This window comes from Danio rerio, chromosome 22, assembly GCF_052040795.2.
Source record: "Danio rerio strain M-AB ecotype USA chromosome 22, GRCz13ab, whole genome shotgun sequence".
Lineage (NCBI taxonomy): Eukaryota > Metazoa > Chordata > Actinopteri > Cypriniformes > Danionidae > Danio > Danio rerio.
Window position 1 is genome coordinate 16,375,785 of NC_141042.1, and position 144,179 is coordinate 16,519,963.

At 35.9% G+C, this 144,179-nt stretch overlaps 5 protein-coding genes across 31 annotated transcripts in view; 3 read left to right on the plus strand and 2 right to left on the minus strand.

Moving 5' to 3' along the window:
- Positions 1–29,729: 29,729 nt before the first annotated feature.
- LOC147831541 (uncharacterized) lies at positions 29,730–42,503 on the minus strand. Of its 2 annotated transcripts, XM_087304134.1 has the most exons (5): positions 42,475–42,503; positions 42,114–42,257; positions 41,898–41,972; positions 30,084–30,157; positions 29,730–29,998 (listed from the first exon to the last, which is right to left on the minus strand). In XM_087304134.1, exons 2-5 carry the CDS (start codon positions 42,179–42,181, stop codon positions 29,886–29,888), a joined length of 330 nt encoding a protein of 109 aa, XP_087160260.1. In that variant the 5' UTR covers positions 42,182–42,257; positions 42,475–42,503; the 3' UTR covers positions 29,730–29,885. The 2 variants fall into 2 exon arrangements, with proteins under 2 accessions (XP_087160260.1, XP_087160259.1); XM_087304133.1 differs by having other exon boundaries at positions 41,865–41,972; positions 42,114–42,482.
- On the plus strand, positions 35,707–38,382 carry klf2a (Kruppel like factor 2a). Its single transcript, NM_131856.4, is given in 3 exon segments — positions 35,707–36,097; positions 36,513–37,407; positions 37,513–38,382. Coding segments are annotated over 3 exon segments (1,143 nt in total). The 5' UTR covers positions 35,707–36,025; the 3' UTR covers positions 37,689–38,382.
- Positions 42,504–45,063: 2,560 nt separating the features above from the next.
- On the minus strand, positions 45,064–103,500 carry eps15l1a (epidermal growth factor receptor pathway substrate 15-like 1a). 23 transcript variants are annotated; one of them, XM_087304101.1, is made up of 29 exons: positions 103,451–103,500; positions 96,701–96,742; positions 96,505–96,594; positions 96,380–96,427; positions 94,491–94,586; positions 94,340–94,405; positions 94,124–94,249; positions 93,853–93,912; positions 86,448–86,690; positions 84,431–84,588; positions 84,194–84,350; positions 83,387–83,449; positions 83,191–83,211; positions 81,358–81,443; positions 78,724–78,756; positions 78,516–78,588; positions 76,629–76,790; positions 76,354–76,551; positions 73,749–73,913; positions 69,899–70,004; positions 69,648–69,683; positions 69,431–69,481; positions 66,622–66,758; positions 65,441–65,501; positions 63,434–63,516; positions 63,157–63,247; positions 55,233–55,391; positions 52,377–52,393; positions 45,064–49,905 (listed from the first exon to the last, which is right to left on the minus strand). In XM_087304101.1, the coding sequence occupies exons 1-29, from the start codon at positions 103,475–103,477 to the stop codon at positions 49,759–49,761; spliced, it is 2,802 nt and encodes a 933-aa protein (XP_087160227.1). In that variant the 5' UTR covers positions 103,478–103,500; the 3' UTR covers positions 45,064–49,758. The 23 variants fall into 23 exon arrangements, with proteins under 23 accessions (XP_087160227.1, XP_087160232.1, XP_087160233.1 ...); XM_087304106.1 differs by having other exon boundaries at positions 55,186–55,391; XM_087304107.1 differs by lacking the exon at positions 78,724–78,756.
- Positions 103,501–106,305: 2,805 nt separating this feature from the next.
- Positions 106,306–118,871, plus strand: stil (STIL centriolar assembly protein). Of its 2 annotated transcripts, NM_173244.2 has the most exon segments (16): positions 106,306–106,680; positions 106,946–107,032; positions 107,111–107,218; positions 110,213–110,328; positions 110,448–110,629; positions 111,343–111,581; positions 111,656–111,739; positions 111,891–111,977; positions 112,228–112,375; positions 112,641–112,750; positions 112,870–114,004; positions 114,081–114,213; positions 114,303–114,504; positions 114,831–114,975; positions 115,064–115,353; positions 117,413–118,866. In NM_173244.2, coding segments are annotated over 15 exon segments (3,789 nt in total). In that variant the 5' UTR covers positions 106,306–106,680; position 106,946; the 3' UTR covers positions 118,137–118,866.
- A 553-nt stretch (positions 118,872–119,424) lies between these two features.
- The window catches only part of rc3h1a (ring finger and CCCH-type domains 1a), a 46,488-nt gene continuing 21,733 nt past the window's right edge, over positions 119,425–144,179 (plus strand). Inside the window, exons 1-8 of one of the 3 annotated variants that reach the window (XM_087303146.1) lie at positions 119,425–120,101; positions 125,721–126,154; positions 131,627–131,747; positions 134,111–134,350; positions 138,721–138,896; positions 140,288–140,488; positions 142,787–142,919; positions 143,019–143,137. In XM_087303146.1, coding sequence (XP_087159272.1) covers positions 125,924–126,154; positions 131,627–131,747; positions 134,111–134,350; positions 138,721–138,896; positions 140,288–140,488; positions 142,787–142,919; positions 143,019–143,137 — 1,221 coding nt within the window. In that variant the 5' untranslated portion in view covers positions 119,425–120,101; positions 125,721–125,923. 3 annotated transcript variants of the gene reach the window in all.

A 144,179-nucleotide genomic window follows, 5' to 3' on the forward strand; every position in this document is an offset into this window, starting at 1 on the left:
CCACTACAGCTATCATTCTATCCACCTACCATTCTTCCTATCCCCCCTTCCATCCATCCATCCATCCATCCAATGTTTAATCTATCCATCAGTACATTAATCAATCCATCCATGGTTTCACCCATCCAAAATTCTTTCCATCCTGCCATCCATCCATCCATCGACTCAAATCTCTTCCCAAAAATGCTGACTCCATTGAAATCTAACAACGAAGCTGCAGAAGCAGTCATAAAAACACACTTCTGGACAAGTCCCTCCTTTAAGGAATCTTCAGTCTTTAGCAATCGACTCTTGAAGATGGGGCTATCTTTACTAGAGTGACCATTCTGGCCATTTAAAACCCCATTTACTAATTCAAACCCCATTTAAACCTACATGACTGACATGCCGTGTGTATTATATAGTCTTTGTTCCACTGCAATTGCTATAGGGTGTTTTAAATTGTTTCAAATGATTTTCTTAGTGTAGTTACTATGTTGCTATGCAGATGCAAGGTGATCTCTGTAGTTGTTTAACTTCGAAAGAGCTCAATTAAAAGTCTAAGAAGGGACTTACAGCGTAAGTCCCTTTTGAGTGCAAGTGTGTTGAAGTTCTGTTAGTAAAATAAATGCAGTCCTCAATAATACATCTTATTTATAACACATGGTGGAAAATAAAAGGCATTAAAATTTCTTTTCAATCACTACCAATGCTCTGGAGATGACAAAATGGTTGCATCACGTCAAAATGGCTACTTAACACTCTGTTAAGTTAGACAAAATGATTTATCCGATCACATTATTGTTCGCAGGCCTTCGGAAGCATGCAAAGTATCCAGAAAGGAACCACAGATCGTGGCTCTGCGTCAGCTTTTCCATAGCACCGACAGATCAAAAGGGGTGTTTGGAAAAAGATAATATCGATGTGGGATATGCAGGCATGAGGCTCGTGGGAACTGGACTCACTAGTTCACAGACTGTCATCAAAGTATTTTCTGTGATTTGATCAGCTTGCAGTCAGGGAGCACGCCAGTTTGCAGATTTGTTGAGGCAATCTCTCTCTTAAAATCTGTTTACAGCAAGTGCCCAATTCTTTCCTCTTGTGTCATGACTGTCCACCTGCTTAAGACTGTGCGGTATGTTCCACCTGTTTTGTTGTTTTTTTTACAAGGTGGGATGAGGTTAAAGAGGTTAGCCTGGGGGTTTTATGAGGGTTTTCACACCTGTCTTTTTAGAGGTGTGTTGCATCTGTGGTTGCATCACCATATTCCCGAAGACAGCGTATAAATCCTTTCCATTTCGTCATCCTGCTTTGTTTTTTTAACTCAGACAAAGTTGTAAAATAATCAAATGAATTACACATTAATATTTAACTATCTATTAATCCATTGTGCATACCATCCAACATTTACACCAATCTTCCATCTCTCATTTTATCCATCTGTCATGTTGTCATTCATCCAACATTTTATTTATCCATGCAACATTCCATCCATTAATACAGCCGTCATTCCAACCCATCCACCATTATTTCTATTCAACAATTCATCCATCCAATGTTCCATCTATCAATCAATGCATCGACTAATCCATCCATGATTCCACTCATCCAAAATTACATCCGTTCATCCTCCCAAACATCCAACATTTTATCAATTTCAGCCATCAAGCATTCTGTTTATGCAGTTGGTTACATCATTTTAACCTTCTACCCATCATTTTATCAATCCATCCATCATGCCATCCATTCATCCTTTTATCCATATTTATTGTGTTTTTTATATATATATATATATATATATATATATATATATATATATATATATATATATATATATATATATATATATATATATATATATATATCCCTCTATTTAAAGATCATAATTCATCCATCCATCTAACATTCCATCCATTAATACAGCCATCATTCCAACTATCGATTATACCCATCCACTATTCTTTTTATTTGACAATCCATCCATCCATCCATCCATCCATTCATCCACCCAATGTTTTATCTATTAATCAATACATCAACCAATCCATCAATAATTCCACCCAACCAAAATAACATCCATTCATCCATCCATACATCTAACATTTCACCCTTTCGCCATTCTATTTATCTATCTGTCATGTTATCATTCATACTAACATTTTATCAACATTTCATCCATCACTACAGCTATTATTTAATCCATCCACCATTCTGCCTATCCCCGCATCCATCCACCCATCCAACCATCCATCCATCCAATGTTCCATCCATCAATACATTACTCAATCCATCCATGGTTCCACCCATCCAAAACTCTTTCCAATCTGCCGTCCATCCATTCTCTCTATTCATCCATCTATCCATCCATCCATCATTTCACCCATCCAGAATTCTACCAGCATACCATCTATTCTAAGATCCATCCAATCTTCTATCCTTCATCCATCCATCCATCCATCCATAAAAATATTACTACTTAAAAAGTAGTTTTACTACTTAGCAAATGGAAACTTTTTGTAATTTTTGAATAAAATAAAAAAAAAAAAAACAATTCATTAAAATAACAGTAAAATGAAAACTAAAATTTATTGACAATTCTTTACCAATAAAAATAACTTATGAGGCTGACCTCACAACAACGCAATGAAAAGCTGAAGGCCACGTTTAGTAACTTATTTAATTGTCAAGAATGCAATGAAAATGATTTCCTGCTGGGTTATTGGGGTAGTTGGGTTGGGGGGAATTCATATTTGGACAGCGTCAATACACAAGCCTTGAAATACCATCTAAAACCATCATCATAGTTCACATTCTGCAACTTTCCATCAAGCAGAAACACTCAGAGCTCCTCAGAAGGGGAAGTTGTATTTGTCATCAAAGTTGAATGAAAGGACAAAGGACTATTTCCCACTTGAGTAATCCTAAATCAACATCTACAAAAAAAATGTAATATTAAACTGCCGGACTTCAGATGGTAAAGTGCTACAGGTTAACCTCAGATTCTCAAATGGGTTCCACACCCTAATGGCAATGTTTGGCTTCTGCCAGGCTGTATTGTGCACAGATGCATGCTTTTCTTTTGTTTTACAAGGGGTTTCCGCAAACACTTAGGCTTGAGTTAGCACTTCTGCTAAAAACCGCAACGACACAAGCAGCCAGCACAGACCTGATTCTTTGTAAGTAGTGGCAGGTGTGGGATACCAAAGTGGTACGCACAGCTGCATGAACCTTCTGTTAGAGGCACAAACACCTTTCACACACTTTCTACTCAGTGTGCTTTTCTACTCGGCTAGTACGCAATGTGCGTCAGACCACAAGAATCAAGGTGTTTTTGAATGCAAAATAGATAAGGCTGTTCTTATTTCAAAACTGTATTTTCATTTAAAAATGCTCTCTGTCCACACTAGTGTTTTCCAAAAGTGGCATGCCCACGCCGAAACATAAGTATACATAAATCATTAGATTTATTTAAAGGAGGCTAACAAATAAGAGCTATGCAAGTAAACCTCACTCCTATGGCCTCAAGAAATATGCTAATTAGACAGTTGCATTTTCACAGTCACTTCAGGGGCTTGATTGGGCCTTGTCGAGGCTTTATTAGGTCCAATGGCTAGCATTTTTCAGCTCACTAAATACCTTGGGTGGAAGTGGGCTAGCTGCGGCTTTGGAGAGGATGAAAGGAAAGGTGTTTGCCTTAGTAAGGTAAAAAAGGTCTGTGTGAAGATGCCAATTTCGCTAGTTTTGCAATGTGAAGTTTATTTCTAAACTAATTTTGAGAGGATCACAGGCTTATGATTGTCCTGAGCTTATCCTGCATTAGCTAACACATGATTGACCCATCAGACGACTCCTAACTTAATATAAATAACCAGAGTTCCTTATCTCAGTCTCTTCGTCTTAAAGAATACCCCCACACACCCCTACTCCCACTCCTTTTTAGACTGGGCAACACGGTGGCTCAGTGATTAGCACTATTGCCTTACAGAAGGAATGTCACTGGTCTAGGTCCCCACTGAACTAGTCAACATTTCTGTGTGGAGTTTGCTTGTTCTCCCTGTGCTCGCATGGGTTTCCCCTTGGTTCTCAGGTTTCTTCTCACAGTCTAAAAAAACTTGCAACCTAAGTAAATTGAACACATCAAACTGGCATTATAACCGTTACCTCTCATTAGCCAACCCCACATCTGTCATTATCCAGAAATAAGTCACGGGAGATCATAGAGATCTACCTGAGCTCAAACGCCCCTCTTATCCTGCTAACGGGAGTGAGTCTCAGACCTCGAGGATCTTATAAGCTCAGGACTCTCTCGTTGCACAGCATGACAAACAAGCTTATTACCAATCATCAGCTAAGTGTGAACTCTTGAATGTACATAAATGTAGAGTACATGAGCAGAAAAAGATACAGAAGATAGTACTGGTCAGTTGAGGATACCAGGACTCTCTTGAGCATTTGGGCTGAGGAGCATGAACTGGAGAGGATTCAGCCTCACTGCTTAAGCTCTAGGGCTATTGGTCTGGGCCGACCCAATGAAAGCCTCGACTTGCACTTTCCCGATAGTAGTACTGTGCTTTAGAGTTGGGAAGTGGGTGAGGTGGGATGGGGAGGGGGTGTTTGGGGTAATATCTGTGCAGGAAAATCTTGCTTCTGTGGTCTCAAAGATATTAAACTAACTGCTAGAGCCTTTAATGCATATAGGTCCCTTGCCAGAAAGGGTCTCCTGAATCCCACTTAGAGCATGGCAAGGTACACATGTAAGGGTAAAATATTAGAGAAACTGTTCTCTGTGCCAATAGCCTTGTGGTTAGTGTGCCAACATATAGCACTAAAGTGCTTGGGGTGACCTGAGTTCCCTATGATTCCTGATTCCCTGCTTGAGGGCCTTTGCCGATCCTGTTCCTCTCTAATGTCTTGTCAAGAGGTAAAGATATTAAACCCATGAAAATATATTTTTAAAATAACCAAATTATATATATTTATTAGCAAAATATCCTTTTCTACAATTCTGTGTAAAGCAGAAGAAGCTTTTTTTTTATTTATCTGAACTGTTGTGGACATAGCACGAATGCCTTCCCAATTTCCATATCCTAGTCGGTAAGGTTATTCATAGTAGCATATCACAAATGGAACTATCAAAACAGAGTGGGTCTGCCCCAGGACGCAATGGGAGATGGACACCAACCAGAGGAAGATAAAGCGCTGGAATCTGCATGATGTAACACCAAGGCATGAAGAGAGGGGGCCCAGATGCTTTTGCAAGGCGCCTGATTTTCGTGTTTGCAAGGAAACCATGGCAACAAAGGGGGAAACCCACCCAGCTGTAGGGCCGAGTTGGGCTCTGAGCCCTGGAGTCGACAGAGCGCTGGTGCTCCAATCACAGGCTTTCCCCCTGCGAGCCAAGGCTGGGTTTCATCACCGAAGAGTCCAGGCCTTAATGTACAGCAGATGTGTGGCCAACAGGAGTTGGCAGCTCTTTGACAGCGCTGGATGGAGCAATCCCCCTCCTTCCCTCCCCTCACTTCTTCATCTTCCCCTTAGGAGAATGCTGTGTGCGGGCTAACATTCAGATCCTCTCAGCATTCTTGGGAACTTGTGATGCGCTTGGTTGTAAGAAAACATTCGAGAAAGATTCAACTTCGCACGACGTGCCTCTTTATCAAACTCCAGGCAGGGCTTTCGAACACTCCTGCTCGGACGCATTCTTCTGCTATCAGTCGCGTAGTTCCAAATGCATGAATATTTAAAATTATGTGACAGATATACAGAGCATGACCAACCCAATCAGACTGTACTTATCACTATCGTCGCGGTTTGGCTGAAGTCGAAAAGCATGCTATCTTCGCATATGGACTGACTCAAGACAAACGATTCTACCAGGACTGCCAAATCAGTCAGAGTTAGTACCAGCTTGTGGTAGACTCCAATTGCAAAACCTCCAGCTGTTCCCCATAACAATCCATGCTTGTGCTTGTGCAAAGGTAATACGGTTGCTAAACATGCACGTGCGCTTCTGGGAAACAAAAAATGGCTAACCGAATGGATCTGTTGCCTTAGAAGTGAATTTGTAAGTTTGAACTTCAAGAAAAGTTTCTAAACATCTCTCAAAATTTATCACCTGTTGGAACACATGGTTTAAAAGTCAAAGTTACATGATGTATGACTACAATCATACCTTTTGTTGTTTTTTCTGATCGCCGCCCTGATGAATCTATATAGTACTCAACAGTTTTCGAAATTGTCCTAAGAATAATGGGTGTCATTCATTCATTTTCCTGTGGCTTAGTCTCTTTATTCATCAGTCGCCACAGCAAAATGAACCGGCAACTTATCCAGCATATGTCAACACAGCGGATACCCTTCCAGCTGCAACCCAGTACTGGGAAACACCCATACAAAGGCATTCACACACATGCACTATGGACAATTTTGTTTACCCAATTCACCTATACCTCATGTCTTTTAACTGTGGGGTAAACCGGAGCATTCAGAGGAAACCCACGCAAACACAGAGTGAACCTGCAAACTCCACACAGAAATGCCAACTGACTCAGCCGGGACTTGATCCAGTGAACTTCTTGCTGTGAGGTGACAGTAACCACTGAGCCACCGTGTTGCCCAAGAATGGGTGTCTTTCAATAGTTTCAGAGCAACTTTGTTAAAAGTTTTGATCCACTTCAAATGTTGACTACTATATATCAGCTAACTGGCCCATGCTGGCGACAGCCAGTAGGTGTCACAACATTTACTATACCATTTTGCAACCATTTTTCTTCTGGGGCATGTTAAAACATATCCATTTATTATTATGAAGTATTTTCCTGCATTGGCTGAGTGTCTGCCATTGAGATGAATGGTAATGCTAACAGACATGTATTCTACACCTCTCTCAAACAAACAGAGAAACGTGCCACAGCAGTTACACTCATGCGGAAAATGTACATACACATGGTTTTCTTACAGTACATTATTGTATTAACTACTTAAAAATAAAGGTTCCAAATGAGGGTTTTTACTATGATGCCATAGAAGAACTATTTTTGGTTCCCCAAAGACACTTTACATGAACAGTTTTTAAAACCAATTTTTCTTAAAGTGCATCCCAAATCACAGATACTATTCTACTATTTTTATTTTGTAGTATAAATAGTGCAAGTAAAACCATAAAAATGTAGAATGTTGAACAATTCATGCGTTCACATAACAGTCGCAGCTTTGGATTATTCGTTTATTCTGGATTATTTTAAAAACTATCTAATCGCGACAATTACTCAGCCTCCCGATTGTGAATGTGGTTGTACTCATGACAGGTACTCTTTAGTTTGGTGATTTCCTTTTAGTGACTTATTTCAATAATAACTGTTAAAGTTTGATTTGAAAACAGTTTGAATTTTCGTTTAGTAACAACAAATTGTTGGGATGACATTTGGGATGTGCGCAGTTTGTGGGCGCATATTGTATTAAGCCTCGTGAACACCAGGACGATTTTCGTTAACACTTATCGTCAGCATTTTGCGAGATGTTTATTGGAATCGAAACCCAAGTGGTTTTCACCGGCGATGAACAGAGCGAACGTGCCCAATTACTCCCTGATGTTAGATGGCGCTTAATGAATTTACAATCATGAAAGAATAGTCATTTAATCTTATTTGATCTGCAATTACTCTCCATAATATCTCCCTCCTGCCATCATTTTTGTAACCATTGTTGTGTTTTAAGAGTTTACACTTAGATATGCTTGGCATTAATGGCAGGTTTGGCATGCTGTCCCAGGAGAAAACCCTGAGCTTGGAGATAACTGAGCCCAAGGCTCCAGCCTGGTCATTAAGCATATAAAGTAGGAAAGGGAAGGGGTAAAATCTATTTTAATTGCAAGCTTGGATTGATCTGATCAGATTGTTACTCATTACAGATGAGAATCCAGCCATGCTCAATCATATCACGTCCTCTCAAAATTAGTTTATAAAACTTTTCTTATTAATCAGCTCTTTGTGTTCAAACACCAGTGCAATCTCCACATCTTTCATTGTTACTTTTTCTTCTTTATTTAGAAATATGTGCCTTAGACCGTTTTGTGCTTAAGTGCCACCATGTTGTGTTTTCTGCAATTTCATTAGGTTCAGACGTGACCAAAATTGCCAATTTCATTGGTTGACAAGTTTTGAACACAGCACCTGAAACAAAATAAACAAAACAATCCTGAGGTGTTTTTTTTTTTTAAAGTAGGCTTTTACACATGACGTTTTACAATAATTAATGAAAATCATGAGTGAAAATTGTGTGAATATTGTGAAATAACTTTTTGTGGAATAAAAATATTCCATGAAAGTTCTTCATTGAATTATCAATGGCAATAAAGAACATTTTTAATAGTGTATAGTGTTAAATTTACAATGCAAATCCAAAAAAAAAGTCATAAGCGAACAAAGTTTGTGGACTACAAAAAAAATATATCCGTTTTAATGCAATCACAAACACTTCAGGTTATGTTATTGCAGAGAAAGCTAAAATGCCGTCCAAACGCTGCTTTTCCACAGAGCTTCTTCTGTTTCTTTATTTGGGCTTCTAAAGGACACGACACAAAGAAAGAGAAGTGCTTACAATTTAATTTTAATTATGTTCCAGAGAATTATAAAAAAAGAAATAGGTCGCATTTGACAGCTTCCAGAATCTCTCCCAGTTCAGTGCTGGATTCAGCAAAAATCTCCTCAAAGAAGGAGCAGTAGAATAGAAGACGCCGTGGATTGTGAGCCACAACCTGTTAGTATTTTTATTTGTTAAAATTGATCTATTACAAGCTTAGTTTCTAGCATTAATGGTATGTTGTAGCGAGGCAAAAAACAAGGATGTAAACAACGGGAAATGCTGTTTAGCACCGCTAATAATTTAGCTACAAATTCATATTTATCGATCAAACACAATCTTCAGCAGCTTCTGCTGCGTTCTACTCCTCAAATTACAAACTCACAAAAGATAAGTGAATGTTTCATATTACTTACACATGCTTATTCCAGATATATGTTATGCTGTGTCCTCTTTATTTTCTGTCGAATTCAGCCTCACATTGACACGACTATACAGACAGACAGTATTTACACAGCAGAGCCACAGTGCGTGCTAGTAGAGGCGTGACTGGATGTGGCGCTTTTTGTAGGATGACCAATCAGAGCCTCTTGACGACAGGCTTTCAGAGGAATTAGGAAATATGACCGTCGTTTTTATGTTAGCTGAGTAGCTGTATATAATCAAAGTAAGATATATGAATAAACAACGTTTTTGTCTAGCACACATTGCTTTGCATCTTATAAACACAACCAAGCCTTGAAAAAACACTCTGTACCGCCTCTTTAATATGTTTAGTCAGTTTAATTAATGTAAGCTGAGATGACTAGAAAAGTCTATTTGATTCAACAAAAAAATTCAAGGCAGTACTTTTAATACTGTATTGTGTACTTTTAAGTAAGTTTTAAGTCATACACTGATAAAATTGAAGTAATAAAACATACATTACTACTTAAACACTCACTTTATTGTCATATTCGCAAATGATTCTGTGGTTGGAGAATGCAACAACATAATTGAGGGTCTATACTGCATGAACTTCTACTTGACAGGAGCGTCACAGAAAACAGCAGGTGCTGCTGACTGAATGAAACCACTAATCAGCACTTTTCAATAAAGTCTTGTTTCATTTCTGCAGCACTCACTGAATAGCTCCGTCTCGGTGTAGCTTCTCAACACTCAGAGTCTCTGAATGTGCGCGTACGAAGCGGTCTTGGCAGTTTTACGATGTTTATCAATCCTTTGGAAAATGACTGCTGAGGATCGCTATGCTGATGCAATGGATTGGGACGTGCTAAAAATGTGTGACATGTGGTGAGGCGAATGTGAAAAAAAATGGAGGTCGAGCTGTTAGCGTATTGGGTTTTAAGGCAGAACCGCCTTGAGAAATGCTTGTTTTTCTGCATGACTGTGGACTGAGATTCTCACCGCAGAAGAGATTTGGAGTGTCACCATGTATCCTGAGAGACAGCAGCATCTGTCAGGCCCACTTCCTTCCAAAATAATGTCCGTCCACACAAACACGAGACACCAAAACAAGCGCACAAGAGAAAACAAAAGAGATTTTGTTTCATTTCATCCGATTGTGTGAGCAGATCAACGCTGATAAACCTTTAGCGTCTCATGTTGCTGCTTAGATATCAAAGCTAATAGAACAAAAGGTATAAAATCACAGGTAGCTTTTATGTTTGGGCTACACAAAAACGCCTTTGTCTTTTAGTCACGTTTCGCTCGCACAATACTTCTAATAGAAAATGTTTTTTTTTTCTATTTGGATGTTTCACTCTTTAAAACAACCAAAGTTGGAGCTCTTTCAGTGACACTACTTGATGAAAGTCTTATCGGCGATCTCAGTTGTAAATAATATGTAAATAATAATATGTAAATAATAACTTGATTTCTAGTTGATCATTTGGAAAAGTGGCAGAAGGTAGATTTTTCAGATGAATCATCTGTTGAATCACAAATACTGCAGAAGACATATTGGAACTTGCATGGACCCAAGATTCTCATAGAAATCAGTCAAGTTTGGTGAAGAAAAAAATCATGGTTTGGGGTTACATTCAGTATTAGGGGCGTGCAAGAGATCTGTGGAGGGGATGGCAACATCAACAGCCTGAGATACCAAGACATTTGTGCTGCCCATTACATTACAAACCACAGAAGAGGGCAAGTTCTTCAGCAGGATAGCACTTCTGCTCATACTTCAGCCTCCATATCAATGGTTCTGAAAACAAAGAAGGTCAAGGTGCTCCAGGATTGGCCAGCCCAGTCACCAGAAATGAACATTATTGAGCATGTCTGGGGTAAGATGGAGGAGGAGGCATTGATGATCAATCCAAAGAATCTAGATGAACTCTGGGAGTCCTGCAAGAACTCTTTCTTTTATTCTTTGAATAAATACCATTTGGAAAAATATTTATATTACTATAACCACTACTATTAATAATACGCTTCTGTTATGTTTGAAATATGTTTGAACTTATGCTAAATATGTTATAAAAACATTTATTAGCACTGTGGTTTGCTCATGCATGCAAACTTAGCAAACCACAGTGCTAACTTTTAAAAATCTGAACCTCATGTACCATGTTTGCATAAACCATTGAAATTATGCATGTAAGCATTTCATCAGCCTTTAGCCATTTCAGATTAATTTAGATCAATTATGGGCCTGATTTAAAAGGACAAATTACAGTACATAAGAATGAGTGTTATTAGTGTACAAATGTGCACCGACTCTGCCAGAGGCCCTACACTGACAGGAATGGGTGTTTCCGTAGGTACGTTAGCATCACTCTTGGTTTACAATCTGGCTGGTTACAGGGCGTAGAAGACGTTCAGAAGAAGAACGGACTATTGAAATCTGCAGACATAAAAGTGAAAGGGAAGTGGTTACGATTCAAAAGGAAAACACAAACACACCTGCTTTCACTTACATTTTGAAGGAAAACAAAGTCTTATCATTGGTTGAAATCAGAAGCAGGAAAGTAAAGTCATGAAGATTTGTGATATCAAGCCAGAAAAACAAAATAAAATAGAATAAAATAAATAGATAAATTTATATATATATATATATATATATATACAGAAGTCAATAATTGTAGTGGTTGAAACTTTTATCAATTTTTTTAATTGTTCTAAGACAACAATGAATAGTTTTTGAACAACTTTGGTGAAACATTTTGATCCAAATTTAAATGTTGACTACTATATAAAACGACTGAATAAAAGCAGGAAGCACTCAAAGTTTAGTATTAACTGAAATGTTGACTTAACTGTTCAGTTCCAGATCAGTAAAGAAATACAGGTTGGGCCATTCATATGGATACACCTTAATAAAATGGGAATGGTTGGTAAAATTAACGTCCTGTTTGTGGCACATTAGTATATGTGAGGGGACTTGTAAATAACCCATGAAAGAATAAAAATATGTTAAAACTAAGCACACCATTGTTTTTTCTTATGAAATTCCCAGTAAGTTTATTGAGGTGTATCCAAAATAAATGGCCCACCCTGTACAATGTATTTACACACACATATATATTAAATCCAACTGACTATATTTTAATCTACACTCACTGGCCACTTTATTAGGTACCAGGTTGGCCTTCAGAACTGCCTTAATGTCATAGATTCAACAAGGCTCTGGAAATATTCCTGAGAGATTTTAGTCCGTATTGACATGATAGCATCACTGCAGATTTTTTCAGATGCACATTCATGATGCGAATCTCCCGTTTATCACATCCCAAAGGTGCTCTATTGGATTGAGATATGTGGAGGCCATTTGAGTACAGAAAATTCATTGTCATGTTCAAGTAACTAGTCTGAGATGATTTGCGCTTTATGACATGGTGCCTTATTCGGCTGGATGTAGCCATCAGAAGATGATTATACTGTGGTCATATTGGGATGGGCATGGTCAGCAACAATACTCAGGTAGGATGTGGCATTGACATGATGCTAAATTGGTACTAATTGGTACAAAAGTGTGCCAAGAAAATATCCCCCACACCATTACACCACCAGTCTAAAACGTTGATACAAGACAGGATGGATCCATGTTTTCATAATGTTGATGCCAAATTCTTACCCAACCATCCGAATGACGCGACAGTAATTGAGACTCAATAGACCAGGCAACATTTTTCCAATTTTCTATTTTTCAATATTGGTGAGCCTGTGCAAATTATAGCCTCAGTTTTATGTTCTTAGCTGACAGAAGTGGCACTCAGTGTGGTCTTCTGCTGCTGTAGCCCATCTGCCTCAAGGTTGGATGTGTTGTCTTCTACATACCTTGGTTGTAAAGAGTGGTAATTTGAGTTACTGTTGCCTTTCTATCAGCTTGAACCAGTCTGGCCATTCTCCTCTGACCTCTGGCATTAACAAGACATTTGCGTCCACAGAACTGCCATTCACTGGATATTTTCTCTTTTTCTGACTATTCTCTGTAAATCCTACAGATGGTTGTGCGTGAAAATCGCAGTACATCAGCAGTTTCTGAAATACTCAGACCAGCCCGTCTGGCACCAACAATCACGCCACATTCATTCAAAGTCACTTAAATCAGCTTTCTTCACCATTCTGATGCTCGGTTTGAACTGCATCAGATCGTCTTGACCATGTCTAGTACAACAAATGCTGACTACTCAATACATAACGACTTAATACAAGCAGGAAGCACTCAAAGTTTAGTATTATCTGAAATGTTGACTTAACTGTTCAGTTCCAGATCAGTAAAGAAATAAAATGTATACACTGTAGATTAATATACTCAAAAAATTTATTTTAAATCCAACTATCTATATATTAATATCTGATTATTTTCTTTTTTACTTTTTGTTCTTTATTTATCTCTTTGTTCTCAAGCCAGTCTTGACTGTTTAATATCTTCACAGCAAAGACGAACAGATCAGATAATGAACATTAAAAAAATCAACGTTGTCCACCTCATTGAACTTGATCACGATGGTCCATTTTTACGAGCGCAGAGTTTCTGCAGATGTTTTCTCTGAGATAACTCGACCACGATGACCATGGAGGAATTCATCTTGGCTTAAGTTCAACTTACGCATGAAACCAACTCCAACGATCTCACAACACTGACATGAGGTTAAAAAACATGCGTTTTCTTGACGCAACAGAACCTGCATTTGCCTTTTAACATCTGCTGTTGCTCAGCGACAAGTTAGTAAAGCTAAAAACACTCCATGCTCACAGGGGCAACTTATGATTAGCTTGTGCAGACTTTTGGATGCTGACATAATTACAAAGCGAATGAAAGACATAAGCTCCAGCCCTGATGTCAGAGAATAGCATATGATTCTACATAAACAGTTCCAAACATTTTGAATGTGTTACATCAACGTCAGCGTAAGCAGAACCGCCTGCTGGGAGCTAAATGTCTATATGATTTTAAGTGCAAGGTTTGAAAAGGTCTTCAAAATGAAGGGGGCTCTGGTGCTGATAGATTAGAAGAATCACTTTAGTAGCTAACAGAACCTTTTAGTAAATATGGAAAGTTTCCATGAACACTTTGAAAATAAAGGTTCTTTGTTTGCATTGCTAGTTTTATAATGAAATTTAAAAATTCCATATACACTTAAAAAAACACTGGTTCAACTTAAGTATATATACTTATAGTATATAGTATTATATATACTATTCATTGAGTACACTTACATGACCACCAGTAAGCCAATTTTAAAGCGATCGGGACATCACTATGATTAGGAGTCTACGATGTTAACTGTGTTTGTTTTGATGACCCTAATCTGACTAAAGTCATAATTGAACTAAAAATAAATGGAACTAAGACGTAGAGTATGCCGATTTTAGGCACATTATGGAAGTGCAGTATGGACATGTAAACGCTTAATCAAACTGCAGTTAAAGTCGACAAATTAAAAATAAAAAACCTGAAATTACAAGAAACTCTGGAGGAAATGTGGATAGCGTGCTGACGCAATGATGATAATCGAATTATGTTCTATAACATGTAAAACAGGATCATGAAAGTAACATTTGAAAAGCAACTCACGTAAACACCTTAATCATATTACTGTCTTATTCAGATTAAGGCAAATAATGCGGTTACTGATGTCCATGTAAACGTTGTCATTGTTAAGTACTATAATTACACCTGTCAAATGGGACCAACAGAGATGTATTTAGAGTTGTATTATGTGCGGTTAACGTATATGAAACACAGATAGGAAAGAATATCAACCTCTGTTTGATAAAAGGTGTTGCTGTTCAATCACGCAAAAAAGAAATGTGTAAGAAGTGATATGATGTATAAATATGTATAAAACACATACTCAGCAGTCTACATGTGTTTGTTGCCTCATTACAAACAAATTCCACAGTATAATAATGCTAATAATAATTTCTAACATTTATATAGTGCTTTTTGGACACTCAAAGCACTTTACACATTGGGGGGAATCTCCTCATCCTTCACCAGTGTGCAGCATCCACCTGGATGACATGATGGCAGCCATATTGCACCAGACCGCACACCACACACCAGCTGATTGGTGGGGAGGGGAAAGAGTGATGAAGCTAATTATTATATACACGTTAAAGTAATAAAAGACAAATCTGAACAGAGCCTTTGCTTCTTGAAAGTGGCACTGAATACATTTATAATCTGTATATCCTGCATTTTGCCTTCAGACGAATTGTAGAAAAATGAGGCGCATAGCTGCTGTTTTTTCATTTAAGTTTCATTCACACTGGCAGCGACTTTGTAACCCACCCACTCACATAGATTGAAGTCGCCGGAAGTCGCTCACTCTCGATATGAAGTCGCTAACTCTCGATATGAAGTCGCTCACTCTCGATATGAAGTCGCTCACTCTCGATATGAAGTCGCTAACTCTCGATATGAAGTCGCTCACTCTCGATATGAAGTCGCTCACTCTCGATATGAAGTCACTCACTCTCGATATGAAGTTGCTCACTCTCGATATAAAGTCGCTAACTCTCGATATGAAGTCGCTCACTCTCGATATGAAGTCGCTAACTCTCGATATGAAGTCGCTAACTCTCGATATGAAGTCGCTAACTCTCGATATGAAGTCGCTAACTCTCGATATGAAGTTGCTCACTCTCGATATGAAGTTGCTCACTCTCGATATGAAGTTGCTCACTCTCGATATGAAGTCGCTAACTCTCGATTTGAAGTCGCTCACTCTCGATATGAAGTCACTCACTCTCGATATGAAGTTGCTCACTCTCGATATGAAGTCGCTAACTCTCGATTTGAAGTCGCTCACTCTCGATATGAAGTCACTCACTCTCGATATGAAGTCGCTCACTCTCGATATGAAGTCACTCACTCTCGATATGAAGTTGCTCACTCTCGATATGAAGTCGCTAACTCTCGATATGAAGTCGCTAACTCTCGATATGAAGTTGCTCACTCTCAATATGAAGTTGCTCACTCTCGATATGAAGTTGCTCACTCTCGATATGAAGTCGCTAACTCTCGATATGAAGTCGCTCACTCTCGATATGAAGTCGCTCACTCTCGATATGAAGTTGCTCACTCTCGATATGAAGTCGCTCACTCTCGATATGAAGTTGCTCACTCTCGATATGAAGTCGCTCACTCTCGATATAAAGTCGCTAACTCTCGATATGAAGTCGCTCACTCTCGATATGAAGTCGCTCACTCTCAATATGAAGTCGCTCACTCTCGATATGAAGTCGCTCACTCTCAATATGAAGTCGCTCACTCTCGATATGAAGTCGCTCACTCTCGATATGAAGTCGCTCACTCTCGATATGAAGTCGCTAACTCTGGATATGAAGTCGCTAACTCACGATATGAAGTCGCTCACTCTCGATATGAAGTCGCTAACTCTTGATATGAAGTCGCTAACTCTCGATATGAAGTCGCTCACTCTCGATATGAAGTCGCTAACTCTCGATATGAAGTTGCTCACTCTCGATATGAAGTCGCTAACTCTCGATATGAGGTCGCTAACTCTCGATATGAAGTCGCTAACTCTCGATATGAGGTCGCTAACTCTCGATTTGAAGTCGCTCACTCTCGATATGAAGTCACTCACTCTCGATATGAAGTTGCTCACTCTCGATATGAAGTTGCTCACTCTCGATATGAAGTCGCTCACTCTCGATATGAAGTCACTCACTCTCGATATGAAGTTGCTCACTCTCGATATGAAGTCGCTAACTCTCGATATGAAGTCGCTCACTCTCGATATGAAGTCGCTCACTCTCGATATGAAGTCACTCACTCTCGATATGAAGTCGCTCACTCTCGATATAAAGTCGCTAACTCACGATATGAAGTCGCTAACTCTCGATATGAAGTCGCTCACTCTCAATATGAAGTTGCTCACTCTCGATATAAAGTTGCTCACTCTCGATATGAAGTCGCTAACTCTCGATATGAAGTCGCTAACTCTCGATATGAAGTCGCTAACTCTCGATATGAAGTTGCTCACTCTCAATATGAAGTTGCTCACTCTCGATATGAAGTTGCTCACTCTCGATATGAAGTCGCTAACTCTCGATATGAAGTCGCTCACTCTCGATATGAAGTCGCTCATTCTCGATATGAAGTTGCTCACTCTCAATATGAAGTCGCTCACTCTCGATATGAAGTTGCTCACTCTCGATATGAAGTCGCTCACTCTCGATATAAAGTCGCTAACTCTCGATATGAAGTCGCTCACTCTCGATATGAAGTCGCTCACTCTCAATATGAAGTCGCTCACTCTCGATATGAAGTCGCTCACTCTCGATATGAAGTCGCTCACTCTCGATATGAAGTCGCTAACTCTCGATATGAAGTCGCTAACTCACGATATGAAGTCGCTCACTCTCGATATGAAGTCGCTAACTCTCGATATGAAGTCGCTCACTCTCGATATGAAGTCGCTCACTCTCGATATGAAGTCGCTAACTCTCGATATGAAGTTGCTCACTCTCGATATGAAGTCGCTAACTCTCGATATGAGGTCGCTAACTCTCGATATGAAGTCGCTCACTCTCGATATGAAGTCGCTAACTCTCGATATGAAGTCGCTCACTCTCGATATGAAGTCGCTAACTCTCGATATGAAGTTGCTCTCGATATGAAGTCGCTAACTCTCAATATGAGGTCGCTAACTCTCGATTTGAAGTCGCTCACTCTCGATATGAAGTCACTTACTCTCGATCTTGATATAAACGGTCGCTTGTCGCTTTGCCGCTGCAAGTCGCTCATAGTGTGAATGAGGCTTTACTCTTCCTGTCTTTCCCATTTTCAAAATAAAAGTCCCAAATGCTTAGTAATAATAAATACTACTATAGGTCCCCCAGAAGAGCTTTTCAGTGAATAATTCTTAAAAGACACATTAAACAGCATAACTATGAACAGCTTACATTAAAACAGGCTAAACAAATTGTATGAGACACATGTTACCTTCAGGGAAAAGGTTTAGAGTTCGTTGCTGTAGATTAAATAGATAAACAAACTATTTTTTGAGCATTTTGAGCATTAAGCTGTTAAATAGTGGTGGCTTGGATTTGGATTATTTCTTTTTTGCCTATTTATGTGTATATATATGGAGGTGTGAATGTAACCTTTTGGTGGTGGTGTAGATTTATTTATTTATTTACACATCTGAGATCTATTTACAGATCTCAGTTTGTAATAAAAGTTCCGTGGAGGTTAAGTGACCTTCATAAATTTATCAATGGCTTTAAAAACCGTTTTATTTTCCAGCTTTTTAAGCTGGAACTTCCTCTGGTTCTTCTAAAAACATCACTGTCAGCAAATAATCAATTGATTTTAGGTGACTTAAAACTTTCCATTGCACAAAAGGTTCTTTAAGGGAGAGAACACTCTTTAAGTTAGGATGATGTTCCTCACAGTGCCTTTTCCCAGCAAAAAATCTTGTGTTTAATAGTCGTCTAATAGACATCTACACATAGACAGCTTGGACAGATTGGACAGATTAGATGTGTAGTCATTCATTTCTGTTTATTTGATGACTAGTCTAGTTTTGGCCTATTCTTAGACGTCTATTAGATTCTCACTGACAGCCCAAATTTAGCCTTGTTTTAGCCAAGACGACTATGTTTAGACGTTTATTAGACATCTATTAGACATCTTTTATTAACAAAAAATGCTTGCTGAGTTCAGAACAGCTGAAAGATCTTTTGGGAACCCAAAAAGTGTTCTTCGACATTGTCATTACTGGAGAAGAAAAAAGAGCTGAATTTAAGTGTGAAATCCTTTTCTGTTAAACAAAAGGGTCTTTAATATTACAGGTTTTGCTTGGATCCATCAATAAAGATCATTTACATTTTAAGGGACAGATGAAGGTAATATGAATAGTTTCAAGCACTTTCAAGCTACCAGTTAAAAAGGAAGTGATTACCGCTACTGAAAGTCAAAATGCTAGCGATGCAGTTCCACATCATCCTACAGCTTGATATTATGACTCATTTTTGTCACAGCTTCGGTTAATTGAATGCCTTCAGTGACTTTTCACCGATTTTCTCCTCACTACAGAGGGCACAGCCTCGCTTCTGATCTTCTGCAGAGGATACCAAAAAATACACTGTTTGATGTCGCATCATGCAGACGCTTAATTATGGCATAATCACAGATCAGGGGACAGTCGGCACTGTCAAAACCCCAGATAAGTAGGACCTGCGTATTCAAAGCTCAAACCCCCCGAGAGAGGCTACGCTAGTGGTTTGAGGCCATTATATCGAGACGTGGATCTGAGCGGTAATAAGTGGCTGCAAGTGCCTTGAGGTCCCTCTGTTGTTGCAGCGCCGACCGACCCCCCATCTAGCTGACATGTAATTACTGCTCTAATAAAACAGCTATTGGGTTTAAAGACACATGGCTGCCTGGTGGTTGCACGTGGAACACCCAGATAGACCCTCCGCCGCTTTAGCCTTCACCTCAACCCCTGTAACTTGTAGGCCATTAGTGGGATTGCTGAACAAATGGCTGCATACTGATCTGACACTAAAAAAAGCTGTTTGTAGATGTGGCAAAAAAATGAAGGAAACTATTTGGTTGACTTATAAAAATAATTTTATTACTGACATTGAAATGCCATGCTGAAATGACTTACAGAATTCTTACTGAACTTTCATATTTATCTGATTTTAAGGTGTAGAAATAAATCTAAAATAAAAATAGTTATTAACCTGCAGCTCCATCAAATTTAGCTAAATTAAAATGACATAATAATTATTAGGACAGTAAGGTCTAACTTTGCTTAGACAAAAGTCTTGTCACTTAACAGAAATGATGTACAGTATAGAATATAAAGTAATGGTCAAGTGGAAAAAGAATGAATATTGTGTATGATTGCCATGAGCTTCATCTTCAATGCCCCCTCCTTCATTTTACTCCAGACATGCTCAATAATGGTCATATCTGGTGACTGGGCTGGCCAATCCTGAAGCAATCGCTTTGAGGAACTTTGTGGAGACTGAAGTATGAGAAAAAGACTATTCTGCTGACAAATTTGTTGTCAAACCTTTGGTTTGTAATGTTATGGGCAGCACAAATGTCTTGATACCTCAGCCTGATCCACTTTGCAGATCTCTTGCACGCCGCCATATTGAATGTAACCCAAAACCATGATTTTTCCTTCACCAAACTTGACTGATATCTATGAGAATCTTGCCTCCATGTGGGTTTCAATAGGTCTTCTGCAGTATTTGTGATGATTGGGATGCAATCTAACAGATGATTTATCACAAAAATCAACCTTCTGCCACCTTTCCAAATGATCAACTAGAAATCAAGTTATTATTTGTTGCTCTCACAACTATAAAACGTAGTGTAAAAAAAGATGCTAATAAAATAAAAAATATATTATTAAATAAATAAAATTATAACAATAAAATAAGGTTATAATATACAGAAAAGAGCCAAATATTTGTCTTAACTTTCTTACAGCAGTATATGAAAGGGAGAATAAAAATAAATACAAACACGTTTAAATGGAGCAAACAAACCGCAGCACAAAGTAAATGACAACTTACAACCAAGTTGTTGATGTTTATAAGTCAAAAAATAAACACCCTGTCATCATAAAGCACTTAATATAACAAAGAATAAAACTATATGCTTATATTTTCCATGCCACTAGCTAGGATCCCATCCGGGTCACGGCACCAACAGACCTCCCTATTAGTACTGGCCCAGACTCCAAGCAAAATTCAAACCAGTGTTTCTTCATTTACTATCATTACGTTAGACAATCTGATAATATTGTTGATCTACAGAAGACATTATTGTCAACATTTAATGCAACACCATGCTACATTATGCAACAGATTACCTAGTTCATCAGATAAAGCGAGAAACAAGTGTATTCAAAGAATACAAAAGTGCATCGGGCCTTCATGTAAACCACAGAGGAAGTGTTTATAATACAACTCCTCCTTGTTATTTATCATTTCACATTCGAAATGCGATCCAATCTTAGGAGTCTTAAGAATAAACTTCCTATAGATGTATGGAGAGCTCATTAAATGAAACAAAACAAGAAGTCAAAAGCATGTTTCCATTGTCTTAAAAAAAGTGACAGCTATTCTATTGGCATTAGCATCTTCTGAGAGTGTGCAGCTTTGGGTGTGGGGCGTAGGGCTGCTACGAGAGCCGGTCTGCACTGAAACTAAGATGCGGTTTAACAGACCACACATCCTGTAAATGCACACGCTGAAAACCCTCACTTGCACACATACACACACACACACACATACATAAATGCAATGCAGCGAGCGCACCAGGCTGAAGTGTGAACCAAGAGTACAGGGAGGCCTAGAGTCTATCTGATCAAGCACTGTGCAAACCACAATATGGCATACCTGGCTCACACGCGCACAAAAATGAAAAACACAGCTTTATAAGAGCTCGACTTGTTTACTACAATTGGTCTGCATGCTTCTGGAAGAATCAAACTGTCACACGTTCACTTATCTTATCCAGCCGATTCCAAAAAGGTATGAGTCAGAAGATCTGCAAAGGTGATGTTTGTTAACCGCTATCTGATGTGATGAGGTGCCATTTGCCTCTTTTCCTTCTATTGTCATGATTTGGTTTCCTATTAACCACTTGTGCATGTGAAAACAGAGTTTGCTTCTTAAAAGTCTTCATCTAAATCACTGTGCTGCACATAAATGCTGTGAGGGTATCTAAATGCTAAGGAAATCTTGGTATTAGGTTTATTTTGATGGTTCCTTTGACACTTTTTGTTGATTTTAAGTTAACATGCCTATTAATTCTGTTTTAAAGTTGGATCAAAAGTTGCGCAAAAGCAATATATCTTTTGATTTTAGGAGAACTAGAGTTTGATGTACTGCATGTGTAAGACACTAAAGCAAATGGGAATGCAAATGTAAAATTTCACATTTAAATTTATGCTTCTGGCAGATGCTTTTATCCAAAGTGGTTTATAATGCATTGAAGAAACCCATTTGATCAGTTCTAGCTTTCCCTGGGAACTGAATCCACAACCTTTTGATTGCTAATGCAATGCTGTACCAAGAAAAGTACAAACCTGCTTGAAAGGCTTATGAGTCGGGCAACAACTTGTGGTCATCACACTGGCCTTGCCACTTGGTGTTTTATCCCTCCACTACACTACCTGACAACAGTCGCCTTTCCAAGTTTTAGGAACAACTAATAATAACATGTGTGCGTTTTTCTCCAAACGTAAAGCCTGGCATTCACTCCAGAGAATTTAATTTTAGTCTCATCAGACCAGATAAACATTTTTTTTCTTAAGGTCTGAGAGTCCTTTATGGCCTACTCACACTATGCCATCCGTACCGTGCCCAGGCCCGTTTCCCGGATCGTTTGAGAAGTGTGAGTGCGCTGAATCGGGCTCAAGCACAGTTCACTTGGCCGGCCCTGGCCTGGTTGGAAGAGGTGTGCCTGAGCGACAGAGCAACAGCGATGACGTAAGCGTGCCGAGGCCCGATATGGTGTGAGCGCGGGCCGTCGGGGGAGACGGGAGGGGGGACAAGCGTGCTTTGGCCCGGTTCGAGGAAACTGTACCTAGTGTGAGTACGGCCTTAGATGCCTTTTGGCAGATTCCAGGCAGGCAGTGGGTTCCGTCAAGCCACTCTACCATAGACTCTCAGAAATAAAGGTACACGAGTTGTCACTGGGGTGGTACCTTTTCAAAAGTTACAAATTTGTACCTAAAAGGTGCATATTAATACCTCAAGGGTACATATTAGTGCCTAAAAAGTACAAAAGTGTTCCTCTTAAAATTTGTAGGTACTAATATATACTTCTGAGGTACCAATATGGACCCTCCAAGTACAAATGTACACAGTGGTACCACCCCAGTGACAGCTCTTGTACATTTATTTCTGAGAGTGTACAGGCCTGATTGGTAGATTGCTGCACAGAAGAATGCTGGAGCTTAGACAGAGCTGTTATTGATCACCTCCCTGACTAGGGCCTTTCCCCCTGATCAATCAGCTTAAATGGCTGGCCAGCTCTAAGAAGTGTCCTGGTGGTTACAAACATCTTTCATCTACAAATGATGGAGGCCACTTTGCTCATTGGAACTTTCAGAGCAGCAGAAATGTTTTCTGTAACCTTCCCCAGCCTTGGCCTCAAGTCAATCTTGTCTCAGAGGGTTAGAGACAATTCTTTTGTCCTCATGCTTGGTTTGTGCTTTGACATGCACTATTAACCCTGGGAACAACATATGATTCATCAGAAAAATCTACTAGAAGTCAAGTTATTATTTTATGCTCTAACAAATGTGATCAACAACTTCATATTTGTCTGGTACTGTATATCTTTCAATCACACCATTTAATATCACATTTTCCAGTCTTATTCTCTTCTAAACGTTAGAAGGCTGTGCCAGAAATGCTGGTTTTAATCCCACTTAGATCCAGGCAACCAGAGGCCTTACTTTGGTGCTATGACCTGGATGGGAAGTAGGTTTGTAGAGGGTAGGAGAAACAGTGGTCAGCTAGTAGGGGGTGTGAGTAAAACTCACTCCCCTGAAGGTGTTCTAGAGGTTGTAGTCTAGAGTCAGTGTGGTCCAGCATGCCCACCTATTATCCCGGAAACATTAGTTTGAATTCCACCAGGAGCAGGGCAATTAGCGTAACAAGGGCCAACTAGTAAGAACTGCATGAGTAAACTCACTCCCCTGCTCTCAAAGAGGAACACTAGCAAATGACATTAGATAGTCTTTAGTGTCCTTATTAGCATGCCCACTTGCCATACCAGAATTGCTGGTAGTGCCATGCCTTGGATGGGTCTGGGAAGTGAGTGTAAAACAAACTGTTTCCATTGAAAGACAGAGCAAATGGGCTCTATGCACATGTTTTTCAGCCAATGATGAACTTCTGGTGAAAACTTTATGTGTCGATTTTTAATTTCATAAGTTTCCTTTTACAGCATCGATGTTGTAATTTAATTCAAATATAATCAGTTAAACAGAATCAATCTTCCATTTTTGTTGTTAAAGCATAAAAAGAGATGAAAGTAAAATGAATTTCCATATTTTAAAGACATGGCGTGGAAAAATATGATTGAATGCAGTTCTTCTTGTTTGGTCTGATACCCACTTTATATTGTATCTCAGCCAGGCAGTGAAGATCGCTGTTTTTTAAAGAAATCAGATCCTAAACGCGCTGATTTTGAATGGGATGACAATTAACTGGAAGTCCTGGGGCTGGCGGACTTAATTTAAAACTCTGTGTGCACACACCACATTAGACTTATGTGCAAAACTGCAACATGGATTAAAAACATTTGAAAATAAAGCATTGTTTCCTTCCAATGAGTCAAAAAGAACAAAATCATCACCTCTTGATAAACTGGTGCCAAATATCAAAAAGAAAATTGGAATGTGCTGCAGGAGAATCCGCTGTGGGCCTTTTTTCTTATATTTACTTGCACCTAAGAAGAAACTAAATGATCGTACAGTGACCTTTGGAAGCTTAAGATGCTGGTTTTTTAGGCGTTTTAACCTTTAATAGATAGAATAGTGCAGAGAATTGACAGGAAATAGTTGGGAGCAGAGAGAGGGGAAGGGTCGGCGAAGGACTTCAAGCCTGGGATCGATCTCAGGTCGCCGTGAGCACCATGATGTTGTATGTCAGCGCACTTAACCACTAGGCTATTGGCACTGACTGATGCTTTTTGGGAGTGCAGCCACTCATGACAGTTCTGGGCAGTAATAATGCTGAACCACTTTGATGACGGACATCGTCTGAGGGATTTTAAAATGACTTCTCAGAGGTTTAACGATGTGATACACTGTACACTGGTTTATCTATTAATGCCATCCCATCGTACCCACTTTATCACATAATCTGTCAAAGCAAAATCCCATGACTTTTTTGATGCACAGGCTGGGATTTTTTTCTGTAAATGTGGTTCCATCATAGTTTATGCACATTTTTTCCTAATTCGGTAAAAAAAAAAGTTTATCCTACTCAGCTGTGTGCATAAGTTTTTATGCACATTTCCAATATATATGCACATCTTGAATTAAGCATTTTTAACGCAATATTCCAAAATGTGCATAAAATAGGTGGTTGGAAACATAGCTACAGACCAGTTAGTAGAATCTGTGCAAGTCAACCAGACTCCCCTGGCCTTCAAGTGGTATGATTACAACTGACGTGATGTGCTGTGGCCTTCAGCACTCTTATAGAATGCTGGAAATACTAGTTCATTTCCAAAACAGTCAAGAGCCACAAGGTGTAGGGGGTAGAATAGCGTAGGTATTGCAGCAATGTGAGTGAACCTCACTCCCCTTGCCTCAAGAGATGCACTAGCTATTCCCAGTTAAATCCTGCTTTACAAGATATTTGAAAAATAAAATGATGATTAAGAGGGGATCAGTGTTGTTAAATTGGTGCCGTGACCCGGATGGGATTGAGGGTTAGGCAGCCTGATCTCACGAGAAAACGAATTTTACGTTTTGCCAGTTTAGTGGCTAATTTATACTAATTCATACAAGTTTAGTCGTATGAAGTTGTACGATTTTTAAAAAGGAGGCGTGGCACCTAACCCCACCCCTAAACTCTACCGTCATTAGGGGATGAGCAAATCATACTAAATCGTATGAATTAGATCGTTTGAATTCATACGAATTAGCCACAAAATCAAAAAGTTACGAATTGCCGTGAGATTGTGTTGGGTTTAGGGGCACGAGTGTTAGCCTAGCAAGTTGAAGTTATGCAAGTAAATATTACTCCCAGGGCCCAAAGAGACCACTAGTGATGCCAGTTCATGCTCGGAGAAAGATAGATGGTCTTATAAAGCAGTGTTTTTTAATCCTGGTCCACGTTTTGCATTTACACTTGATTTACTGTATATCAGCTGATCTTTATTATTGTCTAGGCCCTGCATGGGCATGTAAGGGAAATTACACTGTAATGACGTAAACCTTTACTTTAGTATTTATGAAATATTTGATTGTTTGAACCATATTTATCACATTTTTTTAAATGTTAAATGAGGAATCCTCTTTAGTACATTCCCACTAGACATTGGATCAGCCTGGAAAAAAAGTCAGTCAATGGAGAGAATATTTAAAAACACAAGCCTGGTATGCCGTCTTTCAAACATAGCATGCCTCAACAATAATCCTGGAAAACCATCAGGAATGGCCTGGGAGAAAAACCACAGAACTTGCTGTTCCCAAGTGCATGATCTTGCCATAGAGTTTATGTTGCCTGAGAGCTATAATTCACGTGGAGCGAATGTGTGTCAAGACTGACAAGAGGAAAAGACATACCACACTGCATTCCTCAATAATAATGTACCTTCATAGAGTACAGTACATAGAGACTAGGTAAGACAACAAACATGGTGGCACACATTGTACATGACACATTGTACACGTAATTGAACCTAATAAACCGTCTACAAAGTGCCAGCGGACAAAAACAGCCTGATGTTTGGGTACATAGTGTGCGTGTAAATCAATTCACATCACAATCACAAAAATATTGGGGACTTTATAGGAAATAGTGGAACTTCAAATGTATAAAATAACCTTGAGAGTCGTGTAGCACAGGAATGTCTGGCGATTCTGTGGTTTGGGGCATCCATTTAAAGTGTATACATGACATTACAGGCACAACACAGGCGAACGGAGTTCAAAGTCAGAATAGAAAGAGACCTGTGTGTAAGCCCAGGCTGGTGTATTTACGCAGCTGGCAAGATTTAAGGAAACGCGGACACGTTTGTGGTCAGGCTGGCGTATAAAAACTCGCCTGGTTTTAGAGACTCAACTCTCTATTGTAACTCCCTCTCTCTCTCTTTGTCCATAATTCCTACTCCTGCATAAAAAGGAACTGGATTTTGGCAGCCCACCATGGCAATTCCTGTGGCTTTAAGACTTATAACAGTGAAACAGGGAGATGTTGAAACTACACGAGAGCTGCCAGGTTCGACTGCAAAACATTTCAGCCCAAGCTTATAATTTCCCAATCCGCCGTCTCTGGATTCATCACTCACAACACAATTCTGTAATGTTCTCATGGTATCGCTTTGACCGGGAGGAAAAGGAAAGTTGTTTTGAGATTGATCGAAATTACACATGACTTCAATTTATGTTTTGGTCAAGCTACAGCTGTGACCGGACTGAGGTATGCGATTGGACGTAGTCCGCTTTCTCCAAGGGCCACAGAATCAACACCATGTCAAACCCTGTAAACATTTCGACGCTGTAAAATAACAAAAAAAATAGGAACAAGCCATCCAGAAGCCACTGATAAGTTTGTCGTTTTATGTCCACGGCCAAATTGGACCGTCTGGACATTCTACGAAAAGTTTTCTTGATTAATTGCTGTAAATATCTTCACTGCAAACATATTTCACAGCCAACGTCGCAAACTGCACTCACAACACACGACCTGCGTGATGTCAAGTGTTAACAGGCTATAAATTGGCCGTCCTCAGGAGAATTACCAAGCCAATTAAATCCACATGAACTGACAGAAAAAAAAAACTAAATTGGAAAAAACTCCCCCGGCGAATACCATCTATCTTGAGTTGTCAACTCCTCCTTCATCTTGGAGGAGACGGGGGCTTCAGCGAGATGTTTATGAAACTCCTTGTTGATGTTGACCTGAGAATATACAGACATGCATTTCTGAGCGTCGAGGGTAAACCAAGTGGTTTTTGAAAGTGTTTTTATCTGCTTTCTACAGCAGGGTGGTACTTAGCCAACCTGAATTTGTTTGCAACTCATTTTATTTCCATTACAAGCCGCATTTCAGAATGTAAATGAGGAAGAAAAATTGTATGGTGGGAGATCTGAATATAACTGTTAAGGTGACTGGTTGGAATCACTGACTAAATGTTTTTGGTATATTATAAACTGGTACACTGAATGACGTGTCAAGGTACAGTAAATGGCTAGTTGACAAATAGGCAGCTAAAAGTAAAATTACTTGTTTTAATAATATTTATGAAGAAAAAATAGACATATTTACGTAGTTTGAAGTCTGATGTTTGATAAAATATAAAAGGTCGCTAAATTTATCACTTTGTATGTTTGTTTGTTTTTTACATTATTGCTGATTTTACCTTAGATACAGTTGAAGCTGTATAGAAGTGTCTTGAAAAATATCTAGTCAAATATTATTTACTGTCATCATGGCAAAGATAAAATAATTTAGTTATTGAAACTATTGTGTTTAGAAATGTGTTGAAAAAAAAATTCTCACCGTTAAACAGAAATTGGGGGAAAAATAAACAGGGGGGCCAATAATTCTGACTTCAACTGTGTGTCCTATAGGTGACAACGAAAATGTAAAAAACTACTTTTAATATTCTACAAATAGCATGAGAGTGATTAATCTTCATTGTTGCCCACTTATCTTTATTAAAATTATGAATAATATTTCTTTCTATGTCTTGTCGGGCATTTTCAATAAATAGTGGTGTCACACCAAATGACAACAAAACATTTCATTCATTCATTTTCCTTTGGCTTAGTCCCTTATTTATCAAGGGTCAGCACAGCGAAATGAACCACCAACTATTTCAGCATATGTTTTACGCAGTGTTCCAGCGGCAACCCAGTGCTCCCAGTAAGCACATAACTGGATCGAGGGGTATTTCTATATCTAATATCTTATCTATTTCTTTTTTAACATTTTTCCAAAATTCTTGAATCTTAGGACAGTCCCAAAAAATGCTGGTCTGATCTCCAATTTTACCTAATTTTCTCCAACACAAAGCCACAGATGTTCCTTTTACATATGTAGATATTACAAAGGGAGTATTAAAGTACCTCATTTTTACTTTCCAATCAAATTCTTTCCACAATTGACTATTTATTCCTTTATGACATCCTTCGCATAACAGTCACATGATCTTGAATGGGGTCCTTAAACTAGGGATGTACCGATCAGTTTTTTTTGCCCTCAAGTCCGAAGTTAGAGTCATTTGATTTTGGAGATTCTACCGATACTGAAACCAGTAATCAGAAATCGGGCCTAATCTCGCGCTTTCAGACTTGACCAAAATTGGACGTTACCTTCCGATCAGGACTTGAATATATATGTATCTATATATATTCTCATTATTTTTAACACGTCAATAGTTATGTGGTGGCCTGTGGCACAGAGTTAGACCTCCTTTTTGACTTTACACAGAAACAGCAACGCATGGGAATGACATCACTTTGTTGCAGAGACGCTATTGTTTAAATGCAGGCAAAGTAGAACATGGAAGCAGCTTGAAGCAGAAAGCGCAAGTATGTCTGCGGTCTGGAGGTACTATAAAGTTGACGACGACAACATTGCCATAGCAAACTGTGAGATATGTTAACTTGGAATTGCCTGCTGGGAATATTAAGTTAAGGTTCTATTTGTTTTATATAAGATTTTTCTTTATATATATTGTTGTTCAAAAGTGAAGAATTGATGTTATTTATTACTTGATTGTTCAAGCTATTGTTCAAGTATCAGTATCGCTAGATACTCAAATTCAAGTGACTCTGCCTCAAGGGCAAAAAAATCTTATTGAGACATCCCTTTTTGATGGCATAATTATATTCATTTTTGTGAATAATGTGTGACTGAAAATGCAATGTCAACAACTCAAATAACAGTTCATATTGAGGAACAGATACTGCAACAAAATCATCGGGAAACACTGTTTAAGGAGAAATACACACTGTTAGCGGCAGCATGACATACAAATGGTTTCATTTTGAGCTCATCGTTAATCTTAAGGGCTCAAAAAAAACGTGAGCCACACGTCAAACTCCCTTTTAGACAATCACTTGCTCCACTGAAATCTAATCACACAAATATGCGACATGATTTTAACTGTTTTTCCTTTTGAGTCAGTGCCTGGTCATCACAAACGCCATCCTTTCCTGATTGGCTGCGAACGGTCCGGCGTGCAAGCAGGAAGCTGAGCCAGGCTTTGCTTCCTGAGCGTCCGAGAGAGGAAGCCCTGTGATAGGCGAGAGGGAGTGGGGTTAAAAATAGTGGCGTATATAAAGGCTCGCTCAGAATCCCATTCCGTCTCAAACTCTCACTCGCACACTTTCTGGCAGGACTCTCGGTTTCCTTCTCTCTCGAAAGCAGGGCCCAGGGCAGCCGCAACGCCGTCCTGCTGTGAAGAAAGAGCAGGTGTTTCCCAGGGTTTGACTCAAGCAGCAAAATATGCATTACGTTGGATAACCAAAGCAAGAAAAGAAAAAAGAAAACCTTTTTCCAAATAAATGCTCAGTGCAGTTTACTTGAGCTCGGTTCACACGCAAAGCATGATACCTTTTCCAAAACGACAGGGAAAGTGAATGGACTTGTTCAACTCCTGAAAGGCCAAGAACTTGGTGTACCACAAAAACACTCCAGAGCAGTTTCATTATTCAGTGGCAGCCGCATGTCAAGCATTCAATAATGTATTTAGACACTACACAGATAGATGAAATTCAATGCATAAAACAGGATGGAAATCCATGGAAATCCAGACTTAATTCTCATTGACTCTTTGTCTTGATGGTCAAGGAACTACATATTGCATTAATTCTTAAAACACAAAAAAGGGGTTTCCATGGCAATGCCACAGGAAATACATTTGTGGTTCCATAAATAACGCTACTTTTTTGTGTGTGCGTGTGTGAAGAACCAACTAACTAAGCTAGTGTGTGCATTGTGCAACTGTGAAGGTCATTTTAGCAATCTGAAAGAGTTTTTGTGCAAATTCAATGGTTCTCAAAATCAGCTGTGATGATGCATAAAAGAACCATACTTTGTTTGTTCCCCAAAGAATCTTTCAGTAGTTTATAAATAAAAGGTTTTTATTTTCACATTTTAACAGTTGTCGTTTGAGACAATAATCACCTTTTCTTTTTCTTTAACACATTCAAAATAATGAACACATTCTCTCATTGACTGTGTGATTCATTGTGACTAATGTTAATTCAGCAATTTATTTTTTTTAAAGTAATTATTTAAACTCAAAAGTAACTCACATTACATTTTCAAAAAAGTCACTTGAATAATAATACTTATTTTTTTGAAGTAATGTTTTCCTTGGTACTTAGAAAAGTAATATTATTCTCTTATATAATATTATTATACAATCTTCAGAACTTTATTCTATCTGAAAGAACTATTTGTGTCTTGGTCTTACAAATAAAACTTCTAATTGAAGGTTTTACAGTAAAGCCATAGAACCACAAATTTGGTTCCTCAAAGATGCTTTCCATGAAGTATTATTTTAAATCAATGCATTTGTCACCCATATTGATTATATATATGAATGATTTTGGTTCCCCTGGAACCATTTATTGAAACGCTCTTAAAAATATTTCTTTTAAGAGTTTTTTTTCCTCATGGATTTTAAATGTTCTTCCAGCCAAATCTCACGAAGAAACGTAAGTATTTTACGCTTTGTCAGTTTACTGGCTAATTCGTATGAATTACGAGTTCAGTTGTACGAAAATGTACGATTTTAAAAAGGAGGCATGGCACGCAACCCCACCCCTAACCCCAACCGTCATTGGGTGATGAGCAAATCGTACTAAACTGTACGAATTTGATCGTACGAATTCATACAAATTAGCCACTAAATCAAAAACGAATTGCCGTGAGATTCTTCAGATCCATCGATGATAACTAAAAACTATTCAACTTTACACAACCTGTTTGTTCAGTTTGTAATAAATAAAAAGGTTAAATTTACAGTACCATTCTACTAAAAAGGGTTCTTTTAATAACAGTTTAAAAAAAGATTCATTCGGGAACCACAAATGGTGCTTCTATGACATCCTATATATAGATATTCAGAGTGGTAGAGAATCTAAGGCTCTCGAGCCACATGTGGCTCTTTGACCAAAAATATGTGGCTCACCAGCTGTCTTCATATAATAATATTTTACCGTTTAAAAAATTATAACCGTCATTAGAAAACTTCCTATCGGAAATACAATTATAATTCCCTCTTTACTGTAATTTTTTACAGCAAAATAAATAAGAATTGTTAATAAAAGGATGTTCTTTCTTCATTTAAGCACTTGCTCAACATGTGATGCTTAAATTAAGGTTTTGTTTAACCCTGTATTATTTATAGTAGTAATACATTAGCAAAAGCATTTTTAAAAGAGGCATTTTGAGATAAATGTAAATCCAAATGGCTCTTTAAAAAAAGGTATTTGCTAAAAAAATCAGAAATGGCTCTTTCTTGAAAAAAGGTTTCTGACCCCTGATCTTCCCTGCCTCTTATGTTTATGTTTAGTTATTTCATGTTAATATAGCTGAAAATAACCTATTTTTGACATAAAAGTGAAATTACTGAATCAAGACATAGACGTCTGAGAAAAATGCTAATTTTAGAAGGTTTTTGCATCTGAACTCTTCATACTGTATATTGGGAAAAGTTACTTTTGAAAGTATAATAATGAGTTACTCACCTAAAAAAAGCAACTTTACCCTCTCAAGGCAGGCGTTGCTGATTTGCAACAGTTAAAAGCAGATTTTGCCTGTTTCTAAAATTTAATTTGAGCCTGAAAGGTTTAAAAGCAAGTAAAAGCAAGTAACTTTTCATAGTAAGGTACTGCGTTACGTTACTTTTGAGTTACTTTTTCTGACCAGGCTGAGGTTTTTTTTTCTTTCTTTCTTTTTTTAATAGAGAAGCTCTTCAATTAACAGCACGGTATAACCTTCATTTACCTTTAAAAAACACATTATTTTATTTTAGGATAATGTTTTCTGAAAACTTTCTGACCACAGGGCTATACATGCCATACTGTGTACAGATTATGGAAAGTTTAAAGTAACGTGTTTGCTACTTTTTACTATTTGTCTTAAGTAAAATCACTGTCTAATGAGACAATAATCCCCTTTTCACTTTCTTCAATGCGTTTAAAATACTGAACACATTCTCTCACTGACTGCCGGATTGATTGTGACTACTTTAACTTTAATTCAGCAATTCGTTTTTTGAAAGCTAATCAATTACACTGACAGTAACTAGCATTACGTTTTCTGAAAAGTAACTCAAATAATATTACCTAATTTTTAAAAGTAATGCGTTACTTTATTTTACTTTTTTTTTTTTTGGTGCGTCAAAATTTTCCACATTATTAAAAATGAAGCTGTTAAGTTGCGGATGTAGTGATGCTATGGGTAAAAAAACATCTAAAGAATTCTCTTCCACTATACCTAAGCTATTATGTCATCAAAAAAATCCCAAGCACGTTAAAGGTTTTTTCGTGGAAGCATTGATGCCAATAAACAAACTTTTCTTTGAAAAGTTTACCTGTACAGGTGGAATGCGAGAGGTGTGTCGGAAACCATCGAAATGCATGATCAGAGCACAATTAGAAACCGACATATTAATGTGTGATCCATGCAGCCCTAAGGGGAGAACTAGCTGTACAACACAATAAAACTACACCCTATGCTGACATTCTTAGGCCTTGTCAACATTCTCCGAGCCCAAATAACATACTGTACTTCTAAATTAAACTACTGAATCATAGCAATTGGTCGGTGCAAGGGAACGAATAAAAAAAGTCACAACATGCATTGGTATTCATTTTCGTTTTTCCTCGAACACAGTTCAAGCCGTGCCCATCTGACACCTCATTTTGAACTCTCGTGTAGAAGGTTCTCACCATTTGCGTGTTATTTTTCACCACACAAAAATAGAGAAGTGATGTAATTTCACACAAACCACCATTTTAGGTTTTCTTTAGCTTTTGTTGTGTTTTGTGTTGGCTGGACCTCACGATTTGCTGGAAGCTAGAAATAACTATTCATAGACTGGTACAGGTAATTGCCCCTGGTACCTGCAACTTGGGGGAGAAATCCCAGGCTCCCCGGCTCGATTTGCAAATGAAAAGGTTTTAAGAGCTTAATGGCGCGTGTTTTGTTTAGAGCTTGATACTACATATACATTTGGAGCCTGCGAGAGAGTGTTGTGTTATTGTTAATGTTTCGGTCTAGTGACATGCAAATTTGATAAAGTTGTGGCTTGGGCTGCAGGTGCAAGACTCTTGCTTACATCATGACTTTAAAGACTTTAAATAACTGACTTTTGGGACTATAATAATTCTAAAAAAAACTTGTTAGTGTATTTTACATAAAGTAGTAAACTATATTCAGTTGAAGTCAGAAGTATAAGCCCCCCTTTGATTTTTTTTTCTTTTTAAATATTTCCCAAATGATGTTTAACAGAGCAAGGAAATGTTCACAGTATGTCTGATAATGTTTTTTCTTCTGGAGAAAGTCTTATTTGTTTTATTTCGGCTAGAATGAAAGCAGTTTTTAATTTTTTAACACCATTTTAAGGTCAAAATTATTAGCCCCTTTAAGCCATATTTTCGATAGTCCACAGAACAAACTATTATGTTTAGAATGTGTTGATAAAATAATCTCGCCGTTAAACGGGAATTAGGGGGGAAATAAACAGGGAGGCTAATAATTCTGACTTCAACTGTATATAAAGGCAGATTTTGTTGACTTCATGTAAACATTTGTACATGCCACTGTACACATAGGCACATAACCAGAACTGTTTTATTCTACTTTGCATGAAAGAACATAATTATATCACTGTAAAAAAGAAAAAGCTTCACATATTTTTCTGATTTACTAGTGTCTTTAAAATGCATTATGAAGATTTTATCTCAACTTCAACAACCTTTAATGATTAAAAAATAATTAGTTTAACAGTGACATTTTTAGTCATTTGAAACTATATATTGAATAAAATGCTATATAAAAAAGGAAAAGAGAAATATAAATTCATATTAAAACTGAATTAAATACTAGCAGCAAATTAACCGGTTTTTATGCTGTAATTTACATATTTCAATAACATATTCTTACTAAATGTCAGTAAAATTACTTTACTTACTCTGAAAGTGAAAAAAATTTAAAAAAATTTACAAAAATCATAATTTTAGTGGTCAAACTGCAGATTTCAACCTGTTTGCATTACAGCAATAATCAATAGAAATATATATATATTAAGAAATGTTGAAGAGATCCCTTGATAAGTCATCAAACTAAAATGTTGATTTCTCACAATGTTTGATTATTATATAATCTTAAATAAAGTATTTTTAAAACACTGAAAAAGCTGAGAAAAATATCATGCTTTCATTAACTTTTTGTTGATTTTTTACTTGTAAATGTGTGGAGTAAAATACAAGCACACTGTAAAAATAATATGATCAATTAGTCATGACTTATGAAACTAAGTTAATCATGTTTTAAGTTATGGGAGTAACATAGTTCAATGGACTCACAAGGTTAATTTGATTCAGCTTAACAATTTAAGGCAACTAATATTTTCTTACAGTGCATGATAAACTGGAATAACTCAAGTTTTACTCTAGACCAAATGCATAATCTGTTATCTTACTACACCAGCACATTCTACGTTATTAAAATGCAGTAATCCCCTTTGTTGCACGAGTCTCGAGTGCTCACAGCTGCTGGTATCGACACTTTTCATCTTTGAACAACGTGTTAATAGTGTGTGTTTTTCTCCCATTCGAGTTTTTTTTTTTTTTTTTTTTTTGCAAAGACAAGAGAGGGAGAGAGAATCAGAGAGGGAGAGGGAGATAGAGAGAGAGAGGAGGGATTTCTCTCGCATCATGTTGTACTCGTTTAACTCGTTTTACCGAGGGGGCGTGGAGTGACTCGGTGATTTAAAGAAGAGCCCGTGCGCTCTCAACATCCAAGACGAAAGGCGCACACGCCGGAGAGCAGCAGCTATATACCGGGGCTAAAATTAGGGACGGATAGTGCGTATTTCCTCCGCTTCTTATAATTGGTCCAGCTTGCGCTGCCGTGATATTTATAAGATAAAGGTCTTCCACCACTCATACTTTCTGCATGAGTGTTAAACATAGTGTAAAGAGCAGAGCAGAGTTGTAGTGCACTACAACCAAAGTTTCTCCGAGGGATTGCAACAAATCCCCGATCTTTAAAGTTTGTTTTACCTTAACTGGGACGACTGGAAATGGCTTTGAGTGGAACGATTTTACCGTCTATTTCCACATTTTCGGCGCAGAAGGAAAAATGCTGGGAGAACGTGAGTATTGTTTTCTATTTATTTATTTTCACGTCATTGTTATGTCTAAGTGGTTTCATGCTATATTAAATCTGCTTTTGTTCATATTTACGCTGTAATTTCTACAAACGTTTTTCTTTTTTTAAAACAAGTTAGCTAACTTGAATAAAGTTAGCCAGCGTGAGGAATGTTTGTTTATGTTTTTAACTAAATAGCGAGTTTGTAACTATAGCAACAGCCACTCGATCGATAAACCAATACTTTTTTCAATCTATATTCTATTAACACATTACAATATAAGCTAAAACAGTGTTTTATTTCGAATAGTAGCCTATTTGTGTACTGCAAACACATTTATAAAGCATACTATTAACTTTTTTGTGCTCTTAAAATGTTTAAAATCAAAACTAATCGAAATCAACCTGTTTCATTGCAGAGGTGGAAGGATGAACTGGACAGGTCCATGCATCTCAGCTGCATAGCTGACCTATCTAACATGGACAACCTCAACAGAATAACAGACGACGAAGATCTTGACAAGTACCTGGATCTGGAGTTTATACTGGCCAACACTGCAGGTTCTGACAATCTCGGACTCGGCATGGCAGGCGACTACAGAATGCAAGAGTCCAGAAACATGTACAACCCGACTACATACTCGGTGCCTGAGATCAACCCATCACCACCTCCACCATACACCACCAGCCTCATGGCAGAGCTTCTGCAGTCTGACATTGACACCTACTGCCAACCGTCTCTCCAGGGAAGATTCCTAGTCAGGCCTGCTTTCCCCACTCAGGACATTTCGGAGTGTATCAAAGTGGAGCCCTGCATGGATAGTTACGGACCTGTACGAGGAATGGTTCCCAAAGTCAAACAAGAGGGCAACGGTGCATGCATGAGATCCTATGAGCAGCCAAGACTAGCCAACTCTCCCCAGGGAGCAGGCAGCATGACTCCCCCACAGAGCCCTGCGGAGCTCATCAACACAGACTGTCAGTCACACTCGCAGATGTGCCATGCCTTAACGTTCAGCCAGAGCTATCAAGGCAACACAGGATTTCCCCACGCAGCACCTCCACAGATGCAGCTGCCTTACCAAAGCACACATCACTTCAGCATGTGCGACGATGGGCTTGCAATGCCCAACGCCAACCAAAGAGTACTTCTGACACCACCCTCATCTCCTCTAGAGCTGGACGCCAAACCAAAGAGGGGGCGCCGCACGTGGCCGAGGAAACGCACGGCGACTCACACTTGCACTTTTTCTGGATGTGGCAAAACTTACACAAAAAGTTCTCACTTGAAGGCTCATCACAGAACACACACAGGTAAATAAACGTCACTTGTTTTGTTTTTTCGTAAGATCTATCATAATTAAGTTATAATTAATCTAAAACTGGACAGATTTTAATGAATCCTCTCTTCTTTCATAGGCGAGAAGCCCTATCATTGCAGTTGGGAAGGCTGTGGGTGGAAGTTCGCCCGTTCTGATGAATTGACCCGTCACTTCCGCAAGCACACCGGACACCGACCCTTCCAGTGCCACCTGTGCGAACGTGCCTTCTCCAGGTCCGACCATCTCGCCCTTCATATGAAACGTCATATGTAGGAACGGACTCTGGAAAATGTGGACTAAACGCACTGAACAGTGAACATTGTCTGTACCCCCCCCCCTCTTATTTAAAGTATGGTGAAGGGGAAACATGAACTGACTTGACCTATTGCTTGTAGCTGGTTCTACACTTCAATTCTTTACAGAATTTACAGAAACAAACTATATTTTTCGTTTCCAAAGAGCAAGTTCAACTCATACTATAGGCTGGACCTAAACCTCAAGACGGAACTGGAATCAGACAGTATAATGTGCTTTAAGTTAACATGATGTGCTGCGGACATCACGACAGTGCCTTTTAATATGCGTATACATCTCACGAGTGCCACGAATACTGGCGTTTTTTTTAACGACAAATGTATGCTATTGTGTCAAGAAACTAAATAAGCTTTGTAAGACAATGTTTTCCTCTTTCAAAACTGCCTTAAAAGTTAACAAAAGGGGCGTTAACTGAATGTTTTAAGTAATTTGTGCATTTATCGACATAAACGTTTTTATTTTTAAAAATCAGGGTCTCATGGTTTCGTTTTTTTTAAACGCAATTTGTATGCTGTTAACGTTGAATTGCAGACTGTCCCATGTTTGGATGACATGATAAGGGCTATGTGAGTTGTTCTGGACCAAAGCATTTTATGTACATAATTTATACACTGTATATATTGTACATATTAAACTTAAATTGCGATATAAACGTTTGTGTCTATGTCTTTATAATCCTGTCCCCCATGTTATGGGTCTTGAGGGAAACTGCAATCTTTCCCAGCTGCAACTTTGCCATGCCAGAAAGCTGTGGCTTAGACCTATAAATACAAACATTGCATTTACATAATTGTCGAGACTCAATATAGCCATGTCTGGGCAGAGGGCTACACCACAGTTAAAGAGAGAGTGGCTTTTGGAAAAACAACGGAAGATTGTGGGATATCTGAAGGCTCTTTACTGTTGGGGTGAGAATTCAGGCACTTTAAAGTCGAGCAGATAAACAGACATATCAAGAGCTCAAGGCTGTTTGCCACCAAACTCTTTATGTAAATGCTAGGTTTGCATGAAATGTTCTCGATTAAACAAAAGACCGTCCTCGAGGTGCATCAAGTTGGTGCATTCAGGTCAGAAATCCCATCCAATAATGGCGTCAGAACTCCTCTTCATTTCATATGATAATACTCTTACACCTTTGTGTTTTTCTGGGCCCTGCGCGGTGGCATGGAAATATTATACCGTTCACTTGTTTGAAAGGTATTCACCGCATGGTCTATTTTGAGGCCATGAGGAACTAAAACTGTGTCAATGGATGGTTTACTTTGTGGAGTAAGAAAAACATTTTCATATCACTTTCAGGTTAGTCTCAGATCACTTTTCAGACTTGTTAAATCATTAATGTGTGTCATTTCAGCTTATACCAATCGGCTAATCCTCTGATAAACCTCAACTGTCCACTGCAAATGTGAGATAGCGGAGACTTGACACTATTCACCTAGGAAATGGTTTTAACCTACATACAAAACACTAATGAAACTAGTGATGCAGTTAGGATTATGTTAATTGCCTGGCTTCAAGCCATAAAACTCTCAGATTTCATACGCATAGATAAAATCAACACCGTTTTACGTTCTTGGAAGCAGAAGTGATGATATTATTACTATCTTGAGGGTATTCCTCAATGCGGGCATTGAAACCTTTTAAAATACGAGCTATAAATGATGAGTCTTTTATAAAAATGAAGTGCCCAACCATAGAAACCAATTGATGTTCACTTTCAGGTCTGGGAACAAGAGAAAAATATATAAATACATGGTTTACTCAATCATCATGTGGTAAATAATGACAATTAGGAGATTCTAAGGGTGAAAGAAACATCAAATAACCTCACCCTGTAACATTGTGCTTTTAGGTACTTTCAGTAAAGGCACGTTTTCTGACTGATGATGCATATTATGGCAAGCTGTTTTAACATTTAACCTCATTCATTCATTCATTTAGTCCCTTTATTTATAAGGGGTTGCCACTGTGGCATGAACTACCAACTATTTCGATGTTTTACACAGCAGATGCCCTTCCAGTTGCAACCCAGTACTGGGAAACATCCATACATACTCATTCACACACATATACTACAGACAATTTAGTTTTTTTAATTCACCTGTATCGCATGTCTTTGGACTGTGGGGGAAACCGGAGCACCTGTACGAAACCCACACCAACACAAGTAGAACATGCAAACTCCACACAGAATCTCCCAACTGACCCAGCCGGGACTCAAACCAGTTTTTGCTGTGAGGCAAAGTGCTAACCAATGAGCCAACGTTTAACTTAAACATATACATGTCTACTTGCATGAAACTAGTACACATAGCTATTAAATACAGCTTATTCAATAGAGACTAGATAGCTACTTTGTCCCTACTATGATCTTTTATGTTACTATTAGGATTTGTATTTAAACTCTACTGATTCTGACTGCTTATGAACAGCGTTGGGAAACATTTAAAGTAATATATACAAATTTTGAGTCACTTAAAACACAAAGGTAACTAAATGTGTGACTTTTTAAGTAATGTGAAAGTATGTGTTGTTATTTCTCTGTTTTTTAAAGATTAAGTTTGTAATATGTTACTTTTAAAGTAACTTTACCCAGCGTTACTTTCAAGTGTTACAAATTAAGAAGCAGTTGTGAATAGGATGATTTTTGTCACTAGTAAGACCAATTACAAAATATTCTGTGTCTAATCTAACCAATAAATACTAGCACTGTCGCCTCACAGCAAGAAGGTCACTGGTTTGAGTCCCGGCTGGGCCAGTTGGCATTTCTGTGTGAAGTTTGCATGTTCTCCTCGTGTTTGTTTCGTCCTGGTGATCTGCTTTCCCCCAAAGTCCAAAGACATGCGGTATAAGTGAATTGAATAAGCTAAATTTGCCGTTGCCTATGTGTGTGAATGTGTGTATGGGTGTTTCCCAGTACTGGGTTGCGTCTGAAAGGGTGAAAAATTCATGAAGTCATCACTACTAATTTGCAGTACTAATTTTGTTCCAAAGATTACTGATTATTTGTTAACTTAGCAGTGGTGTTAAATAAAAATCTAGCATTGTTCTGATTATTTTCTATCCGTTTGCAGAGGTGCTCAGCGCTGATGGATTTTAGAGTCCTCCTATAGCTGGATATACTGTCTTTGTACGCAATTTAAAAGACCTCTAATTTACTTATTTTTTCAGTAATGTTCCAGGGCACGAGTTGCTGTTTTGAGAGCTCATGGTATGACTGTTATGCCATGGTGTAGTTTTATTCTCTCGAGCCTTTTTTAATTTGATGGGTGCTACAGTATTTAGAGTTTTAGTAAAGATAGCATCCATACTGCTGGTTACAACATCAGGGTCATTTGCGGGTGCATTTTGAAATAAAGAAAGATCAAGTAGGTTATTTGTAAGTTCATTTTTAGTGGAAAGGACGATAGTTTTACCAGGGCGGTATCTGTGCAGATCTGCTAGTTTCAGGTAAACACAGCTTATATAGTAAGAGGTAGTGGTCTGTAATATCATCACTTTGTGGTATAATGTCTACATCAATGACCTCAATTCCATGAGACTTAATTATATCTAATGTATGCTTTAAGTGATGGGTTGGACCAACAACATTTTGCTTTATCCCAAGTGATTGTAGTAAATCTGTAAACTTAGTCCCTATTTAAAAGGTAATAGTATGAATGGCCACAAGTACCTAATTATTAATAACTCACATATATAATGATTATGTACTAATATCTAATAAGAAAACACTAAACTGTAAAAAAAAAGTAGTTGAATTAAATAAAATCTTCTAGTCATCTGAACTTTAATGAGTCAAACTGAGTAAAAATATTAAGTTAAACTCATTGACTTATTAAACTAAGTTGAAGTAACATCATTTTTACAGTGTAGGGTCTAATGAATAATACTTGTATCTTTAAGAAGGCACCGTAGCTAATAAATACGCAAGAGTAGCTAATAAAAACAACAATCGCATTGCAGAAAAGATGCTATCATCTTAAAATATCACTAGTGGCATAAACAATTGACTTAGACTACTTGTTAAAATGGCTTGCCATACGCGGAGTTCCTTCAAAAGCTTAGGAATGTTGTGGGAAGAGTTTGCCACCTGCTGGACTTGAAGGGAATTCCTTCAAGAAATAGATACTGTGCCTTTTTTCTGCTATCAGTAGAGCTTGTCCAAACCTCTTTGTACCGATACTCCCCATAACGTCCGCTACGTCATTTGCACCAACCTGGGACCAATTCCAGGCAAATCCCCTGCAATAGGAGGCAATAACAATGTCAGTTCCCCTGAAACTGGACAAAACAAAGCCTGAAAAACGATAATCCCAACGGCTGATGGAAAAACACATTTGTGTGACAACATCGCGGCCATCTGGTTTACATTTCCCAGCATACCTCTCTGCCTGACGGTCCTGGTGGAGAGAGTGTCCGTCAGCGCACCGCAACATCCCCAAGGGCAGCATTACTCGCTGGAGAGCCCTTGTTTCCCGGCCCAGCTGATTAAATACACGCCAAAAAATCCAACTCGGGTCTAGAGTCCTTCACGAGAAGATCGAGGCCCGATTAGTCTGCGCGCTGATTTAAATCAATACCCTGTTCTGTGCAATTCTCGCCAACTTTCCCCAGCCAGCTGTCAATACGTTCAGGGTCCCCTCGAATCCAATCAAGGCTTTGGAGGATCCTGTTACCTACATGATCCAAATGACCCCATCCAGACCTTCAACATGTACATGTGTGTCGCATTTAACATACTCACCTTGCTCTGGTAAAACACAATGGTGCATTATTGGTGCACCTGGATCGTCTCACTTGACGAGCAGCTCTTAAACTTCCCAAAAGACATTCGGCCTTTGGGGGTTTGACGTTTCTCGTATTCTGGCTATTAGAAATGTCAAGTGTTTCCAATAACACTGAGCAAAACACACAAAAAGGGAGTAAATAAGAATATTCAAGAATTTTTTGGGGGTGAAAGAATTGAAGGCTCTTTGGCCCATTTCCACTGTTTTGATTCCCGGAGTTCACTAGCACACACAAATTGAGAAAATACCAGTCTTGGAATTTCCTGTTACGGTTAACATTCCGTGCAGGTTCTCGAATGTTTCAGTTTTCACAAAGTTTTCTTGAGCTTCAAGGAAGTCCTCGAGAATAAAGTAGCAATGAATGAATGTTCGTCTTTCAGTATTCCGACTGGATTTCAGATTTTAGGAAGCTTGAAGCTTCAGGATGCAATTTAATATGTAGTGTTATGCAAGAAACTTGGCCTACTCTCGAACTTTAGGTAATACACTTTATGTATAAGTTTAACTTTAAATTTAACTATAACTTTAAGTAGGACAAGTTAAGTCTGAATGACAATAACAGTTTTAAACAAAAAAAATTTTCCGTTACATTTTTGCTCAAATAATTTCGCTTAAAATTTCCACAGGACATTCAATTTTGTGAATATTTTAATTAAAGGGATAGTTTAAGCAAAACGTATTATTTATTCACACTTTCACGGCATTCAAGTTGACTTTATTTTGCAATAAAACATTAAAATATTAAACATAAAAAAAAAAGTCAATGAAATATTTGTACATTAGCTGCAACTGTTCTTGCTTTATAAAACTCAGGCGAACAGCTAACGGCACTTTGAGAGTAAAAACAAAAACATATAAAAGCAAACCTAAAATAATATCCATGGCTATGGATCACACATTGAGGTCTTATGAAGTGAAACGATTGATCAGTTTCTTGCACAAGCCCAGCTTTTTACTATTTAAGTACTCTGTAAATCTTCAGAAGCTATTAATTATGTTGCATGTATACGATTTTTCGTCTCTTAAGGGTTGTTCTCACCAAGCACAATAAAAATTAAGTTAACGATAAAGGCATTGCTCTAAAAATTATTCTGAATGTAAAGGTTTAGACGACAGCTATAACAATAAAATGTAGAGAAACGATATTGTTCGTCAATCTTTGATAACAATTTTTTCCCAGCTAATAAACGGGGAAAAAAACACTGACAGCCAGTCAGATATCATAAAAAATATTTCAAGGACTTTTCAAGGATTAAAAACTACCCAGCAGGCACACAATGTTATAGGATGTTAATATTAGGTTAGATTTAGGTTGTGGTGTCAGGTAACCCAAATTTGTAGCCAGTGTCTAAGGACATGTTAAAGGACGTTGATAATTGGTTGATTTTAGGTTGTCTTGAAAAGTGACCAAAATCGAATGTCAAACCAATGTCATACTGACATCAAATTCGTCAGGTATGGCAACCAAGATTCAACGTCTGATAGACATCATAGCTGTAACGTCCACACGTCAAGCTGTAACATTATTACACATTGATATTTGGTTGTGTTTTTTAGGTTGCGTTGGAAAGTGACCAAAATCCAATGTCTGTCCGTTGTTGCACACTGACGTCGGGTTTTGACGTCAACCTGATTTTCATTTCCAAACAAAATGCAATATGCTCTGATGTTGGGGTACAATGTCAATCTGATGTCATGTTGACATCATGTGCCTGCTGGGTATCTTGAAAACAATTGGTTGGCAGAAAAAAATAAAGTTAAAGCAAGCTACACAACCCAGAATAGCAAGAAAAATAAAAGTGTGCAGTATGTAGTATAGTTTCAGCATCTTTGTGTTGCCTCTTTGGCGATGCTGAGGAAAAATAAAGTGTTTTTATTCCACTACACTGACTGCGATCCCTAAATTCAGTTTGATTAGATAAATTACACAACCTGGATTCACTGGTCAGATGCGCTAGTACCACACTATGGACATTTGCTGGAAACAAAGCTTAATGCTTAAACAATCATAAACTAAAAATTAACAGATAAATATCGTTTGCTAGTGCGGATACAAAAATAGGTATCGGCCTTAGTGTGAGCAGCCAATGTTATCCCATGGCAATTAATAACTTTTTGATTTAGTGGCTATGAAATCGTACATTTGTACAAATTTAGTATGATTTGCTCATCCCCCAATGACAGTTGAGTTTAGGGTTGGGGTGTTTTTTTTTTATTTAAACTCGTACGATTTAGCCACTAAACTGACAAAACATAAGGAACAGCACTTTAACGTGCCGTTAGCTGTTGACATTTTTGGGGAAAGTCAATATTCATTACTATATAAAAAAACAATAATTGCACTACTATATGATATTTGCTTGATTTAACATATCTAATCACTGTAGATTTGCACAATCTTGCATATTCCAATTTTTATTTATTTCAAAAGAAAACTTCATTTTTTGCGCGAGTGAGATGCAAGTTGACATTTACTCTGAAAACCACAGTATCCATCATGTTAACAACACAGTGCACACATGAACAGAATGAAAGTGACATATAGATGCCTCTGAAATGTTATCTTTTGTTTTATTCTGTGAAATCAAGGGACAACATGAACATTTCCAAAGGAATCCAAGCATCACTAATCACTATCAATGCAGTCTGAAATCCTTAAAATGTATCGAGTTACACATGTGCAGTTATTTATGTTTTCAGGACAAATATAACACAGAATATACATGATTTTTTTTATTTGTATAATCTTAATCATTTCTCTATCGGGTTAATATCGGTCTTATCTACACAGGCGAGGGTTAAAAGGCAGGCCAAAAAGGAATGCATTCAGCTCGACGTTTAAGGGGGCGTATGCCCCAAAATTATGACGGTCACTAAAAAAATATTCACTTTAATCATTTAAAAAGACAAAATATGGACAGGATATGAAAACATGAAATGAATTTACAGGTATTACAACAAAAAAAGAATATACAAACTATTGCACAATGGAGGTACGGATGACAAATACAGCATTAAAAGAACTTTAACAATGTTGTTTTTTTTAGTTTGAACAATAAAAGGCAGAAAAGTCAAGACATAATCCCACTCCTGGCCTACATTATGGCATAAAACCTTTTATAAGCCAAGAGTTGATGTTATCTGTATCTGGGAAAACCCCCGGCTTTTGTTTCCAGTCTTGAAAATGTACAATTTCGTTACAACGCTCTACTGAATGAAGATTAGTGTAGCACTGGAATCAGATAAATATGAGCTAGGCTCCATATGATATCTTTAAATAAGACAAAGTAACACTGTTTAGTGTGACACTGACATGAAAAAGGAGTGTCGAGCAGCTACTTGCGGTCAAAACAACACAAGCTGATTGGAAGGAAAGAAGAAAATGAGGAACAAACAAAAAAAAAAGATGACAGAATGATGACGTAGTTGAAAGTTAGCAGTGTACTGGGATATGTCACAGTTGTTCGTTTTAACATTACACATGAGCATCAGTCATTACGCATACAATTTTACCTGTAATGAATGCAGATTCAAGAGTTGATCCAATCCGAAGAGAGAAAGAAAGAGCTGTTCTAATGATCTGAGTCAATCCAGATCCCAAATAAAAAGTACCTAGCACCTTTAAGGAACAGCAGATGGTACAGTAAAAATGATATTATGTAGCACGATTAGTACAAAAACACAGGTTTTAGATGTGCTACCCAAGTACCATCAACAAATAGTTCAAGTCAAGTTCGATGTTGACTACATGTTAGGGCTAAGCAAATAGCAATTGCGAGTTTTAAAAGCATCTACTGTGCCTGAATTCACAAAGTTCACATTGCTAGTTTATTTTGGCTAATCTGATTGTGCTTTAGCTAAGTCGTTCTTTTTTATTCCCAAATAAACACATTTTAGCATTTAATTTTAAATTCGCATTGAAAACACACACACACACACACACACACACACACACAAATGATGATTCTTGCCCTATTTACTGGGTTCAAGCAAAAGCAATGTTACTATTTCACACAATCTATGCAGATTAAAAACAATTTAAACTATGAAACCTAAATCGCAAAGCAAATCAAATATTTATCAGCTCCCTCATAGACATGTTTTCATTCACGCAACCCAATTTACAAGCAATAGGGCAGAACTCGGAACTTGTTGATTTGTAGATACTTTCTTTTAGTCAGATTGATAGAAGAACAGATCAATAGAATGATAGCTGGAAGGAAAGTGATAGAACTGAATGAATAAACATACAATAGAACGTTTGATCGAAAGGATGTACAAACAACAGAATGAATAAAATAATAATAGAATGAACAATAGATCGAATGAACAAACAACAAAAGGGCTGAGTGAACAATGGACTGAATAAGCGACAGACAAAATGTCTACATGCACAAATGAAGGAATGAATGATAGATCGATGGAACAAATGACAGAATTAGTTGTGATAGAACAAATGAATGATAGAATGAATAAGCAACAGACAAAATGTGCAAATGCACAAACAAAGGAACACACAATACAGTGTTCTGGAAAGTATTCATAGCGCTTCACTTTTTTGTTTTTTTGTTACAGCCTTACTCCAAAAGGGATAAAATTCATTTATTTCCTCAAGATTCTTCACACAATGCCTCATAATGACAATGTGAAGAATTTTTTATTTTTTTTAATTGTTGCAAATTTATTAAAAATAAAAAAGGTGAAAAATCTCATGTACAGAAGTATTTACAGCCTTTGCCGTGAAGCTCTAAATTGAGCTCAGGTATATTCTGTTTGCACTGATCATTCTTGATTTGTTTCAGCAGCTTAACTGGAGTTCACCTGTGGTCAATTCAGTTGATTGGACATGATTTTAAAAGGCATACACTTGTCTATATAAGATCCCAGGGTTGACAGTGCATGTCAAAGCTCAAACCAAGCTTGAAGACAAACAAATCGTTTGTAGACCTCTGTGACAGGATTGTCTTGAGGCACAAGGCTGGGGAAGGTTACAGAAAAACTTCTGCTGCTCTAAAAGTTCCAATGAGCACAGTGGCCTCCATCATTCGTGAGTGGAAGATGTTTTAAAACCACCAGGACTCTTCCTAAAGCTGGCCGGCCATCTAAACTGAGTGATCGAGGGAGAAGGGCCTTAGTCAGGGAGGTGATCAAGAACCTGATGGTCACCCTGTCTGATCTCCAGCGTTCTTCTATGGAAAGAGGAGAACCTTACAGAAGAACAACCATCTGTGTAGCAATCCACCAATCAGGCCTGTATGGTTGAGTGGCCAGATGGAAGCCACTACTTAGTATTGGAATTGGCCAAAAGGCATCTGAAAAACTCTCCGACCATAAGAAACAAAATTCTCTGGTCTGATAAGACTAAAACCTGTGGAGGATACAGTTTGGAGGAAATGCCAGGCTTTACGTTTGGAGAAACCAGGCACTGCTCATCACCAGGCTAATATCATCCCTACAGTGAAGTATGAAGGTGGCAGCATCATGCTGTGGGGGTGTTTTTCAGCAGCAGGAACTGGAAGACTAGTCAGGATAGAGGGAAAGATGAATGCAGCAATGTACAGAGACATCCTGAATGAAACCTGCTTTAGAGTGCTCTTGACCTCAGACTGGAGCGACGGTTCATCTTCCAGCAGAACAATCACCCAAAGCACACTGCCAAAATATTAATGGAGTGGCTTCACAGCAACTCGGTGAATGTCCTTGAGTGGCCCAGCCAGAGCCCAGACCTAAATCCAATTGTACGTCTTTGGAGAGATCTGAAAATAGCTGTACACTGTCGCTTCCCATTCAACCTGATGGAGCTTGAGAGGTACTGCAAAGAGGAATGGGCAAAAATTCCCAAAGACAGGTGTGCCAAGCTTGTGGGATCATATTCAAGAAGACTTGAGGCTGTAATTGCTGCCAAAGGTGCATCAACAAAGAATTGAGCAAATGCTGTGAATACTTCTATACATGTGATTTTTCAGGTTTTTATTTTTAATGAATTTGTAACAATTAAAAAAAAACTGTTATTACATTGTCATTATGGGATATTGTTTGTAGAATTTTGAGGAAATACATGAATTTAATCAATTTTGGAATAAGGCTGTAACAAAAAAATGTGGAAAAAGTGAAGTGCTATAAACACTTTCCGGATGAATTGTAGATCGACAGAACGAACGGCAGAATTAGTTGTGATAGACAGAACAAACAAATGATAGAATGAACGAATGACAGAAAGAATGTCTGAAGCAGACTATAGAAATAGAACAAATCATAAAATGAACAATGAAACAAATAAAAAACTATTATTTATTGATCTACCTATTGATAGATCAATATACAATTAGAGAAAACAGCAAGATTGTTAAGCGAAATGAAGTATTTGCGCAAGCAGATACGATGCTTTTGTGTGAACCCAGCGTTCAAATGCTAGAAAAGTTTCACTTTTAGTTTCGTTCTTTTCATTTCGTGTATAAACAATTCAGTAACGTTAAGTCCTGCATCGGTGTCAATGGTTTAACTCTGGGAAGAAAACAAAATCAGTGCATTTGTCCAAGTTTTGAACAACTTTCTCCTCTGAACAGTACAGTGAAAAAACAACAACAAAAATAGTTCACTTCTAAAGCAAACAGCTCTCCGAGACGACACTTACCAAAACATTTTCGTTCATTCGGCTTTCCGTCACCTTCAAGAGCACCTTACAGACACTCCTTACAGTCTGCAGGCGCCGCTGTAATTCCAGTGTGTACCATACTGACTACAGCCAGAGCCAGTAAATGACCATTTAGCAGATGCTCTTTATCCAAATCGACTTACAGTACGCTTACTGCCATCGAAATTCAGGAAGAAACCTGAAATTAATTGCCTTGCTCAAGGGCTCATAGGGAGGGAGTGTAACGTCTGTAATTCAAGTTTCTGGTCAGCTTTCTTTGCAGTTTCTCAGTCCCTTTTGTTTCCCACAAATGGAGATAAAGAGACCGATAGCGGTCTTTAAACGTCCATGGCTCTGTTGATGGACATTCACACACACACACACACACACACACAAACATACACACTAATACACTTTAAATAAACTATATACTCCATCTGAGAGGTTAATGCAGTGCATGTATAGTGAATTAGCTGATTCACAAACCATAGGCCGGCCTCCTGCACGTGAACACAAAAGGATAGAGGTTGAGACTGTCTTGCATGTGTTTTTAGCTTGGTACATCCCAATCGTCGTGGTAGTGTACAGATGGGAGGGGGCAGGACGGTCAGGCGTTGGACATTTCGGCTTTGCTGAGAGCGATGGCCAGCTCTAGGTCTTCCTGCTCCTGCTGGCGGAGGCGCTTCAGCCGCTCCCGTTCCGCTCTCTCGCTTTCCCGCTTCGCCCACTCCATCTGCTGGGCTTCATTGCCAAACTGGGCCGGGAAAAACAGGGACATGCCACGTTAGTAGCCAAAGGTGCCAAATTGGAGACTGCACCAAGTTGTGAAGCATTGAAGTTGTGGCTTTGAACTGGCACAAAATCCAATTCAAAAGTACTAAATCTACAAATAATTAAAATGCGTAAATATAAACAGATCATTGTTTGTGCCACATCGTATTACAACAGATTTGAGATGTTTGAATCTTGACATTGGAAATAAACAAACCCAAACTATATTTTCCAGATTAAAAGTATTGCTTATTTAAATATTTGTTTATTGATGGCTTTATAATAAAGGCCCCGATATACTTTAAGCTAAGTAAAACAAAGAAACTACGAAATGGCGTCACTCCAGTTCGTAGTTTCTTTGTTTTGTTTTGTTTTGTTTCTAAGCTCGATTTGTAAATTCTTTCAGGGGGGTACTTGGAAAGTTGTAATTATATTTGCATTTCTGTATTTAATTGCATTGTGAATATTTGCAACAAGTCACTTTCTATATTTGGTTGTGATAAGAATATTTTACAGTTTTTCTGTATTTGTGCTTTACTTTTTTGAAACACGTTTCTATATTTGGTTGCGATGTGAATGCTTTAGCTTGTTTTTTTGTATTTGTGCTTTAAATTATTATAACACAATTCTATATTTGTTTGTGATGTGAATGCTTTAGCTTGTTTTTCTGTATTTGCTTTTAAAATTTTTGAAACACGTTTCTATATTAAGTTGCGATGTGAATATTTTAGCTTGTTTTTCTGTATTTGCGCTTGAAATTTTTTAAACACGTTTCTATATTAAGTTGCAATGTGATTATTTTAGCACGTTTTTTCTTTATTTGTGCTTTAAATTTTTGAAACAAAATTCTATAATTGGTTGCGATGTGAATATTTTAGCTTGTTTTTCTGTTTTTGCGCTTTAAATTTTTGAAACAAGTTTCCATATTAAGTTGCAATGTGAATATTTTTGCACATTTTTCTGTATTTCTGCTTTAAATTTTTGAAATACGCTTCTGTATTTAGTTGCGATCTGAATGTTGTAGCACATTTTTCTGTATTTGCATTTTGACAATTTGCAGCAGATTTCTGTAGCATTCTTGTTTCTTGTGGCATGTTCTATATTTTTTGCATTTCAAATATTTGCATTGTTTCTGTATTTGGCTGCCATTGTAAATATTTGTGACATTTTTCACATTTTTTAAAACATTTTGAAACTGGCTTCTGTATTGGGTTCCATTTTGAATATTTCCAGCATGTTTCTTTCTATATTTGTTTGCATTGTGTCTATTTGAGAACATCTGTCTGTATTAGCAATTGGAATTATTGAAAAACGTTTTTGTATTTGGTTGCATCGTGAGCATTTGTAGCACATTTTTATTTATTTGCGCTTTAAATTTTTGAAGCACGTTTTTGGCATTTGGTTGTGATGTGAATATTTTAGCACATTTTTCTGTATTTACGTTTTGAATATCTATAGCATTCTTGCTGCACTGAATAGTGAATAGCATTCTTGTTTCTTGTAATATGTTGTCTGTTTTTGCGCTTCGAATATCTGCAGCGCGTTTCTTACATTTTTAATATTTTAAGCACTTTGGTTCTAAAATTTGCATTTTGACAATTGTCCACGTTTCTGTAGCATTCTTGTTTCTTGTAGCATGTTTTCTGTTTTTGCGTTTCGCATATTTGAAGCTAAATTTTCTGTATTTACGATTTTAATATTTGCAGCAAGTTTCTGTATGTGGTTGCATTGAAAATATTTGTAGCACGTTTTCCATATTCGAGTTTTGAATATTTGCACAACTTTTCATTTTTTGTTTGCACTGAATATGCGCACCATCTTTTTGTACTGTACTTTGTTGCATTGTAACTACTCGCAGAGCCTTTCTGTTTTCCGCTGCATTGTGACTATTTTGTTGTGAATAATTTCAGAGTATTTTATGAATTTGTATTGTAACAACTGCGGGCATATTGGGGTCTTATATGTTGCATGACCTCAATGCTACTATATTTTCCAGTATGTGTTGTGTTTGAATCTAAACTAGATCTGTAAATCGGTAAACAATTCAATATATTTAGGACTATCACTAGTCTATTTTACATTATCTATAAGTTAAATCAATTAAGAATTTATTTTGACCACGCATCTTACTCTTTTCCTGGAAAATAGAGTTAGTGTGTCATTTTCGTGCCACTAGCAACTCCAAAACATTTGATAACATGCGTTTTCTATTTGTACGAACTTTAAGATATTTGCCAAAAGCCACAAATGGCACAAAAATTCAAACAAAATATTGAACACACACTTAACCAACACACCAATAAATGAAAATTGTGCAGCTGATCTTGCATGTGGACAAAACAAATAAAAACATAAGAATGCATGGCTTATTTTCTCATTTTATGCAGTGGCATCATATGTGATTGCAAAACAGTGATAAAGAAAACATTCAGCACATTTTTTGTCCATTCTTACCTTAATTCGCTCGGTTCCTGCAAGAGAGGAATGGATTACAACAACAAAAAAAAAAAACACAAAAGAGATTTACACCAAAACTACAATGCAACCATCCACCGAACTGCACACACACACATACACAGAGAAATGCTGATTGGACACCAACAGACCACTCCCACTGATGACTCATGAAAGACCTTTTTAATTGGTCATTAATAGCGAATGATGTCATGGACAGGAAAATGAGCATGCATTGATCTCGTGCAGCAAGATAATGACAGAAGGAAAAGACAATACAAAGCTTTTTTTTTTCTCAATTCGAGAGCTTCAAATCTTGTACAGAGATATATAAGCATAAATTATGCAACATAACATGCACACCAAAAGTTGACAACGGGTGAATGTGAGCTTTGCTAAACCACCTTGGGAAATATTTGTAAAAATGTATTTAAACTGTTTCGTCATAACACATGCATCAACATAACACATTAATTTGTGAAGAAACCAATCTCTGAACATAAATAGTAAACAAGTCACAGTTTTTTTGAAAATGCAATGTAATACTACTATTGGTAAATTCGTTAAAAACTGCATTTTCTCTGTAAACGTTGCAACTGTCGCAATTTCAAGGAGTGTGTGATAAATCAGAGATGGTTTAGCAAGTCCACCGCACCCAAGTCGTGCACAGCGATACTAAGGACAGGAGGCAGAGCGGATGAAGATGAAGCTACATCAAACACTGTGGCTCTAGGATCAAGCGGAATTGCAGTATGGAGCGCACACTGATCCCATGCGGAGGAAAAAACGACAGCCTGAGAGCTGAGTAGTGATACTGCCACTTCCCACGTCAAACCATCAAACCTAATCGACTTTAAAAGGTTTAGGAGTCCTTTGATTTAAATTTTCCTCATTAAACAAGAGACAAGAATCATGAAACTACATTGGTTGCGATAAGATTCAGATAATGATTATGTTTGCTCCACTAACTCGTGGAAGTGTGACCACAAGGCAGATGTGTCAATATGAGCTGCCCACACTTCTTGAAATATGAACCGATAGCTGATAAGAGAATGGTGAGAACCAGAGAAAGAAATAAACTAAGACTTTTGTGAATTTGTGTTAACTCTTATTGATATTTAGTTGAATTGAACGGTTGTTTGGGATGTTCATGAATCTAAGGTTCGTCACAGAGACTAATGCCACAGAATAATGATGAACAAACTTTCAGGATGCAAGAAATCCGACATTTTAGGAAACGATCAGACAACAGACACAATGATTAAACAAAGTTTCAGGGTTTCTTAAAAGTAAACTGCAGACCATGAGGCGAAAATACTGACAATAGACACATTAGTTAAACAAACACTGATTGTTCAAATGAACAAACTCAAAGTTTTGTGTTGAAAATACTGCTACTACAAACCGAATATACTGCAATTTTGCAGGATGCAGGAAACAGACGAAAATGCTGACAATAAACATTGACTAAACACCAATATTTAGTTCCAATTAAATTTCAGAACACTTATATATTATAAAATGTGTGTTTTTCTTTTATAACATGGCCAGAAGTCAATCTTTGCAGACCATGAGATGAACTAAACTGACAATAGATACGGAAAAGAAAATACTGACATTACTACCTTTAATTTAATTGCAAATACTGATTGTTGTTTTAATTTATGCTTCTTAAACAAAGGAATATCTGAGACGAAAATACTGCTGTTACAAACTTTGTAATCAAGGTTTCTCTTAGAAACCTATCCAGATGGTTCATTTACGCACAAAACTGACACCAAACACATCAATAACACTATAAACATTGCTGATTGGTTCAAGCGAACCTGGAAGAAATTACAATTCTCTTATTTGACCAGTCTGAAGGCTCAGAAAACTGTCATCGATTATGGCATATCAATTATACTTCACGTTTCTTTCTGAGCTAGCAAACTATGGCAGATTTTGCGCTTTCTTAAGGAGATTGTCTACTTTGCAGATGATGCTGAAGCAAAAACATTGACATTTTAGCAAATTTTAGCATAATCGCCTTTAGCATAACGAAGCAAACTTTTTAGTTTCTCTCAGATAAAAACAAAAAAAAAACACATTAATTCTACGATAAAACCCTGACATTTTCTGCAGGTCACTTTACGTGGCAAGTAAACAAGAAAATATCGTCTGATAAGTTATGATCTGAACCTGCTAGTCACAGGCTTTTGTAAAATGCTACGTCTTTACAACCTAACTAATATTGACATAAACTATACAACATTCACTCTTGATTTGAAGCAAACTCAAACCAAGAATTTAGTTTTGATAATACTGTTTCTCAAGAAGACAAGACATAATTGCATAAAAGCTAACAACAAAACGTCACAGAAGAACAGCGAGAAGCCACATTAGCTTAGCTGAGATCTCTTGGTATCACCAAGTGCGACTGCTCCTCTTCCCACAAGCCCATGCAAGTGCTGAGCAAAACGACAGATGACATCATAGCCATGTGCGCCACAAACAACTGTATTCGAGTCGCTGATAGAGAGAAAGATGATGTCTGGCTGCTTGATTAGGGCTTATTATCCAGAATTCAGTGCGCTGTAGAGTTAATCACATATAGATGGACTGCAGACATGGAGGAAAATAAATGAGTAGCCGGCACAAGGCGACAGACTGAGCGGTACAGAAGCCAATGGTGCGGTCTGCTCTAGAAAAACCTCACTGATGATCGCTAGAAAGCACTTTTTTTTGGTTTGTTGGTTGGATTTATTTTGATTTTTGAAAAGAGACAAGTGGACCGGACAAGAGAAGAGTATCACTAAGCTCAACTTACAGAGCTGAAGTCTGCAAAACCCAATGAAGAGTCTTTAGAGGCTTTACTTGGGGCAGATGGAGCAAACGGGTCTTTGCCACTAAACGGATCTCCCACACCCTTTTTACACTGAAACGGGTCAACGGGGTCGGCGCTGAAGGGCTGGAAGGGATCGCTCGTCTTGGCCGGATCGCCAGATCCGGGCACGTTTACTGGAGTGCTTTTACCTGTTGAGAAATAAACAGGTGTTTTGTTCATTTGAAAGCCGCTGAGATAATATTCCTAAATATTGCTCATGTTATTGTATATTTGCAGTCTTGGCAAGCATTTGAGAGTCTACCTTCAGCTGTTCAACAGTAGTTTAATTCTTTGTAACATGTACTTACTAGGAAATAGGAAAATAGAGTGTCTAAACCAGTATTGTTTTGCTCCTCTGTCATTTTGGAGGAAATAACACTGGTTTCAAATTTGGTTTAGCTTCATTTGTGTGGTTTGAGACCTAAGTCTTCTGCTTATCAACCACTACACAATACAACCCCACCCATTTACCAAAAACAAGAGGAAAACCACATTTAAGCTGCATAATGAATCACATCTGATGGTTTAAGATACATTTTAGCATTTACTAAAATATAACAAACGTATTAATCATTTTTTTATTAAATAAATGAATACTTTTTAATCAAGGATGCGTTCCATTGAGCAAAAGTGAGTCAAGACAAAGTTCTTCTGAAGATTTATTAATTACAGCTTTCACAAAGCACGATTTCAACATTAATAATATGATCGTTTTTGCCACCAGCATATTTAAAGAGCCCCTATCACAGGTTTTTGAAAATTACCTTCAATACAGTGTGCAACACAGCTCTAAGTGAATGAAAATATCCGGCTGAGGTTTAAATCTGAAAGTGCACCTTGTTTAAAAATATAGATTTTTTTATTAAAAGATTCAACCCAATGATTCGTTGTTAGTCCGGATATTTTGCCTGTTCTTGGCGATTTCAAAATGAAACAATACCAAATATAAAGTACTGGATCCAGTAAAACGTGAACGTGCCTTTCCTTTCAAATATTAGTGGAGTGCAGGTGTGTGTGGAACTGATCATGACTAAAGATAAGAACACTAATGAGTGAACGTTCTGCCGATTACTGCAATAATCTACCCTGCAACCGGGAATTTGTCAGCTGCTTGTTAAAGAAAGGATCAGAAAAAAACTATTGATGTATGGGATTTAGTCAGAGCTTGACAGGTATTTTATCAGTATAAAGTTCTTGGATCAGTTTCTTCCTCCATTTCACAAGTGTGCGTTAAGTGTGATTAAAATGGTTGCCTCCTTGTTTTCTCCAGCTTGCAATATGTACTTAATTGTGTTTTGTTACTTGTAATCGCTCCACGCGGCTTGTACTATATCGGGTTTTCTCTTTATAGTCACATATCATGCTAAAAGGCGATGTGTGTTGCTTTCTTTAAAAGTGTTTGTGAGCTCGAGATCCTCTGATGTTTGTCATTGCTATGGTCAACCATCAGCTGTTCCTACACACTTGTGGCTGTCAAGTTTCAAAATAGTTCAGCTTTAGCCACTGCGTGGATTAATACTGAATGTGTGTCGTTGTTTTTACTTATGGTTAAGAATAGGGCAATATGCTGGTGTTTAACTGCATTGCTTTAATGCACTCCTACATTGGACTCTCACATATATTCTGCACTCTGGCTACATTAACAATGTTAACAAGCCTTAGTGGGTGTTTCTGTCTTGCGCTGAACGCTGTCGACCAATTGCAAATGACCGGGTCATTGGACCAATTAGTGCAGAATAGCTTCACGTACGAGGCATTTGGGAATAAATTAATCGCTAAAAAAATCATATGGGAGTTACTGGGATGATTAGGTAAAATAAATACATATTATAAAACAATGAAAGTGTTTTTCAACCTTGCATGCATATCAGCCTGTTGTTGGAGACCCCCAAAACCAAAATATGACCCTTTTAAAAGTAATAGGGGATCTTTAATTCATTCAAAAAACTATAAATGTATTAAACAAATACTTTTATTTATCAAAGGCACATTCAATTGACCAAATGTGACAATAGAGACAAAAATTACATATAATATTTTGCCAAAGATTATTATTTAAAATTATTATAAATACTACTTAAAAAAAGCTAAATACAAAATAGACAAACTGGAAACATCTAATACCATCAAAAGCTTTTTTTTTTTTTTGATGAATAAAACTTCCAGAGGCAGTGTATAAAAGTGATTGACACAACCTGAGGTTGTATTTTTATGCAAGTAAAAAGTATGCAAAAAAAAAACTTTAATCACTAAACAAACCAAATCAGCACATTGGATTGATTTTGAAGGATCATGTGACTTTTAAGAATAGATTAACTATGCTTAAAATTCTGCTTACCATCAAGAATCTTAAAATATAAAAGTTATTGAAATTTTCTGGCAATATTTCTAAATATTGCTCATTTTATTGTATATTTGCAGTCTTAGTAAGCATTTGAGAGTTTTAAAAGAATAAAAAAGTCCACTTTTAACTGATTAAATGTAGTTTAATTCTCTTTAACAAGTAATCATTAGGAAATGAGCAAATAATTGTGCCTATTGCTCGTATCCTTACAAAAGCTCAACCAAAAAACCCAATGTGGTTCAAGCGTGTATGCGGTAACTCTCTCTCTCTCTTTAAATGCAAACAACACAGAAGTTACACTCCTTTCAACATACACCCAACTAAACACGGCTCACACGCTGTTATTTGTTTTATAGGACAGCAGAATCCTTGCACAAGCAATTGCTTATTATAGAAACTTGTGCAAGAAATGCAATCGCAAACCAGCGTGGATGTTCGGATTAAAAAAGCACACTTATGCATACTTCTTTTTTTTTCCCCTTCATTGCACCATTTGCCGAGACTGGCATGCACTTACTCGTGAGAACTGTAAACTGGTTGCTGGTTCCTCTAAAGGTGTTAACCGCATGTTCAATAGGGCTGTTATTTATACCAGACCAGCAATCAGTTTCTTTCTGTCAGTAAACGGAATATACTTAACCGCAGAAAAAGACTCCACCCTGCTTGAGGAAAAGAGGTCAGAAAACAAGCTCTGCTCTTTATTGGTACAATCATTAACAATTAAAGACTTAAAAATGTTGGGTTGGCTTTTTAAAATTAATTAATTTCAAACATTTTACTTTTTATTCCATTTGTTAGTTTGTTGTTGCAAGCACAAAACTCTGCTTGGTTGCCCTAAATTTTAATCAGATTAACCTTATTCAATGCTTTGCTGACATTCTTGATTCTGATTGGCTGGAAGGTGTGCAATAAAATCGTTTAATGCATTCGTAGTTTCAGTTTTGATCACAATTCGAAATGAATGAACATTAGTAGTAACCATATTAATGCAGTGTAATTCAACCACGCTGTAAAAAGCAGTAAGTTACTTTAATTTAAATTAAAAAGTGAGTAAATTCATTGCCTCAAAAGCAACAAGCTGACTTTACTTTAAAAAAGTGAGTAAATCCATAGTAACTTGGAATGGTTAAGTTGACAACTTCCTTTTTTTTATAATTATGCACATAATTTGTTTATTTAAGAATTTTAAGGCAGTGGGTTTACTCACTTATCTTTAAGTTAGGTCAACTAATTGCTTTAAAAGCAATGGTTTTACTCACTTCCTTTAAATTAAGTCAACTAATCGTTTTAAAAAAAGCAGTGTGTTTACTCACTTCTTTTAAGTTAAGTCAACTAAGTGCTTTAAAAGCAATGGCTTTACTCACTTCAAGTCAACTGATTGCTTTAAAAGTAATGTATTTACTCACTTCTTTAAGTTAAGTCAACTTATAGCCTTAAAAGCGATGGGTTTACTCACTTCTTTTAAGTTAAGTCAACTGATTGCTTTAAAAAGCAATGGATTTACTCACTTTTTTAAGTAAAGCTTTTTATAACGGTGCAACTGAATAATATGCTCAAAAATATTAGCAAAAAGGTAGCTAACATGCTACAATGAGCTATTAGACATCGCCGTGTCTTCTACATGCACACACATGATCTCTTATTTGTGTGCATGCTCTCTGTCTGTGGCTGATTTAAAGTGGGGACTAGGAGATCTAACATGGCATTACTGCCAAAAGTTCGGTCAAATATTGCACAGCAATGAGCAAAATTAGCTTTAACTTGGCAAATGACTACAGAGCAAATGGGATGATCAACTTCCTGGTTCACTTCCTGGTGACAACCTCTGCTTCACATTGTGCTGCCTCCATGCCGTGCATTTAAAAGCCTTAAACACAAGTCTCTTATTTACATCACTTTAACTTTACATTTTAACTTTACATTAAACTGACATTTTTTTAAAAAGTTATACATACTGTTTTATGTTAAATGAGTTATAATTAACATAAAAACTTATGTTGTCTTACTGATCACTTTTTTTACAGTGTGGTATATATAATTTAACAGTTACAATGTTTGAAATGTGTTTTAAGAGAAGAACACAAGTAAATGTGAATTATTCAGGGTGAAAAGTTGAGGCATCTAGGCCACACTACCCACTACATGTGTAAACACACACGCACACATACAGGAAGTGGGGAGGGGTGTGTATAGATCAGTGCTTGATGCTGGCAGTGCAGGCTAACCACAGATCATCGAAGCATGTTAGCAATACCACCCTAAAAACACCTAACAAACCTCCTTCTTTAACCTCCATACCAAACATTAAACCTCAGTTACACCAGGAAAGCGCTCACTTGTTTTCTAGGATCTAAAAAAAAAACATAAACATGCTTCTGCAGGAAAAAAGAGTGAGTTGCACTGATTCTCCTTTTCCTCTAAATGGCGACAGCTCTGAGGAAACGCTGCAGGTTTCGCTTTCTCAGAGTGATAAATTGATCTTCCATATAGTGTTGTTTTTGTGCACCAGGGTAAAGATAAGAATGTGCACTGGAAAGTTAGAAAAAAATTTAAAGCTTCATCAAATAAATGAAGGCTGTACCTCAATTTCCTGTTGACAAGTGATGGAGGAAGAGCGAGGATGACTTAAGGCCTAAAGTTCTTTTTTTCATTTTTTGGGGGGGGGTAAAAAGAAGTTCAAAATACCTGAGAGATGCTTTAAAAATCCCACCGTGCTGAGAGCAGCATTTAAGTGAATATGTAAATATGTGCTGCACATTTTTTTTCACCACTGAAATGGTGAGAAACAGCAGTTTAAAAAGGATCTGAGAACTGTTAACATGAGCTTGACAATTCAACACTTCAGTCAAGTCTCAATGTTGCTTTCAATTAAGGTCGTGACTTTAGGGATGACGATTTTCTCAAAATCCCATGATCGATCATCATTTAAATTAATGATCAATTGATCGTTAATCACCACTCCATTATGAATACAATAAAGTTTTGATTTAGGGGTGCACAATATGTCGTTTTAGCATCGATATCGCAATGTGCGCATCCACAACAGTCACATCACAAGATATGCAATGTTAAGTCTGAATTAAAGTTGACCAGGAAACACAGAATTGTATTTAATGACTGTATTCATATGGAATTTATATAGTTTTTATAGTTTAATATCTACATTCCAAAGCAAAAACTAAATTATTTAGCTTATAAAATACATAATTTACGAATTTAAAAAAAGCCTAGTGAAGAATAAGCATAATGCATAATGAATCTTGCATAGTGATCACAACGAACTAAGGTAATCGTTTATTTATAAACTATAAATATAGAAAATTAAAGAATTTTAAGTAACAGAACAGTATGTAAAAAAGCTAAATTAAGGCTAAATAAAAGCGCCTCGTCAAAGCTGAACATCAGCTCACGCACTGGTTAAAGCTGTTTAAAGAGCAGACCTATAAATGACAGACAACACAATCTCAATAAAAACATCGCTACATTATTTAAAAGCATTCGTTAGGACATTGGATCATACATAGGATCGGTTGTTTTCAAGCTTCCTTTTTAACATTAAGATATTTCATTTGAAATCTGGAATACCACTATTGTCCCTTCATCGAGGGTAAAATAACCAGCCTTTCAGCAAAGCCTGATATTTTAAAGCAAAAAAATTCTTGCTAAAGTAAACTGTCTAGTTTTACGTATTTAAACACTACCTCACCTGAACTCGCAGCGAATTAAATGAAAAATCAGATACTCAAGACATGTTTAAAATAACGACGTGTATTAAAAAGGTAGCAAATATATGACAGAGGTTTCTTATTTTCCATGAGTGAAACAAATCATCCAGTCGTACAGTTGTGTAGTGGATGGACACGAACAAAATTATACACTTTATATTTTTTTGTGAAACTCACGAATTAACACCAGCACCTGCAAATTTAAACAAGATTAATCCTTCATCGATATGATCTATCATATTATAAGGTCTGTTGACATCAGGTAATCGTTAGCATCCCTACTTGATATAGTTTTCGTTTAATTTGTGTTCTTTGATTGAGGACAAATAACGTTCGAAAAAGCTGAGTGACAGTATACTGTTTCGAACATTCTGACACCCTATTTGTACCCCATAAACAACAATGATGGGGACTGTGAGAGATCAATCAGTTTACAAAAATCTGGCAGTAGCATTAATCTATTTAATAACAGGAAAAGAACAAGAGTCGCAGATGGAATGTGCGTCCACTAAACAAAAACATTACAGATAATAGCTAGTTGTGAAACGTGCAAAAAAAAAAAAGCTTTCTCCTGTTTGACCTCTTTGTAATGAGAAATGAATCTAATCAAATCGAATATCGACGAAGTTCCAGAACACCCTCAACTATACGTAATCAACATGGACTAATAGTAGCTCAAAGGCGTTTAGGAGTTAAAACGCTTTGTTGAGCTGTTTCTAAATCCTTAAACAAACTTCTTTTCAGCTGAATTTTGATCAAAATGATGTCATTTCAGTTCATTCTTCAATTTTGCTGGAAGTATATGGGGACCATTAATTACACTAAAATGTCTACTACCAAGCAGTTTTTTTAGTATTTTCTTTTTACTCGTGGACGCCTGACTTCTGATGACGTCATCGTTCAATAGTGAAATCAGTAGTCAATTCTAAAGTGTTTACCAGCTCAAGCAAACTTTTGCGGAAAGTTCCCGAGCAGTTTTAAAAAAAATAAATTTATTCATGTTGGCCTGAATTTGCTATTGGTTAAAAATGACTAAAACTGCATTCAAGATTTTGTGTATAGAGAGCAGTCTGCTTTTCAGTCAGTTAACCAATCACTACGGGTGTGCAATATTGACAAAAACATAAATAAATGAAAAATTAGCCTGGTGCTCATTGCAAAATTAACATTTTAAACGAAATATTGGTAACTAATCGATACTAAATCGAATCTACATAAATAATTCAATAATATTAGCCTGCACATTTAAACAAAACATCGCAGATTATAAATATCACATACCATACCAATCGAATGATTTCCTGGCAGTCACATAAAATTTTCTTTGGTATGTAGTTAAAAAACTGTATTTGATAAATGTGTTTATTTTGTAGTTTATTCAAAATACTTATCGTCAATCTAGATTACAATCTACTTATCGTCAAAAAAAATACAAATCTTACAATGTATGTGCATTTTGGGGTTTCCATTAAGTTTTTCTTATCTGGCATGCTTAAATGCATGTAAAATAACACATAAATGTCCACAACATAAATGTGTGAAAGGAGGACACCAAATTTCTACTCAAAGCTGCTTTGCTTTCACTGCAAAGCTACAGCTGATTTTTCTCATTGCATATCAAAAAAAAATGTATAGTTATCCACCTAAACAACATTTCTCCTGGTCTTTCATGTTGGCTGTTTGCATTACCTGTTTTGTCTACTAACCCTTTTTCCAGACACAACAGCTGTGTAGCTTTAGTAAACGTTTACTTGTAGAAACTGAACACTAGTTTGATTAAACACCTTATATGGTTGTGTATATAAATTTTGTCACAGTTTGTTTGTGTGTCTCTTAAAGTCTTACCGCTGGGTGGTTTGGGTCGTGGTGGTATACTTTTTTTGGGCGGGAGTGCTGGCATGTCTTGTTTTCGGCTGAAGGGGTCTTCTACAAAGCCCTAAATTGAATTTCAGAAGGCAGAAGAAGTGGTGGGCCATAATCAGTAAGGTGCAAAGAACATGAATTATGAGTGGGATCTCTATCAAAACCACATCTTATGAAAGTCATGTTGCAAACGTGTGAGAAACTGGAGCTCCACTGTGCTTATGATGCAAGTGTAACAGATGAAAAAGGTGTTAACTACCTTTGACATTTGGCTGAAGTCTGCAAAGCCGCTGTTGCTGCCAAACGTACTACTACCGAATGGGTCTAAAGTGCCGAAGAAATCTGAAATTGGAAATAGGAAAAACAATGAAGCATCTTTTTAAAGTAATTTTGTTCATAGGTTTATTCAACAATAAACTTTAATAAAACACTCAATAAACACTTAAACAATAATTAGCAAAAATAATAAATGTATTTTAGAACAGCTTGTACACTATTAATGGCTAATTAAATTGGAAATGCATGTTGTTATGTCACAATAATAATAGAAATATAGCAGGAATAATAACATTAACAAAAAAAATACTTTAAAGTAATTATGAATTACTTGTTTACTGACAATAAAAAGACAAAAAAACTGATCACAAGACCTTAATAAACATTTTAGTAATTTAATATAATTGTTAATATGAATAAAAATCCATTTATTTAGGGGAAACAGTACGCTGCACCTGCATAAACACATCTAATAAGGGATGGAATAAAACATTTGGAATGGGAGAAAATCTGATTCCAGCCTCCACATCAAAGTTCCTGAAAGCAAAAAAAGGTCGAGGATCTCCAGGATTGGCCAGCCAAGTCACCAGACATAAATATTATTGAGCATGTCAGGGGTAAGATGAAGGGGGAGGCTTTAAAGGTGAATCCAAAGAATCTTGATGAACTCTGGGAGTCCTGCAAGAACGCTTTCTTTGCCATTCCAGATGAATTTATTAATAAGTCATTTAAGTCATTGCAGAGATGTATAGATGCAGTCCTCAAAGCTAAAGGGAGTCATACACTAGATTAATTCTGTTTTCACTGCACCATGACTTTATATTCTATACTGTACATTATTTCTGTTAAGGTACAAGACTTTTGTCTAAGCAAAGTCAGACTCTATTTTCCTAATTAAATAAATAAAAATCAACGGTTGATCATATTATATTTTGGTTAAATAAGCGTAATCTGTAGGCCTTTCCCTTTTTATAAGCCACTTCTGATACCAAATGATCAACTAGAAATCAATTTATTATTTGTTCTTTCTAAAACTTGTAATATTTATTTATTATTTTACTTTCTTAAGTATTATTTGTATATTGTACCTTTTATTGATAGTTGTTGTGTTGTTTGTTGGCCCAAAATTTGTAAAGCAATGTGTTTGAATATAAAAAAATACATTTATTTATGGGGAAAAAGTCTTTAAAGTATTGATAAATTATTGATTAAGTTTTTTTTAAAGACAAATTAAGGGGTCACTGAACACATTAAATAGAAAAATACAATCAAGTTGAATAATACAAGTAATAAAAAATAACAATAATAACAATACAATGAAAAAGGTCTTTAAAACAACCTAATCAAGCGTCACTGAATGAAGCGTTCATTTGACCGATATTTACATGCTTCTAACCGCCCTTAATCAAAAAAACAATAAAATATATAATATTTATATAAATTCGGATTATTGATTTTGCATTTCAGCAACTCAAAACAAAAAAGAAACAAGCATCAATTGGCTTTGTTCTCCACCTCTATCTTTCTAGTGTTGTTGTTTGCAACCCACAGGTTGCAAAAAAAAAAGTGCTGAGCATTTCCTGGCATCGCCTCAGCATTTGTGCTGCAACCGAACGCTGCATTAACATTTACAGAAACAGCAGAGGAATTTCATGACGTTCGGTCAAAGACAATGTGCCTATGAGCGGACGTAATGCATGGGAACTCTTTTGACAGCTTCTTCACACGTGCTCTCTCAAATAGCTCTCTTAATGGTCTTCGAAAAAACTAAAAGTGTCGCCAGTGGGCACGAGGTGTGAATGTCAGCTTGCTTCGGTTATATAATGCACTCAGAGCAAATGCTTCAGGGCATTTGTAAGGGAAACTTTTATCTGATGCCAGATCCGTTTCATGAATTTAAAAAGTGTGTTCAAGAGGCTGATGTTTAAAGGAAGGGAGCGGCAGGGATGATATGATTCAGCTAAATTGGTGAGAGACGTGCAAACAGTACCTTGACCTTTCGGTTTGGGGCTGGTTGAGATGAAGGGGTCGTTACTTGCGAAATGATGGCTCTACAGCAGAAAATAAAGGAGAGGATTGAAAAACAAGTCATACAATGAATGTTAACAATAAACTGATCTTAATATTTTTTGACTGATTAAATTGGCTTATTCTGCATAATTTGTGTACTTTATAAAGTTAAAAAATATAATAATTAGCTTTGTAAAATTACAGTACTTAAGCATACCAGTACAAAACAAATCAGTAGAAAGGCTGAATAAAAATGCTAAATCCCTCAGTGAACAGCAGGAATAACAGCATTTCTTTGTAAACTAAGCAGCTGCACTGGTATTTAATATGCATTTATATAGACTAGGGATCTCAAACTTCTATTGGCGGAGGGGGGTGGGGGGGGGGGGGGGTTTAACATTCAAGCATTAAAAAAAAACTTGAAACCTGATGTAATTGATGCATCTTAGGCCAACAGACATGACTATTATATTACAGTGAAACAGTGAAATGCTGACAAAAAGTGCTAAATCCCTCAGTGAACAGCAGGAACTTCTGAAATTTCTGGGAACAGAAGCAGCTGCACTGGTATTTAACAATGTTGGAGAAAGTTACTTTAGATAGTAAAGTAAAATATTGAGTTACTCCCCCAAAAAAGTAAATAATTGCGTTACTTGGTTACTTTTTATGGTAAATAATGTATTACATTAAGTTTGAGTTACTTTTTCTGACCTAAAAAATGTATGTACTTTTTGTAATGTACAATAGGAATATTTAATTTTTACACACTTCATACAATAAAATAATTGAAATATAATTGTGTGTAAAGTCCATTGCACAGTCGATCTGAAATGTTTGTTTAAATTTTTGCATGTTAAAAAACAAATTTGACCATGTTGTGTCAAATTTTCATGTTGCCTTTTAAACATTTTTATTTGGATTCCTTTTTTTTTCACATTTTTTGCATTCGTAGAAAGGGTTTTGAGGGGTGTTTTGACAATTCAGAGCCACTATATAAGCAAATCTTATAGATACGAATGTGAAAAAATACATAAGACAATTTCAGACTTCACTGTTCAAAGACCAGAAGAGGAATTGCCTGAATTAAAAAAATATATATATGATATTGATTTGTGATTAGTTGACCTGTATTTAAGCTGAGTATGTTGGCTTTGTAAGTACCTTTGAGGGCAGAGTGGCACTTTTGCTAAAAGGATCGGCGTTGGTGAAGGGGTCCGGTTTGGAGGGTTTCTTGAAGAAATCTTCAGAGGACGTCCTGAATGGGTCGGTTTCTTTAAAAGGGTCTCCACCGAAAGGATCTGTGAGAGTTCAGAGCATAATGTGACTTATATTTAAATATCATTATTTACATTATATCATCTTATCATAAACCTATATTTAGCCCAAATTTGATGAGAGATGGGGAAGTGAGAGCCTCATTTGTCACTAAAGGGGAACTGTGTCAAGGTAAGTGAACTTGATGTTTAACACCATGAAGCTTTGTGAGAGACTTGAAAAGCTGAAATGAAATAGGGGCATTTAATCATTTTCTCCCAAGGGAACGTTCATAATATCAGCATTGAGAGGCATCTCTGAATGCCTTTAGAATCAAATATTGCCTAAATGATTTTTATTCAAGGCTTATTTTATTTGAAAAAAATCTAAATGTATTGTATACAAGTTTTTTTTGAATATGTTATTAGGGATGTGCGATTAAAGAAAATCGCAATTGCAATTTGAAATGTTGCGATTAGCTAATCGCAAGAGGCTACAATATGAAATATGTATTATTTATCTTCCCCTGCCCAGAGCAAATGTGTGCATGGTGTCTGTGTGGGACAGTCTTACTAGCCAATTGAGTGAGCACACTTTTGTTCTGCCCAATCAGAATTGTGCAACCGAACTATGCGGAATGCCAACAAAAAAAAAAAAAACAGGAAAGCGCGAACGAATGGTTTTATGACGTCTGCCGCTTCAGAAGCAAGAATTAATTTAAAAGAAAAACAGGACATTGGTAATATGGGAATATTTTGTTTTCAAAGTCGCACAAAATTAAAGTTTAATGTTTTGATATCTTTATGTGTATTTTGCGTGCATTCATGGCTCACAATGCAAGTGTGTGCATCATCTGTAGTGACTGACTGTAATGTAACAGTTATATTTAGATGCATTAGATGCAGAAATTTAAAGCAGTTTAACAATTAAAAATCTTCTTAATGGATATTACGTCATTCAATGCGACTATACACATGACTTTACGGAGCGCTTACGACTTTACGACTTTACCAACTACGATGTGCTAGTTACAAACTAGCTAGAAGTTTCAAAGCCTCTAGTGTGGACTTTGCCTTCCAGTTTAAGAAAGAACTTACGAACAGCTGGTGCAACGCTACCCAGAAGATAACTGATGTCCTAATACACTACCTTGCTATAGACAATGCCTTTTCATGCAGTGACCAAAGAGGGAATAAAAAAAACTCATCTAAATGCAGGATAGGAGATATTCACTTCCGTCTCGCTCCTATTTTAGCCATGTTGGAGTACCACAGCAGTACGTTTAACGTCATTATATTTTGTGTAGCATCTGTGATAATATTTTGTTTTAGACAATTTAAGCTACAGAAAGGCTCTTATCAGCCATGTTAGTTTGCTGAGTGTTCTGTATTTTTATAATTATTATTTCTTTGTAGGTAAAATAAGCTTCACTACCTAATTTGAATTCAACTTGTTTACAGAAAAGGTAAGGTCATTTTATTTGTGCTTACTGTTTGCTCTAGAGAAAAATTAGTGTTTAATTTCTGAATATTTAAAAACAAATTTGAATAAATGTTTAAGAAAGTTAATATCTTTTCAGTTCCTTTTTTTAACTAACACTCAGTGCATTTTAGCAGTAAGAAGCTACAATACAGATTATTAAGCTAAAGCTTGATTACAAAATTAAATTGCAAATTAAATTGAAATTGCAATATTTGTCGAAAAAAAACAAACACAATTAGATATTTTCCCCAAATCGCACAGCCATATACATAATATACAAACACTCCCTAAAATCGCACATGAATTATACACAACTGTATATATTATCTACATTAATTACAATAATTTATTAATAATATTATATATACAACTAATTTAAAAAATAGCCTACAAGATACATGTTATTTTTTATTGGAAACATTAAGGTATGAAAATATCAAATAAATTAATTTAATTTGGTTTTACTATTTTATTTAAAAAATATATTATTTATTTATTTATTTATTTATTTAAATAAATGTATCTTTTATTATTGTATTTAAAAATTTTATTATTAAAAAAATTACACATATAAAAATGACACACACACACACACACACACACACACACACACACACACACATATATATATATATATATATATATATATATATATATATATATATATATATATATATATAATTAATATGTAGATAACGTGTGTGTGTGTGTGTGTGTGTGTGTAAAAAATTATAAAAAGTAAAGTTTAATTAATTCTATTAATTTACCTTTTTCCAGATCTGTGTGTTTATACAGGTCACATTATGCAATACATATACAAAAACATTTTGAATAAACTGTATTATTATAAAAACATACACAAATATAGTGTATATATAGATATATTTCCATTATTTTTACATTTTATACTTGTATACTATATTTAAAAGGACATCACTGTTTTTATACTTAGTATTAATAATTACCTTAAACAAGAATACACTTCAAATCAAAATACATTTCTGTGCATTTACAAATAAATCAAGATATATTTTATATCAGTGAGATTGTGTATACATATGTATTTATGATTTATGTTATTGACTACTTTTGACTCATTCCTTTTTTCAGACTAGTTTTAGTTTAGATAATCCACCAATGTAGCATTGCATACAATTTAACACCGATCTACATTTATCCTATTTATTTATCCTATTGCTCCAAGTTCAAAGCTCAAAACCTAAAAGCCGCATACCTGGGACTGTGGTGGCCGGTTTTGAGAAAGGGTCATTCTGGAACGGATCGCCTACAAAACATACAAAAGCAAACAAGGAGATGCTTTTAGTAGCCAACCCAAAGCCTAATCCCGAAAATGTGCCACAAAATAGAAATCTAAAACTACATTTTGTCACAATAAACCATAATTAAAGGGATAGACACCCAAACTGAAACTTCTGTCTTCATTTACTCACCTCCACTTTTCACAAACCTGTTTGAGAGTCTTTCTTCTGTTGAACACAAAAGAAGATATTTGGAAGAATGAAACTGGTAACCATTGACTTACATAGTACTGTTTTAATGGATGCTGATTTTCAACATTCATCAAAATATCTTCTTTTATGTACAACTGAAGAAAGTCATAAAGGTTTGAAATTACTTGAGAGTGTGTAAATTGTGAATAAGTTTAAAAGAAGAAAAAGAAAAGGAAACAGCCATGACAAACCTTTGAAAGGGTCTGTTTTAAAGGGGTCTTCAGACTGGAAGGGGTCTGTGTGCATCTCCTGAGGGGCGCTGTTGAAAACAGTGGGCTTCACCTTAAACGGGTCTTCCTGTAACAATTCAAATAAACACTTAAAGGCATAGTTCACTCGAAAAGTAACATTAAGGTAACATTTGGGTTAAGTTAGGTTATGTTAAACCAAAAAAAGATATTTTGAAGAATGTTAAAAACACTGACTTCCACAGTAGAAAAACCTTACTATGGAAGTCAATGGCTACCGGGTTCAAACATTCTTCAAAATATCTTCTGTTATTTTTAAAAATGAGTAATTGATGACAGATTTACTTATTTTTTGTGTACAATATCCCTTTTACGATAAATGTGTACTGTCAGCTTTGGCCGAAAGGTCCAAAACCACGTCTCTATAAGTGTCAGTCGTTTTTCATTTTCAGCCAATCTTAGCTGTTTAAAGTAACATAAGAACCTCTGTTAAAAGTGCTGGGTTTACAAATTGCATGCTCGCATGCGAGACATAACTCATAAAGAAAAGCAAGAGAAGGATTCAGAAACCAGAAAATGTCGACAGGAATTCACTCGCATTCACTTGTTTCTGGGCTTAAATTTAAAAGAAAGTGAAAGTGTCCAAGCAGGTGACTAATCAATCTAACATTGTATATAACAGATATTGAATAACAAGTTTTTAAATCCTGAATATCAGTAATAGATTAAATATAAAATATATAAAAACATATTTATAATCGATTAAAAAAGGAAAATATACATGTACATATACACATTTTAAATAAATAACATTATTACTGTTTTAAATATTATTTTATTAAACAGCAACAGATCATTTAATTATTTTTGTTTTAGTGAATGCACCGAAGACCACTGTGTTGGCTTATTCATATCTCAAATTCGCCTGTGCTCTTCTCTCGGAAATTCACCAGAGCCCACTGTCGACTGACTGACTGACTGACCGATCACCTGACCCACCCTCCTCCTCCCCTAAACCCAACCAATAGTCTTTTCAAACGTAACAATTGACCTGCTCACTCACAAAAAGCAGTTGGGTGACATTTGACAAAAAGCTTGTGGCGCAGACAGGCAAAAACATTAGGATATGTTTGTAGAAAAGGCCTTTTGTACAATGCACTGATATCGTTAATAGGGATGCAATGATTAGCCGATATCACGATTGACCCTGCTTTAATTCATTACAGTTAATTTATAGTAAAGGCTTCTTAACGCCACGTTTCTATTGCACGGGAAAAAAATGCTGCAACTAAACAAAGTTATGCTACTTGTGTGCGAGTTTAAAGTTCTGAGCTTATTCTGAGGCTAATACGCACGCACACTGGATTATCTATAGCAGCGGGCCATTCACTTATTACGCCTATTCCGCACACAAGTTCATTATTTCCAATGGAGAGGTGTTCTTATAGGGAGCGGTGCACGCATGGCTCGCAAGCGGAGAGACGCACATGCGCCCTCCAAGTGCACACAATGGAAATTATCTCACGCTGTAGTGGTGAGAGTTGTGGGTGTCATTCAGAGCAATGAAAACATACATTAGAGAAATTATTACAAATTATTAAAATTATTATGTAAGTATGAATGCTTATTTCAACCATTAACTCTGCTGGTAATCTGGAGGATTTAGGTAAACACAGCAGCACCGCGATGTGTCTAAATGTGAACTAATTCCACTGATAAAGGACAAAGTCCACCATACTCGTACTGCTCTCCCAACAAAAATGCTTGCTGCACACAAACCGCTTTGCTGTATTGGCCCTGACAGGATCGTGGGGAAAAACATGCAACCAAACCCGTAGATCATGGAAACAAACACATACGACCCTTTATGAACAGCTAAATACTGTGTGCCGTGGGTCCGTGGACGCGTCTCACCCAGTCATCAACGTGTTTCACAGCTTGGCACTGGCAGGTCTGCCTTGCCTTTGAAAACCATGTGCAGTCATGAATAATTAAGAAGCATTACATAGTAAAAAGTACTACTTTACATAGTAAGGGTGTCACGATCCTCCATATCCTCAATTCGATTACATTTTCGATTCTAAAGACACGGTTTGATTTTCGATTATGAATAATTAATTAATTAATGACCAATTAATTATTTGTAGCCTACCGTTTAAACTACCTGACCTGCATGGTCTTTGTTTTACCCATAAACAAATCATACAGTAAATGAATAAAGGCAAGATACACACATAATTACCACCTGTCAATCACTTTTTCTGCGGGACTCGTGAATAGACAGTGATCTGTGTCGTTATAATGGCATCAGTAAAAAAGACGCACAACCAACAGGAACCAGCCAACAGTATCTGAGGTGTTCGCTAAAATGATAAAGTACAAATGAGTGAAAGATTGAAGCAGTCCTCTGACTGCCTGGACCTGCTGTCTGTGCTGTATGTGCGTCTGTGTCTGTGTGGTCACGTGATGTGCATTTTCAGAGGCAGAGAGGAAGGAGGGCTGCTCAGAAATGCTACACGCCACTGTGGATGTCAAATCGTTGTCGTTCTAAAATGCCATTTAAAAACAAAGACAGTATAAACAGGGCCTGAGTGTGTACTTTTCGCGAGCGGATTTGCAACAGGGGCGGGTGGAGGATCGCGATGCCGGTGTTGTCTATCGGACGAAGCGTATGTAATACAAACATAGCAGAGCTTGCATAACTGTGTTGAACGCTGTCAACATAACTCACTGGAAATCCAAAATGCTTAAACACTGGCGACTTCATTGAAAGAGGAGAGGGTTTAAGTTCTCTCGACGGGTCTCCTGCTTCTGCAGTTTACAAGCACTTCAACAAGCCTGTTTTTTTTCCTGCTTGGCAAGCCAAGCTGACATGGGGGCGTGGCAGCATCGACGATTCTATTTTTTGATTCGATAATCGAAATTGAGCATAAATTTCGATCGATTTTGATTAAAAATCGAAATTGTGACACCCCTATTACATAGCATAAGAAAACTCCGAATAATAATGAACTATGAATAATAATGAGAAACCGGAAGCGTCATCTTTGCTTTTGCAGTTTTGCGCTACGTCGCCAATTTTGATCTTGCCCCAAAAATAATTTTAAGCTGAAATTAGCTGACAAAAGCTCAATATTATCCACTTTTCCCCACAGTTAAAGCTAACAGATGCTAACATTGTCTTAACTGATGCTCAACACACACAAATCTCTTAAAATCTCAAAAAAGTACTCCAGGGTTTCTTGAACCTTTAAGGAGCAAAAATACAGCATATGGGCTCTTATATTGCTGTTGTGTCATCACTTATATTGCAAGTCGTATCTCTCAGGCCCCTCATTTGTGATGCTTTTCATGAACTGGCCCCCATGACAAACTAAATAAATAGCCCTGTAAAACAGTATTATTATATAATTGCTGTTTTGTGCTACAAACAAACAAATGAGTTAAAAAATGTAATAATAGTAATGGTCATTATTAATAATATAAATAAAAAATCTTTATATTAACATATCAAATTATGTAAATACTATATATAGTTACACTTATAAACAGTTATGAATTGTGTGTGTATATAAATACTATATGTGGTTACTTTTTTCAAACAATTATGAATAATATTATTAATAACCAAAATAAAATATAAATCAAATGCGTTAAAATACATAACTCTTTTACCTGGAACAGACTTTAATTAGCAGTTCACTATCCACACTTCCACCCCCTACTAAAACTACTAACCCTCTGAATACATCATAGCTTTAGTATGGATACAACCTGGTCTGCATGTATTCTACATTGGCAAAAAACAAACACTGAAGTAAACTAAACACATCAGATTTATCCTTCTCCTCACCATGGCTCCAAAACCTCCATTCTCCTTCTCAGGGAATCCTTCGCTCATGTCGGCCAGGTTGGTCATGCTGCCCCCATGGGTGCCATTCAGGGTGCTGCTGTACTGCTCGATGTTCTTGCTGATCTCATGCTGGCTGTCCTGGATCTGGGAGAGTTTGCTTCGAGCCTGCAATAAGCATGTGTCAGGGTTATTGCTGCTTTTTGCATGTTTTATTTCTTTGTGATGCTATTATATGAAGCACTTTGTCTGGTGTCTACCTTCTAACTTCATAAGTAAACACATTAGCGTGACTGTGTTTAAAAAAAAGCAGGCATTTAGGCATTTGTCGCCCTCTAGTGTTCACTTTTGTTTCATATTTAAAGCAACGTTACACTTAAATTTTTAGAAATAGGTTCATTTTACAAGTCATAGTTCATTTTTGAATCTATAAAGCAGATCTCCGGTTTTCAGTACTTTTAGCTTAGCTTAGCATAAACCATGGAATCAGATTAGACCATTAGCATCTAGCTAAAAAAGACTTTCAATAATTTTCCAATTCAAAGCTTGACTCTTCTATACTTACACTGTGTACTAAGGCATAAAATTCAAGAAACCTTGCTGCCATACCATGATGCCATTCCCAAATTTTTGTTGCTTGGTTTGAACACTTTTTTTTAATTCAAAGGTTTAGTTGACCCATAAATGAAAATTCTGTCATAATTTACTCACCCTTTACTTGTTTAAAACCTTGATGCATTTCTTCTGTTAAGCACAAAAGAAGATGTCTTGAAAAATGTTGAAACCACTGTTTGACATTATGCAAATACACAGCACACGAAAAGTCCCCAACTGGGTAACTAGATTAAAAGCATTGTGTAATATCATTGCGCCTGGTACGGCAGCAAAGTTTCTTGATTATTAGCCCAGAATAAGAGTATATCATGAATTAGTCTGTATCAGCACACGATGTAACTATAGAAGAGACATTTGTATTTTTAAATATTTATACTGTGTATATACACTCACCAGCCACTTTACTAGGTACAACTGTCCAACTGCTCGTTAACGCACATTTATAATCAGCCAATCACATGGTGGCAATTCAGTGCATTTAGGCTAGTAGACATGGTCAAGACGATCTGCTGCAGTTCAAACCGAGCATCAGAATGGGGAAGAAAGGTGATTTAGGTGCTAGACGGGCTGGTCTGAGTATTTCAAAAACTGCTGATCTTGGATTTTCAATTACAACTACCTCTTGGGTTGACAGAGAATGGTCCAAAAAAAAGAAAATATCCACTGAGCAGCAGTTCTGCGGGTGTAAATGCCTTCTTGATGCCTTGTTGATGCCAGAGGAGCATGGCCAGACTGGTTCCAGCTAATAGAAAGGCAACAGTAAATTAAATAACCACTGGTTACAACTGAGGTATGCAGAAGAGCATCTCTGAACACACAAGACCGACCTTGAGGCGGATAAGCTACAGCAGCAGAAGACCACTCCTGTCAGTTAAGAACAGGAAACTAAAGCTACAATTCGCACCGGCTCACCAAATTTGGACAATAGAATATTGGAAGAATGTTGCCTGGTCTGATTAGTCTCGATTTCTACTGCAAAATTTGCATGGTAGGGTCAAAATTTGGCATCAACAACATAAAAGTATGGATCCATCTTGCCTTGTATCAACGGTTCAGGCTGGTGATGGTGTAATGGTGTGGGGAATATTTTCTTGGAACACTTTGGGCCCATTAGTACCTATTGCTGACAGATTACTGTTGCTAACCATGTCCATCTCAGTGTACTGATCTTCTGATGGCTACTTCCAGCAGAAAAAGGCACCATGTCATAAAGTGTGAATCATCTCAGACTAGTTTCTTGAACATGACAATGAGTTCACTTACTCAAATGACCTCCACATTCACCAGATCTCAATCTAATAGAGCACCTTTGGAATGGTGGAACGGGAGATTCACATCATGGATGTGCAGCTGACAAATCTGCAGCAACTGAGTGATGCTATCATGTCAATATGGACCAAAGTCTCTGAGGAATATTTCCAGTACCTTTTTGAATCCATGCCATAAAGAATTAAGGCAGTTCTGTAGGCAAAAGGGGGCCCAACTCGGTATTAGTAAGGTGAACCTTATAAAGTGGCCCGTGAGTATATATATATAAATATATATATGTGTGTGTGTGTTTGTGTGTGTGTGTGTAACATTGGCCTAAATCTTCCCAGCAGTCACGTTGATGTCAAAAATAAATAAAAAAACACGTAAAAAATGCTAATCGATTTGCTGTCACTAACTTTGTCAAAACAGCCAAAAACGGACAGTCCTGTCATGGATTTTTGATGCTAATGTTAGATGTTAATTTTACGTTGTTTTGACATCAAGATAGCTTACATTCATTGTAGTGATACAAAATGTATAATACGGTATTGAAGCGTCCAAACTTTTCTTATCTTATAATACGTTTTATGTCATTATTTTGATGGTCAAAAAGGCTTTAATCTGTAAATGTCAAATAGACATCAAGGTTTAGACTTTAAAACGGTTTGCATTTTTCGGCATGTTTTTGATGTCGTGGTGTACGTCGTGTTTGAGGGTTTGGTGAGCCTTTAAACTGCAGCACCTGGTTGATCTCGTCCTGTGTGGCTTTGAGGGACTTGATGATGGTCTCCAGCTGAATCCGTCCGGCTTGTAGACTCTGCTCCAGCTGAGCTTCCTCCTGCTGCAGGCGGTTCAGGTCTGCTTTGGCTCGGCCCAGTTCTTCCTCTTGGCTCTGCAGGTCAGACTCCTGCGAGTGTATCTGAGTCTGCAGAGAAGAGATCTGAACAGAGAGACGGAGAAGATGCTTGAACGTGCTTTACTAACACGGTAAATGGTCTTGTAGAGTTTTTCGCTCACCATTTGTGACTCTTCCTGGCACTTCTGTCGAACATCATTGAGCATGTCCTCCAGCTTAGCCTTCTGCTGGTCCATCTCCTCCAGCCGGTCCTGGGCATCCTGCTTCTGCGCCTCCAGCTCCTGGAGGCTCGACGTTTCTCGGTCCAAATCATTCTGCATCTCCTGTCAATCAAAGCACATCAAGTACAGTAAAGTGAAGTGAAATGAATTGATTGGTTTTATAAACTACAATAGATAAACCATAAACTAAATGTGGATTATACTTTATATAATTTTTGTAAATTAGGGTTGGAAAAATCTGATATTGTGATATTTCTGCGATAAGCATTGTGATCCGAATACAGTTTAAGAAGAAGGTTTGAATAGCTCCATATGATGGTTTTCTGGGGACTCCAGCAGTATTCCGGTACAGAAATGTAATAATCACAATGCAAAAAAAAATAATTCTTACTTTGTTTTGTCTTGTTTCTAGTCCAAATATTTTTTACAAATCTTAGACCAAGTAAAAATATTGTTTACTTTTCACTGTTAAAAGAAATAAGTAAAAATTAAGAGTTTTAAGAAAATTATATGCCAGTGGAGTAAGTGAAATAACCTTGTTTTGCAAAAATTGTGTAAATTCCATATAAACACAGAAAATGAATACAATTCTGTAGCTCCTGGTTCCTGGTCAACTATATTTCAGACTGGACATTGCATTTGTTTGCGATGTGACAGTGCAGACGCTGAAACGATACATTGTAAACTTAAAAATATATAATAAAATAAATTCAGTAAAAGTAAAGATTATCAGTTTAATTATAAAATTGTTATACATGCATTATAAATTAAATATGGATTATACTTTAAATATATATTAAAATATATTCACATTTATTAAACAATAATGAATATAGCACGATTTACTAATATATCATATAATAAATACTAAATGTATGTAAATATTAAACAATATTTTGTAGAATTACATTTATATTTTAATATATATTGTATTAACATTTATTTACATATGGTTTATTAATTGCTTTATTTGTTAATTAAATTATTGTATTAATTAAATATTTCAAGATTATTAGTTTGATTATTAAACTATTATACATGTATTATAAATTAAATGTAGATTATACTTGAAATGTATATATTAAAATATATTTGTGTTTATCATACAATACAATGAATATAGACGCAATAATAATATATCATGTAATCCATACTAAATGTATGCAATTATTAAACAACATTTTGTATTTTACCTTTATACATGATATTATATTAACATTTATTTACATATGATTTTATTGTTTTATTTACTCATTGTTTTGTTAATTAGCATATTTTATATTTATATACTTATATACTAAATATATGTAAAACAAAAATAAACATTTCATAAGTATATAAAAAATATTACAATACTTTTGTTAATATACATATGACACAATGGCAAAATCAATATGTTAAAATATAAAATATGCATTTAAATGTATTTACTTTGAATATATACAATAATACTTACAATATAGTAAATTTAAAAATAAAAAAATAAAAAATAAAAAAATATATATATAAAAAAATATATATATATAATCATTACTTGTAAAACAGCAAAAATCAATAACTTAAAATATAAAAAAAGCATTCATAAATGTACAATACATTAAATGATTAAATATGTTATTTTTTTCTAGTAATATTATTTTTATTATAATATTTTGTATATTAATAACAAATAACTTTTTAAAAATATATTATCTAACAGTCTAAATTCTAATAAATATATTCATTACAAAATACTAATAATTACCTTTAAATATATCCGTAACACATTAAGCATGACCCTATAATCAATAATATAAGTAATGATTTTAATAATAACACCGGATATACCTGAACCTCAGTGGTTTTGTGTCTGATGGCCTCCTCGGTTTCTCTAATATCTTGTTCCAAAGTGTACTTCTCTCTAGAAAAGTAAAAAAAGAATAGACACAAAAGCCTTTACCAACTGCTGACAGCGGAAAATATCCCTCGTACCAGACTCCTTTACACACACACACACACAAAATCAAGTACAGTTACAGTCAAGATAGGCTTTTACCTGAGTGTATCCCAGTGTGTGAAAGCAAGAGTGCTGAGGCAGCATGAATAAGCAAGTGAAACAAGAGATTTCATAAAATAAAAATAAACACATGAAAAGGACACTGAGGAGGAGGAGGAAGAAAGTGTGATGAGGGTCTGTCAGGGAAGAGAAACTCATCCGCCACCAAGAGCTTTCAGATACCTGTCCTGCTGCTTACAAGGGAAATAGGAGTCATATCGGGATCATCAGCTGTTCAAAAATGACAAATATACTGGAATGGGCCAATGGAGGGATATGAAGACTTGGGGAAGTGAAATGTGGAGAAATATGATGTAAAACATAATAAATAAAAATAAAAGTGTTTTAACTCTTTATCAAGTAAAGAACCCTATATTTTGTCTTCATTAACATTGATTACAACATATCATTTTTTAAAGCCATAAAAACTCTCATAATAATAATAATAATAAAATAAATAATAATAATAATAATAATAGTAATATAATAATAATAATAACAGTTTTTTTTCCTGGCAGTGAGTTTTTTTTAAGTATATATATATATATATATATATATATATATATATATATATATATATATATATATATATATATATATATATATAGTGTGTGTTTAAGAGAACCTGAACTGTTTTTGTGCTTGCTAGTTATCACACAATTCAAGAAGACTGTATGTTTTTAAATATATTGTTTCTTTAATGTTTTAGAACACTAAGGCAACGTTCACATGGCAAGGCTTAGTGTTCAAAAACAAATCATGGTCCTAAACTGACCCGTATGTGCAAAAGTATTGTTACAGACATCACAAAATGTCTTATTACACTTATCACTTATCACTTATGCATGCAAGGTGTACACTGTATGATTTGAGCAATTTGTCAGATTATGCTTAATATGATTATTGCCCTTTTTACAGACAACCGTGGTGTATTTCATGAACTGTAAAGGGTTGTTCTGCTTTTACTAATGTGCCTTTCGCCATTTGAAACCTAAATTAAGTCATAAAACACTGATCATTTGTGATTTATGACAACTGCGGTGCGCTTCTTTCTGACCACCAGTGTAGTGGACTCTTTAAGGGTTAATAAGCAGCCGCAGACTGAACTGTGAAGCTGGAGTTGGTTTATCTCTGTTTGCAGAGATATTTCATTTTCATTTTTTATTTCATGTGCAGAAGGGGGGTTTGGGTGCTTGAACAGTTTTTTCAAAGTGAATAACCAACTTTCTGTGGTAAAGTAATTGCCCTGTGTGCCATTCTACTTTGCTGCTGAGTAAAGGATGTTTCTCAAAGATTATGTAAAAGTCACATGAAATCCTTCTTAAGCGTTCTAACTGCGGTCGCATTGCAAAACATCAGATCTGTGTCTGATTTAATACTATTCAATTCCATTCAATTCAATTTACCTTTATTTGTATAGCGCTTTTACAATGTAGATTGTTTCAAAGCAGCTTTAGATACACAATCATAGAAAACTGAAACAGTGTCAGTCCAGTTTTCAATTTTTAAATTCAGTTCAGTTCAGTTCAGTGTGGTTTAATAATCAATACTTAGAGTCCAAACACTGAAGAGAAAATCCATCGATGCGCAGCCCTACAGATCCCGAACCATGCAAGCCAATGGCGACAGCTGAGAGTTGCAGAGAGTAAGCTGTTGGCTGCCGGTCATTACCTCAGTCACATGTGGGCAAAATAATTCGGGCCACATTTGTGTGCAGTGTGAACGCAGCCTTGAAATATCGGCTAAAATTCGTAGAAAATTCTTATTACATTTTAAAAATGATTTATAATAAAATATTGAGATTTGACTTTTAATCACATTGCTTATCTTAGCTTTAATGTCAGTCCAGCACCAAAAAATACAACTAATTTGAATAATTCTGTATTTTTTGTTATTGTATTATAATCATTAATAATTTCATTTTTATATATTTTTTTCTTCAAATTTTGTATTTACATTTGACCTTAATGGCTAAACTAAGCATTTTCATATTGCAAAAAAATCTCAGTGATACTATTGATATTTTTCAGTGTATAATTATTTTTAAGAATTATTTGGTAAATAAAGTAAAATGAATTTTAAATATCAATCAGTATATCCTTGATGACTTTATAAAGTTAAAGGCAAAAATATTAGCCCTCCTGCGAAATTGTAACACTTGTAAATTTTTTCTAAATGTTGTTCAATATAGAGATTTGTTCAACACGATTCTAAACACAATATTTTTAATGACTAATTTCCAATAATTAATTTCTTTAGTCTTTGCCATGATGACAGTACACAATATTTTACTAGTTATTTTGGAATACTAGTACTCAGCTTAAAGTGCAATTTAGGTTAATTAGGTTTTTCATTAGTTATATAAATTAGGCAAGTCATTGGACAACAGTAGTTTGTCCTTTAGACAATTGGAACAATATATATTTCTCAGAACACTGACCTTTTTTAAATTTTTTAACTAATTTTATTATAGCCAAACAACAACTTTCTCCAAAATAAAAAAATATTATAGGAAATACTGTAAAGAAAATTCGTAGCTCTGTTAAAAATCACTTGGGAAATATTTGAAAAAGAACTAAAGATTTCACAGGAGGGCGAATAATTTTGCCTTAATCTGCCTGTGTCTGTCCTCACCTCTGCAGTTGTGCGATTTCTTGGCTGATATCATCCAGTTCTTTAATCCCGGTGAATTCTCCTGAACCCACAGAGCTGGAGCTGTCCTGTATGAGCAGATCCAGCAAACACACTCAGTGGCGGTCGGTTAAACCTCACACCACCACAGCACCACATAAACAGAAAGGGAAAGAGACACCAAAGAGCCACACAGGACCAGAAACCAGCTCGTCTTCCACCTCTGATGTTTAAAAACAAATAAAACAACAAAAAAACACCCAGGCTCATTGGAATTACGTGCCCAGGGATACATTTCTGAGAATCGAGAAATATGTACCGGATGCTACGTTTTCTTGCAGTTTTGGTTTTCACAAATCCACTAGAGGCCACCATGTACATTTTTGACGATCTTAAAAATGTTACTGGGGCAAACTTTCTCATATTCCATTTCTCGTAAATCCACTAAAGGCCACTGTGTTTATTTCTGTGTACGTCCTTCTTGCCATGATGGTACATTCTAATGTTGACACGATACTAGAATTTCGGTACCAATCAGTACTGAAAACTTAAAAACATCCAGAAATTACTGTGATTTGCTGTGAAGGTCATCAGTTCACTGCTCTTCACCGGTGTTCACCAAATGCAAACACAGATACACACAACTGTTGCATTTCAATACCACAAGCATCAAGCGAGAGTAATTTACATATTAAGTCACTCCAAAGATGCCATCAGACATTTTGCAGTGCGAATGATCGATTGAATGACATGCCGTGAATTGAGCGTTCTGGACGTTTGACGTGCTTAATTCGTGATTTGCATGAATCGCTCAAGTTAAAAAAATCTAAACTTTGGTGGACATTCATGCCACGTTAACCAATCAGGAGCTTGCTCTAATAGGGTCGTGACGTAGCACCTGTAGTTTTTGTCCTGGGGGGAAATCCTATTGCCGACACAACAGCTCATCAAAGTAGGGCCGACTTAGTCGGAAGTACCTTTGAAAGTGTCCGCCATTCAGGCACCGCTTCTAGGGGAGTTGATGAACTCACAGAGCTAGGTGCATCTCTAAAGAATCTGAAGGACCCAAACACGGCGCTGAACAAATCTACGCTGTTTTTCAGCCATTTTAAAGCACATAAAGCTAGCTACTCTCTCAATAAAATGCATGTCAGCCATTAGCAATGAAACTGGAATTACCAGGCAAACAGATGCCCCTCTCACGACACGAATCCACATCAATCGTGAAGTGAATTTAAAACATGAATTTGATGCACAATTGAAGCAAGTAAACTTAAAATGTTCATGATGGAATTATGTCCATGATAGAAGCCGGTTGGCCTGTCATCATGCGTAATATATCAGCTTGAAATTGACTGACCCACACAAACCCAAGCAATAGTGTTTAAAAAAGCAAACTAGAAGAAAAAAGTAATCACGGCCGCATGCTTCTACCACTACGTTACACAGCTTCTTTTTGAGTTTCATTTTACCTGCTTTCTGGTACCGTCCTTTGCTGGACTCGAACCCCGGTCTGCTCTGCTCAGTGCCCCAAGTTTAACACTGTTCACGGTGAGCTACTGTGCAAGGCAGTCAGGCCGGATACGGAGATAAGTGCTGCCTCGTAGCATTCATTTTACACACATATTGCAGACATATGTACCCACAAGCACATATTTCTCAGTTCTCAAAAAATGTATCCCTGGGCACATTTTCCCAATCAGCCTGTGTTGAAAAAAAAAAACATAGGGGGAAGTCACGGCACCATTTCACAGCACAAATGCTTTCCAACTCAACGGCTCCACTAGCAGAGCATCCAAAGCATTTGTTTGGGGCTTCTTCCAAACATTTACCTACCCACAACTTGAACATTATTGCCTGATTTTGATGTTAGATTAAACATCAGCAGCGTTGAAGTGTGGATGGAAAGGAACAAAAGATTGTTTTCGTGATTGGATGTTAGTGGCTCTCCTGAACGGCTACAGATTCATCTAGTAAAGCTTTTGGGTTTGTCAGGATTATATAATAAAAGAGAGAAAAGGAGGTCGCTTACCCGGCGCATCTCAGTCAGTGCGGCCATGTCAGATCCCACCGGTGTCATGTATCCTGACAGACTCTAAAACAGCGCAGAAAGAGCTTTAAATCAGAGGTTCAAGCTAAACCTTCTATTGTTTTTCAAAAACAACAACTTTAATGAAACAGTTTTGATTAACATAAATTATAACAAGCTAAATTTACAAAAATAATGTTTATATGTGTATTTAGTGACGTTTATTTATAATATATAATATTATATGATGTCATGGCTTTGCAATCAAAAATGTCATTATAATGGAAGTCAATAGGGCAAAAACAGCCATGAACATAACGAAAGAGTAGTAAATTTGCCCAGAGGGTATTGTTAATTTTTTTATTTATAAAACATTTTGCCCAAGTATGTGTCAAAATAAGAAATATTATTCCCTTTGCTGAAACACAGAGAATACTGTGGCCAAATTAGGACTCAAAATCACTCCAGAATGGATGAAAACATCCCGCACAGCACACAAGGGTTAAGGGAACGTTATTTATTTAATGCAGTTGTCTTTTTATTTGAATCTAACACTTTATCAAATAATATATTTATTTTTATTATTAGCTCATTTAATTGTTTTAGTTCTAGTTAAAAAAATGGCAACACAAAACTTAGACTTATAGACATATTTATAGTAGATATTTACTAGACTTATGGTAAAAATGTGGCTAAATCATACATGTTCAGTGGCTCACTTCCTTCAGATTTAAAACATCAACCTATCAGTCCAATGCAGAAGCCTATCATGCATTTCCATAAGTGTAAAGTGGTAAACATGAGACTCACAGGTCCCGGTGTGCCGCGTTCAGATGGTGGGATCATGTCTGGTGTCAAAGCCTGCGGAGGATCCAGACCTTTGCTCACTTTCTGCTGAATTAGATACATGGCTAAGGAGAACTGCTCGCGTGTGAGTTTGCCCATCTGCCTGGTGTCCGCCAAAGCCCTGACAAACACAGCAGAGTGATGAAGTGATGAATCTGGCAACCACGACAAAAAATTCAAATGTTAAAATTTTGTTGTTACCAAATGTGTGCCAGAAGGTTCTGATGAAGTCCAGACTGCATGAAGATGTCTTTAACTTCTAGTCCGCTGACAAAACCATCCAGATCTGTGTCTGTTTTGAGGAAGATGTCATCATAGCGCCCCCTGTCTGCAACCGGCACTACCCAGTTTACTGAATGCTGAGGGATGAATAAAACATTCATCTTTAAGGCATAAAAACAATGCAGGTGGTGAAAAGCGAATAAAGTTATTTAAACATGTGATATTTAAATATGCAAATGAGGCATTCTTTAATTAAATATGCATCTGGTGTCAACCTGGTAAAAGGGGTGGTTCTTTTTTCCCAAAAAGTGGATCTTTTTGCGGTTATAGGTATATAATACTGCATTTTAGTGACATTTTAAGCACAAGTTTAGCTGAACTAGATTGCCTGATGGTCATAATAACCACATTAAGTACATTTGAAAATTCATGGATAACAACAAAAGAAAAATAGTATTCAAATTCATTTTAATATTGGTCGCATTTGGTGATTCACACCTGTTCATTGGTCATTTTTTTTGTTCCAAGATTAAGATTAAAGGTTACTTGTCATATATTTTCTCTGTTTAAAAACAATACAGTAGTGAAAGATGACTTCACCACATCCGATTGTGTGTTTTGTTGCACAGCTGGATGATGGACACGTGAAAAATAATTTTCAGTATTGGCCAATACTGATTAGCGGAAGTCACTCAAGTGACAGCTGACAAAGGATTCCATTTGGTCTTAAAACCTTTTTCAATGGGTTATTTTCATATTTATGATAGCTATTCATGATTTCTATTTATGATTGCATAGAAGTCATATAGGACAAATGAGCTTATGTATTGGACAAATTCTGGATCTTTGCTAGTGAGGGGTGGGTCTTTAATACCACCCAAACGCCCTCTGACTACGGGCCTGAAAAGTCAGGTTTTGTTTTTCTTTTTGACATATTAGAGTAAAAGTTTATTTTAAAGAGGCCATTCTGGAAATATCTTTAGCACTCCATAATTCAGAAAATACGTAAAAGTGAAAAAGCGAAGTGAAAGTCTTGAAATGTGGCCACATATGGTAACCGAAGCCCGGAATTTGTGCTGTCTATTTAACCCATCAAAGTGCTTTATATACACAATGTTTGATATATTAACCATTGATACACTGAAATGCATTCAAGTGGGTGTCATATTGTGGTAAAAATGATGTTTATGATGATTAAAATGATATGGCAGGGAACTGTGCTGTTTTAGAGCTTTGTGTTTTGAGGAAACTTCAAAAATGTGTATTGTAATTGAAATCTACAGATGCAAATTGATGAAGTGTGAAAAAAGAAAAGTTTTGAATGTTTTATTTAAATTTTACTGTGAAAAAAACTGTAGTCTCAGAAGTTTCGTAAATGACAGGTGCATCAAAAACTACGTGCCTTGCCTTAATTGTTGGGTAAATCCTCCATATAAGTGTCAGGGTCTCTGCAGGTTTCTAAGAGTTATATTTAAGACTGTTTAAGACCTTTTTTAATACAAAACGTAATGAAATTTAGGACCAATAGAAAACTATCATTTTAGAGTATCGAATTTTCAAAACAAAAGCACACAACACAAATAACAAAGAGCGATTTGCTTGCATAAGCGAAATCTATTTCAGGGGTGTCCAAACTCGGTCCTGGAGGGCCGGTGTCCTGCAGATTTCAGCTCCAATTTGCCTCAACACACCTGCTAGGATGTTTCTAGAAAACCTAGTAAAAGCTTGATAAGCTAGCCCAGGTATGTCTGATTGGCGGTATGTCTTTGGACTGTGGGGGGAACTGGAGCACCCTGAGGAAACCAACGAGAACACGGGGAGAACATGCAATCTCCACACAGAAATGCCAACTGACCCAGCCGGGGCTCGAACCAGCAACCTTCTTGCTGAGAGGCGACAGTGCTACCCACTGAGCCACCGTGCCACCCAGGCCTTATTATTATACTATGGAATTTAAGATATTATAAGGATCTGCAGACACCTTGAGTGTATGTACCTGTGAGGATTTGAGCGTGTGTTTTGGGGACAGACTTCCGGCGCTGTTGAGCGAGTTCATGCTGCCGTGAGAGGGAGTTGAGCGCAGGCTGTCTTTAGGTGGCGGTGGGCTTCCCGGTAACACTGGCACCATGCTGGACAATGACCCTGACGACTTCTTTCTTTTGGATGGAGGGATGAGTGAGGAGGGCAGGACGGACGGCACAGGCTCCTTCTCCAGTGCGCGGTACACCAGATGCATTGCCTGTACAACAGGTGACATAAATTAAACTAACATACTACTTATACTTAGTTTGTATTGAGCTATAGTCTGATTAAGGAACGGCCACATAAACAACAATGGAGGACATACAGCAGATCCTGTTCTTGCTTCTGGGGATATGTGGCTTTTTTGTCACCAGAAGAGACACTAATTCTAGAGCATGGTTTCATTCTTGCATGCTTTCATAATATTACTGCGATATATGTAAAAATGGTGCTTCCTGTCTTTTACCTCCCTCACTGAAAAAATGCTGGGTTCCACACAAAAAGATTTGTGTAGGGACAACATGAAAGAATTATGTTAACTTATTAGTTTTTACAAATTTAAGTGGATTGAACGTAAAATAATGAAGTTGTCCCCACAAAAAATACCATTTTTTTGAGTGGCTGTCTTGTTACATGTGCAATTGGCAATTCTCTCTGAACCAATCAGTGCTCAGTAGTGAGTCTTGCTCCCCCTTTTTAATACGGTACTGTTGTTCTACCTTTACAAAAGTGGTAGGGTATGATTTGCTATTTTGGTACTTTTGATAGAAAATACGCATGCACTGTACACTATTAAAAATGAAGATAAAGGTCGGGGGGTCACGTGGCCAGGACTAAGATGGCAGCTTGATTTGAGAGCTCCGACAAACCGTGCAAAATCTAAATTAAATACCCTCAAAAAAACCATCAAACTTAGAAAATAACATCGGCGCTGATATGTCAAAACCTTCCGTGACCAAACAATGTGACATTTTTACCCGAGGACGTAAGGCCGCCGTTAAAACTTCGACGAGTGGATCAAGTGAAGTGGAAGATAACGCCACACACATGGATAACTTAACAGAAGTTTTAAGTGAACTGAAATCGCTCAGAGCAGATATCGGAACCAAGCTGGACAACATTGACAGTCGATTGACCGATATGGCTAGCTCAATGTCAGCGCTGGAAAGTAAAGTGTCCGAGATGAAACGCGATGTTTCTTCCAACGCCGCTCGTGTAGAAGTAGCCGAAGGACGCATTCACGATACGGAAAGGGCACTTGAGAAAGCAGAGGCTGCCCTCGATTCGGCTATGAAACGCATAACTTATCTTGAATCAAAGACAGACGACCTGGAAAATCGAGGCAGAAGGAAAAACCTTCGGCTTAATGGAATTCGGGAAGGTGCCGAAGGCCAAAAGTCTCTTTTTGAGTTTGTAAGTGCCAAGCTACCACAGTGGCTCGAGATGGATCCTGACAAGACGTTTACTTTGGAACGGGTTCACCGCACGCTAGCACCTGAAAAGCCCAACAAAAACAGAGCAATCCTCATCCGCTTTTTAAAGTTTCAAGAGAAGGAATTCGTCTACCGTGAATCCAGGAAGCGAGACATCACTTACGATGGGGCAAAAATCTATTTCTCACAAGATCTTTCGGCGGAGACGGTGCGCATCCGACGGGGATTCAACCCAGTCACAAAGCTATTTGTGGATATCAACGCTTTCCGAGGGTTTCAACATAATCCTTGCAAGCTAAGAGTGTTGCATGATGGCAAGATTCATCTCTTTTCGAAGCCGCAAGAAGCCGAGAAATTCTATAAAAGCATCCCGCAGCCAATATAAGGGATGGTTTACTGTTGACTACCTGCTGGACTAATCAAAAACTTTGCAGAAATATACCACCAGTCGTGGTCAACGGTGGACGATCGACGTAGATGTTACAGTAGGGTTGTGTTTAAAATATAACGTTATAAAAGTTGTTGTTTAAGTTAATAACGTTATAATTTGTAAAGGTAATTTATGTCACTTTGGTATATAAGTTAACCTAATAGGATTGTATTGGGTATTATCGTTGGTTTAATATTCAAAGGGTATTGTTCTATATGTTCTATATGTTTAAAATACACTATTATGTTTGGTAATACGTGCAAAAAGTAAGATGATTTTGCACGGTTGAAGGTCATGGGCTGGGCTACGCAGACTAGTTGCTCCTCGAAGACTGTGGATCAGCGTCCCCAGCGTTTCCAATCAAGGGGAGGGTTAGGCATTTTTGTTGAAAATGCCAGAGTTAAAAATGTAAGGGGGGAGGGAATCGTTTGCACTCACACCACCAGTTTTTTTTATTTTTTTTATTCATTTTTTATTTTTTCCTTTCCCATTTATTATTTTATCTTCTTACAATTTTATTTTATCTTTTTCTTTTCTTTTCTTTCTTTGTATACTGGGACTATAACCTATGGATAAAACAAAACAAAGTAGTACCTTAGAAAATATTATAATTACAAGTTGGAATGTCCGGGGGATAAGAAAATTGATAAAACTAAAATTAGTGCTGAATAGATTAATTTATCTCAAATCTAAAATAGTTTTTTTGCAGGAGACACATTTAACTGCGTCCGATATCCATAGCTTGGGTAGAAGATGGCCAGGCCAGGTATTTCATGCAACCTTTAACTCACATGCAAGGGGTGTAGCTATTCTTATTCATAGGTCTCTATCATTACAAGTAAAAAAAACTATTCAAGACCCTTCAGGAAGATATATTATTGTTCAAGGAAATATTTTAAAACAAAAAATAAACTTAATAAATATTTATGGTCCCAATGATAATACTCCCTTTTTTAAGAAAGTCTTTCTGACTGTGTCTGCATTAGAGGGATTTAATATAATTGGAGGAGATTTTAATTGTACACTCGATCCAAAATTGGATAGGTCCACTCAAATTGATACAACTCATATTCAAAATAGGAAAATGGTAATTGGTTATATGAAAGACTTAAGCTTAATTGAAATATGGAGAAGATTAAACCCAAGTAAAAAAGAATATTCTTGCTACTCAAGTACATATAAAACCCATTCAAGGATCGATTATTTTCTTATTTCAATGGAACTTTTGCCAAACATAAAGAAATGCTGGTATAACAGCATAGTAATTAGTGATCATGCAGCAGTGTCTCTGGAAATTCATTTAGGTACGGTTGATCGTCATCCTAGATGGAGGTTACAAACCTACTTGTTAAAAGACCCAGATTTTACTACATTTGTAGAAAAGAGTATTGACCAATATTTTGAATTAAACACAAATGAAACTACGGCTAATATTAGATGGGAAGCTTTCAAGGCCTATATAAGGGGAGAAATTATAAGTTACACAAGCGCCAAAACGAAACAAAAAAATCAAGAATTGAAATTACTAGAAGACCAAATTAAAAAATATGAAATTGAAATTAGTATTGATAATAACCCTGACAAATTACATAATTTAGCTATTATGAGAGCCAATTATGATAAGCTAGCAATTGAAAAAGTGGCAAAAAGTCTTTTATGGACCAAACAAATGTACTACGATCAAGGGGAAAAAGCTGGTAAATTATTAGCATGGAGGATAAAGAAAATGCAATCTGAAAGGACAATTAAAAGTATAAAATCGAAATCTGGAAATTTAACTTCAGATTCAAAAGAGATTAATGAACGGTTTAGTGATTTTTACCAAACTCTATATAAATCTGAAAGTAATAAAAATATTAATGTGAAAAAAATATTTCTGGATCAGTTACAATTCAGGACCTTATCAGAGGATGAAAAGACAACACTAGATAGTCCATTAACTGTAGAAGATCTTAGTGAAGCTATTGGTGATATGAATAGTGGCAAAGCACCAGGACCGGACGGTCTTCCTATTGAATTCTATAAAACATTTAAAAAACAACTTTTAAGGCCATTATTAGATATGTATGAAGAATCATTTAAAGTAGGAATGCTTCCCGACTCATTAAGATTAGCAATAATAACTTTAATATTAAAACCTAATAAACCCCCAACCGAATGCTCGTCTTACAGACCCATTAGCTTAATGGGATGTGATATAAAGATACTTTGCAAAATACTTTCTAGAAGACTAGACCAGTACCTCCCTCAGTTAATTGCTGATGATCAACAAGGTTTTATACAAAAAAGACAGGGATACCATAATATCAGAAGGGTCTTGAATATATTATATGAGAAACATAATGAGAAAAATACAGCAATGCTATCAATAGATGCATGCCAAGCATTTGACCGGATAGAATGGGACTATCTTTTTGAAGTGCTCCCAAGATTTGGACTTGGTGAAACATTTCTTAAATGGATTCGGCTTTTGTATACAAGCCCAACTGTTGAAATACTAACCAATAATATAGTTTCAAAACCTTTTAATTTGCAGCGATCTACCCGTCAAGGATGCCCCTTGTCCCCACTGTTATTTGTACTGGCAGTTGAGCCTTTAGCTATGTCAGTAAGAACAAATCCAGAGATATCAGGTATTACAATTGGGAGGAAAGATCACCGCATTTCTTTATTTGCAGATGACATAATACTATTTATGACAGATTTGTTAAATACTATTCCTAAAATTATGAAACTAATTGAAAATTTTGGACTTGTTTCTGGATATAAAATTAACAACTCAAAGTCAGTATTATTATTTCTAAATGAAGAAGAAAGACATAAGCCCACAATAAAGACTCCATTTAGAGTAACTACTGATGGTTTTAGTTATTTAGGTGTTAAAATTATCCCCGACCTTAATAAAATTGTATCAACAAACTATGATCCCCTTATGGACAGAACCACTAAAGTATTACAAAAATGGTCAAATCTACCAATATCTATGATTGGCCGAATTAATATAATAAAAATGTCTATTTTACCTAAATTTTTATATTATTTTCAAACACTCCCACTACCGTTACCAAATACATTTTATGATAAACTAAATAAACTGCTTGCCCAGTTCATTTGGAATGACAGAAAAGCCAGACTTCGCCTCAAGCTATTACATTTACCTTATGAAAGGGGAGGTCTGCAATTTCCAAATTTCAGATGGTATTACATGGCTGCCCAGCTGACCACAGCAGTATATTATTTCTACACAACAACGCCCCCAGCATGGGTAGATATTGAACAAACCTCCACCCCAGATTTACCATTAAAAATGTATTTATATTCATCAGATATTAAGTCACTGAAAAAAAATACCAAAAATCCATTTCTAAAAAATACAATTTCAATTTGGCATTCCTCTCATAAACATATAGATAATGTGCCCAAATTGTCACAGTTCACTCCTATCTGGGGTAATAAACAATTTATTCCTGGTAATAAAGATGGAGGTTTCAAGTTGTGGAATACAAGAGGCATCCAAAGTATAAGAGATTTGTATAAAGATGGGATTTTACTTTCCTTTGAGCTTTTATGTAAAAAATATGTGGTTCCTAAAAAACATTTCTTTAAATACCTACAGTTAAAGAGTTACATGTCATCAAAAGAAACACAGATTAGTTGTATACCATCTTTATCAAAATTGGAGGAGATAACTATCCAAAATTTAGAAGGAAGAGGTCATGTTTCTATATATTACAATTTTATGGTCAAACATAGTAATGAATCAACATTGGATAAATTAAATGCCTGGAAAGCAGATATGCAAGAGGAGATAGACGAGGCAGACTGGAATTATGTTTGCTTAAAAGCTCAAACGCAAACAATAAATACCAGGTTTAAACTACTTCAATATAAATGGTTAATGAGAATGTATATAACCCCTGTGAAACTTCATCACATGTCTGCTAATATTCCAGATGTGTGTTCTAAATGTTTAGATGATAAAGGTACACTATATCACTGCCTCTGGCAATGTCCTAAAATACAAAAGTTTTGGAAAGATATAACTGTATGTATGTCAGACATGTTTAATATTAAAATTCCTTTAAATGCCAAGCTCTGTATTCTTGGGTTGTATCCTAAGGAACTTACAATTGGAAATACAAGAATTTTGGATTTTGGTTTCCTTCAAGCTAGAAGGGCTATTGCATTATACTGGAAACACATGGATGCTCCATCCATAGAAATGTGGAAAAAAGTAATATTGAACTGTATTGGACTGGAGAGACTAACTTATATCATCAAAGGCAAGCAGAAGAACTTTGACTATCTTTGGGAACCATATATGAATATTATGTAAATTGTGTGTTTGTAAACATGTTTTTTATTTATTAATACTTTTTTTTTTCTTCCTTTTTTTTCTCTTCCCTTTTTTTTTTTTTTTTCTCTTTTTTTCTTTTTTCTTTTTCTTTTGTATTATTGCGTTATTGTTCATGTCACACATATATATAATTCAAATATTGTATATGTATGTATGTGCGTATGTGTGTGTATGTATGTGTATGTATATATTTATTACTATGTGTATGTATGTGTATGTATGTGTGTGTATATGTATATATATGTGTATGTGTATGTATGTATATATATATATATATATATATTTTTTTTTTTGTATGTATGTATGGGTGTATATACATATATATAGAAAGGGTGTAGGTATGTGCTGTGTAGGCTGCATTGTTGTCTGTATGCCTAGTTGATGGGGTGAAAAGGAAAAAAATCAATAAACATATTGGGAAAAAAAAAAAATGAAGATAAATAACTAAGTTGTCCCAAAAAAAAATAAGAATTGTGTTGTTTCAACTCCATACTCCATACTGCTCAGTGGAAACAGCCCATTAGATTCTTGCCTTAAATGATTAAAAATATATTTGAAAAAATATTTATATTTATTTTTTAAAAATCATTCAATGTTAAAAACATGACAATATTTCTTATTGTATGAATCAAAATGTTCATCAATATATACACCAAACATTTATTGAGTGATACAATATGATAATATGAGTGTTTAATAATAACATATCAATATGGCTGATATAACAGTCTATCATCATTCAGGTATATTTAGAAAATATGAAACCAACCGATTACCGGCTGCACATATAAAACAAGCATATAAAAGAACAACTGATCACAAGAATTGTGTTATAGTCTAAATTACTAAAACTTATTGTTAGGTAAAAAATTGTGAAAGTGTAAAACTTTTAAAATGACAATTATTTCATTAAAATTGAAAGTAAATTAAATTGAAATTAATGTCAAATATTTTCAGACTTTTCTATATTCTGATAAAAATATGTGATGGTTAATATGTTTTGCTCCAAAAGAAAAACATGATTTAAGATGATAGATTTGAATGGACAATTTTTTTGCATTTTTAAATTGACTTAAAGTTGCATACTGCACTCAGTATGTTGACATGATAGTATGTATTACGCGATAAGGATTTTAACATTAAAAAACTAATTACTCACCACTGCAAACTCATCTCTGTCCAAGTGTCCGTCTTTGTCTATGTCACTCAAATCCCACACCTGATCAAACAGACAGATTTAATAATGTCATTATTATAAAATATTATTCAAATAAATTCAGAAAAACATCACAATTAAATACAAACTATTATTTAAAAATATATATATAATAATTAGTACAAATTAATAATAATAATTTATTAAATTTGTTATCATTATAAATAGTTTAGGATTATGGGTTCATTCAATTTATTTATTTATTTATTTTTACCTTTCCGAGAACATCTACAGGTAGTTTGGAGTTAATCAGTACTGGTTTGACCTTCTCACCAGACAGTAATCCGTTCACCGGGGCAAGACTTTCAAAAATACCATCAAATTTGCTCTTCTCTTCAGGCTGAAAAATAAACAAAGAGATTAAGAACAAAAAAAACATTACAAAATCTTTTATAATACACAATCACAAAGACAAGCAAAGTTAAATTACCCGCACAGCCCAGTGACTCTCATTAGTAGATGTTACTGAGCTCAGTGATGGACTACTGTGATCCTTCTGGAATAAAAAGTGTAAAAAGAAAATGTCTGTGAGCTCATACCAATCATATACAAAAATATCAACTATATATAATGAGACTTACGAATTTTGGTGGAGGAACAGGGAGATTTAAACTGGAAATGCTGATGTCGTGGCCGCTCTGTGCACATGCCACGAGACGCAAAGCAACGTAAAATCCCTAACAAACAAACCATAACAGATCAAGTCAGCATCCAATTTCATTCATTTATTAATTTTCTTTTCGGCTTAGGCGCTTTATTAATCCGGGGTCACCACAGTGGAAGGAACCCCCAACTTATTCAACATGTTTTACTCAGCGATTGCCCTTCCAGCTGCAACCCATCACTGGGAAACACCCACACACTCTCGCATTCACACTCATACACTACGGACAATTTAGCTTACCCAATTCATCTATACCGCATGTCTTTTGACTGTGGGGGAAACCGGAGCACCCGGAGGAAACCCACGCCAACACAAGGACAACATGCAAACTCCACACAGAAATGCCAACTGACCCGGCCAAGGCTTGAACCAGCAACCTTCTTGTGAGGTGACAGCACTGCCCACTGCACCACCGCGCCGCCAGCATCGAATTTACAATTGCTAAATTCCATTAAAATGTAAACATTTTTTTTACTATTATGCTACATAATGCATAGCTTTTGTTGATAACTATAGCTAGCTAAAGATTCATGTTAACTGAATAAAAATCTGAAATAAATTATATTAAAATATTACATTAAAAACTTTAGTTTTTACCAAATAAATATGAACATGATAATCTCAATTTGAACTTGACAATCTTATTTCTCAACAGTAGTCATGACAAAATGGCCAAACAACGTTGTTGTAACAAACGTGAACAAAAACCACCAGGCTATAAAGCTTGACAATTGGCTTTTCTGTATGAAAGGCGGGACTTCTTATTGACCATTTCCACTTTATCAAGCTTGCGTTTCCACTGCCAAAAGGATATCCTTTTGGTGTGCGTGGTGTGCGACAGAGTTTCAGACGACGTCATTTTTACTTAAGGAAATGTCACAGTAAAGCCATACGGGTCGTTCATATGATCATATGAGAAGCACTTCTCACAAAACTGATGCTTTATACACATAAATACTTGTCTATAAATGTTCATTAACACCCTTTCTATGAACATGATTAGATTATAACTCCAGATCAATGACAGAGCGAAATAGCCTACAGTAACGTCTGCAGTTATATAAAATAAATGAATAAATGCAACATATATAAACACATGCAGACCATTACAGTCTCCGATTTGTTATTAATTACCGAAAACTACACACAGCATACATTTAGGCCTTATTTGGGTTCAAAAACAACAGGCAACATATAGCCCACAGACAGTGCAAACCTCTCATTTGTGTCTTTAATATTCAGCAGCACATGTAACCTCTGTTAGAGAGTAATTCCGTCATTCCGAGTGCATAATAGTCTGAAAGGTGATGATCATAGTTAAACATGGCAGTTTGTTAATGTTTTAGGTTGCTAAAAGCATCATTTGCTGCTGTTTTTTCTGGCTTCTCCTTTGTTTTTTCGCGCTTAACTCTTGCGTTTGTCTCGTTCTGACAGGATCGGATATCACAGCTCTTCAATGATCAAATGTACGTTATTAATAATACTAATTTGAACTATTTATCTATTTTTAATTTCTATTAATTAATTTAGTTTTTTTAAATTCATTTACTTATTTTATTTATTATTATTATCATATTTCTGCTCATTTATTTAATTGTTTTTATTTTTTCTCTTTTGCATTGTTAAAATGGGCATTATCTGTTGGTTTGTTTTAATGTGTTTGTAACTAATAGTAAATATATTCAAAAAAATAACAAAACAAAACACATAAATAACACTAATAATGCAGTATATGTCCTCCTTTTTTCTGATGTGTCATGCATATAACTGTTTAACATTCAATTTAATCAGCTACAACAGCTTTACCTGTTTGTCCAAGAAACCTTTGCCATCTGGATCAGCTAAATCCCAGATCTGAGAGGAGACGAGAAGGTAAATGGGGATTATAATTATCCAGAATTAAGATTTAATCGTTTTACCAAAACACCAACCTTTCCTAATGTGATGTCAGGCAGACCAGATTTCTTCAAGAACAAGGCAGCCTCTGTTGGTCCAACCCTACCGGTGTTTCCTGGGTCGACCTTTATTTACAAGCACATTAAAGAGAATGAAATAAGCTCAATATTGATTGAGTATGAAGGTATTGTTAAAATGCAGTCAAATGAGATGCAACATAAATGTCCTTACCTGTCTGTAAAAGTTCTCATATACAGGGTTTCCGCTTGACAGCTAAGAAACAGAAGAAAACGGGAGAAGCTTTAGGATTAAATCCATTTAAATAGAATATGCTGATAATATGTCGGATTGAGATATATGTTTTTAGTATTATGTAATATAATGTAGTGTTTTTGTTAACTAAAGCTTCTAAACATGCTTTTTGTTAGTTGACATTTTTTATTTGTACCGTTGAAGTTAAAATTATTAGCCCCCCTGTTTATTTTTTCCCCACATTTCTGTTTAACAGAAAGATTTTTAGAGATATTTTCAACACATTTCTAAACATAATAATTTTAATAATCTATTTCTAATAACCGATTTATTTTATCTTTGTCATGATGACAGTAAATATTATTTGACTAAATGTATTTTTATTATTAAAAACTGCTTTTACTCTAGCCAAAATAAAACAAATAAAATTTTTTCCAGAAGCAAAAATATTATTAGACATACTGTGAACATTTCTTTGCTCTGTTAAAAATCATTTGAAAAATATTTTTAAAAAAGAAAAAAAAATTCAAATTCAAATAATTCTGACTTTAACTGTAATTAAAAATTAAATATAAATATTACATTAAAAAACTAAAACATCAAATAAATATATAAATAAATGTTGCAGTACTAAAATTATTAAAAAATAATAAATTGAAATTTTGTCAAATTAAAATTAAAAAAATACATAAATTATTAAGACTTAAAAAACTTTGTGGCTGATTTATGCTTGATTAGACTTAAAACAAAAAAACTTTACTATAATATAATATAATATAATATAATATAATATAATATAATATAATATAATATAATATAATATAATATAATATAAAAAATCATAATCACGATTATTTTGGTCATAATTGTAATCACGATTATTTAAAACGATTACTGTTAAAGTCAAAATTATTAGCGCTACCGAGAATTTTTTTTTTAAATAAATATTTCCCAAATTATGTTTAACAGAGCAAGGAATTTTACCAGTATTTCCTCTAATATTTTTTCTTCTGGAGAAAGGCTTTTTTATTATTATTTCGGCTAGAATAAAAGCAGGTTTAAATATTTTGAAAGAAATTTTAAAGTCTATAATATTAGCCCCCTTAAGCAATACATTTTTGATTGTCTGCAGAAGAAACTACTGTTATACGATGACTTGCCTACTTACACTAATTAAGCCTTTAAATCGCACTTTGAATCTAAATGCATGTATTCTGAAAAATATCTAGTCAAATATTATGTGCTGTCATCATGACAAAGATAAAATAAATCAGTTATTAGAAATGAGTTATTAAAACTATTATGTACAGAAATCTTCTTTCCATTAAACAGAAATTGGGGGGACAGGGTTGCTAATATTCAGGAGGGCTAATAATTCTGACTTCAACTGTATATATACAGTTATTTTCTACCCTGCAAAGGAAAGAGAAATAAATACAATAGAACAAAAATATGAAACAAACTGCTTTAAGCATCTTTACTGTAAGAAAAACATTTTAGCAACAAAAGTCCTTCAGTCAAGAGCAGAGAGGCATGTTCTCCATTTGTTGTTTGATTAATAATGATAAAAATAGGCGGCAGAAGGATTATCGCACACTGTCACTTTAACGGTTTCTCTTTCGCGTGTCTTTTGATTCTCAACTCGTATGTTTATTACACAAATGAGGGTTAATACGAATAATCACTAAACACTGCGTTTTGACACCTATTTGACCATTAAAGCGCTCACGTTAAGATGACTAGACGTGTGCGCACTCCTCTTCTCAGTGTGCGAGTGAGACCAAATGCTGACTGCATGCTTCTGTTCTGTATGTGGGCGGCACAAACAATCATGCGGTCTTTCGCGCTTTTAAGAGTAACACGTTTACACCTGGAAAAGGGGTGGTAAATGATGCAATAATCGTTTATCTCGATTAATGGTTTTTCATAATTGTTAGAAGGCAAAATCGAAATCAAAATTGGATTTCGATTAATTGCACAGCTCTAATATACACTTCACTATTATGGGATATGATGCAAAAACAGATTTACTTCATGGTTTTACTAAAAAAACATGGTAACTTTGCTACACCTTATTACACAGTAATTGCAAAAATAATGCATAATTACATGCAAATAACTAGGGATGTAACGCTATTGTAAATACCGTCATACCGCAATATTAATTTTTTTCGATATTACCGTAGTCGCATGACTCGGTAAAACTATAGGTCTTCTGAGAAAATTTGCTCAGGCGAATGAAGCGAATGGGAGGTAGCGGAAACTACAATTCCCATCAGCCCAGGCTTGGCCATCATCCCTTGCCGTCTGTTGTCGCTACAGATCCAGTAATGCGAAAATGGAGTGTGCTGCTAGAAGCGGGGATCAAAAAGAGCTGGAAATGATCGAACCTGAAGCGGGTGTTGTCGCCGCAGGCGTACTGAATAGCGGTGTTGTCGCGCGAGTACTGAATAGCGGTGTTGTCGCGCGTGTTCTGATCAGCTGTGTTGTCGCGCGAGTACTGAATAGCGGTGTTGTCGCGCGCGTTCTGATCAGCTGTGTTGTTGCTCGCTTACTGTAAAGCGGGGAGGGGGGGTTGAGCGCGCATACTCAAGAGCGGTGTTGTCGCGCGCCTACTGAAGGTCGGGACGGAGGGTGTGTCGCGTCGTGGGGGCACTTTTGATCATTTTGGAAGGGCACTTTCTATCCAAGACTAAAAAAGGTATGTGCACTGCACAGGTTGAGCCCTATGTGTGCACGTGCCTGGAAGTTGGGGAATACGACTAATAACAGTCATGGGGACTGCAGAAACACAGCACACTGTTCAGATTGATGCAGACATTGACTTGTACCGCAAAGAGACCTCTATCTCACTCATGGCTTGTCCTCTTAAGTGGGGGAAAGACAATGCACAACGTTACCCACTGCTGTCAACCTTGGCCAAGTCTATATCTCTGTCCCAGAAACCTCAGTCCCAAATGAGAGGGGTTTTTTCTGTTGCCGGGGACATTGTAAATACCCAGAGATACCAGCTTTTACCAGATTATATTTATATCATAATTTTCCTTAAAACCCATCTCTATCTAAGTGAGTGAGTGATTAAATGTTAAATGTGATGAGTTTTCAACAATACTAAATTGAAACTTTATTTTTTTACATGGTTTAATAATTTTTTGTTATTAAAATTGAAGTTGCTGTTTCAAAGCTTACAGATAGATGGCTAATTTGTATGTCATTGACACTTTTGGCACTTTTTTGGAGTATTTTCATAAGTTTTGTTTTTTTCCTGTAAATGATTCAATAAATACCGTACCGTGACATTCATACCGAGGTATTACCGTACCGTGAAATTCTGATACCGTTACATCCCTACAAATAACCCAAAACCAAACCTGCATTCTGATAGTATAGTAACCATATTAGGACAGGTGCATCCCAAATCACACACTTATGCACTATTCTATGGCATTTTGTAGTATAAATAGTGCAAGAAGTGCATTCACATTGAAAACTCTAAAAATCATAAGTGCACTTTAATTATCCGGATGATGCACTTATTCAACCGGTAATGTGAAGTGTGGAATGATGAACACTTCACGCACTTAACAACCGCAGCTTTGCCCACATAATGGAAAGGGGGAGGTTTCGGTGCTTATGTCAATTTAATATTCCTCCTCAGTAGTTGGAGTTACAATGTAACAAGGACACCTTAAAATAGAGTAACCAAAAATGAAAATGGAAAATTACGCCATGGCATTATCAGAAAAAAACATTTAAAAAGTAGTCACAAAAAGTACATAACTATTATCAAAACCTAAACTGCAATAAAAAAGAAAAATCAATGAAAAATTAAAGTAGTAATAGCAACAAATAGGTACATGAGTAATCCTAAAATAACAGATATACACATTTATACACATCTTTGTAAATTTTTAGATACATTTACATACAGTGAGATTACTGATGCTGGTAATAACTGACCCATGTTGATGTTAGTTTTTTTCTTTGTGTATTTATTTTTCTCACCCTCTCCGCTTCTTACTCAACCCTTGTTGTGTCGGTTCCACCAATCTCCGGACAAGCCGCAAGCATTTAAAGCCTCAACAGACCAGTATGTGGTGTGCGTTCTGCCACGGTATACCTTTTGTGCTCCACACAATTTGTTTTTGACATGCTTAATCTGTTTAATGATTCATTATCTCAGTTTACTGTAGTAATTCGAGTTTGCTTGTTGAACTTCGTTGGCATTGAGTAAAATAATGTAATGGTTGTTGTGCGATTCTAAACTGAGCCTTTAACCGTCTTGTTAGGTTTGTTTTAGTTTAGATGGATTTTTGTTAGATTAGTTTGAGTGTTTTCCACCAGTGTAATTTTGAGTTTTGTAGTTTATTTAGTTTAGTTCGGGTGTCGTGTACAAGATCTCAGTTTTATTTTCATTATTTCTTTTTTGACGCCTAGTTCAGACTTTAGATTTAAGGAGAATTGTTTTGTTTTGTTCATTTCTTTGATTTGGCTTGCACTAGTTGTTTTTGTTTAAAGAGAATAATTGAAAATGTTTGATACTTTTTTCATTTATTATTGTTACACATTGTTTAAACTATTGAGTAAAAAAAAAGCTTTAATACAGAATTGATTCCTGCCTCATCCTTCATCTGTCGCACACATTACACCTGTCTCACCTAAATGTTACAGCATCCCACTTGAACATCTTAAACTCGTAACAACACCCATTTTAATACAACACACCACATATCTGCATAATACCATTATTCAACAAAAGTCATCAACCTGTATTACTGTTCTATCCACATATTCCAATATGATGAAGATTTGTGTATGTAAATCGCCTTGACAGTTAGTTTTAGTGTAAATGATATTCAGATAATATTGCGGCTAGCTTGTTATTACATTAGTATAACTGTTTTTTACTGTATTTCCCATTCATATAAACAGACATAAACTTTCAATGTTCTTGCAGCTGAATGTTTATCGCAAATTTCATTGATAACATAGATGTTATGTGGGTATTTTTTGCTGAAGTGAGATACAAAGCGAACTAATCAGTTAGCAATCTATATCCGATTAACAAGACCCGTTACATTTGCACTGTAAATATCGGTAAAACAGCCCGGTTTGAATGCTGTTAAGTGTGTAAGTGCATAAGAACATAGTGCATAAGTGCATAGTGTATAGTGTGTCATTTGGGACGTAGCTAAAGCAAGAACATGTCATTAATTAATATTCCTCCTCAGTAGTTGGAGTTACAATGTAACAAGGACACGTTAAAATAGTGTAACCAAACATGAAAATGTGAAATTAAGCCATGACAACATCAGAAATAACATTTAAAAAGTAGTCACAAAAAATACATAATTATTATCAAAACTTAAACTGCCATAAAAAAGGAATGACAATTAAAGTAGTAATAGCAACAATTCAGTACATGAGTAATACTAAAATAACAGATATACGCATGCATCTTTGTAAATTCCATGCAAATGTCAACCTTGCCAAGAAAAAATTTAAGTTTTCAAATAGAGAAAACGTTCCTACATTTTTTGTGTAGGATTGTATTTTAAAGTACTATAAAAATGCTCAAAAATGTCTCTGCGAATGTTTTCAAACATTTATATTTGATTTACCAAAAGCACACAAGTGGCAATTTCACATCTGTCACATCCATAATAACAGAGCTTTTCCCTGATAAATGCAGAAATGTCAAATAAAATAAAATAAATTATGTTTGTTCTATAGTGAGATCTTTTTAGATCCTTTTGATTAGTATAATTTATTTTGGGTTGTGCAGTTTATTTCACAGAATTTCTACAAAGTTTGTTGTTTACTGTAAACTCTATACTGTAAAATGTTTGTCACATCTATAACGCATGTTCATTTTCCTCATTTGAAATATAAAAAATGTTTACAGATTGATATTTGCCATAACTCTGTGGTCAGTTGTTTTAAAAATATAAAAACAGTTGTTTCAATATATTGTTAACATCTACTTTCTCTGTGAATTTATGTGTTGAGTTTTTACTCCAAATGTCACAAGCATAACGCTGGAATTGCTCATATACATAAATGTACATATTGTATGCATATTTCACTTCACTTAACGTTACAGAGTAATCCGTTACAAATCAAAAGTAACGTTACAGTGAGATTACTGATGCTCGTAATAACTGACCCATCACCGCTATGCTAAACTAGCGGTTCAACACCCATTTTTATACATCACACCACAAATCTACATAATAACACTATTCAGCAGATTTCATCAACTTTTATTACTCAAATGTTATTACTGTACTGTAGTCAGATTACTTTACAATTATGATTTGTGTATGTAAATCGCATTGACAGTTAGTTTTAGTGTAAATGATGTTCGGATAATATTGCGGCTAGCTTGTTATTACAATAGTATAACTCCTTTTTAGTGTATTTCCCATTCATATAAACGGCCGTAAACTTAATATGTTCGTGCAGTTGAATGTTTATAGCAAATTTCATTGATAACGACGTTGTTATGTGCGGATTTTGTAGCAGACATGAGATACAAAGCGAGCTAATCGGTTAGCAATCTGAGCCCGATTAACGAGGCCCGTGACATTTACGCTGTATATATTCGTAAAACGGCACGGTAGCGCAAGCAATGTGGTCGATTTGTGTCCAATTGTTAGATCTGTTTCTGTTTGCGGATGTTTTTTTCCTCGTTATTAGCGTATAATGGGTGATTTTAGCTGGTATTACCTGAGTGAGGGTCGCGAGGGCTGCCATCTTTTCCCTGTTGCTGCGGAAACGGCGGGTGAGGGAATGATGGGGGGCTGAAGACGAGCGGATTAAAATATTGTTGAATATTCTTGTCGAATGTGTTTTATTATAGTACTTTATATTTCAGATATGCCCTGCAGTGTTGACAAATGGATGTACTTATAAAATATTTATAAAGTAAACAAGACTTTAAATGAGCCCCTTTTAATTTTTTTTATATTTTTAACAGCCTATTTCCCAAATTATGTTTAACAGAAAAAGGAAATTTCCACAATATGTCTGATAATATTTTTTTCTTCTGGATAAAGTATTATTTGTTTATTTTGGCAAGAATAAAAGCTTTTTTTTTTTTTTACATTTTAAGGACAAACCTATTAACCCCTTTAAGATATTTTTCTACTGTCTACAGAACAAATCATTGTTATACTAATATATAACAATGTTAAAAATTATATATAATATATAATAACTTGTCTAATTATCCTAATCTGCCTAGTTAAACTAGTTAAGCCTTTAAATGTCACTTTAGATATGTCTTGCAAAATATCTAGTAAAATATTATTTATTGTCATCATGGCAAAGATAAAATAAATCAGTTATTAGAAATTAGTTATGAAAACTATTATGTTTAGAAATATGTTGAAAAAATCTGCTCTCCGTTAACAGAAATTGGAGAAACAAAAATAAACAATCAGGGGGGTTAATATATCTGACTTCAACTGTATACTATCTTTTATGTAGTATTATAATAAAGTAAATAGATGATGCAGGATATAAATATGTATGATAAAGGAAAGTATCATATATCCAAGGGTGGATTTAGTGATTTTTGGGCCCTAAGCAATTCCAGCCATACATGGGTCCCAAGTCCTGAAATGCACCCTTTCTACTTTTATTATTTTTATTATTCCGGGGTAGCCACAGTGGAATGAACCTCCAACTTATCCAGCACGTAAGGTTTTTACGCAGCCCTTCCAGCTGGTTCCTATCTCTGGGAAACATCCTCACTCATTCACACTCAATTTACCTATACCGCATGTTTTTAGACTGTGGGGGAACCGGAGCTCCTGGAGGAAACCCACGCGAACACAGGGAGACCATGCAAACTCCACATAGAAACGCCAACTGACCCAGCCGAGGCTTAAACCAGCGACCTTCGTGCTGTGAGGCGACAGCACTACCTACTGTGCCACTGTGTCACCCCTTTCTACTTTTACTTAAATATTATTTATATTGCTGTTTGTTGTATCACTCAATCTTCTTTTCTACATTTTAAATGATTAATTTTTTATTTTAAAATTCATTGACATCTTAAACATATTTTTCTTTTATCAATTTGACTGTTGGATTGCTCCATGAAGGATATTTTATTTTGTTATATTATTATTATATAACATTACATTATTATTTTAATATATTTGATTGATTAATTTCCCAGAGATGGGTTGCGGCTGGAAGGGCATCCGCTGCGTAAAAACATGCTGGATAAGTTGCGACCCCGGATAAATAAAGGGACTAAGCCGACAAGAAAATGAATTAATGAATTAATATTTGATTGAATATCAAATAATATTCATTTATGTTCAAATTGTATTTGTTTAACTCTCACCATGCAAAATATGATAGAATACGATGTTAAATAGTTTATAAGTATAATTTATATTTCTAGATATTTACTGGGAACCCCCAGATTTCCTGGGGTCCTATGTGGCCACTTACCTCGCTCATTGGTTAAAACTGCCCCTGCATATATTTATTGTATAATCTTATTCTTCATATAGATATATCAATGTTGATCAATGAATTTAGCAAATTATAAATATGTAAAAAAAATTACATTTCTTTTTTAATTTAAGTAAAATATTATTAAGAAGTATTAGTGTTTTAACAACACATTGTGTATTTTATTATTATAGATTATATGTCGTATATGTCAGGGTTGATAAATTAATGTACTAATAAAACATAAATAAAATCAATAAGACATTTAATGTTGATTAAATATATTTTATATGTACGCTTTATTAGAAAAGTAATATTATATATAATAAATGATTATATTTTATCATATTGTATTTTATTGTATTTTTAAATCTAATAAATTATATTAATGTTGATCATTAAAGTTAGCAAAATATTTAAAATATATACAAATCTTCTTCTTTGCCGTTTTCAATATAAATAACATGATATAAATTGGATTTTAATAAATATAATCCTTAAATCATATCTGTTGACACCGTTTATTACATGTATTAATAAAATAAAAAATAATCATATTTTATTTTTATTATATAAATATATTTTATTATATTGCATATTATTTTATTATACATGAAATCAGCTGATATTGAGCAATGAGTTTAATAATCTAAAATAACTAAATAAATCATAAAAATTTAAAATTGTATTGTGTATTTTTTTGTTATATTAAACAACAGATCTGTCGATCTTCATAAATATTGTCATGAAATAAAATAATAATAAATTAAGTTAGATGTACATTTTTAAATATGTATAAATTATTATTATAATGCATTGTTATTTAAAAGTTATATTTTATTATGATATATTGTATAATATTAATAATAATATCAGTTTAGCCATTGATCAATGAAATATGTACAAAATATGAAAATATGTATTTAAAAAGATTTTTATTAAAACGTATGTCTACATTAATATTATATAAACATAGCAGGTGTGAAGTATTTCTAGAGTAAAATAAAATATAGGGTCGAAAATGTACAATTAATTCAACAGTTTTCTACAATAAATATGTATTCTCGTCCTATCAGCCATTCAAAACCACTCCGCGAGCAAGCTGGGACCGGTTCCTTTATGCTGATTGGTCGAGAGCCCCTCGCAAGTCTATTTCTATTGGTTGAGCCGCCCTGCAGCAGCGCCCCGCCATTGGAACCTGGAAACAGCGCCACAATTTATTTTCGAGTTGTTGCGTTTGTTGAATGCCCTCGTCTTGTGTTTCATTGTTTATTGACAACAACCGGTATTTCTCCGTTTTCTATCACGCCAAACGGGTTAAATTATTAACCCAGAAATCATTAGTCGCGTCTTGCCGCGGTTAAAACCGCTCGAGAGCCTGGGAGGACAGTTTTAACATATTTGTGGTTCATATTCACGCTCACACCCGTACGACTTTCGATTAAAACACGACGAAGGCATGTGCAAACCGTCCAAACAACCTGCAGGTGAGAGTTTGCACATCATAACATTAACGGATTTATAAGAATATCTGAAATGTGCGTGATTGGTTTAGTGGTTCTTATACTAACCAGTCGATTGTACTAACACACGTTAGCATGCAAGCTAAGTCACCGAACCTGCCAAACTTCTGTAAATGTTACGTTTGGATAGCTTATCTAAGATGTTTTAAATATGCATTGTTTTACAGTTATTAGGGATAACTTTATGTTCAAGTCGCGGTCAGTATAATAAATTGCCTTGTTTCAACAGGATGAACCGTGTACAAGTGGATTTTAAAGGGTTGCCAGCCCACATCTTGGAGAACAGCATTGCAGCAGAAAGCCTTCAAAACACTAGGTAACTGTTTTAAATGCATTTTGTCTAAGTCACCATATAAGTTCAATAAATGTAATGACTTTACATATTTTCTTAAAGGTCATCAGACAATGTTCTCACTCCATTGACATTTCCAAAATCTAAAGTGGCTCTGTGGGATCCATCTGCCAATGGTGAAGTTGTGAGTCTGCATTTCTCGTATTACAGGTTAGTCTTTCATTAATCTATTTGGTGAATCCTTTTTTTTAGGGTTGCACTTTATTAGAAAAATTCTGACATTGCAATTAATTCGTTTTTATGTGTTTATATATATATATTGTGTGTGTGTGTGTGTGTGTTTATGTATATATATATATATTAGGGTTGTCGCAATACCCTTAATTCATATTATGATTTTATACCAGCTGAAGTATCACAATACCAAGTAGTGTTGCAATACTGTAATTCATAACTCAAATTATAAACAAAATTGTCAGAAATGCTATATTTTACATGTCATAATAGGCCTTGAGTTTAATGAATAATTTCCTAATTATTAAAATATATATATATGTTTTTGCCTGTCACTTCAACTAAAATTCATTCATTCTATTTGTTTATTTTGTAGATAACTGACCAACAGAAATTCATTAAAATAAAGATGCATATTATAACAAATGAAATTGCATTTTTCCCAAAAATAGGCTATATTGAGTGCTCAAAAATTGTTTCAGTGTTTCCTGTTGCTATTTTGCGTTTTTCATTCATTGTTTTTTTTTTATATATCAGGTAACAATCCAAAGTAATTCAAAATTTCACTTTGTGAATTGTTTTTTTAAGAGATTATGGCTGTTTTTGTAGCTTCTAAATCATATCGAGAGGAACAGAAATAAACTCATTCAGATGTGCATTTGAAACATCAGGAAACATTAGAAAACTTGCAACCTTAAAGAGCTCCACAGACTATTAAAATAGGAAAAAGGTTGATTGTTGCACAAACGTGTGAACGTTCTAGTGACTTTTTCACATCAAACATTATCTATTCTAGATGGACCATTAATGGCGATACTACCGTTTACAAACTACAGTAGCACCGTCAGTGTTTTGTAGCCATAGTATTGCAATACTACTGTAGTACTGATAAACCGTGCAACCCTAATAGTTAATGCAATTTATATCAATGCAATATAAACAATGACTATAATAGCTCTATTTAGAAATAATGAATTATTTCAAACTGGTTGTTATGCTTTTGCAAACAATATATTGTGCAGCTCTATTTTTGTCACACAGATACACTAGCACAAAAGGATTACTAATAATGAAAAAGAAATAAAGTAAAGAGTAAAGAAATTCAGTTTCCATTTAGCCTTATGTCAGTTGTACAAATGAATCATGATGCCTTGGCATTTAACTTAAATAAATGTTTCCATGCATTTGAATCATGACTATTATATCAAGTTTTTTTTATGTCTTGGATGCAGATAAAAAGATTATCTTTAAAAATAAAACCAAAAACAAAAGCACTCTATCATGCATGCTAGGTCATTAGTTGTGATTGTTGTGAAATTTAACAGTAAAGTTCAACTTAAATATATAAAACTAGGCCTGTCATGATATCCATTTTTGTTGAACGATGTATTGCATGACAATATATTGCAATAAACGATATTATTGTCATTTTATGCCACTCGTTGTATAATGACAGTATGCCAATATAATAGCATCACAATGCAAATACACTCTTCCAAAGAACACATCAAATTTTATTCTTAAGAATATTTCACTTAATTAGTCATTTTAATAATTAGGCATGGAAATCAGAATGTGAAAACCCATATCCTATATAAATAAGAGTAAATGTTAACAAAAAAGGTAAGAAAGTAACAGAGGCTACAATATCTGCTACCAGATCTATTTTCAGTTGTAAGACACCCACATGAAAATATACTATAGTAATTTAGGGTTTTTAACCATAGTGACACTGACACCTCTAACAGACAACAAGCGGTTTCACAAACAGCTAAAATGTTGCTGGAATTGTTTTTTATGTATTGCATCACGATAAATGATTGAGGTCATGTCCATGTGTTGAGCGATACATTGATTATTGTGACAGGCCTACGTAAGACTGGTACATAAGGATTTTGCCAAGTGTTTGTCAAAAATACCATGGCACTAGAAATGCAAAAATTCTGGGGTAGGTTTCCATGAAAAGAAATGTGAGAAATGTGAGTCTCCAGTGCAAGTCATTCTGGATAAATTGTTTATTAAGTGCGTAAATGTTACCTCTATACACTGAACATCATGAGTCATGTGCATTGATTTTCATAAAATCACATTTTCGCAGAAATTTTAACTGCACGATTTTCTAAATGTTTGCCTTTTTGAGCCTGAATGGGCATTGTGTAAATGCAGAGCCAAATTTATGTGTATACTAAAAACTAGAGCTGGGCGATGTGACCTAAAATCAAAATCTCGATTTACTATACATTTTAACTCTAATATGATTCATTAATGATTATTTTATTTGTTTATTTTATTGTTTTGCCCTCATAGTTCATTAACAGGTTTTATACAGTAAATATGCTCGCATATTAAAAGTAAGAGATTTTTGAATGAAGGGTGCATTGCTTGATTTTAAAATAATTGAAGGAAACACACACCGTCTACTATCTCTGATTATTTGAACATTAACGTTGAGCAACTGAAATTAAAACACACATTGCCTAAAACCAACAGTCACTTTTTTTCTTGTAAAAAATGAAAATAAATAACTTGCACCTTTGGAAACAAAATTAAATGTTGCAAAATTAGAAAATTAGCAGTATCTCTCCTAAATAAAAGAACTCTTGTATATCTTGTAAATACTATTTTAAACAGTGCATTTCTTGCATCTTCTGAACACAAATATTTTAATGTAGATAATAATTTTATTGTAATAGAAAATATGTTATCTCAAGGCAAATCTGGCACAGCTTCCAATCATCGTCAATGTAATGCAAACGTGCAACGTCTAGCTACATTTTTGGAGGAATACGGGTATGCTACCAGTGCGTTTGATGCAACAGTATAAATCAGCCTTAAAAGAACAGGGTCACGTGACTCCACACATGGTAAAAATTAGATCGATTATAGGTTCTGAATGTTGATTTCGATTAATTGCCCAGCCCTACTAAAAGTATTTTTGAGATTGTAATTTTGCTGTTTTATCTGTTTCAGAAATCCGAGACTCTTCTTGGTAGAAAAGGCATTACGTTTGGCTCACCGTCATGCTAGACAGACCAACAAGCCTCGATTTTTCTGTTTTCTGCTTGGGACACTTGCAGTAGACAGTGGTGAGTATATTGCAGTTTTCTGAGAAGTTTTAAATATAGACATCCTGTAATCCCTGATCATTTCAAATTTTAATGTACTATGTGCCAAGTTTACTGCATAAAATTTTGCTTCTTCCCAGATGAGGAAGGAGTGACTATAACCCTGGATCGTTTTGATCCAGGTAGAGAGCAGACGGGATGTCTTGGGAAAGCACCAACTGCTCTGCTCCCAGGAGACATCCTTGTACCATGTGTATTCGAAGCCCAGCATGCAGCTAGCAGCACTGTACACTCGAGTGAGGATTTGAACATCTCGTTTAAGGTAGTTGATCTGAAAATTGCTAGCAGCACTTGATCGGGATCTAACGGCTGGGGCACGTTCCTCTTGTTGCTATGGCAATCTATTGTGGCATAATAGTTATCAACATCACCCTGTAACCTGTCAGTAACAGCTGCCCTGATTGTGAAACTGTGTTCCTTAGAGACAGGTGATTAGAAGTGTGCACCGCTTCCATCTGCCGCGGTTTCCTAATGTGCTTTCCACAGTGCCTAATTTAAACTGAATGTTGTATTAATTTAAGACTTTTTTTAAGACTTAGACACTGGGTGTAAACTGGTAACACAAAAACTATGCAAGAGGAATATAAATTATACAGTAAAAAAAACTAATTCTTGTATAATTCTTGTAGAGAGAATACAAAAATTACTATAAACGAATAAGTGCAATCTTTTTTTTTTCTATTTAGCATGAATGCAATAAATTTATCAAAAAGTTGCAGTATTTTTTTATTTTTATTTTAGTATTTAACCATGTCCAGTTAGTTGAAATCATAAAACGTATTTGATAATTGAAAAACTATTTTTTAAGAAAACATTTTATAGGACAACATTGTACTTTATATATATATATATATATATATATATATATATATATATATATATATATTTGACTCGAATCTGCAGAGTCTGTCTAGATTTTCTGCATTGTGAAAATCCTTGGCTTTTACATAATGTTCATTCTGGGTCTCTTTGTAGATGCTTCAACATTTCTGCTGCAGTAAAGAGTTGCTGGAGTTGTCCAAACTCCTCACCTTGCGTGCTCAACTCAGCTGTTCTGAGAACATGGACAGGCTCACCTTTAACTTATCCTGGGCTGCTGTGACTTTGGCCTGCACGCTAGATGCTGTCCCTATTAGGGCTGTGCCCATCATCCCTACCGCACTGGCCAGGAACCTCAGTAGCCCTGCAGGTGTGACCCAAAACAGTAAACGTGGGTAAGGAAGCACTTCTGTTTGCATGTATTACCACATTTAGTCTCTGTGTTTTAAAATGTGCTGTTCTGTCTCAGGTTTCTAACCATGGATCAGACCAGGAAGCTTCTCCTCATACTTGAATCTGATCCCAAGGCTTACACTCTCCCTCTAGTTGGAATGTAAGAACCTTTTATTGTTTAGAAACGATCACTTTCTTGCTGCTTTGATCTACCTGTTGGAAAGATTTACAATTCAGCTCTGTTAATTATGCGTTTGGAGTCCTGCAAGATGTTCAGAGAAGGTGTGTAACAGTTGTTCTCATGTTGACAGATGGTTGAGTGGGGTTACACACATTCATAATCCCTTGGTGTGGGCGTGGTGTTTGAGGTACCTGCACAGCTCCTCCCTCCTGGACAAGTGAGTAGCCCATACATCTGCTACCAGCACTTTGAGAGTAAAATCTATAAAAAATCTTCCTATTAATTTTTTTTTTTTTTGTTAAAAAATTTTGTTGAAAAGCAATTTTATTATTGTTTAAATTATTTCAACACATTTACGTTTAAGAAAAATATCTCTTCCACATGTTGCTAGAAGTTCTGTTGAATCTGAAACATTATATATTTTTAACTCTTGTTGATGTTTGTATTTAATAACTGGGGTTTTCCAGGGTTTTGTCAGAGGGAGGCACCTTCCTGGTGGTCCTGTATTCCCTGACTCATCGAGATCCGGAGTTTTACCAGTGTAAGCCAAGCACTGGACAGCAGCAACTGAGCTTTCAGCTGCTCACAAGCAGAGAGTCACTCACACTTTATAAGGTCAGTCTGTCTAGGCCTTCGTTGTCAGTTTATCAAATGCTAATTTGTCAAGACTATTGTCATCTCCTTATGCATCTTGACTGCCAATGTGATTTGTTTTTTGTAAAATAATTCTTTATTCTTTTGGGTTAAACCAGATTTTTAGACATCATTTTTAAAGCAAAGTGTTTTTTTCCCCTAACTGATCTGAAGATCTTTGGTTATTTGGTTGTTCTGGTTTATTTGTTAAAAGTCTAGTGATGTGTTTTTTTTTCCCCCAATAAAGAATGTTGAGCCTTCAGAAGGACGACCTTTACAATTTGAGCTCAGCTCTGAAAATCAAAATCAGGAAACTGTGTTGTTTGAGGAAGTGCTCTCACAGTCTGTGTTAACAGGGTACTGTTTTTATATTTCTCTAAATGTGTTGACATTTACATTTGGCTGTTTAGTGTATCTGACAGAATACAATACAACCAAATGCAGGTTGAAAATAACTTTATGCTTTATTCTTTCAGGACGACTCTTGGAGCAGCATCTGCTGCTCCTCAGAATAAGCTGTCTATCAGTGATCATGACTCAGGTGTAGAAGATGAAGACCTCTCTCCTCGACCATCTCCAAACCCTCATCCTGTTAGTCAGCAGACTAAACGTGTTCATCCTTTAGTACCAGAGCTCTCCATGGTTTTAGATGGCAGCTTTTTGGATGGGAGTGTTGTTAATACTCAAGGCTCAACTCCCCTTTCTCATAGTCAATCAAATGTTCATAGGAGAAACAGTAGTCCTGCCCTCCAGGGTCTCTCTGTTCTGAGACCTCTAGTACAGGGAAGCGTTACTGGACCCCCTCCAATCCGAAGACCACTAACTCCCATTCTTTCTCAGCCGAAGAACAAGTTACATCCTAATCCATCACAACAAACACCACAACACAGTGTGAGTCGAAAATCCCTGCCCTCAATGAGAAGATCAAGAGAAGGCTCTTCAGCATCATCAGTATCATCATCTTCATCCTCTTCCTCAACAAAAAACGCTTCACCCAATGGCTCTTTTCATCAACAAAGGCAGCGTTTATCTCAGGGTTTCCCAAACAAACCCCAGCTGATTTATTCTGGGCCTCCAACATCAGGTCATAGCAGTGCCAAAAAGAGTTCATCAGTACCTAGCCAGACCCCTGTCCCTCATCCATCCCAACAGAGAATCTTCCATAGCACCCCAGCTGTAAATCCTTGCAACTGCTGCACCAACCACCCCAGCGTTGCTCCCTTATATCAAAACAACACCTGGCAAGGGACACCAGGGTATCCCACTGCTGTTCACAGTCCTTGTGTATTTCATTGCAGCCCTGAGACTGTCCCACCTGGGGATCACTGCCTATCACCAACACGACAGTCTTTGGGATGTCGTGTATCTCCAACTAAAAGTCCTGTTTGCTATCACTCTACTCCTCCTCACTACTCTCCATCATCTGGTCCATGTGTCCCCACAATCTCCAATAAAGGTTTGGTTGAGCAAACCCCTTCCTGTCAAGCCCAGTGCTGCCAAGTGAAGGGTAGCAAAGAACCCTGCTTAGACACCCCTATGGGTCTCCTACCTGCTGATGCCTACAGGATGCTGATGGATCAAGAGCGCCAGCTGAAACTACTTCAACTCCAGGTATGTATTAGTAATAGTAACTAATAGGTTATAGTTGACCCACCATCTCCTGTTGTTAATAAACTTTGCTCAACAGATTCAAAAACTACTTGAGTCTCAAAGCAAGGTTCCTGAGGTATCTAGTGAGCAAAATGCTCATCAGCAAAGACCCAATCAAGTGCCAGCATCTCCACCTAAACGCACAAGTGTCAGTATTGCTGTAGGAACAGGTACTTGGATTGAAGATCTTATATTGTTGAATTCTTTATCATTTTGCATTCCTTTCAATATGACATTCTTGTCCTTGTTTGATATTTAGGGGCTAGTTTGTTTTGGAGCACTCCTCAGGAGACCTCCACACATGAGGCCTCAAGTCTGGAATGGCAAACAGAGATTGAGCCAAAGTCTGGATGTCAAAATGACAGCACAGTCACTTCCAGAGACAGATCTGAAAGTGCATGTCATTACTCAGAAGAGCACTGTCCAGGATCTCCTCAACATCCAACATCTCCACAACACAAGTAATAAGCTCTGTTTTATTTATAAACCAAGAGAAAACCTAATCCTTTCCTGGAAAGCCAGTGCTTTCAAGCAGTTTATCTCAAACTCCAATTAAACACTTTTTGAACTATCTAATCAAGGTCTTCAGACTCACTTGAAACTTGTTTGCAAGTTGTATCTTAGCTATAATCTGCAGTACATTGGCCTTCCAGGATCAGTATTGTACTTGGCTGTCTTGAACCACATTTTTAAGTCCACTATACCTGATTTTGGCAAATGGTGTAGCATTTGCTTTTGTTTATTAGTCATTGTTTGGCCTATATTGTAATTTTATTTGTCTTGGCAGCACGTCGTCTGGTTTTGGAGTCCAAATATTTCAGAGTCCGGTGTTGGGAGAGAGTGCAAGCATGTATTATCAATCTCAGTCACAAAGCAAAGATCTGTCTGAAAATAGAGAAATTGACGACCCAAGATTTTACCACGAGCTGTTGGTATGGCCCATCTACTATATTTTTAGTTGTAAAATTCGCAAAATACAAGTATTTTAAAACCAACCTAACAATTTAATTCCTGCTTCAGGGTCAGGTGCAAAGCCGTCTGCAAGACTCTGTGATTGTGGAGGATAAGGTAGAGCAGGACCAACAGAGTCTCCTGAAAAGACAAAGTCTGTCCCCTGTTGGCCAGCAGTCAAGGAAACCACTGACAACTTCTTCCATACCCCAGACTCAAAAAACAAAGCAGCCATCTAGTCCACCTAATCAGGATCGTGTCTTAAGTGCAACATTAAAACAGCTACAACAGTTTGGGGTGAACATCGACTTAGACTCTTCTCAGGAAAAAACGACACGTGCCACTGTGGAGAGTGCCAGGTAAACACACAAACACTGTATTGCTTTTATCAGTGCATTTTAAAGTGTTAATTCCTGCAAAAATGAAAATTATGTTATTACAGGGTGTCCGCATGGTCTTAGGATGCTTTCACACCTAGAACTTTTTCGGAACCTGTCTCGTTTGCCCAGTTAGTGAGTTTTGTTTGGCATATGTGAATCCAGCAATCGCGCTCGGATCCACGCCAAAACAATCGCTCCGTGGTCGCCTGATTGAGGTGGTCTCGGCTCAATTGAAACGAACTCTGGAACGGATAGATTGTAGTGAGAAAGCGATACGATTCGAGTCCGGTTATATCACAGTGTATTATGGATATGTAATAGGCATACGGCTATATGAAGAGAGCGTGATGAGTAGGGCGGAATGTCATTCCTACCGGTAATTGTGCGTTTCGTGTAAAATACGAAAGTGAAAGCATGCTGAACTATTAACGAGAGCTGTTTATCCGTTAGGAAAATTGACCAAAGTGCAGTAGTTAATCTGCTATTGCTCTCTATAATGTAGAGCCTATAATGTATAAGCCAACTGCTGTGAATGAGAAAGTCTTACCTCTGCTCTATATTTATTGACTACATGTGAGGGTGTCACCATTCAAAATTAAAGCGCAGATATAAAGTAAGGACGCATGACGCAATAAATGTGAAACTCTGACCAATGTGAGGAGAGTTTACTTGCACGTGACTTGTTTTAGCTATTTTGGTCCGTTTAGAAACTTTGCCGTGTGAAAGCGAACTGCACCAAGAACAAAGTGCAACAATGTAACAATTTTAATCCCTGTTTCGGAACAAATGAATCCATTCACAGGTGTGACAGCACCCTTAAAGTATTAAGTTGATAAACCAATTATAAAAAAAAGTAAGGGCCCTGAAATGGTATTAAAGTCTTAATCGTAATTTGTGAGGTCTTAAATTTTGTGTTTGACCCCAAAAGAAGCATAAATATATATTTATTTTCCCCCTAATATTAACAACTGCGTGCTCGATCCATGCGATTTGGTTCGGGCCAGGGCACATCTGGCCAAGCTCCTCCACCCAGGTGATGTCATGTTATTTGTGACAAACAGGAGAAGCTAATGTGACGCTCTCCATATGTAGCAAAACAGACTGCAAAATGGAAAAATGTAAGTTTGCACACTCCTGGTTGGTGAAAGACAATTTTTAACAGTGGATGAAGCCTGTTGCTGAAAAACAACCACGTAATTTATTCTTTCAAGCTTTGTTTTTTTCCGAGCTGGTCTGAGTTCTGTTGCAAGGTTGTGCTTCATTGATTTATTTAACTACAACTGTTTATTAACAACTGTTTATTAAGTTAAAGGTTTAATACTGATTAGAACTTGAAGTTGCGATGAGGTCTTAAATAATTGTTAAAATTACCTTTAGGATTCCTGCATGCGCCCTGTATTAATTATTTACTCTCATGGCATTCCAAACCCCTAAGACCTTTATCTGGAACACAAATTAAAATATTTTAGATGAAATCTGAGAGCTCTCTCAACCTTTATAGACCACAAGCTTCATGAAAAATGGCAGAAAACATTCTTATACATACTTTATGCCTTCAGTGGTTAAATTTGAATATTATCAAGCTATGAGAATACTTTTGTGTGCACAAACATAACAGTTTCTTCTCCTCTGTGTCAGTATAGGGTAAGCATTCATGCACCGTGCTTTGTTTAGCCTCTGACATATAACCTTGGATATGCCTGTGCTTTTTCAAACTGAGGAAGTTGCTTGCAGACATCTGGGGTATACATCAGTGCACAGTGCTCGTGAATATGCACAATATACTGACACTGAGGAGAAGAAACTTGAATGAAGTCGTTATTTTTGTTCCATGTCCGCACACAAATATATGGTCTGTTTTGAGGATGGTATCTTTTGGAACCTTGTTGTCAATGGAGAAAGTTGTGAATTTCTTAATTTGTGTTTTGAAGATGAGCAAATGTCTCGGGGGTTTTTAACGACATAGGAGTGACTAAAAACATTTCTATTTTTTAATGAACTAAGGGTTCGTTTCTAATGCAGTTTCTTTTCTCTTCAGTACCCTTGCCTGCATAAACCCTGAAGCAGTGATTCCAAGACTAGCTCTTTCTGAACCAGTGGGTGCCAGCATTTGGGGGCCAAGTGGCAGCGTAGACCTTAGTCTTGAGGCCAATGCCATTGCACTTAAGTACCTAAGCGACTCACAACTTTCAAGACTCTCACTGGGCAGTCAGTCCTCTAGCCCACATTCAGACCCCAGCACAATTCTCCTGAGAAGACCGGCTGTGGAAAAGAGCAATGTTGCACTCAGTATCCTGTCCTCCAGCAATATGTCCCTAGCTACCTGTAAATACATGAAGAAATATGGACTGATTGAAGGAGAAATCAGCAGTGAGGAAGAGCAGGAGGACCCCATCCAGGTAGATTCTGCTCTTGGATGTTCAGTACAACATGAAACATCTAAAACAATCAGCCTTAGGCAAGAACGTGAAGAACAAAACACAGCCGTTCTAAAAAACATAACAAACAAGCCGATTGTCAATCTCCATACATCTCCCATTGACTCTCAAGAGCAGATACTACAAGACTTGAGGCCTAAAATGCAGCTGCTTTTGCGTGGCGGGACGAACTCAGAGAAGGAGAATGCCACAAAGAGAGATCTGATTGAACGCAGGTCCTCGCTTACTGAAAACCGGAGAACACAGGAAGTTGTGGACCCTCAGGGGTCAGTGGGAAATTTCCTAGATCTGAGTAGGTTACGGCAGCTCCCCAAGCTCTTTTAAAGTGCATCATGGGTGTTTTCCTAATCGGGCTGCTTCTGTGCATCAGAGGGGTTTGAGAGATTAATGCAATCCTCAAATGTTTGTTTACATGGCATACCATGAATGAATTTTATTTTTAAGTGCGCTTTTCATTTAAAGCTTTTAAGTATGTTTTAATGTCTTTAACTTTGTCTTGTTTTGTCTAACCCAAAGGGATAGTTTGCCCACAAATTAAAATTTACCCTCTTTTTATTCCTCTTTCAAAGGTTTTAAACCCTTTTAAGTTTCTTTATTCTGTTGAACACAAAAGATGATATTTGTAAGAAATCTGAAAACCTGTCATTGACTTCCATAGTATTTATTTTTCTTACTATGGTACTAAATGTTTACAGGTTTTCCTTTTTCTTCAAAATCATCTTTCGTTTGTTTTTCATATTTTGTGCTCCACTAAAGACAAAAAAACCTAAAAGGTTTAAAACTTTTAATTATTGTGTGAACTATCCCTTTAACAGGTGCTATTTCCTTTTATGTGGAAATATTTGTCTTCACCTGATGACTCCTTATGTGTCAATAACTAAGTGCCTTGTATGAAGTGATTCACTTAAGGCAGTGTTGTGGTTTTGTACTATATTTAAACACACTTGTGTTTTGGCATTACTTGATGTTTCTGAAATTGGTGCAAACATTTCTACGTTTTTCAATGACTTCATGTACATGTATCTGTCTTATAATTAAATTACATATTCTTTTACATAACTTTTTAGCGAGTTTTTCCCTTCACTGTCCTTCACAATCTTGAAATATCTCAGATATGTCAGCTATAATTAGCAGGTAAATATGTCACTTGGCAAACACGCCTTGTGACAAAGCTTTATACATTTACGTAAAAGGTATCAAGGAATCATAATTGAGGTAAGCTATAAGTTTACCACCTAGAAACCGCATGCCAATGCAGTAAACACCACATGGAGTGGCTTGGCAACCACAATGGCTAATGCTCTTGTGGTCACTTTTGCATCCACTACTATAATTTAGTTTAAAAATATATATTTGTAGCTATGCATGTAGATAAAATGTTTAGACAACACACCCCTCCTCTCCAAAGTTTCATTTTTTTCACTAAATATTTAAAAATGCAAATTAAAGACAAATTTCGTTTCAAAACCTTTATATGCTTGTTGGCCGTTGTTCAGTTAAAATAACTAGTCCTCTCCAGTGTTGTCTTGGTAGGTTTCGAGATTTGTAAATCTATTAAGGACACTATCATGATATGTGGATGATCTCCGGTTGCGCAATAGTGGACTTCTTTCACTCGAGCTCTGAGACTGAAGTCAGTCAGTCCAAAGAAACTTTCGTTACAGCAGCAGGCGATGCTCGCCCTTCTTCTGTGAAGATTGAGCTGAACCAAATAATGTGAGTACACCATTTACTGCTTAAGTTACATAATGTACGGTTTTTGCCCCTTTGGGGTCTGTTTTTATATAAATACATTTTATAAATGATGAACAATGAGAATGATCATTAGCTTAGGAATGTCACGGAATAGCTTGAATCACATTTAAAACACAAAAACTGACATTTCTGCAGGAATTATTTGTAAAAACCGACTAAAGTACGTAAACTATAACAAATGAGCTTTGTAAGCGTTACCTAAGATGCACCAACCGGCGTAGCATAAATGCTAACTCTCACGAGCGCATTATTTTATACAAATATACTTTATTTTCGGTTAGTCTTACGTTTGTAGTCATTTAAAACGATGTGGTTAACTAAATATTGTAACAAACGCCAAGGAATTCACGATACGATCGTTTTAACTTCAGAAATAAGCCGAACGCTACGAGCTTTGTTTTGTTAGCACACCGGCTAACCTAGCTGTTTAATATTCAAATTTCAGATCGGTTCAAACGGCCAAAAATGAGCATTTAAATCATCCTAAATTTTAAACAGCAGTATTTGCGCGTAGAAAACATCTCACGCTGATGGGTATGTATTAGAAATGTGTATTTTCTTATGTATTAGTTTGTGTATTTGAATTGGCAGTTCGTTAACCAGTTAGCATACTAGCATAACATAACGACAAACTAAGGTTTTAAATAAGTGTTTTTGTTATAATTGAGTGTCATTTTGCTATAAGAATGAACTGGTATGAAATAATGTGTGTATATTTGGGTTTTAAGTGACCATTTAACGTTAGTTACATTTCAGATAGATCCAGTTTTAGTCAAAAGGCTTTGTCTCTCTTTCCTGTCCTGAAGGCTTAGTTGTTGTGCAAAATATTACACACAAATCACGTTTTCTCAAGAAGTCTTTGACAAACAGTTTTTTCTGAGATTCAGTTAATAATAATTTATTTCCCCAATTTAATTTGGCAGCGAAATCACACTCGATTGTGGTGATCACACGTGCTTATTGTTTCTTTTTGGCACAGAAATCAAATAGGATGTGGTTTTAGATAGTTAATGTTAAATCACTTTCAGTTGTTTAATTACACTCCTGTTAATCAAGTTATGTTTTAAAGATTAGTTAACCTGCTATAGGGAGTTTCCAGTTGACAAGAACAAGACATAAGTCTCAACAAGCTTTGAACTGAGGTGATTTTTTTTCCATGACTGCACTGGCATCTGCACATATTCCTCGTTTTGAATAACATAAGTGAGTGTCTGACATGTTAATGAGCTTCTCATGCATATTAAATACATATTCTTTTAAGTTTGTCTCATCAAGTTGACAAGCAGGTATTCGAGTCATGATTACACTGCAGTTTCTGCATCAGTTCCTTGTATGAAGACAATAGTCATTTCAGTTTTATATATATTATGTACACATGTATAAATATTTAAGAACAGATTAAATGTAGATGAATGTAAACATGTTTATTATATATATATATATATATATATTTGTTAATATTTTAAATATATGTAACGTAAAAAGTGTTTGCATTTCTGTATAAAACCTACTTGACACTTATAACTAAATAAGCCTTAGTTTAACAAAATATAAAAATATATAATGTTTATATATATATATATATATATATATATATATATATATATATATATATATATATATTATAACTAATATATCCCCAATTTATGTACTATATACATTTAGTTTACATATATATGTATGTCTATATGCATGTATACACATTTCTAGATATAATATTTGCATTAATTAATAAATATATTTAATATAACATTTACAAGAAAGCACTATTTATATAAACTGTGTATTTCTACATAATAAATAAAACATTTTATAAATAAATCAACATCCACATTTAGTAACCCCACGCTACAGAGGTTCCCCTTTTGTTTCTCGCCCACCAAACTTAATTATAGTTACTGGGAAATCCTGGTACAATTGTATTTGTAACCGAAAGAAAATGAGTGGGCGTGCCAGGGTAAAACGGTGCTTTTGATGGCTGACAAAAGGAAGTACCTTAGTCGCGTGGATGGCTGCTCAAGATAACAGCATGTTAAAAATATACATGCACTTGTTAGGTACGTAAGATGTTGTTTTATAGATTACTTTATATATATATATATATATATATATATATATATATATATATATATATATATATATATATATATATATATATATAGGGGCTGTGGGATTTGGAAAAAAATAAAAAATTTTGACAGATATTGCAATTTTATTTGCCATTTTAATTTTGTAGTCAAGCTTCAGCTTAATATTCTGTAATCCGTAGCAACATTTTTGTGACACCTCTTTAAAATTACCTGTTTTTGTGTGGACTCTGTTACTTTAAAAACCAAAATATTCCAATATTACCAATGTCCTGTTTTTTTTTATATATATATTAATTTGACTATTAATGCTTCTGAAGCAGCAGACGCCAGTATCCCAATTGTCCGTGCTTTCCTGTTTTTTTCATAAATTTTTTTTATTGTGGGTGTTCCACATAGTTCAATTGTGCAATTCTGATTGGGTGCTCACTCAATTGGCTAGTAAGACTATCACAAACAGACTGCAGTCATGCATTTGCCATGGGCAGGTGAAATTAAATAATACATACATATTTCATATTACAGCATCTTGCGATTTAGCTAATGGAAATGTTTCAAATTGTGATTCGATTTCGATTAATCTTATATATAAAAATGTTTTATATTTTGTTATATTTATTTCACAGAGTATTTAATGCAAAGAATTTTTAAACTATTTAAATATCATCTTTAAGCAAATACATCTACAAGATATAGGAAAATAGGTGGTGTAATCCTCAGTACAATAAATGCAGGGTTGTTATGTAATCCAGTTATGTTGTAATTTTACTATTGAGGTTCTGTGACTGTTGTATGGTTGCTGTGTGGTAAAAAGTATAAGGCTAATATCTGATTTAAATAAATAAAAATGAAGTAAATTATTAATCTGATATTTTGGGTGGTTTTTTGTGCATTTGGGCGGGTTTTGGACAGCTTTAGGGCTGGAAAAAAGTCAGCTATATCTGGCAGCACTGGCTGTTTTCTCTAAATGTGAAAGTAAATGAAGGTTTTATTCATATCTGTAAGTTTTTATTATATAGGGGGAAATCATCATCCATAGATTTGCTTGATTATATGCCACTTTTCTGGAAAAATAGATTTTACACTCTTTTTTTTCCCTGCATATTCATAAGGAAGCAGATGATTGATAGTATCTCGTCACTTTATTCTCATTTTCCCGAATGTCATCGCAGCATGAACTCATCTCCGTGTGATAGAAACCGTGATCTTTGTCATGAAACATGTTCCTGTTCCCTATAGGTTTGAATTCCTGCCTTCGTGCACCTAATACACTTTCTGATGAGTCACAGCACAGGAAAAACAACCCTGATTTACACTTTAACGCTTCCTTGTTAAGTCTCCCTTTGGATCGGGTGAAGACTGGCCACTTTACTCATTATTAGTCACTTAAAAATCCCCTGGCTTTTGTGTTGTTTTGCTTATATAGTGGCTATATTGGGCAGCCTTAAGGTATGGCATGCAGACTGAGCTGTAATAAATGATGAGTCAGGTTATTGCTGCTGTTCTGGACTTCCCAGGACTCAATGTTTTCCTCAGCTCATGTTGTCAGGCTGAAGCCAGAAGGTTTGAAAGCGATGTTAGCCTAAATATCCTGTCTGGTTGGATGTTCTTTGATGTTTAAATGAACCTGCTGTTCTCGGGTCGGTGATAAAGAATGGCTGAGATGACGAAAAGGAAAGAATCTGACTTGAGTCATTTGTTGTTGTTTTTTGCTGTAGTACTTGTTACTTTCAGTTTGATTTTGTGTGGTTGTCCAAGAGAAGAATCAATTAAATGAAAAGCATGTTAGTAGACCTTTATGAACTTCTCATCAGATTAGTTGTTGTTTTTAAATGGAATATTTTGGTTTTCTGACACTTTTAATTTTTTAGGAAATGAGCAGAAGTGGAATAAAAAAAATATTTCTAAATGAATCATTTAAAATTGATGGTGTTATTCTGATTCAGCTCGTCACACTTGCATGAAGTATATTTGCAGTTTGTTCTGTGGATTTAACTCAATAGCTTTTGAGTTTTTCGTTATTTTATTTTTTACATTATTATTACTGTTTTAGTATTTCTATGTCATTTATTTTGAAAGAAAGGTGCATTACTTTTGAGGAATATTTGGTTATATTCTAGTCATTAACATGTTATTTTATCCTGTTATTAATTTTGTTAGTACAACTGCTTTTTATTCAAAATAGTTTTGCATCAATAGTAGGGCTGCACGAATCTGGCTAAAATGAGAATGATGTTTTTTTGCTTAAATAAATCACGATTTTCTGATGATTCTGTAAAATAAAGCTTAATATGAGGCTACTATTATTGTTATTTCTCTAATAAACATTAAAACAACACAAATAATATTTGGCCTATAGGTTGCTACATTTTTAGTAGACCTGGAATGCTGGGTTTGAGTAGACTTTAAATTTGTCCTGGTTGTTAATTCACAGTTGAGTGATGACATCAGAATGCAACTATTCATAATTCTGAAGTTAAATTATTATGTTTGAGACATTCTTGTCATTTGTCATTTGCAACATTAGTAGACCATTTTTTTTACTGATAAAATGAGACATTTGTCATTATCAGCATCAACTCTTGCATTATATTGAATATTATATAGGCTAGAGTAGTTATACTGACACTTAACATTTACTTTCATGCACAACCCTTGTGTTCAGTATGAAAGAAAAACATCAAATGCTTGACGTAATCATAACTCTAAAACGGGATATGATTGTTTAAATGATGTGCGCACTTTCAATTTTCCTTTTCACTGCCGAGTGCAAATCATGTCATAGCTGCTGTTATTTTGAGTTCAGTTTGCAACAAACTGAACGTTATTTACAACTTTGTTAGCTGTTATTCACAGCCTATGCTGGTTCTGTTTACTCAAGTAGGCATCATTGGTGGGCATGCACGTGTCCTCTCGGTAGTAAACAGTGCGTCAGGTCACGTGTGATTTCGCTGCCGCGAATACGTCATAACATTATGACAGAAATGACATTTAAGGTTGAATTATACCTTATAAGTAGGCCCACACGGAATCTGCGCGCGCAGAATTCCGCAGATTTTCCGCAGAATTCCGCAGATTTTTGCAGATTTTTTATCCCATCATCAATTCTGTTTATTTAATTAAGTAAATGTGTAAATCTGAATAAATTCAGTTTTTATTCAGTAATTTATTACTTTTTATATCATATATTAAGGTTTTAGTTATGATACTCCACTGGATACTCCCAAAATAATTTTGCATAAATCCGCAGATTTTAACCAAAATTCTCAGCAGAAATAGCAAAAAACGTCCGCAGATTCCGTCTGGCCCTGCTCATAAGTAGAGTATTTGTCACTTTTAACATCATTTGGAGGTATCCTTGTTGCTGAGCTATGTATATCTAACAATGTGAAGCCCTTGTGCTTCTACCGAACTTGAAAATATAATTGACTGAATCGTAGAGATGCTGGATAAGGATCGTGTGGAGGGTCGAATCGAGATCGCGATCTCTTTTCGATTAGTCATGCAGCCCTAATAAATAGCTTAATCCTTTTTTGCTGTTGTTTTGATTGCCTTTAACAACAGACAGCAGTATAAAAATATGTTATGAGCTTTCATTTATTCATTCATTTTCCTTCAGCTTAGTGTCTTATTCAGAGGTCGCCACTGCGGAATGAACTACCAACTATTCCAGCATATGTTTTATGCAGTGGATGACCTTCCAGCCTCAACCCAGTACTAGGAAACACCCATGCACATACTCATACACTACGGCCGATTTAGTTTATTCAATTCACCTATACCGTACTGTGGGGGACTTGAAGGAAACCCACATGAACACAGGGAGAACATGGAAACTCCACACAGAAATGCCAACTGGTCCAGCTGAGACTCGAACCCGTGACCTTCTTGGTGTGAGGTGACCGTGCTAACCACTGAGCACCTGTTCCTTCTTTATGAGCCTTGTGAACCTCAAAAAAAATGCAACAATTATTATAACGCATTGTATTCGGTGATCACAGAATCGTCAAAAACGAAAGTAAAACATTGATGTTATTTCTAACATTTGTTGGTTTTTGTTTTTCAGGTTATGTTTTTCACACTATGTGCTGAACGCCCACAATGCCAGGAAATATTTAAGAACCGTGATCTTTGGAAGAGCTTTATCGGTTCCAGTGGAACCTTTAGGACTTACCGCCGTATCGTTTTACGCAAAACGCACATAGACACCAATGCAGCAATAAGAGAAGACCTTGGGGACCGGAGCATCACAGACCGCGCTTCGCTACAATGCCCGTTCAAGCTCCACAATGGACAGAGTTTCTGTTGTGTCCCATCTGCACGCAAACCTTCGAGGAAAACCACCGCAAACCCATCAGCCTGGGCTGCGGACACACTGTCTGCAAAATGTGCCTGAACAAACTCCACCGCAAGGCCTGTCCGTTCGACCAGACCACCATCAGCACAGACATCGAGCAACTGCCTGTCAACACTGCGCTGCTGCAGCTCGTCAGCGGACAGGTGAGGCCAAAAGACCCTTATTATACTTACGACAGCTCTGATTTACTCTTCTTTAATACTTGTTCGCTTTAATGCCGGTCACACCAAACATGAAATTAAGAATTTGCAAGAGTAAATTGCAAACAAAGACAATGCAAATATGCGAATAGTACTGAATTATTATTGTGCAAATGACGGAACATATACAACACACCTGCCGTGAGTGCTCAATCATGTCTACCGCTTAAGTTTGAATAATTAAACTCAAGCAAAACATTTGCAAGATGTTTGCAAAAACATTCTATGAGTAAACTAGAACAAGTGTCTGGTGGGAACTCAGTATTAGGGGCAAAGAGAAGTTGTAAATACCTGAGTAACAGAACAATAGCTGCATTTCTGCTACCCTTTAAATTGCGAATTTGCCTTACGCAAAATTGAAGAAACGCCTATGTATCACACTAAACAAATCTCACTTGCTTAAGCTTCTTTTCTTATAATTTGAAAACAATATTTAATGCTCCAATGGGAATCATGTTTTTGTATTTCTAGATCACCCGACATATATAGAAGTCATATAATTATTAACGTAGATCAATGTGTTTGGATATGAGCTTAGACGAAGTTCTGTATTAAGCTAATAAAAGAAAATCATTTTCGATTCTAGACGAGCAATTTCCTCAATTTATAAAGACCTTGAAACAGAATGATGCACTATATCCCCCAGAAAACAGCATATGTCACCATTCACAAGTATATACTTCTGCGTTGAGTGATCGGCTTGACCCATGGCGCCTGCCATTCACGTACGTGTGTATTTAAACTTCTGTGCGCTGTCTGTGTTGCTCTGCAATAACGTTTCCGAAACGCTAGATGGAAGTAGGTTATGTTATGCTCCTCTGTGATGTTTCTTTGCATGTGTTTTGTATTTTATGAACGCTACCTTAATGTACAAGTAGCTATTAATATTTTGGTAATAGCAATAAAAGCAATGACTGGAGTTATAATTTCATTTGAAATTACATACAATAAGAAAGCAGTTGTTTAAAATTTTTATAAATATTTAACAATTTAACTGTTTTTTTTTTTTTTACTTTATTGATGCCCCCTTAATAAACAGAATTATTTTCTTTAAAAAAAAAAACATGGAGAAAAAAAAACTTTGGACCGGTAGCGTAAACTTTACCTGTGAAAATTAAACTTCTGCACCTTAAAAGTGTGGCCCCAAAACTTACGAATTTGCATGAATAATTTTTGCATTAATATTTTTGCTCTTGATTAAAATGTTTTAAATTTTGCCTACAAAAATGTGCACAAATGATAACTGTGAGGGGAAATTCATCGCAAAACTCCTGGTTGAAATGACCAGATTTTGCGTGAGGAAATTCACCAATCAACAGTAAACACGACCACACCATTATGCAAAGCTCGACATTAAAACCCAACAATTAATGAATTTGCATACATAACATTAACATAAACATAAAGGAAATGTGCAAGGGAAACTTTATGCAAAACACCCAATCATGCTGATTTACTAACTCACGCCTGCAAACATATGTAGAACAGAGTAATGCACCTTTACGTGCACTGCTGCTACGTGCAAGCTCAGTCAACTTGGTTCACTCTGTACTGGACGTGTTTATTTTTATCGACTTTGTTTTCCTTGTAGAGATAAAGTCAAAGCTCCCACCCTCGCCTAAATCTAAACTGTTGAACAGAGAGGACGAGGAAGTAAAACTGCAGTGGTTCCTTGTCAGTCTAACAATGATCCTTTTTTCTTTCCAAATCACCTTGATAACAATCAAAACATGAGGCAGAGCACCAAATATCCAGACTGCACTTCTCATGCACACAGTATATCACTTGTACACTAGGCAAAGTGCATTTATCAATGTTTACCACATCATTTATGAATCAAACGGACGAGCTGAACATCTCAAGTTCAACATGGATAGGAGGAGCTCAGGTTTCTAAAGAACAGCTTGCGGACGTTCCAGTCTGGTTGGATTTCAGCCCTGATGTGACATACCGAAGCGTGTGATTGCATGACAGGAGGCAGTAAAACACATCGCTTTCTCGCACATTTACAGCCAACAGAGAACCAGGAAGTTGAATCAACGTCTGCTAGCCATTCCCAGCGCTGTCTGTGAAAGTACTTCTCCATTCTGCTCGCTTTATGATGAGTATGACTGTCGCAACTGTTTCATAATCATCTGGCCGGGATTATTTTAGATTTCCACAGTCATCGTTGAGCATCGCATTCAAATAAGGAAATTTGAGCAAACACTAAAATGTCACTTTCACACTTGCATAACTGTAGATATTTTGAGCCTTTGTATGATGTAGATGAGACGCTGCAAATTCGAAATTAGCAACTTGTTTAAAACAAACTTAAACTGGAAATGTCTACATTGAAATGAGGAATTGCCAGAGATTTTTATATTTATACTTGAGGTTAGATGGGTTCTAAAAATGGCAGTGTTGTTTGATAGGCTTACATGATAACTCTTTAAGCTTTTAAGATCTATTTTGGTCATTAATTAGCATTTTCTGGCCCCATAATTGTCTACTTTTGAAAACCAGGTTGAATTGGACGTGTTTAACGCCATACCATTTAGGGATGCTCCGTTTGATTGGCCAGAGATAGGCTGATAATCCCATTTCATGACTTGATCGGTACTTGTCAATCTGGCCAATTTTATGAACCAGTAGCAATTCTTTGTTTACGCTCTTTGACTTTTGGTAAGTTACGGCTCTCTCCCTTTGTTCAGCTGCACGGCAATATGAAGTTACTTTAAGCAGCCTGGGGTTACAATATTCTGCCTTTGTTTTACTGTCATACTATCATAAATAGGCTAGCAATCTGCTAAATATAAAGCACTGCAAACAAGCAAAGGCTATAAATTGTGAGCGAAAATATCTTTGCATGATCGCACATAAAATCAGTAGAGTTCGCAGTTACAACCGTTTCCTACCTTTTCTAGTTACTCTGTAAACTCCACTGCAATTAATGTCGACAGAGATGTTTAATCCACAAGAATACTGATCATTATTCCAACCTGCTGTGTTCATATCGCTCCTGTGGTTCTTTAGGCTAGACTGGATTATTTTTGTGAATTTTTTTTTGTGTTTTTATTTTTTAATGAATTGTGAGTCGATTTATTGACATAAATAGAACCGTTGCTTTGTTACTGAATAAATGTCTTAAGACAGTGCCTTACCACCACTTACTGGCGGTTTTAGCTAATACATGGATAACTTAATTTTTGCTGTAGTTGTGTATTTATATTTTTATTTGAAACATTATTCATTAAAAAAAATAATTCTTAAAGGAATTCAACTGAATTTTTTATATAAATTGCAAATATTGTGACTTAATCGGACAAGTGACTGCAGTTTAAGAGGAAGAGAGAATGCAAAAAGACAGAGAAGTAAGCCACTCTAAGAAAAAGTTTAGGAATCGCTGATATACTGTCTAGTAACTACGTCATACCTATGATATCGAAAATTAACTCAAAATCAATGCAACAGTAGTGTAATATATTACAATACAAAGACAAAAATATCGTAATGCTGATAAATTTACAGAAAATTACACAAACAAATTGTATATTATCTATTACATTTTGTTTGTAATTTACAAATGCAACTGAAGCACAGGATAGCAATAAGTAAATGGCTGTAAGTAACTGCTAATCATCCTAAATAAATAGCATAATTACTAGACACTACAGGTGTTGCTGTTTTTTTGTAATTGTTGTGCAGCAATATTGATCATGTGGATGTTATTGCTTTTTGTTTTGGCATAACTTTTCACTTTTTGGATACAATACTTAAGCAGAGGACAGTAAATTCAAAATAAGGGTCAACGGTCAAGTTTGAGCTCAATATTTTTTTATTATTGACCTATCTAGAACTAATTTGTCTGGGCAACAACAAAAATCTTTGAAGTAATTTTGATTAATTCAACACTAGCGAGTTAAGGTCTTTTGCCTTTGTAGGGCATCCTTGGTGCAAATCGGGTGAGTGATACGTCCAACTGTATGGCTTCTCCCGGAAGCTGTCCAGAGCTGCGTCATAGAACTGCTATCAAGAGTTGGAGATGAGCAAATATTTTAATGGCCTTGTCTGTATTTAGGTCTTTTTACATACAAGAACAGAAAGTTCTGTGTTTTCAAATTAATCCTACACTACAAACTTGTATAAATTGCTTTGTTAGTCTTTTTTAAATTTTTATTATTATTAATTATTTTATTTTTATTTTTTACATATTTTATCTTTTATTTTCTGTAAATCTGCATCTGACCATCACAAGTCCACACTAAATGTTTATAGGAAACATATTTAAGGGATTATATGCAACATCCTTCATTTATATTCTTAGGTAAGGAAAGATCTCCACTTAAGTATCATACTTTGAGGGACATGTGCTTTATGTATTGTAAAACTTGAAGCATCAGAATCATTACTTGGTATCGGCCGATCACCATCACAAGGAATTGGTACTTGGTATCAGCTGCAAAAATCCTGATCGGAGCATCCCTAGCTCAAATCTAATTAAATTGTTCAAATAGGAAATAAATTACTGGACCAAATACTACTTAAAATCCCCTTAAATCTCAATGAATTGACTAATAAATGTAAAGAATTCAGTTTAATTTCACTCATTACCATTTTTAAAGTCAAAACATAGACATTCATTATTTTTAACTTAAGTAAACTTTCGAAGTAATTTTTTTTTGTCATTAATGATTACATGAATTAATTTCTTTTTGTCAAATAAGTTTTTTTATTTGGTCATTGAAAAACTTACAATGATCACAGATTCCAGCATTTCGTTACAATACATTGCTTTGGGGAGAAGAATTCCCCATATGAATTAATTTCTTAATACATTATATTGTATGTACATTATTTCATCAGAATGTGGGATTGTCTTGATAAATAAAATTTTGAAATCGGATAATTCGGTAAAACACAGTTACATAGCAAAATATGCAATTACTCTGCTTTTCTCTATTTATACCATGTATTGTTATGAACGCTCATTTTTTTGAGCGTTTGCAATTTTCTTCATAAATGTAACCTTTTTTTGTTGAAAAATATAATTATTCTGTAAAATAATAAAACATAACTGTTTAAAATTGTATAACAAAAACAGTTACTTTTGCAGTTGCTTTAAGTAACTACTCACTTTGTAACTCGATACATCCTACACTGGTTGCTAAGCTTAGCCATGTACCAGCTCTTTGAGAGTTCAGAACAGTTCAAAATCATGGTTGAAACAGTGGTTCCTCTCAGTTTGCTTGATGGTGAGTCACATGTTGTTCTGCACGAATGGCTCAGCGTGATGCAGTCTGTGGGTGTGACTGTTTTGCATTTAGAGGAATGCTGACAGACCCATCAAAAGCTGTCCAGTTATGTGACGAATGTCTATGTCTTTAATGTGCTAAAAGACACATGTTGTGTTTCTGTTCTTCTTCTCTGCTCCAGGTACCCAAAGCTCCTCCCGTGACGTTACTGACAGCTGCAGAGGACGTCAAACACTATGAGGAGTCACGCACGTGTGTGGAGGATCTGGCGCTCTATCTCAAACCCCTCAGCAACACCAGAGGTCACTGCTCCTTTATAGATTTGTCTATTTGTTTTTGTATTGTTTGTTTTGATGAACTGTATATGTATTTTTATTGTTTTAAAATTCAACATGAAATCAAAAATTACAAGGTTTATTTTGCGCACATTGTTAGTTTTAAAGTGATCAATTAATCCACGAATCTACTGATAAAAAATACAAATGAATGGCAGACCTTCTATGATGTCAGTTTAATGGCGTTAACCGGTAGTTTGGAAGTAAAGGATCAGAGGAGCGCAAAAATTAAATGAGACCCCTACAAAATATTACATTTAAATTTGAAAGGAGTGACTTCAGATTCACTTGGACTTTAACTTACACCTTGTGGTTTTTAAGTGATTCATCCTAAGCACATTCATATATCATTAAGTCTATTAGGATGTCAATTGAAATGCAAGGCAAAAAGAAGCAGAACCAATTTAATTCATTATTATTATTATTATTACCACTACTACTTTTATTATTATTATTATGCTACGTTTAGTTTGTTTTGTAATATTTTTATGATATCTGCATTTTGTATTCCTATTTACATGCACTTTTTAATGTTTATTTATGGTACATATCTGTTTCTGCCATTTATGTGGACATATACAGTTGAAGCCAGAATTATTTTAGCCTCCCTTTCAATTTTCTTTTCTTTTTAAAATATTTTCTAAATTATGTTTAACAGAGCAAGGACATTTTCACAGTGTGTCTGATAATATTTTTTCGTCTGGAGAAAGTCTTACTTGTTTTATTTCAGCTAGAATAAAAGCAGTTTTTAATTTTTTTAAAACACTATTTTAAGGACAGAATTATTAGCCCCTTTAGGCTATATTTTTTTTTTCGATTTTTCTACAGAAAAAACAATCGTTATACAATTACTTGCCTAATTACCCTAACCTGTCTAGTTTACTGAGTTAACCTAGTTAAGCCTTTAATTGTCACTTTAAGCGGTAAAGTGTCTTGAAAAATGTCTAGACAAATATTATTTACTGTCATCATGGCAAAGATAAAATAAATCAGTCATTAGAAATGAGTTATTAAAACTAATATGTTTAGAAATGTGTTGCAAAAAAAATCTTCTCTCCATTAAACAGAAAATAGAGACAAAAAATAAACAGGAGGGCTAATAATTCTGACTTCAACTTATATGATTCTGGCATGTATGTGGACATATAGATTTCTGACATATATGGGACATATATGTTTCTGCCATAGATGTGGACATGTGTTTTGCACATGGGACATTTATTTTTCTGACAAATAGAACATATGTGTTTTACATATATGGAACATACATGTTTCTGACATATATGTGGACATATGTTTCTGAAATATAAGGGTCATATATGGTTCTGACATGTATGGGACATGTATGTTTATGGCATACATGTGGACGTATATCTCTGAAATATTTGGGACATTTATTTGTTATACACAAGGATTGTATACCTTTCTGGCATATATGTGGAAATAGATGTTTTTGACATATATAGGACATACATTATGTGTTTTATACATAAATGTGCCATGTATGTTTCTTGCATATTTGTGGACATATATGTTTCTGACATATATGGGACATATACGTTTCTGGGATATATGTAGACAATTTTTTGACATACGGGACATAAATGTGGTTGCTATACATGTAGGGGACATGTATGTTCATGACATATGAGACCTATATGTTTCTGACATATATGTAGACCTATATTTCTTACATATATGAGACATGTATGTTTCTGACAAATATGGGACATAGATGTGCTATACATTTAGGGGTAAATAAATGTTTTTGGTGTCTATGAGACACATGCGCTTTACATATATGCACATATGTTTCTGACATGTATGGGAAGTGTGTGTGTCTCGCATATTTTTTTGACCTATATATTTTGGCACATATATGTTGCTGACATGGGACCTATATGTTTCTGGCATATGTATGGACAAAGACGTGTTTTATGTATTTATTATTTTTTAATTGTTGTTATTATGTTTGGATACTTAAAAATTCACTGTTTTATATATGCTTTGTTTTTACATTTAAAACATTAATAATAATTCATTGTAAACATTCATTGCAAAGCAAAAATTATTTAAAAAAATGCTTTTTAGAAATGAATTTGTTTATTTTCATTTAATTTAGAAACCTAAAAGGTAATCCAGTGTAGGCACAATCTTTCCTCATAAGTTTTGTTTTTAATATATATTTTTTTGTGCTATCTATTCATATTACTTAGTTTTTGCAATTACTAAAATTGTGTGCATCCTTAACCATTCACCATGCTAGTCATCCTTCACATCATTCAGCAATGAGTGAAAGACTCTGTTGACTCTTGTTTATGTGTGTGCAGGTGCAGGTCTGAATGGCGCAGCTCAGAGTGTCCTCAGCAGACCCATGCAGAGGAAGCTGGTGACGCTGGTGCACTGCCAGCTGGTGGAAGAGGAGGGCCGCATCCGGGCCATGAGGGCAGCCCGTTCCCTGGGCGAACGCACTGTCACAGAGCTCATTCTCCAGCATCAGAACCCCCAGCAGCTCTCCTCCAACCTATGGGCCGCCGTCAGAGCCAGAGGCTGCCAGTTTCTTGGCCCTGGTAAAATTTTACCACCTGACCCTTTTACCAAAATGTAAAATAGTTCTATATTTTTACCAGGCTGTGTATATGGAGTTTTAACTTGAAATACTCCTCAGATGTTTGTATTTAATCCATCTTTTTCCCCTCATGACTGGTAGAGTTGCCAAAAATATCAACTTGAAATATCAACCAATCTGTACAGACATTTTAAAAACGTCAATTTTCTTCTAACATTTAAACACGTTCTTAAAAAATGCTGATTTCCCCCCATTACTTAAAAATGCATGGAGTCGAATGCTAAATTGTGCTAAAAATGCTAAAGAAAAACATTTTCTTAAGAACCTTGCTGTCATTTAAAGATTTAACAAGACTTTTAAAATAATAATAATAATCATCATCATAATATCAGTTGAATCATTTTATAAAATGACAGTGAAAGTAAACTCATAATGATTGTTAAAAAGGGCGCTTTTTCCAAGATGATGTATTTCTATATTCTTTTGTACTCTTTATAAACTTACATTAGGAGGTTTATTGATTTTCATTTTGAGCTATATCAGCTAACATAACTTTCTTGTGCTTAGCTGGTGGGTTACATTTTATTGCTTTTATTTGAGCTTTGCACTGAGCGAGTTTTTTCACATGGTGTTAATATTCACAGTACCTAGTAACAAATGTCTTTTGAGTCGTTAAAAAAGCCCTGAAACAACAACAATAAATTTAAGACAAGAAGCTTACTCGACCAGACTAGACAAGATTGGGTTCATAAGAACGAGATAAGATTTTTATACTTTTTTTAGGAATCCGCAATGATTAAATATATGAATGGAAAATAGTCTTTTGTTTAACTAAAAATATCACAAAAGACAAAACAATTTACAGGGTTCATACTGTCATGAATAACCTGGAAAAGTCATGGAATTTTGACATGGCATTTTCAAGGCCTGCAAAAGTTTTGGAAAAACTGAAAAACCCACCAAGTTTTGGAAAAGTAATGGAAATTAGTTTAACAAGTATCTAAATGCTTAAATATAGGTTAGTTGTCTTTACTTCTTTTCTATCCATGGTCAAACACATGCTGTCACATTATTAGTGCTGTGTAAACATTGTCTAAATAAATTTTACATAGATATAAAGATTAATTTAAAGAGCCCATATTATACATGAAATAGGGTCATATTTTGGTTGTAAGGGTCTCCAACAACAGTCTAATATGCATGCAAGGTCAAAAAACACTTTCATGGTCTTATAATCTGCATTTATTTTTACCTAATTATCCAAGCGACTCCCATATGAATCGTCCAGTGATTCATTTGTTCCCAAATCCCTCCTTAACACGAAGCTAATCTGCGCTGATTGGACCAATGACAGTCTGTTGCGATTGGTCGACACTGACTGCCTTATGCGACAGACAGAGTGAAATGCCCATCAGCTAATCAATAATATAGAAGTAGTCACAGTGCATACACGCTCGATAATGTAAGGCGTGGAGTTTAGCTGCCAGTGGTTGAATGTAAATACTACTAGGCAAAGAATTATAGTCCCACTGGCAAAGATAGTCCCAATTATATTGCCCACTGGCAAAGAATTATAGTATTCTTTGTAGCATGTATTTTCCAGAAGTTTCCAATAGTTTCCAACTGCTCAAGGCTGGGCTTACGCTGAAGTTTCATCTTTGGATAGAGACTATCCATCTGCAGTGTGACTTCAATCGACTGGTGTGTGTTGTGTGTGTTGTGTGTGTTGTGTGTGTTGTGTGTGTTGTGTGTGTGTTGTGTGTGTGTTGTGTGTGTTGTGTGTGTGTGTGTTGTGTGTTGTGTGTTGTGTGTTGTGTGCGTGTGCGCGTGTGTGTGTGTGTGTGTGTGTTGTGTGTGTGTGTGTGTGTGTGTGGCTTATTCCGTGTTAGAGGGCGGGGCAGCAGGTTTCAAATCTCCCGGGTTTGCGCGAGCGTGTGAATAGCCTTCTTGTCACCTCATGGCGAAACACCTAATGACTTGTTATTAAGACGACTAGTTTGAAGCACTAGGAGTCGACTCTTTTATAGCTGATTCAACAGTTTTAAACACTGTACACTTACAGATTTAAGCCTTAGCTGGATATTTCACTTCACTTAGAGCTGTGTTACACACTACATGGAAGGGCATTTTCAAAAACCCATAATATGGGCTCTTTAAACTAAATAGATTGTTGCATATTTTATGATATGCTGTAATAAATTTGAACATGCATTGTTTTTATTTTTATTTACCATCTATACTTAGACATTACATGAAACATAAGTTCATGAAAATTTGCTTGAAAGTCCTGGAAAAGTCATTGAAATTTAGTAGTATAACCTTTTGGTATTACATTGGTACTTGATGCATGGTATTACAAGCCTTTGAGTTGATATAAAAGCAAACGCCTGTGTGTCTGCTTGGTGCTTGTGTGTGTGTAAGTGCATGAGAGAGAAGTTGAGAGAGAGAGAGATTTGTCTGTGTGTGTGTGCTTGGTGCTGTGTGTGTTGACAGCTTGGCTGTCTGGACTGTATAGCTGGGGGATTTTCGGTTTTGTTCTCCCCCGCTCTTTAGCGGGATCGGGCGCGGCAGGCAGAAAACGGGGCGGGTCGGGCAGCGGGACAATAAATTCTTAATTTAAGCGGGAGTGGTCGGGTTCGGGCTAAAACCTGGCGGGTGCGGGCGGGAGCGGGATTCAAAATTTAGTCCCGCGCAGATCTCTACCCTGAATGATGCTGTCTTGGCAGGTGTCCATGTGCTGTCGTGTTCTTTTTATTCTGTAGAGTGCAACATTTCTCCAAGTTCTTCCCTGCTTGCTGCCATGTTTTTTGTGTGTTTCTATTGTAAAGCATGGAGAACTACAGAAGCACACAGGGGAGTGTCGCATGTGTTTCATTCAAACAAATTGATATAAACTTTACATTCATTTTGATTAATAAATTCAATTTATCGACCATCCTTACATGATGTTCAGCGGTGAAAAGTGGCAAAACGACAGCCAATCACAGTCATATCTGTTGAGCAGGTGAACACATTGACCAATCAGAGTTTAAGAAGCTCAAACATTAGTGGGAAATTAACTTTTTTAGCATTTCAGTACCGATTGGTACCAAAGTAGTTACTTTTGATAACCCCTGACATCCGATTTTGGGAAAAAATCACTTCAAATAATAAGGTTGCGCTACAGATAGACATGGGCCGTTATAAGTTTCTGACGGTATGATAACCGTGACGGTTTCACAATATCATAGTATTTTGATTACTGCTCTAAAATGAGTTCTTTTTAAATGTCTGGATAAAAAACAATAATTTTTTCCCCCTTTGAAAACTTTTATTTTATTTTTTGAAAGGTTTATGATATTTTGGAGCAGTGAACATGACTGGCTCAATTTTTACAGTTTAATAATCCTGTAAAAGTAAATAATAAATCTTACACTTACTTTAGAAACAGTATTACAGAAAGTTTTGGTCGGTTTTAAAACCTTGACTTTTCCGAACCGCGGTATACTTTGAAAACGGTTATCATCCCATCCCCAGCTATAGATAATCCTAATATATAAAGAGAACTGATCGAAAGCTACATTTGACCTTGTGCTTTATTTTTATCCCAAAAAAGAAAGGAACAACGTTATGCTTGGTATTTTGACGTGTCATTAGTATGACAGCCATCTGTGGCCAAAGCTCTCTTGAGTTCACTGTGTTTTTCCTCCAGATTATTTTCTCGTTATATTCCCTACAGTACGGTAATATTAAATATGCCATATAGTCTGTTGTGTTGCATAAATGCTCGCCTCAGTTTTTGGGGTTATTCATGATACGCTGATAGTAAAATCGTAATTCTAAATAGTTTTTACCTCAATATTGGATGGATGAACTGGGAAGAGAAGATTGACACTTCACTGATTGTTTATAGTTCAATGGAATTTACTCCCATTATTCACACAAAGAATCATGCGACGAGCTTTTTCTGCCCTTCTTCCTTGTTCTGATGTGCAAAACATTCCACTGTCATCTTTACAGAAAACATGCCCTGTTTAAAAGTCGCTCATCTGATTATCATGTGCATAATAAATGCATGTTTTGAATTCCACCAATGAGGAGCATGACACTTAATATACCTCATATACTATACTTAATAAGGAGTGAGAGTACACACACACACACACACTTATAAGCCCATAATTCCTAACCATTTGGCCACAACTGCCTCTGTATTGAGATAATGTACTGTATAATGTCCCCTGATTGGGATTATAAAAAAGTGAGTGGGTGAAGTTTATTATCATACACTGCAAACATCATAAACACTCCTCCACACAACATTTTAGAGGGCACATAATAGGTGTGTGAAATGAATTGTTGGTGCTAACTAAGATTGCTTCTGCCCAACAGCCATGCAGGAAGAAGCATTAAAGCTGGTTCTGCTCGCTCTGGAGGATGGTTCGGCCCTTTCAAGGAAAGTTCTGGTCCTGTTTGTGGTCCAGAGATTGGAACCACGCTTTCCTCAGGCCTCCAAAACCAGCATAGGACACGTGGTGCAGCTCCTCTACAGGGCCTCCTGCTTTAAGGTTTCCTTTACTATATTGATGTTTCTTATTACTTTTCATGGTTTGATATATATATGTGTGTGTGTGTGTGTGTGTGTGTGTGTGTGTGTGTGTGTGTGTGTGTGTGTGTGTGTGTGTGTGTGTGTGTGTGTGTGTGTGTGTGTGTGTGTATGTGTGTGTGTGTGTGTGTGTGTGTGTGTGTGTGTGTGTGTGTGTGTGTTTGAGTGAGTGTGTTTTTTTTAAATCTATTTGTATAATTTTAGCTAATTATATTTAGAAAGTCTGTAATAATAAAGATACTTATAAGAAATTATTTATTTATAAAACACAAAATACTAGCTTCACTTAACTATAATGCTGTGTTCACACCAGATGCGGAATGCATTGCGCTATTCGCGCGTAAATAGCCGCATGAACATTTGAGTTTACTCGCTTCATTTGTGTGTCAAAACCGCTTCATTCGCGTGTCAAATTCGCTTCAGAACAGACGCGTATTTGCGTGATGGGCAGGGCTTCTGTCTGCTCGGTGACTGTAGCTTCGTTGCTAAATGGCTAACATGGGTTTTATGAAGAAAATAACCGTTTTTATGTTTAGGGTCATTTCTATATCCTCTGTTAGTCCACTATATCCTTTCAGAGCTGAACCTGGATGACGGAGGCTTTCAGCGGTGCTTTTGACTGAGCCAAGCTCAGTTTGATGAACTTTTTGTCGGTGTCGGCTGGAGGTTTTCTCCCGGGATACTGACAACAGGGGATACGTCACAATCACGCCCCCACAAGAGCAAGCTCCTGATAGGTTAACGCTGCGCGAATGTCCACTGAAGTTCAGATTTTTGAACTCAAGCGATTTGCGCGTTAAGCGTGTCAAACACGTAAAACGCTCAATTCGTGCCATTCGCACCGCGCCAGTCATGCGTATCGCGCCGCAGGATGTCTATTCGCGCGTTTGCATTGACTTAACATGTAAATCACTCGCGCTTGACACGCGTTCCGCGTCTGGTGTGAATGCAGCATAATATTAGCTGCACTTTTTTTTTTCCAGCTTTTTATTTTTTTTTATTTACAAGCTTTCTTACCTGTCAAATTGTTACATTTATTGTTTATATTAGGAATATTAGGAATTTAATAACAAGTACATGTATTTTTAATAATGAAATATTATTAATTCTAAAAAGTAATAATTGATATTAATGACATTATATTAAATTTGTTTTATTTTTGTAATTTTATTAAAAGTAATTTAAATGAAAATATAAATAAAATTAGGCCTGTATAAAATTGCCATTAGCTATTAAACAGTTACAGTAAACACTTACAGTTAAATATATATTGATGTTAACACATATGTTCAACTATAAAATGAAATGTAAACCATTTTGTTTATTAATTTTTTTTGTTCGTTTTAACTTCAGGTGACCAAGCGTGATGAGGACTCCTCCTTGATGCAGCTGAAGGAAGAGTTTCGCACATATGAGGCTCTTCGTAGAGAACACGACTCTCAGATCGTCCAGATCGCAATGGAGGGCGGCCTGCGCATTGCCCCAGACCAGTGGTCTTCTCTCCTGTATGGCGACCAGTCCCACAAGTCCCACATGCAGTCTATTATTGACAAGGTACAACAGGATGAACAAAAATGGATTTTATGTAGAGCTGTGGCAAAAAATCATTAGATTTTGTGAATTTTTATTTTTAATTTTTTCCAAAATGCATCACTATTCTGCCTCAAATCGATTCTGAGCTTAGTTTTTAACAGCAGATGGTGCTCTGGGCTAGTCTAGAAGTTAGCCATAACTGTTTATATTATTACAACAATTTATATACTGTACAACAAATATGACTGTTTTTACATTACTGTGAGCGGTAGGTTTGGGGTTGGGCTGGGGTAGATTTTAATAAAATATAATTAATGGCTAAGTTCAAAATAATATAAGTAATTGTCTTTATAATTACTTTTTGTACATTTACTGTGAGGGGAAGGTTTGTGGTTGGTTACATGAGTAATATAATGGGTAATTTAATAAATATTTTAAATAATTGTCATTAAACTCAAATCTGCTTTCCCACAATGGCTCACACTGAGCCAGAAAAAGACACGCACAGCTCTTTTCATAAATCACAATTTATTAGTGTTTTTAAACAAATGTTTATTAACTTATTTAACCAGGAATGTCCCATTGAGATACAATATCTATATCTCTTCTACCAGGGAGTCCAGGTTAAGACAGACAGCATAGAATAGAGTTACAAAAAATATATATATATATATATAACACGCACACAAAAACAGTATAAACCATAATCAATTGTTAAAACGTCTTTAAACTATTTTTAAATATAGCTATGGATGGTACGGATTTCATATGTAATATATGTTGAAGCTCACTCCATACGTATGGAGTATACTTGGAAAATGCAGATCGACCTACCTCTGTGTTAAAAAATGGCATCTTAAGTAAGAGTATACAATATCTGCTGATCTGGTATTGTAAGTATTCAAACAGTACTCCAACAAACTAGATAAATACTGTGGTAATTTACTAAGCTTATAAATGGAAACTACAATATGTTGTTTTCTCCTTAACTGTAATGAGCTCTATTCTGTCATTTTATATAAACTACAGAGATGTGTGCGTGCGCTTGAACCAGGGACACTATGATATACAAGATCCAATTTTTTAAAAAACATTCAGAGGTGCTTGCATATAAAGTTTATCACCGTAATTCAATACTGATAGACGTGTAATCTCAACTAAACATTGTTGAAAATAAAAAACCTGATAATGGTCTAAGATTTTTTTTAAAAGGCTATCAATATAAAAAAAAAAACTGTAAGACAACTTCATCAAGCCCGACACCTAAATATTTATAAGATGCATATTAAATAACTTTTATTTTATTTTGCGTCAGGTTTTACTAATTAAATGCATGTTCTTACCTATATTTGAGAATTAGAATATTAGATATTTCACAATAAAATTAGGACATTTATCGATATTTACAGAAAAGGAAAAAAATATGTAAATGCTTAAATCGTCTGGGCTGTGATGTGTTGTGATAACTTGCACCTCGCCATGAAAACTTTAAAGCGGTCACATTAAAAAACTCAAGAGGGTCAGTGTTTAAAATGACATGTGAAAGGCGTAAGTGTTGGTAAATATTTTTTGTTGTTGTTTACACTTTTCTTCAAATGTTATGTGGATGAAATTGGGTTAAATTCTCGTTGTTGTTGGTTTTTTTTTTTTGACAAATTAGAGTCAAAAGTGGTTTACAGAGGGAGTTTTGTGAACTCTTAATTAATTATGTAGTTAAAGAAATTACTAAAAAGAAAGCAGCAAGAATAAAATACATGTCAGATTTTGTTTTTAGAATGAAATAGCAGGTATAATCAGGCAAAAATGTAACTTTATTATTAAAGTGTTACACAGATATGAATATAACTTTTAAGTTTGGTATATTTAAGTGCTGATAAAGTTATGGCTCAGTAAAAAGTATGGCTCTGTGAAGGAGGAAAAAAATCCATTATAAAACAAATTAAATTTAAATAAATTAATCAATTTTAAATAAAATATGCCAACACAAGTTGCTAAATGTGACAAACACCTGAAAGGATGTTTTGGATGTTTTTTTGGTTTTTTTTTTATTAATCTGAAAAGACACTTCGCGCAAAACCCCCAAATCGTAAAAGTTGGTGCATAAAGTCAGGTGCATAAAAACAGTGCTAAAATTTCACTTGGAGGTTTTTCAAGGCAGGTCTATAAAGAAATTATGGTGTTTGCGTTCTCCAGCACTCCTCGTAATGTAGCTAACACATTTAGTATGTAGGGAACGTCACCGTGTGCATGAAAACATGTTGATTTTTGTCCGCCTGTCGGTATGTGAAGAATGTGTTTATGAGGTTTTGTGTGTTTCAGCTTCAGACTCCAGCATCTTTCGCTCAGAGCGTGCAGGAGCTTACCATCGCCCTGCAGAGAACCGGAGATCCTGCCAATCTGAACCGCCTCAGGCCTCATTTGGAGCTGCTGGCCGACATCGACCCCAGTCCAGGTCTGTCCGTCTGCAGTCTTGAGTGTATCGGCACTGCTATACAGACAAATGGCATGTGTGAAGTTGTGTGTTTGTGCTCATTTGTGTTTGTGCTAATAGATGCCCCTGCGCCCACATGGGAGCAGTTGGCTAAAGGGTTGGAGGCGGTACGGACTGTTGTTCATGGACTGGTGGATTTCATCCAGAACCACAGCAAGAAAGGAGGGGATCAGCAGCAGGTCTGTACACAGATCGTGAAATAATCCCTGTTCAAAATTTCATTTGAAATCTGTGAAATCAAACTGCACAATTATGTATTTTGCTAGCCCATATTGTTATTGTTTAGGTGAACAATTTATCCATGCAAGTTAATACGGTGAAATAAAAAGTTTGTTTTTATAATCAAACTCTGAACATCTGCTTCCGCGTTTGGAGCGGCGGTCCTTCTCTGATAATGTCAGTTTGACAGCGTCATACTCAATATTCTTAACTACAACCCTCTTATCCAGGGTATCCACGGGATCTCAAAAGCAAAATTTTAGGCCTTAAAAAGTCTTAAGCCTACTGAAATATTGTGTTGTAGGTCTTTAATCTTTTTAAACAGATCTTCATTTTCCTTTATTCATGTAAAGCTACGCAGTCTGGCCATTAACAATGTATATTATCATACAACAATGTACGCTCATCCAATCACCAACAATCCCAATCTCAATAAAAAATGTTATTTAAAAATAGCATTTTAACTTTATTTACTATAAAGTTTTAATTACTTTCCTCACAGTAACATTTGTTTAACAATTCTCCATTTATTTACTGCCGAGGACTGACCTGACCTATATTTTTATTATTACATTATTATTATTGAATTGTATTAAATTCTAATCATTTTTTGATAAGGCAAGTGAAATTTTTTCATACTGGTATATTTGAATAATCCTTAGCATTTAGCCCTGTATAAGTCTAAAATTTCATTCATAATGGTCTTAAAAAGTCTTAAATTTAACTTAGTGAAACCTGCAGAAACCCTGTTACCGTTAGTTTGCTATGAGGGAATGATCAGCAAAAAGAAAGCCCCGCCCCCTACTCAATATTCAGTTTCAGTTGGAAGTATATGCGTATGTTATTTTGAGTTTGATTTTTCAATTTCTGTACTTGAATACTGTTAGACTGTAGAAAACCTTAAAGCACTGTTTGTTTCACTTTTATTTTTGCTCTGTTGTATTTATACATGTTCATAATTTATTATAATTTATCCAAACGCTCTGCATCAAAAAAGGCTTC

Coding starts and splice junctions, on each gene's coding strand:
- LOC147831541 (XM_087304133.1), bottom strand. CDS start 42,181: ATGCTGCCCTTGGGGATGTTGCGGTGCGCTGACGGACACTCTCTCCAC. Junction 30,158..41,864: donor CTACTGATAGCAGAAAAAAG/GCACAGTATCTA, acceptor TCTTCACAGCAG/GACGGCGTTGCGGCTGCCCT. Junction 29,999..30,083: donor TCCTGCCAGAAAGTGTGCGA/GTGAGAGTTTGA, acceptor CGCCTATCACAG/GGCTTCCTCTCTCGGACGCT.
- stil (XM_087302338.1), top strand. CDS start 111,666: ATGGATCAGACCAGGAAGCTTCTCCTCATACTTGAATCTGATCCCAAG. Junction 111,740..111,890: donor ACTCTCCCTCTAGTTGGAAT/GTAAGAACCTTT, acceptor TCATGTTGACAG/ATGGTTGAGTGGGGTTACAC. Junction 111,978..112,227: donor AGCTCCTCCCTCCTGGACAA/GTGAGTAGCCCA, acceptor GGGGTTTTCCAG/GGTTTTGTCAGAGGGAGGCA.
- eps15l1a (XM_087304099.1), bottom strand. CDS start 103,477: ATGGCAGCCCTCGCGACCCTCACTCAG. Junction 84,589..86,447: donor ACACGCTCAAATCCTCACAG/GTACATACACTC, acceptor TTCATCCCTCAG/CATTCAGTAAACTGGGTAGT. Junction 63,248..63,433: donor ACTTCAGCCAAATGTCAAAG/GTAGTTAACACC, acceptor AATTCAATTTAG/GGCTTTGTAGAAGACCCCTT.